The sequence below is a fragment of the Eleutherodactylus coqui genome, chromosome 2, assembly GCF_035609145.1.
Source record: "Eleutherodactylus coqui strain aEleCoq1 chromosome 2, aEleCoq1.hap1, whole genome shotgun sequence".
In the NCBI taxonomy this organism is placed as follows: domain Eukaryota; kingdom Metazoa; phylum Chordata; class Amphibia; order Anura; family Eleutherodactylidae; genus Eleutherodactylus; species Eleutherodactylus coqui.
Window position 1 is genome coordinate 210,344,786 of NC_089838.1, and position 144,179 is coordinate 210,488,964.

Genomic DNA, 144,179 nt, shown 5'->3' on the forward strand with positions numbered 1-144,179 from the left:
GATGGGGGGGGCTGTCGCTGCGCCGGGGGAGCTAGCGCTAGGCCGGGGGGGCTGTCGCTGCGATGGGGGGGGCTGTCGCTGCGCCGGGGGAGCTAGCGCTGGGGAGCCGGGGGCTAGCGCCGGTTACCTGCTGTCTGGTCGGCGGCTGCGGGGCGTCTGGTCGGCGGCTGCGATGCGTCCGGTTGCCATGGAGACACAGCTGGCAGCGTCTCGGGAGCGCGCACGTCGGGCTGCAGCGAGCGACTGGGAAAGAGCCGGCGGCCATCTTGAGGAAACTTTTATAACTTGCTGAAACGCTGGAACGGTAAGTACGAACCAGCTAGAAATGTCATTTACAGGGGGGCTTAGTAATGTGTGTTTAATGGGGGGGACTGGGCAAAAAAAAAAATTAACTGCTTCCTCGAGACATCTCCTTTAAGTTGCTGAAAGAAAGTTAATGTTCAATAACTAATGATACTATAGTCACAAGTGATATTTTTTTATAAGGAATGTTTGATTGTAAATAGCTACAAAACAACCTAACAGTGTTTTTTTAATGTTTTTTGGATATTATTCCTAGAAAATAAAGAAGTAGTATGGGAAAGAGGATGATGCTTTTTTTTGTTAGTAGAAAGCCATGGACAACATTCATGATCGGGCCTATCATTCTACTTGAAGCAGAATTGGCCAGACTAAATCAATCTGATCTTAGACACACTGGGGAAGATTTATTAAGACTGGTGTTTTATATACCAGCCTGAAACCAATGTGCGCTGGAGTAAGACGTACTGAATTTATTAAGAGGTTCCAGAAAAACTATGCTTGCTATAAGGCAAGTCGATGCTAGCCTGGCCCCCTCACACTTAACACTGTGCTTTTTCTCAATACTTTTCAAAAGTAATGAAAGTAGTTAAAAAGTTTTTTAAAAAGTCACAAATAGTGCAAATATACGGTAGTGTGACCAAAATTTGCCACTTTTGTGCCAGAAAACTGGCCCAGTTTGCTTGATGAACATATTAAGCTTTATGTAACAGAGCCCAAAGCTGCAATGTACTAAACCAGAAGGGCCTTTTAATGCAATGAAGCTGCATAGCAAAGTATCATAATGCTGTTTAGCAGTTCATGGGGATCTGGTGAATGTAAGGAGAGGCCAAAGTTATTAGTAGGAGCTTGATGTGATTAATTCCCAGGACAGTAAGCTATGTCTAGTAGTTACATGGACAGGGCACTCAGGAACGATCACCGTCAAGTTAATTATCTTATTGCAAAGTATAGAGTATCTTTGTTTACTTTGTGGGCTCTATAAAATAGAGTTTTCCTTACATTCATGCTATGCTGTCATTTACTATAGGGGGTATATATATAGTCATTTATAGTTAATACATATTATGATGTAAGAATGTATGTGTTCTGATGAAGTGTGAATAGGGCCAAATAACCATTAAATCAGATTCTACAATTTGAAGAACACTTGGGTTTCCTTACAGTTCATTTTAAACTGCTAAAAATATATATTGCTCAATACAAAAAGTTATTCAAACCAAATGCTGATCGAATCAATACTATATCAGTTTTTAACAACTATTGGCACCCGTGAATCAGGTGATAGGATTACTCAAGTAGGTTATTGGAATGTCTAGTTTTGGAAGAAATTGTGTGTTAAATATAGTTCTGGAATAAGGTGAAAAAATTCAACTTAAGACTGTCTAGTGGGGTTTTTGTATATATGAAGTATAAAATGGCTTGCTAGAATTGACATAGTGCTATTTACCTCTACAAACAAAGAAAACGCATCAGATTCATGTGAAATAAGATAGTAGAAGGCTTTCAGTTCATATTTGTTCCTCTAGAAACTACTTGAATTTCGTGGAAATAAACATGTGAAAAGTTTGATCTGATTGAAAAGAAAAAAAAAAAAAAAAAAGTCATCTGCATTATTTCACCATGATCCTGTCCTATAATGGTAATACAATGTGACACAATGAGACAGGTGGAATCAATGGCAGATGTGCTTTGTCCATCCTATTGCAGTCTTACATAGCAATTGCTCCTTTATGTATTCAAACACCTGGCTGGTTACACATCCCATTGTCATGACACAGGGCCTACTTTAAACCCTGTAGGTACCATCTTTATGGGAAACGTAAACAGTTTATTTGGACCAGCCTTTCCCTAAACCAATCCCTCAAAAAAACAGCAGCAGTAACCGCTCCAACGCACTCCCAAAAATCTATTGCTTTTCACTAAGTCTCGATTTCCTGATGTGCACACAAAAATACAAATTTTAAAGAAAAAAAAAAAGAGAAAAACAAACAAAAACATTTCACTAAACAAAGGGAGAAGAGCAGTAGGAATTAGTAAAAAGGTGCAAAACAAAAAAGTGCCATATTGAAACATACCAGAAGAAGCCTACATCCGGCCCCTACACTTAAACAAGATCTCTTTAGCCATATAAATGTTCATGCCCAAGTACCCTGTAATACATATATTTATATATAAATATTACTTTGCTTGTATTGCTAGAGACCTCAGAAGTCTCATGGTTAAAAATGCAGGTGTGGTTCTTACCAGCCTGCCTTGTGATTGGTCCTTAAACTCTCTCCAAAACATCCTGTAAACAATATCCCTGGGGGGGTGAGAGGTCAAGGACAAATGTCTCTGCATGTCACCCCTCTCCTCCAGTACCCAGATTTGCGTAAAGTGTCTTGGTTCCTCTTTCTCATGTTCACATACACGAGTGTGTGCACGACTATACTCATGAAACGGTTATGTATTCCAGGTGTCAACCGCAGACTCTTCTATCCCTCCAGTTGCATGGCTGGCTCGTATTCAGAGGTAAAAAGTTCCTTGTAGAGGGGAGGGAAGTGATGTCTCACAATGTCTGGATATATTGCTTTAAACGCCATGAGTTTCTCTGCGTGACGCCCACACAACGCACGCAGGGTGGAGACTTTGCATATTAACTGGAAGAGAAAAAAAAATTACAACAAAGTTTTTTTTTTTAATAAGAAACAATATCAACCCCTGGAGTTTAATTATACAAAACCATAAAAATACCAGACAACGTAAATAGCCTAATTACTTTCTGCGGCAGGTTAGCTTTATATTACTCCTGTTAACAAACTGTGTCCATTATCCGCTTATTACAAGCTTTGCTCTCCAATGTTATTCGGAGTAAATGCCCATGGAGTAGATGTATATAACTACAAGAAAGAGCTACACACAACTAGATGGTAAAAAAACAAAAGTTGTGGTAAAGAATGGACTGTGCATTACATAATCTATTTTACAATGTTTTAATACACAGTAGTTGGGTACATAAAAGTTATCCAGGGCTTTACAACTGATGGCCTATCATTAGGACTGACCATTATAATATTGGTGGGGATAGGACTCTTGGCATCCCCACCAATCATCTGCTTGAAGAGGCTTCAATGAGTGCTACATTCCGTTCATTGTTGATCAGGCACAGCACAGTAGTGCTTTTAGTAGTTGTTGTACCTGGGATTACAACGCAATTCCATTAATTGGAGTGGAACAACGTTGTAATGAATTAGAATACCAGGTACAGCCTCTACTAAAAGTATGGTGCTGTGCCTCGGCCCGTTCCGATAGCTGATCAGTGGGGGGGCTGAGAGTCGGAACTCTACCGGTCTAATATTGATGACCTGTCCTACAGATAGGCTATCAATTTAGAGTTCTGGATCACCTCTTTAGGTTGAATTTAGTTGAATTATGAGTGTCTCTTCTGGCTGAAAAACATAGATATAGCAAAAACCATGTTGCCCATCACAAAGATGGGGCAGTCAGACAGGTATGGTGCTGTTCACACTGATGTCATGATGTCCATTTTACAAGATCCATGAGAAGTTTGACAGATCCATTATGATCTGTAATGATCATGACCTCAGTGTATACAGATCCAAAAAGGAGCCAGTGGTGCATCATAAATAAAACACAAAAAGTGGAGTGGGATGTCAACAAGGAATGAAGTAATAGCTGGCACAAGTTGTCATCAAACATGGTGCATGCTATATAGACATCCTACAACTTCTGCTCAACAGTCGGATTCATTTTCAGAAAAGCACAAGCTACAATGAAGGGGATATGAAGATGCCAGCTCACCTTTGTAAGGATTCCATCCTCACGATGGTTCTTTTGAAGAACATGCTGCAGTGTGAGCTGGATCTTCTGCTGGAGTTTCTCGATCTTCAACTTCTCCTGCAGCCATGAACGATCTAATAAAAATATTAAATAGTGTTTGGAATTTGTCTATATATTCTTAAACTAGAAGACTGTCAATTGATGCAAGTTTGGTGCCATTTGGCAAGAAAACTAACAATTGTGCCCCACCTTCCCAATGTGGTCAGCCAAACAGTACAAGATCTGTTTACTCATCACTTGGGTCAAGTAGGCATTTAAAGGAAATATCAACATGTTTTCATTAATTAAAACAAGGTTTCATTTTACTAATCGGTTTTTATTTTCTGGCTGTACAATATTTTATTCTGCGGTCTATACAAGACTATGGGGGCCACCATCTTTTAGAAATATGCATTACTGCAGCCTCATGGGCCATTCACACAATAGACAGGAGCTGACCCATTGACTTGTATGGGAGACTGTTCTAGACATGCTCTGTGACATGTACAGAGGTCATTTTGCAAGGAGGGGAGTAAATAGTCACAGCTTATAACCTATTGTGAATGGTAAATCCTGTTATCTACATATAGGTGTTACCCTTCACTGTAATCCTGTCTGTGATAATAAACTTTATTTGTATAACGCCAACATATTCCGCAGCGCTTACATAGACAGGGGGAATACAGAAAGACAAAATACAAAAGTTACAAAACCACGGTTACATATAGTAATCAGTTGATTGATACAATAGTGGTGAGGGGCTCCAACGAGCTTACATACTACGAATAGTGGGGTGATACAGAAGGTAAAGGGGCTGGAGATGTGCACTGTCATTGAGTTGACTGATGCAAAGCTTCCAATAAAAGAGCAGGTATCTGCCCATTATTTGGCTCAATGGTTACTTTGAAAAATACAGGATTTAGGTTTTGTTTTGTTTTTTAATTACAGATTATAACTGAAAGGTTAAAAAAAAAAAAAAATTTCCCCCCCAAAATTCTTAAAAAATATTTTTAACACAAAAATGTAATTTATATAATATGTCATTTTCTGATGACATTACTTTTAACCTCTCTAAGGGTCCTATTGCATGGAACAACTGCTGGGTGCTTCAGCGCCCAACAGCCGTCACAGCAATAATAGATATTGTACTTTCATAGGAGTGACGATCGCTCAGTGAACGGATGTGAAGCGGGCCGGAGATTTCTCCAGCCGCCTGCCTTTATTCACAGCAAACAGGCAGTCGTTTATATTTTAAAGACGCCTTTATACACGGACTGATCATCATTTGATTTTTATGCCTACAGAAACTGAACGAATTATTGTTTGTCCTTCAGAGCATGCAGACATTTAACTAAATGATTATGAGGAGCAGGTGAGAGCAGCACTGGTCCCTGCAGGGATGCAAGTCAGATCCTGCTGCGAGAATTCTCGCAGGGGATCCAACCCGGCCGTCTGCAGGCGGCCTACAGCTCCCAGAAAACGGGTACTGAATTGCTAGTCAATAGACAAACACCATTACATATACATCTCCTCCAAGAAAAACTTTTGGACCTATAAGCGGATTCAAAGCTATTCTTTTATTGAAACATGCAGCAAATTTGCTGTATGCTGCATAATTGCAGATTTTGTTCATTGTCTACCATTGTAAGATAAATTGCATACTGTAAACATAACTTGGCTTTAAGGGGGTGTTCACTTTTCTTCCTAGGGAAGTTACTGTTTTTGCCATTAAACAACGAGGCCATCTGCTGGCTAAAGCCAGTAACTACACGATGAGACTCAGATCAGCGCCAGCGACTGGCAAAATAGTGCAAGCATACCCTGTCAGACATCTTCCGACATCGGAGCTGTACAGTCCTTAGTGATTACATCGGAAGACGACAGTGGATTGGAAAAGGTTAATGCTACTCAGTGTGTACATACATAAAAGGTCAATTGAAGTACAGCATGTTGAGGAACATTGGTTTGGAAAAAGATCCAACCAGATGAAATGTATTCTAATACTAAAGGAGTCATAAATATATTTAATTCTGATCTGCAAAGTATTATAGTTAGTTTTATTTTATTCCTAATGCAAATAAGCCAAGGCACCTCCAGCTCTGTCCAGTAGCTATACTGTCCACTTATCACACTCATGCTTCACACTTACCTCCTGACATGAGCACAAAGGCAGAGAATAGAGCAATTTCATCCTCTGTCAAGTGCAACGCACATAAACTCTTCCCGAACTCAAACACAAAACTCATGAAGTCTTCACAACCTGCAGTGGAAATGGGGAAGAGATATTTCAAAACAGTAAGACATATTCAGTTACATCAGACACATGGCATTCTTCATTCTCTAGGACAATACTAATGTACTTGGGCACTTGCCTGATAGTTAAAATGTAGTAACATATAATATATATATAGATATATATATATATATATATATATATATATATATAAATCAGATCAGAAATCAAAATATAAATACTACGTAATCGTCTACTAAATAATGGAGTAGAAATAAGACTATAGCAAGAATAAAAAATAAATAAATACACTATTTGTATAGCGCCAACTTACTCCGCAGCGCTTTCAGGTAATTTATTTATTACCCCCCAGCAAGCTGGGTTCTCATTTTACCAACCTCGGAAGGATGGAAGGCTGAGTCAACCTTGAGCCAGCTACCTGAACCAAGCGGGGATTGAGCTTGCAACCTTGAGGTTGTAAGCGAGAGCTTAGACTTCATTTCTGCTGCCTTAGCACTCTGTGCCACATGAGACTCTACGGATCCCATGTCTCTCCATTAGTAGCGTTTCCCGATCCTGCCAGATGAGCAGCTACCAGGATGTGACATCCGTACAGCGAGCTCTGACCACACTAACTTGTTTGTGGTTCAGTCATTGACTTAATTCAAACAGGCAAAACGGAATGATCATTGTGTCTAAATGCAGCATAACTGGCATTGGCTGATATCTAAAGTTGAACCTGATAACCAGACTCAGACATAGGATGCTGAATCTACTTACTGCGGGCACTGAATCATCACGAATCACATGGTGAATGTGCACAAGCATTGGCCAGTAGGCATTTACAGAAAGTATTACAGTGGAACAGCTTGATGTATACATACTGCCGCACCGTAGAATCAATGTGGTGCAAAATAGTATGTAGCATTAAATGGCCAACATGCTATGCCAGTCTAAAGTTTAGCAGCTAATGTGCCACTATTAAATGCCAATCTCTTCTTCTGTGGGGGTAATATAGAATAGTGTATGGAAGGAAGAATCTAACATAACATTAGATCACATTGGCACTAACCTAAAGCTTTGAAGACCTCTATGCCTGCATATTTGCCATCAAAATACACCGTGTTGTTCTGAGAATCAAAGGCACGACACATTCTGATGAAAACCACTTCCAATGAGCCTGGAATAGCAAAAAAGGCAAAACAGATTTACATTTTGTAGATATATTGTTACTCCGTATATTTGGTATTTACACCACTGAATTCTGTTTTATAACACCTCATGTACATAGCCAGAACATTAACAATTGTTACATACATGTTAAATACAACAGTCCTTACTGAACATATAGACAGGCATTGCTCTCTATACCCACTAAGATTTTTGGACCTTTTTTTAGGGGCTACAACTCGCATCATACAAACATTTAAAGGGGTTTTGTCATTAAAAAAAAAAGTTATCTAAACTTACCTATTCATTCCCTGTCTGTCTCCTTATCACATCTTCTCCTGGTTGAGCTTCTCCAGTGCCCCAGGTCAGCTCACTGCAGGCTGGGCCCAGCTTGCTATGAGGGCTGCTTATCACTAATTCCTTTCGGCTGGGTCAGTGAAGGTCACATCCCTGTGCTATAGCTTCACTGCCTAGGAAGGAATTGTAATCTATTTCAGAGATCACTCGCATGAGCAATCTCTGAAGAAAATAGGCAGTCCTCCTGCTGGCCTGTGAGCTGTGAGGTAATGTACATTGGAAGACTGCCAACCAAATGTACGTAACCTCACAGGAAGGAGAAGAATCAGGCAGCTGGAGGTGAAGTGACCCCCTGGACTGCAGGAGACAGGAGAAGATAAGGAAGGTGAAGATCTGGTAAGTAGAATGATAGGGGAGGAATAGATAAGTATAGCATTTTCCTTTTTTAGTGACAGGACCCCTTTAACTAAAGATTCTGGCTTAGCTAATTGAAGAATATAAGACAGAAAAGTTTTTTTCTATGAGTGCATGTATTAGATGCTCCAATAAAAAGAGCTGGGGGAGTGTAGGTGGCGCAGAAAAAATGGCCCCCAAACCGCTTTATGAAGGTACATTCACATGTTGCAGATTTTTGTGCGGATCTGCATGACAATCCTCAGTACATTTTGTACTGCAGATTTTGGTGCGGATCCAAACCAAAAATCAGGTCAACATTTGCACAATTTGGTGCAGATTTTGAAGCGGTTTTTGCTACATATCCGCAGCAGATTTAATCATTTTAGTTGTATGAATGAATTATGTTTGTTTGCATCAAAATCTCTTTCCCATTTTTTATTACAGCCCTTTTTAGATGTAATTCACCATTATGTTTTCCCCTTCATATATACGAACCTGCTTTCAGTAGCACTATCTGGTCATTCTGACACAGCTCCATGAATCCATCAATGCGTTTGGCAAATTCAACCACATACTGTATGGCCTCTGTGATTTTTACTGCACAAAGCTGCCACATGACTTCCCGCTGCTGTATAGAGAAACACAAGGCAATACTCAATATGTTTCTTATTGTATGCACTTTACATAAGACTATAGCTCTGCAAGTTTGTGTAATACTATTTTTCCTCCAACAGGGGGCATCAGTGCCCTACAAATTGTTGCCTTAAGCTGAACTTATGAGTTGGTACAGTTGGAACAGATCGAGATTAATATTCAAAATAGTCAAACATACTGTATATCTACTACAATGCTATAAAAAAACGTCAGACAAAAGACAAACTATCCAATCACATCTCTCCCCTCGATATCTAGCCCTCAGTGACAGCTGGAAACATCTATATACAGAATCAGGTGGGTTAGGTAGATAACAAGGTAACGCCGCACATTGCAATACTGTAAGAATTCAGATTTGGTGCAGTTTTCAAATGCGTTTTTTTTTTTAGCCAAACCAGGAGTGGATCCAAAATAGAGAAAAAGCATAAAAGGAAACACTATATATACTACAAATGTGTCTGTAGTTTTACTATTGATCACCTATTCTCAGGATAGGACATTAACAGTTGATCGGAAAGGATCCACCGCTAGGAATTTCCGATCATCTTTTGATCCATTCAGCAGAGACGGCACTGGAAGCACATAGTGCTGTCCGTATTGCAGTGGCCCGGTTTGGTACTGCAGTCACAGCTACCATTGACAGTGCTGCAGTATCACAGCTGACGGTGCTGTCCACACTGACAGCGGGCCCAGGGATCAGCTGATTGGCTTGGATCTTGAGTGGCAGACCCCTGTGGATCAACTGAAGATAGGTCATCAATGGTAAAAGTACCAGAGAATCCCCTTAAACGTAGAAGCTTTCTCTCGTGCCAAGTGCGCACCTTGCTCTGGTAACTTTCAATCTCTTCTTGGAGGAAGGTCTGCCATGTTATCTGCTGCAGCTCCTCACGTAAATACTGGCAGGTTTCCATGTGAGACTTGGAGATGTTCTGAGCAAGATGTTCTGACAATGACAAAGAAAAAGGAGAGGAGTCAGAACATCTGAATGACAAGTACAATTTCCTCTAAACTGTAACCTTTGAAAGTAAGAAAGATGAATGTCAAATGAAAACACAATGAAGGCATTTTAATGACTAATTGCTTTGCCTGAAATTTACATGATTTAGATGTATTAGATTTATTATACATTGATTAGCCGTAACATTAAAACCATTGACTGGTGATGTGAATAAAATTGATTATCTTATGACAATGGCTTCTGTCAAGACGTGGGAAATTCTAAGCAGTAAGTGAGCAGTTAGTTCGTGGACATGAGGCCAGATAGCTGGGACAGAGCATCTCCAAAACAGCAAGTCTTGTGGGGTGTTCCTGGTCTACAGTGGTTAGTATCTACCAAACGTGGTCCAAGGAAGGACAACTGGTGGAGTCAACAGGGTCATGGGCGCACAAGGTTCACTGATGTGTATCCTATCTGGACCGATCTTACAGAACTACTGTAGCACAAACTGCTGAAGAGGTTAATGCGGACTATGATAGAAAGGTGAAAACCTGCTTAGTGCATGGCAGCTTGTTGGGTTTGGGGCTGTGTAGCCATGAAATGGTCAGAGTGCCCATATTGACTCCTGGTCACCACTAAAAGTGCCTGCATCAGGCATGTGAGTATTATACTGGACCATGGAACAATGAAAGAAGGTGGCCTGGTCTGATGAATCACATTTTCTTTTACATAATGTGGATGAATAGGTGTGTCTGCATTACTTATATGGGAAAGAGATGGCACCAGGATGAAGCATAGGAAGAAGACAAGCTAGCAGAAACAGTGTGATGCGTGAGAAATGTTCTGCTGGTAAACCTTGGGTCCTATCATTCATGGGGGGGGGGGGGGGGGGGGAGGGGGACATCTCTCTTACACGAGCAGTTTTTATCATGTATTACACTTAGCACCTACCCAAAATATTGTTGCAGACCAAGTAAACCGCTACATAGCAATGGTATTCCCTAATGGCAGTGGCCTCTTTCAGAACGAGAATGCCACACTGCAAAAACTGTTCATGAATGGGTTGGAGGGACACGACAAAGTTCAAGGATCTGCTGTTCAAGTCTTGTTATGGTTCAGGTAGCCAGTTCAAGGTTTACTCAGCCTTCCATCCTTCTGAGGTCGGTAAAATGAGAACCCAGCTTGCTGGGGGGTAAAAGATGACTGCGGAAGGCAACGGCAAACCACCCTACGAAAACAGTCTGCCAAGAAAATGTCACAATGTGACGTCACCCGAGGAGCCAGTCATGACTCGGTGCTTTCACCAGGGGACTTTACCTTACCCATCAGATACAATAGGACACATTATGAGGTCTTGTGGAGTCAACGACTTGACTGTTCAGAGTTGTTTTTGTGGTACAAAGGGAACCTACACTGTATTAGGTGGTTTTAGTGTTGGAGGATGTTATATTGACTTTCACATATCTTTTCCTGATACATATTGATCGAAATAGGTAAAAAAGAATGGAATTTGATATTATATGTGTAACCCAAATACGCAAACCCCTACGATTCTTATTCCTAGTAATTAAAAATAACATTATGAAAACAAGCAGTTTTTACAAAGGCCATTTTGCCCTCTAATATGTCCACTTACGACCAATTCCATAAAGCAAAGACTGAAGCAAGTAGGTTAAACTTTAATCGAGGTTCCAGTATTTATCCCTTCTGCAACTTACCAAGTTCTGCCATAGATACAGTTGGGGAAGTCTCTCCATTAGTGAATGAGCAGTAGGGAAAGAAGGATGATGGTGGTGTGTAGTCACAGAGAGGCTCTGGTTTGATTCCATTGACGTCCAAGCCTGACTGATCTGGAGATGGCTGGATATCTAGGTAAAAGCTGCTTACTGCTGACTCATTCTTGCCTTCGTCTGGTGTGTGCTCTTCCATGTATCCCCCCAGGTCATCCCGTAAATCTGTCAGCCCGTATCCTGCAGGAGTTAGTGGTTCTGCCTCCCCTGGCTGCTGCTGGTGGTCTCGCTGTTGTTGCATGCGATGTTTCTGCACCTCGGCATATAAGCTATCTCTCTGTTTCTTGGACATGCGGCCAAACTTTACAGCTATAGAAAGTAGAGAAAAGTACAATTATATTGAATGGGTTATTTATGGTAAATAATCTTTATTTATATAGCGCCAACATATTCCACAGCACTTCACAAATCATTGTTAGTACATAAAAACGCAATTCTGTCAACAATGCTGGTGAATGAAGAGTTCAATTTTATTTTGATCATGAGATATTTGCCTTCTGGAAACACTGCAAGCACAGTAGAATAATCTCACTGCAAGACTGGCAGGCAGGCAGGCAGGTATATATATATATATATATATATATATATATATATATATATATATATATATATATATATATATATATATATATATAAAAACACGCCCGCATTGCCCCCTGCTGGCTATGAGGAGAACTGATAAATGCTTCAAGATCAACAAACTTCTTATTGAAGTCACATTGAATTATTCAAATTCCTACAAGCTATTAAAATGGTTTTGGAAATCAATCCGTTTTAAAACTTCAACTTTTTACCTGTTGCCAACTTTTTCACTTACTTGTTGAACAAGATAATATTAATAGGGCACTGTTTTAAAATCCTGAAATAGTTAAAGAATTCCCCTTTTTCAGCGAGAACCAGTGCATCATGCATCCCTAATGTTCCCTATAAGGCTACAGTCACACAGGCGAGCCCTTGCCAACATACATTTTTTATGCCACTGCGAAGGGTTTTTGATTAAAAAACGTTCGCATCCCTTCTGTGAAATTACGATCCTGAGGCGCATTTATTTCAATGGGAAACATCACATTGCACGGTATACGAGGTCTTTGAAGGTCCCACTGGAAACAATGGGAACGCGCAAAGATAAAGCATGCTGCGTTGAAAAGAAAGGAAAAAAAAAAAGATTGCTCATACGAATAAATCCATTCAAGAGAATGGATTTCATATTTCACGCATATTTTGTGTGCATCGCTTATGTGAATAAGCCCTAAAGCAGACCGGAGGGTGTATAGGGATATGGATGACACATTTTCTTGTTTTTCTGAAAGTGCTTTAATTTTTTTAATTAAACTGAAAACTGGTCATACCAGCAGATACCGTACAGGCTGGAGACACCCATGGAGTGCTTACAGACTAAGAACCAGCATTGAGGAACAAACACAGCTACAGTTTTTTTGTGTTCCCTTCACTGCACAGTAGTAGCCCACCCCAACTTCTCCCCTCAAACTGCTTACGCTCGTACTAACTTTCGCATATCAATTCCACCTTGCATGCATGTGCCTAGCCAATATATATGTCTATCCAAAGCTCCCTAACTCACACAACACCTGAATGAATACATGTAAATATCACAAGTGCGACATATTACCACTCCCTTACATTAATATATATATTTTTTTAAACTGTCTTCCATGGCCTCTCCCAGCCCCCTGCAAGTCCCCCGCCAGCAGCTTCGGGTCTCCCTCGTGATGCTGTATTTATAAGCTGCAGTAGCCCGTTTACAGAAGGTTACAATCTGTACAGCAAATCACAGGCCTCAGTGCTCAAACGTGGAGTTCCCCGATTGCCTGCAGCAGCATGGGACATCCCGTACACAGCCTGACCGCAGCTTGTAGACACAAGCCTGGCACAGAGAATGAAGCTGCAGAAGGACATGCAGGGAGCCAGGAGAGGTGAGTAGAAGCAGTTTTACTATGTTTGGCCATTAAAAGAACCCCTTTCATATGATAACCACTGAGCTGGCCTCTATTTTGAACATTATGGGGGGCAATCATAGAAGCATGTACGCCAGTTTCTGGAGTAAAAACGTTATACGCTTTTGTGCAAGTGGATATATCTGCAAAGATTTGTGACTTTTCTTCGCACCGCCATCAGCACCTCTGGAAAAAGTGTGTGGGGCTTGTTGAGAGGGGGTGCAGCGCCAAACTGACACATTTATGTATAAATTTACAGCAGAAACTGTATAAATTATGCCAGAAATGTGTACCAGGTCAGACATGAAATACATTTCAATGTAGGCACACAGAGGTGCTGAGATGTGCCTATTATATGAAGAGCCATGTGCCTCTTCATGTATTAGGTGCACTGGCGGAAATCATTTTAAGATTGGCGCTTAGAATGCCAGTCTTAATCCATTTTCCCCCTACTTTCTCTGCAGGACATAAAGCAAATTTCATTGCGTAAAGCTAGATTGCGCCATTTTAGCACCAGAGGTAAGTGTGGTCTTATGGTGTCAACACACCGCGGTACTGTGTCATACAAACTGTGTGGCATACATGAGCTTTTTTTTTTTTTAACAGCAAATTGGCACATTTTTAAATACAGAATTAAAGGAGTTGTCCAGCTGTAAATTGTTGACGATCTATCCATAGAATAGGCTATGAAGAGTATCACAGCCGCCCTGGATCCTTGCTGATCATCTGTTCTCTTGACCAATATGCTCATGTACAGACCTAATTTTTACAGGAAGCAGATATCTCTGTTTCCCCTGCATTGGCCAGGCTTTACAGGTATTACTAGCAAGCTACCTTTGAAGTGAATGTAAATTTGGCTTGCAATACCAAGCTTGGCCACTGCAGTGAGAACAGAGCTGACTATTCATGCAAAAACCAGCTCAGTACATGAGCACAAAAGCCTGGGGAACAGCTGGTCAGCAATGGTCCCACATGGTGCTCAACTATTGATCACCTATCCTAAGCATAAGTCATCAATAGTTCAGTGCGGGACAACCCCTGTTTAATTACATGTTTCATCTGTACAAATTGGGCAAAACCATACAGCAGAATTGTAGTTATGTTAGATAAATGTGGCTTTGCCACACACTTTTTGTCTGGCCAGCACACTTTACTGTATACTAGCATGTGTGATTATTGCCTTGGCTTACCTAAACTTAATGTGGTCTGAATAAAATGAAAGGGGCTTGATGTTCTATAGAACAGGAAGTTCACTAAAATACTGTATGTACTGCTGAAATATCCTGAATAAACCATTGAAAATGTGTATTTTCTGAGGTTTGTAACAATAGTAAATAATTGCAATTATTGCCCAATTTATTAATAAAAAAAATATTATATTATATATACATACATATATATACACACACACACACACACACACACACACACACACGTTGTCGCATTTTCCGTACCCTAAACCCCAATTACAGAAACGTGGAGAAATTAATCCACCATGTGTGAACGTGAACCTAATTGCTCTAGCTGTGAAAAGTCACACTCAATTCTGCTGTTCCAGCTTAACTTTTAATTATTTTTCCATGATAAATAAGTTACAGCCATCACCTACCATCACGTGACATGCCCACAGCAAGGCATTTCTGAAGCCGACAGTGTTGACAACGATTCCTGCTTGTCCTGTCGATCAAACAATTCTTCTGCCGTGGACACGAATATGTAGCGTTGCTCTGCTGGCTTCGTCTGAAGAAACCCTGAAAGAAAAAAAGTCAAAACTAAAAAAACTCTGTTCGAAATATTTAAGACATATCCGCTACGAGTGTGTCCGCACATACGTGCATAAGGAAAGTTGATGTAAACTTAGATACTTTGCACCTGTTGTGCATTTTACTCCCGAGAAGTGAGCGAGTCAAGTCTCGATGAAATTCTTCCTGCATGCCCATCCAATCCCACATCATCAGTCTGATTACACAAGGTATGGCTAAACCAGGCCTCCCTGCAGTCTTCTGACAATTCCTGCCTAATGAATAGACTTCTTCAATTCATTACCATATCCACTTCCACTCCTGTATACACATATGTCTTAATTAGCTGCTCATTGGCTGTTTAATTACAAGAAAGCAGCTGCCAGCTGCCAGGCCTCTCTGTACCAGCGGCCATGCTGAGAAGTCTCCGCTCCGGTGGGTGACAAGGAGACTCACTGAAAGCTCTGTGATTTATGGCTGGCTGTGGCAGACTCCTCTGGCTCATTAATCTCTCAAATAGGACCAGCAATTAAAATGTAGGCCTTTTGACGGGTTTCTTCATCTTTACCAACCATGAGGACTAGTCCCAGTCTCAATGGTTACAGACACAGCCAGTTCAAGACAAGAGGTTTTGTAGATATACATAATTCTTGCCAGATTGTGTTTCATGTAAACATGCAAATTAATGTCGACAAGTTGAGGGTCAGGAGTAATCCATTTACATAACAAATTTATACCAATGCACATAGCTAATGCTTAAAAACAATACACTCTGCCAATGCTGCTACTTAGGCCAAGTTCAAAAACTTGTGTGGGGGAAGGAAGGGGGTTGTGCTCTTTTCCTATACTGTCATGGGAGCAGGAAAATTGAATGCCGGAATCATTCAATGGAGAAAACAAACAGCGCCCAACTGACCTTACTGACTATAATCAGGTCCAGTGCGCTTTTGTCAGGCCTTCAGACATTTTCCTGAACAAAATAGCGCAGCATACCTCCAACACAAATGGGAACAGAGCCTTATCTGTTCTGGACCATGATGGAATTCATAGTTTAACATTTTAGGTCCTTTTTACATGAATGACAATTTTTTTTAAAGGCTATGGAAACCTTTGTGCATGAAAAACCAACACAGACATAAAAAAAATCATGCACATACGTTGGTATTGAGTTTTCCTTCTCATGCATTTAGAAAGCCTCATACTTGGTTTACAGGCTCTCCTACATTCAAGTTTCTGACTTGAGGGCGTTTACAGCAGGCGCCTCTCATGAATGTGCACAAGCTTAGCTCCCCCTCTCCTCTTTCAGAGGCTGTTTAAACCACGCCCACTTAATACTACACAGCTATTTCTCAATCCTCTCTGAGTAGCTACTGGTCTATTCCCTTTTAGTAGTGATAAGAGTAGAAGATCAATCTGGAATGAATTACAGCTCTTTGCAATAGTAGCTTTTTCTGTTTTGTCCCCCTGATCTCCTCCACTATCCCCGGAAGCCGTTATACAGCTCTCTGTAATAGCGCAGTTAAAAGGCAGTGAAGGCACATTTACAACAGGGAAGGAACTGTTAGTTTACTCCGACTGACAGAATTTGCTAAGATTTCAGCCCTCCAGTCTGCAGTGTCTTGAAAAACAATACAACCAGAAAAACAAACTATCAAAAATTTTCAATAAAAACCAAAATTACAAAAAGTCTTAATTTCCAAAAGCATTGAATAAAAGATTCCAACGGTGTACATAGCCTCTAATTATAGAATATTTTCTAGCATTAGTCACATATGGATCTGCCTTCTATGTGTCACCTTGACATTTAGAGCACTTGAACAAACTTATGAAAAAAGGTACGATTACTAGAGTAAGTGCACTTCTTAAAAAGTAGTCATCTGATCGAAAATTGCCCATAACTGCTCTGTTTAAAAGGGGCAAAAAAATTAAATCTGTATGAACGATAAATGATCTGCCTCACTAAAATGATCTGAGAACCATAAATATTATGATAGTGGCTTGGCTTGTAAATGGCAATTAGACAGGAAAAACAGCTTTTCCCAGCAAAACAGTTCCCATCCTACCCCAGTATCTGTGCAGTTGGTCAAGTGAATAGATCTAAAAAATGAATTATAGGTAAATTGGCTGCATCAGATACAAAATCGAAATCTGTAAAAACTTGTAGCCTTACATACAGTAACAGTTCTTCATAAAAAGTAACAAGTAAAAAAAGTCACCTAAAACATGATCTATAGAAGAATTTTCATCATTCAGCCTAACATACTATGTGACTGTTGGAATTGCTATGAACAGAGTCTGCACCTGACATCAGCACTCCTCATCCTCAGTGCAAGTTACTAAGTAGACATCAACTGCAACAAAACTATGTATAACACGGAGGAGGCTTCCTTGTCTTCTGCTAAGGAGCAAGCTCATGTACACGGATCTGATAAGAACTTATTTACATCTGTTACATAGTTCTCATGGTTTTCCCCTCACACTTTCCTTTTTCACACAAAAGGGCAAGTAATATCTAAAGACAGTAGTGCTGACACATCTTCCTACATATCGCTCATGTCTCCATCTGACTGGCAGATATGTGTTCTTCTCAGCACTCTTTCATTCTGATGCAAGCTTTGGTCAGAGCGAGCAGCTGCTACTATGATGGTAGAATGAGATACGTGGGCAGATGACTTCCTCTACAAGCCACCACAGCAGGACAAGGTAGACAAATCTAATAAACAATCAGTCCAGACTACAGCTAACTTTCAAGGTAAAGATGTGAAGTTTGACTAAGATATAACCAACTCTATTCTGCTCTATTCTGCACACGGCTTAGGCCGCTTTCACATCTGCTCGGAGGTTTCGTCGCAGATCCAACACAACTAGTGAAAGAAAAATTCTGCCTGAAGCAGGTTTTTTTCGGTAAAATGCCAGATAGCTAAGCGGAAATCAAAAAGGACCTCATTATAGTCAATAGGGTCTGTTTTGGGTTGTTCGGTTCCATTGTAATATGGATTTGTTTGGTCTGGGGATTCCCCTTTCCTGCTCCCATAGCGGATAAGGAAAACGGATCCCTGAGGGCAGATGTGAAAGCAGCCTTATTCTGTCAGCAGGAAGACAGAAGGGTAACCATTGATTCAGTAGAAATGTATATTAATGATCAGGCACGCAAGAACTGTTTGATTGTTGTTCTGTGCATCAGGCTACTTTCACACTTGCAGTTCAGGGTTTACGTCCCTCTATTCCATTTTTGGGAGGAGAGAAACAAATAAAATGGAAAAAAAACAAAAACACACATCTGTCCCCCACCCCTTCCCCATTGATTTCAATAGGGTTTAAGAAAAAGAATAGAAAGCAAATAGCAAGGCTTCCGATTGCTTCCATTCCATCAGGTTTACCTTTTTTTGATAGAAAAATAACTCTGCAGACTGTGCTATTTTCCTATCGAAAAGAAACCTAATGGAACTGAAGCCTCTTATTTCTTTGGAAACTATATCGAAATCAATGTGAAAAAATAGATAAAACTGATCAGTTTTTTCCATTTTATTTCAGTTTGTTTCCTCCAAAATCGGAGCATAAAGACAGAAACCGTGAACGGAGCCTTAACGCAGGTTCTGAAAGCAGCCTTAGGCCCCCTTCTCAATAACAATGCTTTGTAATACTTAGTAGAAATCATTTTTGAAGTAATATACAGTAAAAAGAGAGCATTTAAATTAGGGGGGAAAAAAACAACCACCACCCCCACAAAAAAAAAAAAAAAGATTCTATTTCAAGTTCCATATATACAGTGCCAAGAAAAGTGGCGACACTGCAGAAATAAATACGCGAGGGGCTACTCGAAGCAAGTAGGAATCTTCTTCCTGTGAGCGGGGAATTATTAGTAGAGATTTCTGTTGCTAGGTGAATGTCTGTGGAGCCTTCTGAGGCGGTATGGCAGCCGACATTGTTATGGAAGGTTTTGTTCGAGAAAGTTTTTTTTTTCCCCCAACAAGTCGTTCCGTTTTTTGCTTATTTTGTATTGGTTGATTTACACAAACCATGTTCGTTCCTTTGATGTGAGAGAATTTGTAACTCGGGATCAAAGAATCAACCGAAGATTTTTATTTGCAAGTTTCGAAAAGGTTGTGTTACGGTGTACTGAGAAAACGTCCCGATATGTGGCAAACCAGTGACTGGTTCTTCCATCGTAACAATGCACGATGTGTTAATTGTGTTAAGCAATTATGTGAGGAAAACACGTCAGGACACCCTTGCCTCACCATCCATATTCACCCGATCTCACTCCATGCTTTTTTATTTATTTATTTCCTCGGGTTGAAAGATCTTAACAGGAAAATGTGTTGCTGATGTTGAAGGGGTGAAGCAAGAAAAAATGGCGCAAGTACTAAAAGATATCAATAATGACAAGTTTAAAAATACTTCGAGCAGTGAGAAAAACTTTTTTGACAAATGTATTGCATCAAATGGAGAGTACTTGGAAGGAGACTGAAGTTTCAAAAAGTACAAATAGATTATTTTTAAGAAATTTATTTCCATTTCTTTGGGGTACCCCCCCCCCCCCCCCCTTGTGTGCACTTTACAATACAGCATAAGCATTCCATAAAAAATGCCACATCATGAAGGTTTGGTTGCAGCATTATGCAATTGTCAGGGTATGCGCAGAAAAACAAGTCATGAAATAGATGCAGTTGTGGTCCAATCTTGATATGGAAGCATGATAAAAGGGGGGAAAAGTCTGTAACGTTAACTTTACGTGCCCATAGAAACTGCTGTGTGTTTTTTTTTTGTGTCTGAATGAAGCTTAAGTGACAAAATGCCGTCAACAGACTTTTCATCAAACGGACAAGTATGCTAAAGGTTTCATCATAGGTGGATGGTCTTTTTATGTATTGTGGCAGAAACTCAGCAGGATTCCAATGCCTTGGGTAGAATTTGGAGACAGTGGTCAGTAAAATGAAATGTGCATTTTCATAGTGGGACTGGAGCAATAAGTTGAATGTCGCAATGTACAAATCGATGCATCCGGCATCGTGAAGTAGCAACTCCACAATCTAGAGCTAGCGACATTCGGCAAAGTGTAAAGAGAGATGTGGATGCTCCAATAATCGACAATGACAGTTTACCGTTGGTTGAGGCTTGTTTACGGTCAAGCCATTCATTGCTAAGACTGCCCTTCACACCACAGCAATGCTATGAATACTTGCAGTGGTGCCACTCCAGTGCTACCTGGCATAACAAAAGGCACACTGCGGTGTTCAGCGATGAATTGAGATTCTGCCTCACTAATCATGATCATCGAGCAAGAGTCTGGATGTGACTTATCAATCAGACTGATCCTCCCACCATTTTGAAGCACTACACAGCTTGTCAATGTGGAATCATGGTTTAGGGTGCCATTAGCATCAACCATTGATCACCTCATCAGAGGGTACATTAATGGCACACCATTATGTTAATAGGTGACGCAGCCAGTTGCTCTACCATGTCTTCAGGGCATACCCAATGCCATTTTCCAGCAGGATAATGTGCAGCCCTACACAGTGCACTTCAAGCAGACATACTTTGTGATGATGTCACCATAATGTGAGCTCCTCCCCTGATTACATGACAGTGATGTCATCACAGGTGCTAAACCAGCAGAGCTGGACAACAGCTGTGTGGAGCCCCGGTGACTGAGCACATGAAATCCCTCATTCAGTACACAGAGGGTGAAGGACCCGTGATGACGTCACAGTCATGTGATCAGAGGCGAACCTCAGAGGCCCAGTGTGACTGATCACATGACGGTGATATCAACACATGTAACTTATACAGTCACTCACGGACAGTTGGTCGTTAGTATTCTGATAGTCATCTATGTCAGGCTATGGATGCTAAACCAATGCACAAAGTTCCCGAAAATGAAATCAGTTGTGTCAAGCTTTGGCATAAAACCATGGCTGCACACAACGCTTATATGGAAAACCATTCTTCGAAGGCTTAGCAAACAAGCTCAAAGGGAATCTGTCAGCTTTAACACGCTGTCCAAACTGCAAGCAGCACGTTATAAAGCAGGAGGAGCTGAGCAGATTGATTACATATATAGTTTTATGGGGAAAGATTTAGTATAACTTGTGTTTTATTCATTACTCTATCTGCTCATTCTGAGCTGAACAGTCCAATAGGCGGTCCTAACAGTGATTGACAGCTACCCTGTATGACACAGACAGCTGTCAATCACTAATAGGACCGCCTCCTGGACCTCTAAGCTCAGAATGTGCAGAGATATAAATGAATAAAATAAAAAAGTTATACTGAATCTTCTTCATAAAACTATATACAATCTGCTCATCTCATCCTTCTCTATAACATGCTGCCGGAAGCTTGGACAGCGGGTTCAAGCTGACATACTTCCTTTAAACAGTACAATGCATCTTGCTATGAAGCTGTAGGTTACATAAACAGGACCATGCCGTACTACAATGCTTGTCTGTTCTCAATTTCAACACTCACTGTAGACAGCGTGACTTACTGCAAAGTGCCAAATATAAAGCCTGATGAAGTCTGAAATGGGAGATCATGTCATACATGACTGCATCTAGCGCACTGGGGTGGAAGCCACTCTTTACAACTGCTGTCACCCTCTCTATCCCTTCTTCATGCTCTTGTAGAGGGACAACTCCTATAAGATTCCAAGGCTTTTTCATTTTCATTTTGTTCCAGCATTCTGAAAATCTATATTATTTATTTTGCCACCTTTTGGGGGTACATACAAGCTCATCTTTAAAAGGGGCTGTCAGTCTTTTTTTTTTTTTTTTAACTATAGGACCCACCTGCCCGAAAGTAGATTTTATACATGTACTTACCGTGGCAGTGGAGCACGGTTTTCCTGCTCTGGTACCATGGTATGCGACCCGTGACATCACCGGGTATTCTAACCAGGTGACATCCAGTAAACATCTCGTGGGCTATTAATCTAGAGGTCCCAGCTGGTTTACAGGATGTCACTGCAGGCAGGGCTCCTATTGGCTACAGTGTTCATGTGCATAAACTACCATGTGACAGCTGCAGGCAACATAAAGTGACACAAGGACGGTAGCGGCATCGGGGGAGCAGTGCGGCAGCAGGAGTGCAAGTATATTATATATTTATATTACGCCCCCTACTGCCAGCTCTGATTTGTATATTGGAAAAACCCCTTAGATTTTATTTTGGAGGAAATACAAACAAATTAAAGCTTCTTTTCACTCTGCTCGCTAGTTAAAGAGTTAATGGTTTGGTCTGGGCTCTTCAATTTAATGAAACAAATTCAGTAAAACAAAGACATTCTTGAGTACTGTCTGCTTTTTGTGGCAACAATTTGGGGAAGGCCTTTTCCTGTTCCCTGACAACAATGCCCCTGTGGTCTATAAAACAATACATTGGCAGAGTTTGGTGTGAAAGAACTTTACTGGCCTGCACAAAGCCTTCAATTCAATGCAGAATGCACACAATTTCCTACGGCTAAATCTCAAGTGCAAAATAATAATTTGCTTGATTGTAAGCAAATTCCTGCAAGTCCACTGTAGAGATCTTTAAAAAACAACCTTACCAGGGAAGCAGAGGCTGTCACAACAGCAATGGTCGGATGCTTAGCAAACACATAGGGATGTGATGTTTAGGCATCTACACATACATATGGCAATGTACTAGAATGACAGCAACAGGTATTTTAATACACTTTTTTCATACAAGGGACTCGAAGTGCAGCTTGGAAACTCCCATTGATGCTATATGGAGAGTCGTGAAGCAGGGAAGTCAATTCTGCCATATAGGCTTTCATCACCCACCGCGGCAGTATCAAATTCATGGGAAGGCAATCAACCCCTCAATATACCCAAAAGAAGATTTACATTTTCCCTCATCTTCCTTTATTGATCAAAGCAGCATAGCAGTAGTCTATAGGATGGCCTCCTCTCAAAGGCAGATATCGGTTAAACTGCATAATTTTTTTGTTCTTGGGACATAAGTCACTTCCAAAAGGTGTCTGGCAGAGGCATTCTTTCCTACCTACATACAAAACACACACGCTGTGTCTTGTATGCCAAGATTAGCATGTGTGTGTTTGAGAAAGATACAGATGTAGCAAATGTTAACTTGACACGTTAGGATAACTCAACTACAATGTAGCAATGCTGTAAATCAAGTGATCATAATGCGCCAGTCATGTTAACGATTGTTACATCTGTCAGACTAATGCTCTGCTATCTAATGTGTAAGGGTAGCCCGTGTCTGCGGAATATAGGCTGCCCCAATCCTTTGTGTTGTTGCACCACCCACTCTTGCATGGCTCTAACACATAAAATGTATAGCAGTATATTAAAACAGCGCAAGAAAAGGGGATGAGCACAAAACTGTAGGCGAATCCTTTAGAATTTAGATTACAAGGATCCACTACCTGTTCAGAATATCTTTATTTTTTTTGCAATTTGCTGCCACGATTCTGAAAATCATGGCAAAATATACCCTAATGCTTCTAAAGAATCACGCTTAGCATATAAATGGAGTACAAAATGTCATCAACGTCTTTTGTGACAGCATTTCTGAGTCATTAATGTAATATATGGAATGTGTCATCTATTACTAAACCTGAACCTGTCTGACTTATCACCTGATTGTGTTTAGGCTCCCAGAAGAACATCCATTTTAATGCGTGTACCCAGTATAAATGACAGTAAATTATGTATAATGTTCTACCTTATAGAAAAGAGAGCCACTTTCAATCAAACAAAAGATTAGGAAATGATTAATGTCACATATGTCCCTGCCCTAGCAAAATGACATAAGCAGATGGCAACGCACAGCAACACATTTATGTTTGTGCTACACAGATTATCAGTTCCAGCAAAACCGCGTAACAGGTTGGAAAAGAGAGAACCATTCGAGAAAAACTGAAGATCCCTGCACCAATAAGGTCAACAAGGTGATCCATTCCCACTGATTTAGTGCATAAGCCTACGTTTTCTGCTTTGTTTAACAATACAAATCTCATTTCTATCATTGCGGAATACAGATCTATCAGTGCATATCACATATCTGTGTCCTTTGTGTGTAACCTTAGAAGAAAAGGTATGCCCTATGAAATCACCTGCCCTAACTGAACTAATCTAGGACACCAAGTCAGAGAGCTTCCTTAAGGGCTGTCTCTAGAGATGAGCGAACGTACTCGGTAAGGGCGATTTCGCAATCGAGCACCACGATTTTCGAGTACTTCACTACTCGGGTGCGCCGCGGGCAGGGGGAGGCGCGGTGGTGCAGGGGGGGGGGGGGGGTAGCAGTGGGGAACAGGGGGGAGCCCTCTCTCTCTCCCTCTCCCCCCCACTCCCCTCTGCAACCCCCCGCTCACCCACAGCGCCCGAGTACTTTTCACCCGAGTAGTGAAGTACTCGAAAATCGTGGTGCTCGATTGCGAAATAGGCCTTACCGAGTACGTTTGCTCATCTCTAGCTGTCTCACATGAGCGTATGCCACTACATATTATGCACCAATTTTTTTTTATGCGTAATACGCAGTACCAATCTCCCAATAGACTTTCAATTGTGTCACTTACACGAGTCGCATGAAATAAGCATGGAAAAAAAAAAAGTGTCATGTTCTATCTCGGCGTGTATTAAGTGTGCATACATGCCAAGATAGTGTATGGTGATTGGCAGAATGCAGTAAGAATGCATGTCCTTGATCTTCGTGCGGCGTGCCGGCAAACCTTGCGGTGAGACACTTGGGGTGATTTATAAATCCTGATGTAGGGTGTATCACTTCGCAAGTCAAAAGGATGACATAATAAATGAGGTGTTCATTTCACAATCAGCTTTAGGAAATCTTCAAGATAGGATGCTAAAAAAATTGGGATTATTTGTTGTATTTTTCAGCACCAGTTTATGAAAACAAGCAAAACAAACAAACAGGTACAAGACATACAAAGATAAAAACATACCATACCCTTCCAAATGAAGTAATCCAGCTCACCTGTGGTGGCAGAACACACGGATGTAGCTTAGAACCAAAAAATAGAGAAACCTCAAAGAGAATGCAGCGTCCCATAAAACGTCACTTTTATTTGTGCAGATCAAATCTCATCAAGCAAGATACAGAAAGCACATCATCTGATACCTTTCAGGTTCACAGGCAACCTAGTCATAGTGTATAAGCAAGCGTGCGCAGGTCTTGTTTTAGGTTGATTTGGCCGATAACTTTTAAATAGAGATGAGCGAACGTACTCGTTTAGGGCGATTTCGCAATCGAGCACCGCTTTTTTCAAGTAACTGACTACTGGGGCGAAAAGATTCGGGGGGGCAGCACGGTGGATCAGGAGCTCTCTCTCCCCCCCCACTCCCCTTTGCAACCCCCCGCTCACCCCTGGCGCCCCCCAAATCTTTTCGCCCGAGTAGTCAGTTACTCGAAAAAAGCGGTGCTCAATTGCGAAATTGCCTTAAACAAGTACGTTCGCTCATCTCTACTTTTAAACCAAACAGATAACAATGGAGGGTAAGAACGTTGTGCCTATACTGACGCTCGTCAATTGTAAAAAATATAATTTGCAAAAAAAAAATTAAGTGAGAAGAAATTGTATTGATCGACCCAAAAAGTCCTTCAGTTCATGACTGCAAATATCTCCAATCCAAGACAAAGCTAAAATGTGCCAAACAGTGTGGAATCACTGTGTACAATGACCTTACATCGGAAGTAATCCAGATATAAAAGGTCTCAGCAGTTCCTGCTCATTTCTTTTTAGAACATGCAGGCAATTCTGCATCACTACAAGTGTTTGGCTTTGAGAGGGTTAGTCACCCAGTGAGAGGATGTGACCAGCACCGACAACTACGCAATACAGAGCTTTTGGATCTTTAAACTTGTTGTCGCCCATAAGAAGTCCGATTTAATCCTATATTATCAATGCATATAGATTTATGTTTAGCTCCAACTGTTTTGGCTGGTCATATGCTTTCTGTTTTTGCTTTCTGATTGGCTGTCTGACAGCTTTTAAACCAGACATACACATTCTTGCTTTTGCATTATGCTAAAATGTTGCCTGTGAACATGAAAAACGTCACTTTCACTTTCTGTATCTTACTTTGTGGGATTTTATCTGCACAAATAGAAGTGAAGTTTTCCGGGATGCTGGATTGTCTTCTTTGAAGATACCCTTCCATATGGTCCAGCTAAGTGATGCATTAAGCAACCAGGTTTTTAATCTGTTGTAATACAATGTAACATCTGGTAAAGTCACCCCATATGAACACAGTCTACAGCACCGCTAGCAATACCACAGTACAAACATGGGAAATACTTGAAGCATTTGCTGTGGTTCACACGGTTGTGGCTCTCACCTTTTCTTTTTGGATTTAAAAAAAAAAACATCCAAAACATTTAGCATTTGGTAGCACTGCACTATTTATTCTCACAAATTCAGGAAAAAAGCCTCGTTCTGAGTCATTAATACTGGTGATGGTTCTCCACAAGAGAAACCAAGTAATCTTGTAGATATGACACCTTTTAATGGCTAACAAAAATACATGATGAGCTTTCAGACCTACTCAGGGTTCTCCCTCAAGTATATGAAGTAGAACTGGTGAAATACAGAAGGACAGTATGGGCACATAGAACTCTATGGGTACAGGGTTAGGCCGTACTCACACAAGCGTATTTGAATTGCAATGTATGAGCGTTATAATACGCAGTACATCATTGCAATTCAAATACATTGATTTTTGCTGTTACACTAGTTTTTTCATTGCATATAATATGGAAGTTGGAAAAGAACACAGCATGTTCGTATTACATGCGAGAGAGAGCCATTGTTTTCGATGGGTGCGTGCTAAGTACTGTACATCCACAAGGCCCTCCACAGCGCAGCGCCCCCTATATTGCCTCCCTCATCTCAATCCATCACCCAGCCCGGGCTTTCCACTCCGCTAACAAAACTAGACTGAGCGCCCCCTTAATTCGAACTTCTCATTCCCGCCTCCAAGACTTCTCCAGAGCAGCACCGGTCCTCTGGAATGCACTACTAAAGGCTACCCGAGCAATCCAGGACTCGCAGAACTTCAGGCGTGCTCTAAAAACGCACCTCTTCAGGGAGGCATACCGCACTCCCTAAACAAACCCCTCTGTACTCCGCCTAATAACATGCTCCCTGACCTACTGACTGCAATCCCTGCTAGCCACTATCAACTGCCCCTGCAATCATACCGTTTCTGCCGTCACACGGCTAAATGTCTGACCATTGTCTATGTGCATACGGTAGCATCCCTCACACTCCACCTCGCCATACCGTGCACATCTCCAGCCCCTTTACCTTCTGTATCACCCCATTACTTGTAGTATGTAAGCTCATTGGAGCAGGACCCTCACCCCTATTGTTTCCATCAACTAATTACTATGTAACCGTGGTTCTGTAGTTTTTGTATTTTTTGTTTTTCTGTATTCCCCGTCTATGTAAGCGCTGCGGAATATGTTGGCGCTATACAAATAAAGATTATTATTACATATACAATAACATTGCGTTTGAGTGGCGTTTATAACCAACGTAGTTAAGCAACAAAATGGGAAGTTAAAAAGAAAACTAGTGAAACCAGGAAGACTGCACATGTCAGCATGTGTGAGAGATGTCGTCATGCGCAGTCAAAAATCGCAGTAATACGAGGGCCTACATGGCGGTAAAACGCTGCGTTATATACACAGTGTTTTACCACACATTTGTGTGAGCCCAGCCTTATAGATTCATACCATACAGATTTGTAATTTGGTTGTACTTATGAGTTCTCAGGAGAGGACATCCATTCCATAGGTGAAGCTTCCCATATTTTAAGAATCTATTTCTCACACATATAAACATACATAAAGGTATTAGATGTATGTATATAAACTTTATATTATTACGTTATTAGATGTATGTATATAAACTTTATATTATTACGTTATTAGATGTATGTATATAAACTTTATATTATTACGTTATTAGATGTATGTATATAAACTTTCAGCTTCAATTTTTGCCTTTTTAGTCTAAAGATGAAATTGCACTTCAGTATTTCAGGGAAAATTTTTGAAGCTTTTTCACATATCCAGAGTCAGTTTTTGGGATGCTGAACTTTATAAAGCCTGAAAACTAGGTGCCAGAACCACAGCGGAATCCGGCTGTGACCCCATGTACCTGCAAAATCTGTATTGTGGATAACCATGGAGGCTCACCGTTGGTCATGCACAGTACAGAGTTAAAGAAAATATATTTGTATTTCCCGCACCGTTGCTAGGCGACGATGCGGATACTCGCTGGCCATCCGCAATGTTAATTGCGGATAGGCTGTGGGTCGGACGGCCTTCCTGGAGACCTTCTGCGCGTAGCCCGCAGCAAAACAGAGCATGCTATGATTTTTCCTCCGCTAGAGGAATACGCAATTATTTTTGTGTGAGTGTAAAGGAAAAAGCAAAAGTACATATTTTTCAATGCGTGCAATTTGCTGCAGATCCTCTGTGCAGACGCCGACCGTGAATTCTGCAAAAGGAATCCGGTTGTGTGAAGTAGAGATCTAAACAGTACTCTTGTCGGACTATGAAGAGACCCAAATGTTTTTACAACAGCGGTACTTAGCTGGTCAAGACAGTATTGAGCAACATGGAATTTCCTATACTCAACACTAGGGGGGTAGCTACAATATTTCAAAAGGTGTTTTATTTGAAAATCAAATAAGGAATATGGATCAATACCTCCACAGCACCACCTATTGGAAGGCAGCATTCCTTCAAGTCAAAGTTAGACTTTTTATACAAGCCTTGTAACAATGACCAGGAATTGAAAGCAAAGCCAAACTCCATGCAGACAGCTGTTTCAGGGTATTTGCCCTCCATCAGTGTCAGCAGGAGTCTGGCTTGGCTAGTGAGAGGCCTGGGACAGGGGTCAGAAATGCTCAAAGGCTGTGACCACATGTTGCTGTCATTTTTCTGTATTTAAAGTTGTATTGTGGCAAAAGTGGGCCAATTTTACAAAACCAAAGAGCTTTAGTCACAATTTTACAAAAACATTGCTAAAATATGGGAGCATAGCCTTAAAAGGGGTTATTCTTAAAACGCTGTCCAAAAACGAGAAATAAGGGCAGAGCACAACTTTCCAGATTCCATCTCAAAGAATCTGTAACAAATGATTCCCACCTGCGTGCCCATATTTTTTCCTATAAGCACTAGTTACAGTGTATTCATTCTACTTTTTAAACTACATCCACAAGTGCGTCTGTGATGAGAGGAATGCGCTAGACAACACTAGTGTAGAAAATTAGTAGAGTTATTAGGGTGTCAGTATAGTAGTTTTCTAATGCCAAAATACAGCCACTGTGGTTGTCGCATGCCCTCCCCAAAAGCAGTTGCCACGGCATACAAAGTGCCTGCAGCAGTCAGACTTAGTTAGCACAGGAGAAATCACTGAACACATTAAAAAAATATACGTTATAGATCTATAGTCTATCCTAAATCATTGGGTCAGAACAGGGGCGTAGCTAAAGGCTCATGGGCCCAGGTGCAAACGTTTATCTTGCCCCCCCCCCCCCCCCAACTTCTCTTAACCCCTTAACGCAGAGGTGTAACTTGAAGCTCCCAGGCCCCAATGCAAAACCTGTAACAGGGCCCCATACTATAATGCTTTATTCATAGTACTGGGCTCCCTATATGGAGAAGAGAGGCCTTATGGGCCCCCTAAGGTTCCTGGGCCTGGGTGCAACAGCATCCCCTGCACCCTCTATAGTTACGTCAGTGGGTCAGAGTTATCCAGAATTAAAATGTAGTGGTGTATACAGGTATCACTGATGTCAATACCACTTTGTAAACTTCCTGCATAACTAGTTGTTAAATAAGCTGAATACATTATTTTCTCATCATGCATTTTATCTATTCAGAAATCTTGTTCCATAAACACATCGGAATCTAAACTGGTGACTTGTTCTGAAAGTGATTGTATTTATAGTATATTTGACAAAAAGACAGCGTTTCTACTGTCACATACTGTACCTTACAACCCTCACAGGTGATGACCCCGTAATGGATCCCTGATGATTTGTCTCCACAGATTTTGCACGGAATTATTTCGATTTGAGCTGAGGAATGAGAAGAGAGAGCAGAGTTAATTACCTTCCATTTTAATAGATGTACAAGATGAACCCATACTAAATATTCCAGGCAGCGATGTGAGCCCGCTCCCCCCCTTAGGGCTCCCATCTAAAATTATAGTTGCTCATTATCAAAAGGCTTTTGGGTAATTAAAATGGGTCAGATGACGTGCCAAAAGATTTAGTACCATATATATATATATATATATATATATATATAAATTAGTGCATAAATATACAGATTTAACCATGTGATAATTCCTGATTAGCTCATATCAGGAAGAAGGAAAACTTGATCATCCCCATCTAAATATGACATGAATGGGTCTTTGTTTCCTCAAAAACAAAGTTAAGCACTGCGATCCAAAAACTCATATATATTTGACCGGTCATAGAAGATAAGAATGGCGATTCACAACTGGCTTTCACGGTGTCTGAAGTGAATTTCCAGGAAAACCCATAGCTAATATAACTCACAAGTCCATAATTGTGTTCTCTTGATTACCCTCCAAGACATGTGTCAGATAAAGTGCTGATATTGGGAGGAAGATATTTTATGGACTACCTGCCCCTTTGAGGAATACTACAGTCAGCCTTCTACACCCTATAACAGCTAATAGAAAGTTCAAAGTTCATACATTATATTCTGCCGTATGCCTTTAAATCTCAATCCTCATAGCTTATTTCACCTAGTGTCTTATTTTTATGCTAAAACATTGGCAAATAGATATAAACACCTCCAAAGCATATATTTACCTAATTCATAGAACAGGAACTGAACAGAACATCACTGCTATTGTCTATTCTTGGAAATGCCAACAGGAACTGCAAGTTCTAACAAATCTCAGTTGACTCTGAGATCGGCAGGTAGAGGATAAGCGTACTCTGCAGGACACGACTATTTTACACATACAAGGTGTGGTCAAGAAAACTAATCAATGCTATATCTGAATACAGGTGTCCTATATTGAGGTAACAATAGCGTACTTGACTAGGAAGACACGGATGCTATAATGAAAAAATGGTTTGGTACCGTGTTAGCCAGTAGAGCAATGTGTGATTGTTCTCAGAGCGAGAAATCAAGTAAACTTGTAGATATGATACCCACAGGCGTTACTTGAAGCTCCCGGGCCCCGATGCAAAACTTGTAACAGGGCCCCCAACTATAATGCTTTACTCATAGTACTGGGTTCCCTATATGGAGAAGAGAGGCCTTATGGGCTCCTGGGCCCGGGTGCAACCGCATCCCCTGCATCCTCTATAGTTACGCCCTTGATGATACCCTTGAATGGCTAACAAAAATACATGATGTTACAGCAAGCTTTTGGGGATATCTCACCCCCTTCGTCAGGCTAGTGAACGAAGGGGGCGAGATATCCCCGAAAGGTTGCTGTATCATCATTCATTTTTGTTAGTCATTAAAGGGTATCATATCTACAAGATTACTTGGTTTCTCTCACTGAGAACAATCATGATGGTATGGCGCATGGGCAATTTTGTCTTGTGGCCTCTGTAAGAGATAAAAAGTAAAACCAAATTGTAAAGTTGAAGAGTAGCATGTGAGAAGCAGAAATCAGCTTTCTGTGTGTCTCTCAGTCATGTGGGACCACTGCTAAGGAAAGTGGACTCAAAGTGACCTCCACCTGTTACGATAGGGGCAGACCATCCAGGAAGTCATCCACGGTCATCTGCCTGCAGGAGATTTTAGGTACAGATCCTAAAGTCCCTGGAACGTACACAAGTCCAATGAGGCGATAGGGTCAAATTCCAACTCACATATTCATGGTGAAATTTGCATTGTCTACCGATTGAGTCATGCTCTTACTAATAATATGTATTGCATGTGCACTAAATTGGCACTTCGCAGTTCACTACCATGATCCCACAATGATAGTGTCAGCCCTTGACTGCACTAACAGCTTCTTGCATGTATCATAGCAGAAGGAGGCCACTTCAAGTACGCTGTCCATACTTGAGACATAGCAGTGGTCTGCACGGGGCTTAGAGAGACACAGAAAGTAGATTTTTTGATTTTCAGGTGCAACTTTGCAATTGGGCGCTCACACACACTTAAAATCCATGTTCTGGGCTCAGGCAATATACTATCCTGTAGCACATCCATGCTTTCCTATTCAAGTACACTACTGTTATTTCAATATAGGACACCAGTATGGAGATATAGCGCGGGATCAGTCTTTTTGACTATACCCTGTATAGATATACAGTTGAGTTATATATCTATTTTCCTCTTTTTAAAAGGGTCCCAGTGGTCCAAATCTGCGGCCACTAATCAGTCACGTACTTAGTGAAAATGTAATGTATGATGTGTTAGCAGTCACACTGCTCCGTGTGATAACATCTACACTCTGATGATGAATAAGCTCTTTACGGTGATGCTGAGTATCTTCACACCAATATTAATCACACTGCTCTCTAGGATGATGCACAGTTACACTGGTAATGAAGAGATCAGCTTGTATAATGATCCAGAGCAGGAGAACACACTACATCCACGGCCGCTGCCACCCCAAGTAATGGTGCAACGTGCTGCTAATGATGAATGCACGGTGATACAAACAGAACACACAGAGCAGTCAAACAATGCTCTGCCCGCACTCTACAGTGTTCCGGGACTCAAGTTACCTTGTGGCATTGGATAGCGTGCAAATGCACAGTGTACAAAGGATTTAATTACTAATACACAAATGATTCATTATTACACATTTATACTCCTCTAGAGCCCTAGCTTGCCTTTATCGCAGGAATTGAAACCTTCGTCTACCAGTGCCATGCATGGAGCGAAAGAACGTAACCATATCCTGCAAGCAAGTAAAACAGTGCAGAGACACGCTCCTGTATCATTCTGCAAAAGTAGATGCAAAGGACTTGAGTGGATTTCGGATGTTTACTTAGCAAATTTGCACTGGGGGACAAAAATGATTTTACTTTGTGAGAATATATAAATGTGATAAATGACGTAGATATTTGGTACTTACAGACAGCTTCTACGATGTCAAACATGACTTCTTTGCCACAGAAATGACATTTCAAGATACTAGTCATGTCATAATAAAGGATTCTAGCAATTAAAGGGGTTGTCCCGCGAAACAAAGTGGGTCTATACACTTCTGTATGGCCATATTAATGCACTTTGTAATGTACATTGTGCATTAATTATGAGCCATACAGAAGTTATCAGAAGTTATTCACTTACCTGTTCCGTTGCTAGCGTCCTCGTTTCCATGGAGCCGTCTAATTTTCAGCGTCTAATCGCCAGATTAGACGCGCTTGCGCAGTCCGGGTCTTCTTCTTTTCTGAATGGGGCCGCTCGTGCTGGAGAGCGACTCCTTGTAGCTCCGCCCCGTCACGTGCCGATTCCAGCCAATCAGGAGGCTGGAATCGGCAATGGACCGCACAGAAGCCCTGCGGTCCACCGAGGGAGAAGATCCCGGTGGCCATCTTCAGCAGGTAAGTAAGAAGTCACCGGAGCGCGGGGATACAGGTAAGCGCTGTGCGGTGTTCTTTTTTAACCCCTGCATCGGGGTTGTCTTGCGCCGAACGGGGGGGGCTGTTGAAAAAAAAACAAACCCCGTTTCGGCGCGGGACAACCCCTTTAAGTCAGTCCCAAAGTGTTCTCAGGTTTGGAGACCCCATATGACATAATAGTAAAAATAACTATTGCAAAGACATTTCTAGACACAATTTATACGCCAAACCTAGTAGACCTACAGCTTTTACGCTGACCCTCTGCTCTGGGGCATCTCTACGGGTTAGGGACCCCTATAAGATGTGCATTTGTCTTAATAGGGCTTATGGATAACCGTTATCTTGAGGAGATGTCATATTTAATGCTAAGCTCCAAAATATAATTTAGCTATTTAATCGTTGTATATGATTAAAACCACTTTGGCACTTCCTAAGGGAATGTTTTTCCTTTGTACCAAGATGCATTCCCACTTTGAATTAAAAAAAGATGTACAATGTCAAAATCTTGTAGTGGTCCCTTTGACTTACTAAATGTGACAACGTGGCTCTCAAACACTACAAACCCCATCTCTGAATAGTGATTTAACAATATAGCACTGTGATGGAAGATACTTTAAACTGCGATTACCTTAAAGGGGTTATCCAGGAACAAAAAAAGAATTTCAAGGCTGTACAGACGACATACTCATCTCACCTCCTCTCCCTCCACTCCCCAAATTTGCCAGTGCCTAGTCACCTGTTGATCTCCACTTCTAGCTGCAGAACAATCATGTGACCACTGCAAACAATCATCTTGCCTCCTGCCTAAGGCGTCCAGAAGGACAGGGGGGGGTGTCACATTACAGCTGAAATTAAGTTTATCATCATCTTTCTGTAACCTTAGGCCGCCTGGACTTGCGTCGATTTGCATTGCAGAACCCGAAGTTGGCATCCGTCTCCAGATTCTGCATGCTATTGAAAAACGCTTTTTCCTCTACAAGAGCGGAAAGCAATTGCGGAGGGGAGGGGGGGGGGGGGCGGAGGAAATCACGGCATGTTCTATTATAGGTTGAAGGCATAGAAATGGGTGGAGCGTAAAATATGCCACTTAACCCTTTCCAATCCACTGTCTGACATCCTCCTATATTCTGATTGAAGCTTGTACAGCTCCAATGTCAGAAGATGTCCGACAGGGTATTCTCACCGTCTATTTCCAGCCACTCTGTTGTCGGAGCCTCTCTGGTGCGCACACACACTGGCTTTAGCCAGCAGATGGCACTGTTGTATAACAGCAAAGAGTGAAAGCCTTTTGGGAAACCCTGAATCCAAAATTGGATTGAAAACAGTTAATGCACCCCCTTTCAGAATGTCCATGGTGTCGAATTTCTAAAGTTATTTTTGGTGGTCAAAACAGCATAGTAGTTGATTACGCTATTCAGTCATTCAAAATATAATGCGAAAGAATGGAAACTCTGAAAACACCTTCGGTCTCCCTTTGACTATTTAAAGTCTATGTTTCCCTCCAGGGTTCCATCTGAATGTGGCTTTCAGGGATTCCGAAGGAAGTCCCAGGATGGAAAAGTAAAACACGGTGGATCTCCGCCTTGAATGGGGCGTATTTAGACTAGGGCAGCACCTCCTCTAAATATAACCCTGTTCAAATGGCCCATTTTCGGGAGTGAAAGACCAGCCGGGGATTGCGCTGTAGCAAAACGGGAACGCCGAGGACAGTATAGCTTCTTTTATGTTGGTACACTACTCGGAGCACCTTTGAATAACTTTTTTTTTGTCCCTGGATAACCGTTTAAGTGGGTTTTCCAGGTAAGGCCTTGGTAATCTTTATTGCCAGATAGTCGAGATCTACAGCGAACCGCAGAATGATCCACTGATCTTCCCTGCATGGTGACATTTCCTTGAACAGCAATAGCTATGTGGTCATTCCTATAGAGCGGATATGGAACCTCACAGCATTACAAAACCTCAGAAGTTGCGTTTCACCTAAGCTACCTTTACATTACATTAAATTCAATAATAAATTTATATATATTATATACATACACATATATACATTACACACATACACAGTACGGCTGGGACTTACAAGAATGTAGTAATGGCACATACACAGACAGAGGTAGAAGAGTAGGGAGAGAAGAGCATAGGACAATGCTAGCATTCACACTGATTTGTTATCATGAAACACTCATTCCCATCAGATTAAAAAGTTTATGCAAAACAATAATATGAAATGTCACGCTGAGTCACCCTGCACCATGTAATCAGGGCGCAAATATTAATTACATGATACATGTAATCGTCCAAAATATATCTTCCCTCCTATTGTTTATGCGGCGGAGTACTAATAATAATAGGCAAGGCCAACACTCAGGGACCATAGTGAGAAACTGCAGGCATGTCAAGGACTTCTGTATTCTCTCTCTCTCTCATACATATAGTATCTAGTAGAATATATTTCCTACTGTTTCCTTTTTATAGTGCGATATATGTGTGTTTATTTCATCTATGATGAAAGTTAAGTTGAGACTGGAAATATATATGTAAAGAATGATTCATAAACCAGTCAATTCAAGTAAGCCTGGACCGACTGATACATAGTTGTCTAAGTGGCGCAAATGACATCCTAGAGTCACTTGGAGAGACCATTAACACAGACTTGTAAATGTGATGAAGTATCATATACATACCTGTTCTAACACCAAGAGCCAAGCTCTTTTCGTTTTCCAATGGCTACCCTTTATTTACAAATAAACTGGTGAACTCCTTGAAGGATTGCAATGTTTTTTTTCTCTAGGTATTTCCATACCACGACCTTCCTCCTCTACTATAGATGATGTGGGCCCTGCTTTTTTTTTTTTCTTTTTTATTCTTCTTCTTTCCAGAAGCAGATGGGATGTTGCAATGGTGGACATTTGGGTTATATTAACGCACAGCAGATTTTCTTTAACTGTCCTTTTCATCTGACTTAGGCTTGCACAGAACCATAGGGGGTATTAAAATTGATATTTCAAATACAGGTCTTACTAGGATCCCTGCAGGTGCAAAATGTAGCTATTGTATGAAGAGGTACACGACTCTTCATATATTAGATGCATCTCAGGCTGTCTGCGTGCCTAAAAAATCTAGGGCGTCTATTCTGTTGGATTTGGTTACTATTATAATTTGTCAGTATGGGGTGGCCACAGCCCGTCCCAACAAGCCACATCCATTTTTCCCTGAACTAGCATGAGCAGGCATAAATGTAGAGAGTCACAATTTTCTTCTGCCAAATTTTTATGCCAATTTTGGAATCCTAAATCCCCCCCATGTGTTTACCTCCAATACTTCCCCAATCAGATGAATGGAAATAATTTTCAGTTGCAAAAATTTCTGCCACAAGCTGCCATGTCTGAATAGACCCTTACATATAAGGTGCCATAGACCTTCAAGAGCTGTCGGCCAACTTATCTGGCCAACAGAGTTTTCTCCTGAGTCAACCATGCACATGAATGCTCAGTTTGGCCATATGTTCACGCGTTTTCCCATGGGAGCAGTGGAGAAAGCTGCAACAAGAGCAGCTCATCTCCAAGTGAGGATTGGGCACTGAACTCAACATGCCCAATCCTTTTTTCCAGCTGACATTGGTTGGGCAAAAGTCAGGTTACCTACACATTGATAGTCAACTAGTCCCACTGGCTTTTGTCTTTATATATAGGTGACAAGGTCACAAAGGAAGAAGGTAGGAGAGAAGGAAACCCAGGAAGTATACTGAAACTATTACCGGTATTTGCACTTGTCGCTTGCTGATGTAACAGGGTAACTAAATAATTTTATAAGTATTCAATGCTAATTATGACCAAACATAGCACAGTATGTTGAAACCGAGATACGGCTTAGACCAATCAACGGCTTACTGGTTGGAATCCAAGATTAATATAATTAACAATCATAGAAAAAAAAGTTTTTTTTACAATTAGCTATGTTAAGCTTGTGCGTTTCAATGCCAGGCAAACTGGTAAATTGTATGTATGCTGGTTCTACCCACTGCCTACCGTCACACCCATATTTTGTTTAAGTAACTGCTTTCCATATAATAAGATCAGAATTACATACATATTATCCTTATGCAATTGTAATTATAGTGCATCATACACAATGTAATAGGAAAGAGAAGCATGCTCAGACTAGCTGACATTCTAGGGCTTTAATAAATCTATTGATGGCTCTACCTACAGAATGTACAATATGAGGCTTGTTTCACAGCATACTGTACAAATGCTTTACTTCCCCTCCATGCTTTTTTTAATACTATAGAATCCCAGCAGGAAAAAGTAGGAAGTGCTCTTAAAAAAAAAAAAAAAAAAAAGTTTTTTTCTTCCACGGGCCAGTTCTGAACAGAAGACAACAAACGTCACAAATACTTGGGCTGCGGTCCAGATTGTATAATAAGAAATCACTTATTGCCTCACTAAAAATGGGAGCAAATAATGGGAAGAAAATTCTGACAAACCGATGCAAAAGAATGAAATTATAGTAACCACACTAAAACTCATTGTTAGCTTGGAGATGCTTGGGGGGGGGGGTGGGGGAGACACACTTACACACATCTGGTGGACTTGTCCACGCATCTCTGGCCTTTGGAAGGAGATTGAAGACCTATATAATGTTCTAAATAGGGGGGCTCTGATAATCACTCCTGATATCGCTCTAATATCAATCTTGCCTGGGCCCATTGGCACTAGTAAGAGGAACCTCTTTAGAGTTTTCCTCTTAATCATGAGAATAGTGATTCCTGGGCTTTGGAAATCCCAGCCCCCCTCCCCTGACATGATTGAACTGGATGATAACGTTAGGCTAAATTGGTCGAATGGAGGAACTGAGGGCTAGAGATGATGCTAAATACTTGGCTTACTACTCGGTCTAGCAGCTCTGGTTGCCGCTCCGCTTGCCGGGAGGGTTCAAGCAGTGGCTGGTGAACAGCGCTTTGCCTAGTCAATAGCAGTTATGGGGTTAGCAAATGTCACTGGGTTAAGGCGTCCTATACTTTTCCTTTCTCTTTTTTTCTTGCCCTTCATCTTCTGCTCTTCTACCTTATCCCTCTTCTGTAGCGCTTAATCCCCCCCATCCTAATCCAACCTCCTCATTAGGATCCCCCCAGGGATCACTCTTGCAAGTAAAATAGTTTATGTTTGCTTAGGTTCGTTTAAACCCAAACAACCGCATTTAGTTCACAAGAGCAGGTAGAACTATGCTGATTGGTAGCATAATAATTCATGGAAACCTTCCAGTAGAAATGTTAACTTTAGTCTACATTATTGGACGTCACTTTATATAAATGACTTTGGTACAGATTTTAAGACGCTTGTACTGCAGGTTATCATATTGGTTAATCACTCAGTGTCCACTAACCCTTATAGAAGGAACTTAAGCGCATATGTCAGATATAGGCCCTCTGCACACAGGCGGAAATTCTGCGGCATTTCCCGCAGAATTTCCGCCCATGGCCGCTGCCATAGGATTACATTAGAAAACGCAATCCTAGGCAGACAGCAGCGATTTGTCCGCTTAAAATCACACGCGGAAAACAAATCGCGGCATGTTCTATTTTTTTTTTTGTGCGAGTCTCACAGAGGCCCACACAGAAATGTGAGTGTCGGGCCGGCTCCGCTCTGCGCATGTGCCGACTGGACGGCAGCCTGCACATCACAGAGGCGGAGCTGCGGGAGGAGGTAAGACCCGCACTGGTCCCTGCAGGGGCGCGGGTTGGATCCCGCTGAATCCTCGCAGGGCATCCCAACCGGCTGTCTGCAGGTGGCCATAAAAATATATATATATCTAAAAGTACAAATATGTGCACAAAGTTTGTAAACATTTCTAAGACTGGCATTTTCTCATAATAAACACATCCCTCTTTATGGCTTTGCTTAGAATGAAGGCAATGATAATAATCAGATAGTATATTAATAATTAATGCCTGTGCAAGGATTAAAATACTCCAGGGTAAATTCACCATGTTAAATAGCTGCCCAGAGCCCTGAAACTAATTACAGTAATGCAATAACTTATTCTTTATATCTGATATGTGCAGGACTGCAAAGTTCGATTAACCTTCAGCAATCACCAGCAATAGTGGGAGAAAATATTAGGGAGGATTTAGATGATAGCTGCCCCTCCCCACCCATTTTGGGGATTTGATCTGACACTTATACTGTTCTGACATCTCTCAGTCCCATAATGGATAGGACATTAAACAAGTCAATTTTCAAAAAATGGTATCCATAATGAAAAAACAAAAGTCCAAGAGGTATTTTCATTACTGATATGGAGCCGCACAACAACCCTATGAGGAGGCTGTGCAAACCAGAGTTCAGGCAGGCAATACATGGGACATCAAAATAGTGGTTTTATATTTGTAGTTTCTTGGGAGTAGAAAAATGGAATCCTTGCAGTAAATGGATCGATGCTATGATGGTACAGTTTCTGGGGTCTGCAGAAAGGGTGCTTTCTCACACAAAAAAATGTTTTTACAGATTTTTTTTTTTTTGGTGGGGAAGGGGCTTTTTAGTGGCAAAATGCCACATGTTAGTTTTAAATCAATAGGGAAATATGAAACAAGCTAAAAACATTGCAGGATTTTTTAAATACAGGCTTCTCTATAGGTAAAAAGAAAAAAAAAAAAGACTTCCAGCAAGAAAGGGCTTATTTAGACGACCGTATATCGGCTCGGTTTTCACGCCGAGCCAGTATACGTTGTCCTTGTCTGCAGGGAGGGGGGGGGGGGTTAGAAGAGCCAGGAGCAGGAACTGAGCTCCCACCCCTTCCCCGCCCCTTGCCACTATTTGCAATGGGAGGGGCGGGATGGGGGCAGAGCTAAGCTCTTGCCCCCTCTCCTCCTCTTGTCCATAGCCAGCAATGGTAGTGGTCGGGACAGAGCAAACCCATAGCAAACGCTGGAGTGGAGGAGAGGCAGAGAGCCGGTGAGGGGGAGGGAACTACTTAGATGGAAGCGTATATCGGCCGGCCGTAAAAACAAACGCCAGCCGATATACACTGTAAATAAGCCCTTAAACACATGTACCATTTGTAAAAAAAAAAAAAGCTGTTTTTTTTAAATTGACTTTTAAAGGAGAAAAAAAAACACCACCACCAAAAACATTTTACTCACTCTGTGCTCTGCTAGACTGGAGTATAAGGATTTCTTAATCTCTCACACAAACAAAAACAGCCCATCATCATTGACAGTAAGGTAAGTGAGACATGTAAATTTACCCATGGTACACATTATTTGCATGCTTTGGTTGGGAGCACCTAGCATGCAATATAAAACAAATACCACATCAGTAAATCTGCAGGAAGACACAGTTTATGTTCGCTGCATACAAGGCAGAATACAACACAAATGCTCAGACTAGTTCAGGAACACTAATCCTTTCAGGTGTCCCTGATGAGATTACAAGCCTTCAGTACACATCTTCATGTTGTCTGATAGGTTATGCCAAACACTGAGGAGATTCATAGATTAGTACAGCATTGTGTCAAAGTTTTAGGCAGATGTAGAAATATACTTAAAAAAAATAGAAATGTTAATAGTTTTTTGGTCAATTAACAAAATACAAAGCGGATGAGCAAAAGAGGAATCTAAATCCAAGTATTGGGTGTGACCGCCCTTTGTCTTCACAAAACAGCATCACTTCTTCTAGGTACACTTGCACAGGGTTTTTGAAGGAACTCCGCAAGGGCTGTTCCGAACATCTTGGAGAGCTGAGGCCAGACTCACACGGGCGGATTCCAATTGCAGAATCAGTGATAGGCCTTCACAGCAAAATGCAGGCATTGAAAAGCATGGTTTAAAAAAAAAAAAAAAATACGTACTTTTTTTTTAAAATTGCTTTTTCACTCACACGCGTGAAAACAAATTTCATATTCCACGAGCAGATGAAAAGAAATGCAGCATGATCTATTTTGCTGTGGATTCCACCCAGGTGGCCTCCATTTAAATCACTGGAGGCCAACTGACCTGCAGCCCATATGCAATTAACATTGTGTATGGGCCACGGGTACATGCATTATCGCTAAGCAACAGTGTGGAAAATGCAAAAAAAAACAAAAACAAAAAAACTGTACTGCGCATGACCGACAGAGAGCCGCCAGGGTTATACGCAATACAAGAAAATCAGTTACGCAGACTCAACGGTCAGGCTCACAATTGGGATCCGGTCTGCCTGTTCTAACAGCAGATCTTCTGTAGATGTGGGCTTACTCAAATTCTTCTGTCTGTTCATGTAACCCCAGACAGACTCAATGTTAAAATCAGGGCTCTGCAGGGACCATATCATCACTTCCAGGATTCCTTGTTCTTCTTTACACTGAAGATAGTCAAGCGCCTTCTATTTTTGAAAAACACATTCTTATTTTTCCACACCTGTCTAAAACGTTTAAGGGCTTATTTAGACGACCGTATATAGGCTCGGTTTTCACGCGGAGCTGATATACGGTGTCCTTGTCTGCAGGAAGGGGGGTGGTAGAACCAGGAGCAGGAACTGAGCTCCCGCCCCTCGCCACTATTTGCAATGGGAGGGGCGGGGCCGGGGCGGAGCTAAGTGCAGGGACTTGCTCCTGGCTCTTCAATCCTCCTCCCCCCCTGCAGACAAGGACACCGTATATCGGCTCGGTGTGAAAACCGAGAGGATATGCAGTCGTCTAAATAAGCCCTAATACTGTAGTTTAAAAAAATAATAAAATAAATAATAATTTTAAAAAAATTAAGTAATTTTACCAAAACATGATTTCTTTCTTCCAACTCCACTTTCCTATCTGGGTTGGAATTACTGTTGTACATCCCATTCTTAATAGTTCAGAACGCCACTAATAAAATTAAAGTGAATTTCCACTTTTTAAAAGGCGCAGTAATCTGAAAATGATGAATTATAATCCATTTAAGCTTCTATAGAAAGATATCTTACAGTCCCTATGGGCATTGTACTGATGGTCATTAAGAGTTGTCATCCAACATATGCTTTGTTAAAGTAACCGAGGTAATTCCTAAACAGCTGCACATTATCTTACAAGAGGGATTACTCAGGGATGTACATTTTCTTGTATTTTTTAACATTCTAAATGTATAAATAGTAAAAGTTTTATTTAAAAAAAAAAAAAAAAAAAAAAAAAGAAAAATAAGTAAAAGTACTAGAAAGTTAATTAACCATACAATCGGTCAAATCCACACAGACTGTCTTCCAAACTTGTAAAAGGTTACCCAAGACACCAGGGCCTCTGCACCCCATATTACATGACAAGTAGTGGCCAAGGTAAGTAAAAGAGAAATAAATACCTGGTCTGCTTCTAAACAGGCATTATACATAAAGGCGTGATGACTTGATACCAATGTAATGCGTAACTTGGTGTACAAGTATAAAGGGCGTGTATGAATTTATAAAGCTGTGTGTACTGTACACATAATTATAAGGATGATATACTAAACAGGTAGCAGCAGCTTACATAACTGCATAATTCCTGGCAGCTCCTCATAACCGCATTATATCACAATATTCAGACAAGACAAGCTTGCAGTTTAGTGAAACTCCTACATCTCGGAAGTGAAAACACAGGCTGTACAAGACCAGTCCTCCAAATGTTCTCGCAAAATTAAATTAATTGTCAAGGTTAGGCTGGATTCAAGTCCTTCCCGATATTCTACCATTATCTCCATATCCTTCTATTTACCAAATATTGCCTTACAGTGTATTCTTTAGTAGGTTTTTTTTCCTCTAATTTACATATTCTGTACCTCTGTACCACATCAGTCTCCATTGAGATGTATAACGTCGCACCCGGCCATTTGAATAGTCGAGAAAACGCTGATTAAGCTCGGGACTTGATCATGAAAAATTGTCCATTCATGCAAATTTATGGTGCGAACTTAAAAACATATACGCTCGTGTGAAGGAGCCCTGAGCTAGGATTTCTGTTGACAATATGCATGCCATGATCGTACTTTGAACATAATTCTTGCATTACACATTAAGTCAAATAATACAACAGATTTAATCATCGTGAACACAGCAATTAATGCTAGGATCCAACACTTTCAGTATGACCAAAACAAGAATTGCTATGTGTAAACCCAACCTACATAAATGAATGGGCCCGATAAGCTAAATCAATAACAATTCTATTTGTTGGCCGACAGTGATCTCATAAACATGAAGCTATTAAAGAAGGGGATTAACACAGGAGCAGCAAGTACCCTCTGAGAATTAGCATATTGGAAGCATACTTATAGATTTTCTATTACACAGATTTTTCGGAAGTGTAATATATATAGTTGATTTGAAGCAAGTTGTTTTTCCTGTTGTGTTCAGCTGGCGAAAACTGAACACTAGGCATACCCCAGCCATATGCTCTTCAGTGAGGGGGATTGCCAATATGAAATGGGGCGATTCCCACAAGAACTGTTTAAATGGCCACCCTTATAAGGACCATGTCACACTGTAAATGCTGTCCAGCCCGTAGGCAGCATGTTCTAGAGCAGGATGAGCAGAGTAGATTTATATAGCTTTGTGAGGAAAGACTATCTACAACTAGACATTGATTGATCTAAAGCTTCTGAAACCCCAGAAAACAACTGTTCTTGAAAGGAAAACTTGTCGATGGCTAATCTACAAGAGGAATGTAATATTACATGGTGACTATTCAGATGAATGTCTGTTTATGAAATTCATAATCCACCGAAGAGCTCCAGAATGGGCGACGCTGCTTGCTGGAGTTCTCTGGTACAGGTCATTATTATAGGGGACTATCTTCTTTGATATACAGGGTGTCCTAGGCGCTGCAGGCCAGGAAAAAAATAAATAAAATTGGTGGTCATTCCAAGACTAATGAGCACATTTTAAGAAGAAATTTGGTCGAAACATACCTTACTGAATCAGGAACCCATCGTAACCTGCTGAAAGGGTCCTCCGCTTGCAGTCAAGCACACCTGAACCTGCTGCTCCATACTGATAAACATTCTAGTAAGTATGCCCCGCGTCACTGCAGCAACTTCTTGCACAATGTTCCTTTTCAATTCCTAGATAGTTTGTAGCTTATTCTAGTAAGCTTCCCCTTCAGCACAGGCTCCTATTGACTACACGACTGAAGCAAAATGTAGCGATTGGGGTAGCATGGTGTGTCAAGTGAGACAGCAAAGCTAGCTGTCCAGACTAGTGGTTTCGTCTCCTTTGCCGGTAACTGCTGCTGTGTGGATAGCTGAAGCCGGGTTAAGGAAAACTTGACAAACCTGTTATGAGGGGTTTCTGATTCTCGTCCAAGTAACGCATGTTTGACCAAATTTCATTAAATATGTTTATTAGTTTTGGAGTTGGAGATGACTTTTGAATGCTTCCAGTAAAGGGGGCACCCTGTATGTATGCCCCAATAGAGCATAAATGTTATTCGAGAACATGGTCCAGGAGATAACATTTCTAAAGCTACAGGCGAATGTGTTTTTTTAGGCCCTAAAACTTGGATGAACCCTTTACAAGAACGTCAAAGTATAAATCTTATCCCTAATGTCGAGAGCTGGGGCATCTTGATAACTCCACTATTATTTAGGTTTCTATGGTTATTAAGTGATGTCTGAAAAAATTAAAAAAAAACTTACAAAAACTCAGTTTTCAGTTGATATGGCCCACCAATGAAAGTTAATAATTAATTAACCATCAACAGTCCACCAATTATAAAACTACATTGCATATTACATCCCGAGCTCCCCTGTATCTGTACCTTTTCATTGGACTGAGGAATTTTCTAAGGGTGTGAACAGAATGTTTTTGTATTTAAATATGTATACACACAAATAACATCTATGTGATTCAAATTAAGTGCTAACCCCACCCAAACATGTAATACCTTACACTGTGTCTTGCTGGGCAGCCATTTATATTTTTCTTTCATCAAGCATTCATGAGCCCTATGATGTTCACAAAGTAACTATATTTCTCCACAGTGCCCCATATCAGTAACGACTAAGGTTATCACAGCCCCACCTATTCTTCAACGTTTGCTGAATAAAGCTGTGTTCAGATCAGGTTAGTGATTTCCATTTAGCATGTACTCCAGGATAAGCTCCCAGCGTACACCTCCAAAGAAAGGCAACATATCCCATCATGTACGCATAAGTGCAATATATTGTTAATACAGCTCCACTGTATTAACCCTTTCCAATCCAATTTGTATTCTGGTTTTCCTAAGGGGCTTACTCTTTTTCTGCTGTTATACAACAGCGCTATATGCTGGCTAAAGCCAGTACTGCATGAGGTGACACATTGGATAGCCCCCGACAGCAGAGAGGCTAGCAGTATATAGTAAGAGAACCCCAACAGACGTCTTCCAACATCGGAGCTGTACAGGCTTAAATCATAATGTCTTTAGCCGTCAGACAGTGGATTGGAAAGGGTTAATCAAAAAATAAATATGTATACCGTATTGAACACTTTACTTCACTAGATACGGTTATATGAGAGTAGTGTAGTCTACTATGTCATTGCATGCTGCACAAGTTTTTGCAGAATATTGATATTTACCAGCCCCCCAAAAGCCAAAAGGACATTATTTTTGCATACGTAAGGATAGTGGAATCCTACTGACAAACTGTGCTTATTGCCAGCTTTTCCTGACGAATAAACTATGAGCTGGTGTATAACTTAACCAGCTTCTGGCATAAAATTATAGTAAACGCCCCTACCGCTGATCTCCGCCTACTCTTCCCAAAGATTCAAGCGTGTCCAAGAATGAAAACAGTTGCTAATTTGTCTGGAAATGCGGCTTTTGCCAAAAGTTGCAACTTTTCAGATAGAATTCTGACATAAATGCCTAGATAAATTCCTTCCTTGATCCTGGTCCAAAAAAATGTAGCTTTGATGCAAGAATCACTCATACAGCTTGTATGGCAGTTTTTTGAGCCAAAACACAAAAAAGTGGATGCAGAAAGAAAATATCTTCAGCTTCCTTGATACAATTTTTGAGCCAAACAGAGCAATGGGTCCAAAAAGAAGAAAAAGTGTCATTCCAACCTTAGGCTAAAACTGGTGTTGTACTACAAGAAAAAAAAGGCTTTTTTTATAGGTTACCATGTTTCAGATCTGAGAAATGTATGAAAAAAGTGTGTGAAAATTACACTAAAGAGAAACATCACTGAACACTGATCTCACACACATTATACTAGCTTGTTACTCGTGACTTCGCCTGCATGGAATTTGTATTTTTTAATCTAATCTAGGTTTCACTGTATATTGAAATATAAAAAGTTGAAATAGAGAAAAGAATGTAACTGCAATATGCCATGTCAGCACAGTTCTGTACACTATGTTTTTGGTCCTTTGCTAGGAATATAGCTCTAAGAAATGAACGACACTCAGTATCTAAGGGTTGGCGGCCCTGAGATTGCTCCAATGTCTCTGTAGCTCTAAGAAACATGCAACGCTTATAATCTGAAGTCCAACGGGCCTGAGACTGCTCCGGGGCGCTACTGCTCTAAGAGCAGCTGGCTGATGTCTTCTCATCTTAGAGGGGTCTTCAGATTCTTGGGTTATAGTAATATTCACAGCTCAAGCTCTGCTAGGGCTATGTGCTGGATCTGACTTGCGCGGCCTATTAAAAGACGACTAAAAAAAGGATAGGATATACGATCATCAAAAGGAAACCATTTCTTACACGGCTGAGGTAAAATAAAAGCTGCACTGTGATTGGTTGCTATAGGCAACATAGATTTCATTTAAAATCCTGGTCCATGTTAAGGCTTCTTTCATTCAAATTTTAATCCCGGGCATCACCAGGTAATCCTGCTTGTTTAATAATCGCATATGTGCGGCAAAATCATCTGCCCTCACATGTCTACCTGTTTGGGGAGGCCTAGCTTATGATGTGCACTCCCTTCCCCTCCGCCTTGCCACATGCACAGCACCGGAGCGTAGGTGCACCTGCAAATCACCAAATAAATCTGTCTTGTCGCACTCCCTAGCGAACTCTACAAATTTTCAGGATAAAACGTAGCCTATCTCCCTGCTAAATTTCATCAAAAATCACTTGAAGGGAGGCTCTAGTGTTTTTTTGGGCCGCTTCCAGCTTGGATGTAAGATGTACGGGTGGGCATGGAGGCATACAGGTTTTGCATGGTATCCTGTGGCATACCGATGCACATTTGCTGTAACGGAGCCTCTACATCAGGGTTTCTCAACGCCAGTCTGCAGTGACCCCCAAACAGGTCATGTTTTCAGGATATCCATAGCAATGTCTGTGGTAATGTCTGAGGCACTGACAAGAATTACATCACCTGTGCAATATTGAGGAAATTCTTAAAGCATAACCTGTTGGGGGTCCCCGAGGCCTGGAGTTGGGGAACAGTGATCGAGATCATGCACCTCATAGGCTGTCGAATTTGGCATCCCAGATGTTCCCATACATGTTCCATTGGTGATAAATCTGGTGACCGGGCAGCCATGGAAGTGTAGCAATGTTGTGGAGGCATTCCTGTGACCCCCTTGCTGTGTGCGGCCGAGCATAATCCTGCTGGAAAATGCCTCTTGGAAGCCGCCATGAGAGGAACACATGTGGCTGCAGGATGTCCTGAACATATCGCTGAGCTGTCATTGTCCCTCATACCACTACTAAGGTGGACCGGCTGTCCTATGTGATGCCCTCCATAGCAAAGGCATCACATAGGACAGTCGTTGTAGTTGTCCCTTGAACCACTACTAGAGGGGACAGACTGTCATATGTGATGCAAAGGCAGGATTGAGATGCTCACTCTTAGGTCTCCAGACACAACTATGGCAGTCGTCGTTTTTTTAAATTTACACTTTGAGGATCCACTCCTGTTTTTAGCGGGGGAGGGGGGGGGGGCAGTAAAGCTGGCCCTACATAAGGCCTGAAAGTTTTGGAGTGCTGCATCTGTCAAAAAAAATCCTGCGTCTTACTGGGTAATCGTTAACACCTTTAAACTATCAAGGTTTACATCAACCTAAATTGTAATGACAACATTCCAGGATGAGCAAATTCTTCCTAACAATTATACAGCACACACACGCCCTAGTAATCTCCATACTGTTTGCATTTATTGTATACCTTTGGTCTACCCATATAAGAGCTGTGTATACTGTATATTTAAAAGTTGGTTACATCACACCAACTCCATTTTTATTCACAATGCAATCACCATCCCATAAAATGTTTTTCACTTTAGCAGGACATCCAAGTTCTGACTGATGAGGGCTTACTTTAACATTTTTTTTTAAGTTTTACCACCGTTCTTCTAGTCGGTTAGAGAGTAAAGAAGTGACTCAGAAAAGAGCCAGTGTTCCCAGAATTGTTGCTAGGCTGTCCTACTCCCTGGACAAAAATTTAGTTTGCTGCCCTAGCCCTATATTGAGACAACCTGGCTATATGTTTTAATTATATGATGCTGTAGCTAATGAAATAGAAGTTTATAAGGAAGAAAAAGGGGTTTAAAGCTGCTGTCCCAGTCTTGGTATTATGCCTGGTTTAGACACAACGATCATCATTCAAAAAGATGTCTTTTGAGCGATAATCGTGTGCATTTAGCAAGGTGATCGCTCAAGTTTTGAGCGATCACTTTGCGCTCTGAGCAGGGTTTACAGAAGACACTGCTTGTCCTCCGTATACAGCTGTTCTCTTCTCGGAGCGCTCAGCTGTTATACAGCTGTGCGCTCCGAGCGGGGTATACAGAACACAGCTGGACCACTGTGTTCTTCATACCCCGGCTGTTCACGGCGTGCTCAGCTGGTATACAGCTGTGCACTACGTGCGGAGTATGAAGAACACAGCTGGAGCGCTGTGTTCTTCATACCCCGGCTGTGTTCATGGAGCGCTCATCTGGTATACAGCGGTGTGCTCAGTGCAGAGTATAAAGGACATAGCTGGACCGCCGTGTTCTTCCTACCCCGGCTGTGTTCACGAAGCTGGATACAGCTGAAACAATAGTATCAGCTGGATCCTGCTGTGAATTTCTAATAAGGCTGATCATTCCCTTTCAGCATGCTGAAAGCACAATCAGCGATTTGTTGACAAAAACTGCACGATGTCAATGCAGTTAGACCCAGTGATTCTCACTCAAAAGACGGCTTTGAGCGATTTATGAGCGAGAATCGTCGGGTCTAAATGGGCCTTTAGATGTAGGAACTTTTAAGAACTAATTATCAAAAGCATTTAAAGGGGTTGTCCCGAGGCAGCAAGTGGGTCTATACACTTCTGCATGGCCATAATAATGCACTTTGTAATGTACATTGTGCATTAATTATGAGCCATACAGAAGTTATAAAAAGTTTTATACTTACCTGCTCCGTTGCTGGCGTCCTCGTCTCCATGGTGCCGACTAATTTTCGCCCTCCGATGGCCAAATTAGCCGCGCTTGCGCAGTCCGGGTCTTCTCCTCTTCTCTATGGGGCTCCGTGTAGCTCCGCCCCGTCACGTGCCGATTCCAGCCAATCAGGAGGCTGGAATCGGCAATGGACCGCACAGAAGCCCTGCGGTCCATGAAGACAGAGGATCCCGGTGGCCATCTTCAGCAGGTGAGTATGAAGACGCCGGACCGCCGGGATTCAGGTAAGCGCTGTGCGGGTGGGTTTTTTAACCCCTGCATCGGGGTTGTCTCGCGCCGAACGGGGGGGGGGGTTTAAAAAAAAAAAAAACCCGTTTCGGCGCGGGACATTTCCTTTAATACTTTTAGGACTAGCCGTACTGGAAACACTAGGTAGACTTCAGAAAACCAAGGTGCAGCTTTGTCTGTAATTGTGGAGTAGCACTGGACAACGGCCCAAGTACCTTTCAATCATTCCTCTTCTGTTAATGCTTCAATATGCTGATGTTAAGTGGTTGAAGATTGAACAACCAGCAGGTACTGAGAATGTTGCAATGTGCACACCAGCAAAAATGTTAATATGGCTCAGCTATACTTCTGCGGGTTAATGTCAGCCACGAGTTTTGCACTTAATGCATTTAATTTTGGTAGCAATCATGCTCTGGAAGTCATACTCCAGAATAATTTTTATATAATCAGAGCTTGAGCAGGTTCAAAGTTGGGCAACTGAAGTAATAAATGGAATGCGTGGGCAGGAATACCCAAAAAGATTACCAAAGCTGGGGTTATTTGGGTTAGAATAAAATGACAGCTAAGGGGAAATCTAGTAACTATGTATGAATAAGTTACACTTTGCGGCCACGCGCATGGGCTTATAGCCTCTGGCATCCAGGGCTCACATTCAGCTACCCACCAACGTAGTCCTCCACACCCAGCATCGGCTCTCCCCACTACAGTGGCCTGGAAGGCATGTGTGCGCTCCCGGCTGCATTTTTATTGGCCCCAGTGTCTCTTAAATATGGTGCTCCAAATGGAGCCCTAGTTATATCAAGAATCCTCCCCCTGCAGAGGGTGTCTGAATACTGTAGTCGTCCTTTAGTCTTGCTCTATGTGCTAATAATTTGTCCTGACTCTGGTGCTTGACGGTGGCTATTCCAGACTCCGCATTTCGTCTCTACTCATAACCACAGCTAGTTATACTGACATCGCTTCTGTCTGCTCAAATCTCTGGCCTGCTTTACTGTGCTAAACCTGATCTCCATAACCCAACCTCTGACTTGTTTCGTGTGTTGAAGTTGTGCTGCCTGCCCCAAATCGGATTGTCTGACTATGCTCCTATTCATAGAATCATAGAATGGTAGGGTTGGAAGGGTCCTCCGGGGTCATTGGGTCCAACCCCCTGCTCAGTGCAGGATTCACTAAATCATCCCAGACAGATATTTGTCCAGCCTTTGTTTGAACACTTCCATTGAAGGGGAACTTACCACCTCCCGTGGTAAGCTGTTCCACTCATTGTTCACCCTCACTGTCTAATATTTAATTTGTGTCTCCTCCCTTTCAGTTTTATCCCATTGCTTCTAGTCTTTACTTGTACAAAAGAGAATAGGGTTGATCCCTCTGCACTGTGACAGCCCTTCAGATATTTGAAGACAGCTATTAAGTCTCCTCTCAGCCTTCTTTTTTGCAAGCTAAACATTCCCAGATCCTTTAATCGTTCCTCATAGGACATGATTTGCAGACTACTAGCCATCTTGGCAATTCTTCTCTGAACTTGCTCAAGTTTCTCTATGTCTTTTTTTAAAGTGAGGTGCCCAGAACTGGACACAGTATTACAGAGGAGGTCTGACTAATGAAGAGTAGAGGGTGATAATTACCTCATGTGATCTAGACTCTATGCTTCTATTAATGTATCCCAAAATTGTGTTTGCCTTTTTGGCTGCTGCATCACATTGTTGGCTCATGTTCAGTCTATGATCTATTAGTATACCCAAGTATTTTTCACATGTGCTGCTGCTTAGCCCAATTCCTCCCATTCTGTATTTCCTTTTTTCATTTTTCTTGCCCAAATGTAGGACTTTGCATTTCTGCCACATTACTGGGACCACTTTCAGTTTAATGGCCTGGGGGCCCCGCAGTGAAGCCCATATCCTGACTGATGTGGTTAAAGGATGAAGACTGTGGTACCTCCGGTGTCACCTCTGGACTTGGTCCAAAGTGAAAGCAGTGTGTGACAGAGTAAATCTAGATCTGCTGATCCTGACAAAATATATGAAAAATATTTCCCCCACGACCTACTTATACCAAAGACTCACTATAACAAGGGGGCCTCTTCTAAGTCTAGAGGAAAGAAGGTTTCTGTGGCAACATAGAAGGGGAGTTCTTTACTGTAAGAGCAGTGAGACTATGGAACTCGATGCCTGAAGACGTGGTGATAGCGAACTCGGTAAAAGTTCAAGAGGGGCCTGGATGCCTTTCTAGAGTGTAACAATAATACAGGTTCTAGTCATTCAGTAATTCAGAAAGGTTGTTGATCCAGGGATTTATTCTGACTGCCAGACTGGAGTTAGGACGTAAATTTTCCTGAAATGAGGATAATTGGCTTCTACCTCATTGTTTTTTTTATTATTTGTCTTTCTCTGGGTTACCATTGCAGGATAATAAGCCAAGCTGGGTGGACATAGGTCTTTTTTTCAGCCTTAGATACTATATGATTTGAACATTTTAAATATCCAAATAAGTGTTGGGTTTGTCTGCTTGTCCTACGATGCAGCATTTTACATGCTGTTAGTTTAAATGACATACAATCAAGTTAACCCAGTGCCTGAAGTTTAATTGTGAGATCATTGAGGTAAGAAGCTATATGAGTAGGACTTCTATATAACACTATAGATTATGTTAGAACTATTTAAATAATGGATTGTGAGATGATAAAAAGCCTCAGGAGACTACACCAGAAGATAAATAACAGTACAATTAAGAGGCAATATAAATATATCCAATATGATACAGGCTGGTTTTCTGTGTGTCACGGTCAGTTCTATTTTTTTTTCTTTTTACCCATGATGGATGTAGTAAAATGCCAGTAAATAAGCCATTTCGGTTCATATAACAATAGTAAAATCCCAGCTGCAGTGATATTGTGCAGAAAAAAGTAAGTTTCAGTATTAAATATTCATTACACTAAATATAAACCTTTCATCTTAATCCCCTTTCTCTTAATTTCTCTATGAATTCAAATAATTAGAGCATAGCAAATACAAACCACAAAGGTTTCTGCTTAGAAGACATGCAAAGAGATCCGAGACTGCTCTGCATAAGTCAGGACAAATAGCCACCACAGATACAATGATTTTTGCTTTTGCATGTCATGTATAAACAATACATTGAAAAATTAAAATTTGGCTTAGTTCACAGTCGACTTTCTACATGATCTTAAAGAGGTACAACACCACCCTCCCTGCAACACTACAGTTTTCAAATTGTTGCCAAGAGACTTGATAGCTTAAGGACATTTCCTTTAGATTTGCCCTCTGTCTTGTAAGGGCATCTGCACAATTTCAGGTTACCAAGGACACCAATGACTGGTACGAAACCATAGTAACTAATAAGGTGCTGGTGTTCAATGTGTAATTCAGGGTTTAGAAATAATTCTAGATCTTCAGTTATTAAACACAACAAGAATGGTAACTGTTGAGGTCTTGCGTTTGCACACTTCGATGGCCCACCCAGTACATTGTGCAAGAATCTCACCTGAGTGGGTAGAGGTGGAAAAATTTAAACTGGCACATTAAGTTAAACCTCAATGCCACATAGTCCAACTTCCTGCCACTTTAGAACCTTCCAAATTCTATGATTTCCTGTTAACCCACTCCTGAAATGTACCTTCATATATTACATATATTAATGGGAAGCAAGGGACATCTCTCTCTACGTACATTGATGTAGCAGTTTCGTCTGTTCATTTTCATAAGATGGATGTACAACTATGCAAGTGTAAAACACATCCCATTAATGAAACCGAGAGAAGGCAGAAATAGTCATACCTGACACAATTTAACCCGTGACTTGTATTCAAAAACTGCTGACACATCACCTCAGGCAAATGCCTAATGTATAGCAGCTTGATACAAACCATGGAGTAAACGTTATAATATTAGACATTAATTGGGACTTATGTATTGTTTTATATTAAAACCTATTAAAATGTGTTCAATTTAGACTATTCAGGAAATAAACATAAGCTATACACTTCTTTCAATTCAACATTTGCTACTTGTTAGTAAAAGATAGAGTTCTTTTTGTCCATCACTGCTAACTGACAGTAAATTTACTGTTTGTTAGAAATGCTCAGGTCATCTTCAAGTTCAAGATCCAGCAATTTTATCAATTAGGTAAATATTTGGTGCAAAAAAATTAACTTTGTTGCTCAGACACAGTATCCAACGATCACATAATACGGTAGCATCTTGGAAGAGCTGCATTTTCTTCACAATATGGTTACAAAGTTTGAACATAAAACACTCATCTTGTTCAACCAATTTAACTCAAAGCCCTTGGGATCATGAACTGAATTCAACATACAGAACATAGTGGGCCTATTTTTGAGAAATAAATCTGCTCACAGACATTTGATGCCAGTGGGTGGTATGCATCAGAACCACATGGGGGCACGTCTGAAGGTCCAAGTGGCCAAATCATGCAAGTGTGCTATTTAGGGTAAGACTCTAAAGACAGCCCATCAATCAAGACCAAAAACTTTCTTGGCTGCCTTATATTAGTCTTTAGATAAATAAAAATAGTACAAATATTTTTCAACATATATTTGCTAAACTTAACATGTCCAGAAAAATATATTGCTTAGACGTATCCATTCCAGTGAAAGATCACACATTACCTCAGGTGAATGCCTAATGTGTAACTGTTTGGTAGCCTACTTATGTTACCGACCCATCTCAGCTCTGCCAATGACTATTGTCACTATAAGGGCTTGTTTTCTCCTGTAACTGGGGCTCCTATTGATGTCCCAGTTACATTGGAAAACTGTAAACTAAGAAAAAATACATATTATGAATGCCCCCCAGAGGTCTTGTCTAATGACAAGACTGTTATAGATGTTAAAAATGTATTTTAAAAAACTTTAAAAAAAAAAAACCAACTCACTGCCCATGTGAACTTAAAACATTGCAATAGCTGGCCTGTAATTTGATACTATACAGCTTGTATATCAAAATGTCCGAAACAAAATGAGAGACCATTCCTGTACTTTATTTTAGCGTGAATACACTAACTTTAAAAATGAACTATACATTTAAAAAACTTTTTGAATGGTTTCTACATACCCCCAATAAACAAAAATTTATACATATATATATATATATACATATACACACACCACTACATGTGTGAAATGGCTAAGAAAAAAATTTCTGGGTCCTTTAGAATTGAAACACTAGTCCCTAAAAGCGGTTAAAAGGTTTTCAATTTAGAATATAAATTTGATGATCATGAGCAGTTCTGTCAGTTTAACCCATTTGCTACTTGTTGATACACAAAAAATCCCATATTTTGCTCACTGACCGCAAATTTACTAAATATTAGCAACTTGAGGCCATCTAGACATAGAAGATGACATGAAAATAGTACATCTTTCAATATGTATTTGGTCAACTTATCCCAAAATATATTTAGCTTTGATCTATCCATTTGAGTAAAAGGCGTGAATCAAGTAGCCTATTAAAAAGTCTCTACGCATAGGCCCACATCAAGCTTAGTGCAAAAATACCAACTCCTTGTTAATGAGCATATACATTACAAGAGTCAGTATAATCATGCAATAAAAGAATAAGACTATACAACCGATTTCAGACAAAAGACATTTTTGGCATAGGATATGCCATAAATATATTTGGCTGGAATAACCCTTTAATGAGGAACTATATCATGCTTGTTAACAGTAACATCTTTCCTTGGATTCACCGATGGCTTCATCCATTCTTTATCTGCCATGCAGATTATATATACACATTGCAGCTGGAGGATCATAGGCTTTTATAGTATACTTTTTTTGCTATATAGTTCATCTACTGACCAGTGGAAGGTCTCTCCACCCCCACCCCCTTATATTCGTGACATCTACAGTTTTGCCCAACAGCTGTCTGAATAGTATGACCCAATGTGAAGATTAAGGTCGGATGGTGATGACAACATAATTTACCTAGACCGAGAACAATTCTAATCAAATATAGATATATAAATATCTATTTAAAAGAGGCCAATCATTTTTTATTATTCTGATTAAACAGTTATTGATGTTCCTCATATTTCTGCTTGTGATATATTAGGTATCTCTAGTACAAGTCATGGAATAACTATAGGAAGATATTTGCTGAAATAGAAAGGCTGAACTTTTGGAATTAGACTATAACTTATGGTCGGAGAGCTTACTCTACGCAAATCAACCAAAGATAGTATCACAATATAAGGCAGGATGACTTATCTACAGTAAGTGGTAACCCAAATCTGACTTTTCATCAAATAATCTGGTGCTCTTCATGGTATATATTTTCTGGCTAACACATCTGGCTTGTACATAGTACAAATCAGCAAGTTTTATATATCTCATTCTCCATTTTTTTCTTGTCCTCATAAAGAAAGCACAAGCAACACAAAATGATGAAGAGTCTAGAAAACTTCCGAACTTCATCAAACTAGTACTACCATAGGAGTTCTACCCATTGGCAATATGTATTGAAAGATACATTAGAACTGCTGCACCCAAAAATAATATTTCATATACGATTCACTTGATCAACGTCCAATCCCTTTACTGCAACCTGCCAGGAATTTTCTTCTAAAACTCCATCACCTTTGATGACATGTATAGGGTTATCGAGTAAGTTAGCATAGTTGTACTAAAGTTATCCGAAAATATTGCAATATTCCTCAATACAGACTATGGGACATTAATTGATATTCATAACCAATGCGCCTTTGGTGTGTTTGACTGCTGCAAGTTGACATGCCCAATTTCATATACTTTCTATTAGTAAATGATGCAACAGTGACCGATAAGAAAAGTAAGATTGAGGCCACTCGGGATTATTCATAGAAGTGATTAGCACTGTGGTGAAGATCTTGGCACAGGTTTACAATCCCTAGGTGTTAGATCTATTATTCAAAATGAATTTAGTAAGCTGTCCACCAAGGCCACATACATCTCCAAATTGAACCACAGTGCTAAAGTGTTTTAGTAACAACCACGGAAATAGTCAGCCAGGGGCAGCGCTTTCACTTTTTTTTTTAATTCAATATTTGCATGCTTCAACTTCCACTGACCTCAACAGAAAACCTATGGTTGTAGGTGACAAAAGCAAGATATATGTGCACTGGTTAACTGGCTCCTGGGAGCTGTCCTGCCTAGTAATGATACCAAGTTTGAAGTATTGTTTGGTTGGTTTCTTAGTTTTTGTAAATATATATACTGTAATGATATTCGATTTGTGAAATACTATAAATGGGATATAGATATATATATACACACACACACACACACACACACACACACACACACACACACACACATATTTCATCCCGGCAGTTACTATACTTTATGTTTTGTTCCATGACATTATTCAACAGATAGAGCATAAATAAATATGCATCTCTCATTGCTTTAATTTAGTTTCTGTTTCAATGTCTTTTTAATGACTACTATAGAGCATATAGTTATGCCTCATTCCCCGAATTCAGACAGGTTGAACAAGAGGAACAAGTGGTTCTTGCTTTTGGCAAAATATCTATGCACAATTCTGCCTCCAATAACCCCATTGTAAATATTCTCCAGTTTCCTCGGGCCGAGGCCCAAAATGCACCACATATCGTCAATGGAGACTACAGATTAATAATGAAGCAAAAGGCTTATTTCCCCAATCAATGCTATATAAAAAGTGAATGTGGTACAAATACAAGACGACACAGAAATATAGAAAAGTTTAGTATATTAGATATCCTGCAGCAGGTATACGTTTGCCAGATGTAGAGCTTAGTTGTCAAGCAAAGGTGAGTTTATTAGATACAGTAGCACAGAGTTTGCCATGCACAGTAGATCAGAGTTTATCACATGTCTAATTTGTCATTTGTGCTTTTACATAGGAATGAAGTAAACCTTACATATAATCTTAACTGAGGGAATTGTTCTAAAGGTATTCAACCTCCACGTGAAAATTTAGTTATGGCACATACCCCGTTTCCCTGAAAATAAGACATACCCTGAAAATAAGACATAGCATGATTTTCCAGAATTTTTGAGGATGCAAAATGATTTTTCAGGCTTTTTGAGGATGCTTGAAACATAAGCCCTACTTCAAAATTAAGCCCTGCTAACAGGCAGCTATACATGTAAAAAAGTTAAACCTTTTTGACCAAAAATTAATATAAGACACTGTCTTATTTTCGGGGAAACACGGTAATTATGAAAAAGGTTCACAGATCAAAACTAAATCATTGATATAGTTAAAGAATTAAAAGCATACATATCCTTGTTTACTCTTCATTAGTTTTATAGCACTTTATATACAGCAAATGTGAAACACTGACATCAGATACATACACATGCAGAACCACAGTAAGGCGCCTGCATGACATCTCATTACAGAATTATGCATAATGTACAAGAACAAAGACTAAAACAACAATCTAAACTAAAAATATATAGTTAAACTATCTAATTAATACAAAACCTTATATTATGTGAGACATGATGCATCATTCTGGGCTGGTGTATAATGTTGCATTACAGGACAAATACGGTCGGTTTAGGTAAAGGCTACTGTAATTTATTAAAAAATGTGAACAGCCCCAACCATTAAAGATGTAGCAGAACTGAATTTGTCACTCAACTTGGGAAGTGCGTGTGTGTGACATAGGTCTAGATAAGGTCCTATGAAAGACAAATAGATCACATTGCAGTATGACAATGTAACGTACTTGGCTCCTCTACATATGTGAGAATGATATGAGAAACAGAAAAGCAGATGGTTACAGAAAGATGTCAGGTTATGTAAATGAAAAAAACTGACAACCTCTTTTACTGCATTACATTGTAGTGTCTCCGCCATAACAACCATGATATAATGAAGCCATCTCAGGCAACCACAAATACAAGAACATGCAAGCATTCAGATAAAATCTGGGCCAAAGAGCTTACACTCTAGCAAATATAAACTGTTACCTATACCTATGATGCTATACAAGCATCTGACAACGGAAACCACTATAGCATAAATGATGTGTATATAAGGAATGATCATATCCCATAGGACATGACATCACATAGAAAGGGCAGAGAATTAGGCTACAAGTTTACGCATTTCATTATAGCGACAAAATAGGAACAAAATTAAATAGTAACAAATGGAAGTCGAGAAACTACAATGACAAAACATGAAGGATGAAATTACTCCAATTACTCATTTCTATAGTTGCACTCTGTGAGAATCTAGCTCTCATTAAGTGAATTTTCATCTATTCATACGTTTAAGTTCCATAGAGATCACTATGTGCTAAACCATTATATATTCAATATTATGTAGATTTGCTCTAAAAGTTTATTTAAAGGGTCTGGACTCTTACGGGTAGGATTCTCTAACTCATTATTGCCATGCCTCACAATGTACAGATGGCATTGGGAGGGAGGGGGGTGGGGGGTGCAACCCGGGCAATTGCCCAGGATTCCCATTCCTTGGAAGATAGTGGGCAGGCAGTGCTGTAGGTGAAAAGCACAGATGCACCAATGAAGCAGTAACTACGGTTAGTTATACACTAAGTGTTAACAGACATTGTGGTATAGTAAGGGTCTCAAGATGATAACACGCAAATGATTGTGCTCACTGCAAAACAGCTAATCTAGTTCCCATATGGTAATATTTGGAATTATCTATGTACCAATAGATGACATATCATGTATTATATAAGTGTTGTTATGTACATAAAATTACAGAATACAATAGGACTCTCAATCATTGCTAAAGGGCTCCAAGGTGCAAGTGCTTTCATGACGTTTCTCAAGGTTACTCAGGACACTTCTGACAAACTCCACACCAACCTGGATGCTGCAATTCTGAAATGTTATATAATGGTTTAGTACATAGACATAAAAAATGATGACTATACAATCATCGTAAAATTACTTTTGACTGGGTGTTGGCCATACTGCTGGCAGAGAAAAATTAGCCCTTTAATTTAAACAACTGTGTTACTATGTCTTATATTTAATTCTACCTACCCTGTTTCCCCGAAAATAAGAGTGTCTTATATTAATTTTTGTTCAAAAAGGTTTAACTTTTTTACATGTACAGCTGCCTGGACACTATTTAAATTGACTTTTTTAAATTAACTGTTGGCAGGGCTTAATTTTGGAGTAGGGCTTATATTTCAAGCATCCTCAAAAAGCCTGAAAAATCATTTTGCATCCTCAAAAATTCTGGAAAATGCTATGTCTTATTTTCAGGGGATGTCTTATTTTCAGGGAAACAGGGTAGTAGCAGCAATACAGCAGAACTATGGGGTCATTCCTGTCCATTGGAACGGAGTTGTGTCGCATCCAGGGTGCCTGTCATTTTAAGTGGATTTTGAAATATTCAGATTGTAATTAATAAAAAGACTCCGGGCGTCTCACTGAAGAATTATCAATGGCTAAGATATTGAGTGCACTGGCCATTCTGTATCCAAAGAATACCAACAAACAATAAAATAGAGACGGTCATTTTTTGTTACATGGTGTACCCAATATTTCACAAAGAAGACAAACACCGGGTTTTAAGTACTGATGTGAAATGAGCGAACATGGACGTCATCGCATACAAGAGAAACTCATTAAGTCATTATGAAATCTATAATTACATGCTCCAATGGTAATAATGGCAGTTATGTATAAACACAGACGCAGAAACAAAGCCACAGATCTCACCGAGTCGGGTGCATTAATAGGCCCATGGCCTAAACCTCACCTAAATCCTGTGCTGCTATAATAGAGCTGCAAGTTTCTACGCCTGAAACAAATTGCTTCTTTTCAACGAGAACACCAAATTCCACTCCATCAGCAGTTTTACTTTATCTATGCTAACAATTTTCCTGTGGCTTTGAGGGCTGGCACACAATACCACCAGCAAAAGACATTACATACTAGTGGCCAGGCCTCCGATTTCAGGCAACACACTGATCATTTAGATAGAATACAGGGGTACATGTGATCTATACAGGTCACCCATAAAACACTGCCAGGAGGAACTACCGTACAACAGATGGAATCGCTTCTAGCTGATCCGAAGAGTTTATCGCCACTTATCAAATCCCTGGCCGGTGCTGTCCAAAGTATAGTCTGCAGGAGCAAACCTATAGATAACAGGCCAGCCATGTACATGTAATAACATGATCACAGTCCATACAAGCAATGAAAGGACACGACATGCAATAGATTTGGGCAGAGGTGTAATACATAAAATGCAAGTTCCAGTTTACAGGACAATCTATATTTTACCTTTCCCATGCTGAACATACGTAAACTAGAAGAAGGCTTTACTTTATCTTTTACTGCACCTTTAAGGATCTGCAGAAGTCACAAGTATATACAGTACGCCCAGGGATTCCAACCTGGATTTTTCTTTTTTTCGGACAACTTAATAAAAAAAAAAAATCACGGACAACAATATTATTTACGGACACATCGGAAAACCATACTGAATGTTATAGATAAGTAATCACATGTTTAGAAGTCAGATACTGATATGATCTCATTACCAGCAATACAATAATGATACGTTACAGTAAAAAATCCGCTTAAGTACCACCAGCCTAAACACAATAAAACAAAACAAAGGACGCAACTATTATTTTTTTCACGGACACTGTCCTATTTTTACAGACTGTCCAGAAATTTCTGGATGGTTGGCAACTCTGAGTAGTGATCATGGGAACTGACAATTTTCTCAACTTGTCATTGACAGTCAGTCTGAAGTGGCTGATAACAGGGAACAGAGTGCACAGCAGCCTAGATCAGTCTCCCGTGCCCCTTTACTTCTAACCCTTCTGCCATGACGTGGGTCCCAGCCGTGGATTATCATCCCTACACTTCCTGCTCTACATGCCACCTCAACACTGGCACTCAGCGCTTCCCAGCCCTGGCAGCAGCCTCACTAACGCCACCTTGTCAGGAAGACACTCCCTCCCAAGACAGCCAGGAGCTCAAGTTCACCGCACATTTCCTCGTCCCAATGGCTTGCAGATGCCAGGCCGCTTTATCTCTCTCCCTGGTGCCAGCTTCCTTCCCCGTCCGCCTCCGTGGAAGCGGAGCAGTTGTCCTGCTTTTACTTTACAAGAGTGCCAGCGTGCGCTGCTGCTGCCCCCGTGCCGGCCGGGGACTAGGGAGCCCGGTACTGTCTCACCTTTCATGGCCGCGATCACATAATACATGGTCACCGTCCTGTGCCCCGGAGACCCCGCACACTCAGCTGCCAGCTCCGCTCTGCCGCATCCCCCGCCCGCAGCTGCCATATGAGAGTCCATGTGACCTGCTCCTAACACGCCCCGAAATCTGACAGCGGCCACCGCCCACCTCTCTAACCCTGGCCAATGAGCGGGGCGAGAGCAGACAGCTGGACACGCCCACCTGGGAAGCGCACCCGCCTCACACGTGGCTGGCTGGTGACAGCGGCAAGAACAGAGGGAGAGCGGAGCGAGCGGGCGCACATGGCAGCGCGGACAGGTGTATGCCCAATGCACGCTGCAGCTGTGCCGCCACTATTATGTGTCCTTAGATGTGTCTGATATCCCTGCAGCTAGGACACGTAATACAACCCTCACCAGCGCACTCCGGACCGGCCACTGCTGGGGCCCCTGAAGTTCTGGGGCCCCTGAACAAAAGCTAGAACAGTGTCTGACCTGTTTTATAAGTGCAGGCAAAAGTCTGGACACAGCCATTTAAAGGGGGTTTTGTTTTTATGACAAGACCCCTTTAACTGAGAATATTGGCTTCCAGTGTGTGAAAGTATGAATTGGGAGGGAGGCTGCATTTTTTTTGGTGGAGGACACATTTTTGGGAGCGATTTTGAACTCCACCATATTGCGTGTCAGTTTTGTCCTATCTTTACTAGTTGAGGACTTAACCCTTTCCAATCCACTGTCTGACGTCTAAAGACATTATGATTTCAGGCTGTACAGCTCCGATGTTGGAAGATGTCCGTTGGGGTTCTCTTACTGTATATTGCCAACCTTTCTGCTGTCGGAGCCTATCCAATGTGTCACCTCATGCAGTACTGGCTTTACCCAGCATATAGCGCAGTTGTATAACGGCAGAAAAAGAGTAAGCCCCCTAGGAAAACCAGGATACAAATTGGATTGGAAAGGGTTAAGTGTGGGCAAAGTTTCACAAAGTACTTTAAATGATATGTTCAATGTGTCCACCATTCTGGCACATGGTTAAACATTTTATCCAGTCTTTTTGCACACGCAGAAGAACTGCAGGTGATATTTCTTCATGAAATGAAAAAATACCAGATCTGCTTCTAAAAGAACCTTCTACATTATTTCTAGATTCGTTAAAACTTCATGATAAAATGTATCCATGCATAATTTTATGCCCCTACAGCATACGCGTTCCAAAGCTAAGGCTTCTTGACCACAGCATGGTGGGCTAAATCACCAGGCACAGCCAAGTGCGGAGGTGCACCATTCTGTTAAAAATAATCGTGGAAAGTCACTGTTCACATTGAGTGCAGACAGGGATATGGCATCCTGTAACATCGGGAGGTGCTTCTCACCGTTAAGTAATTGGACTATGATAAACGGTCCTGGCTGTCAGATGCAATTTACCAACTTTGCCCTCGTTTAACTCCTAAACAAGTAAAGATAGAAACACACTGTAAGTGTCAGTTTGGCCCTAAGTAAACTTTAGCCAAGATTGATGTCACATGACCCTCTTCCTATTTGAAAAACCTCAGTTGAATTAAATATGGAGGAGTTCAAAATGGCCGCTGAAAACATCTCTAGCAAAATATGCAGTCTCCCTCCCAATTAACACTTTCACACATTGGATGCCAATTTCTCATTATTACGCCAGTTAAACAAGTGTGTCCAAACTTTTGCCCCCACACTCCATGCAGATGTTGCTCTGGTCAGATTTGAACCCAGAACCCCAATGCTGCAAAGTAACAGTGCTAAATACCTATGCTGAGCAACATTTTAAAAAAAGTTTTCAATTAGGCCACTTTCATACTTGTGTATTTTGCGTGGATAGTTGAAAACCAAAACCAGGAGTGGGATCTACAAAGGAAAAGTACTGTCTAGGGGTGCATTCAGACGACCGTATATTGGCTGGCTTTTCACGCCCAGCCGATATATGGCGTCTCTCTCTGCAGGGGGAGGAGGCTGGAAGAGCCGGGAGCAGTGCTCTGAGCTCCCGCCCCCTCTCTGCCTCCTCTCCACCCCCCTGCACTATTTTCAATGAGGAGAGGTGGGACGGGGTGGAGCTAATTCCTCAGAACTTGGCCCCGCCCATGTTCTGCCTCCTCTCATTGCAAATAGTGCAGAGGGGCGGAGAGGGGGCGGGAGCTCAGAGCACTGCTCCCGACTCTTCCAGCTTCCTCCACCTGCAGAGAGAGACGCCGTATATCGGCTGGGTGAGAAAACACAGCCGATATACGGTCGTCTGAATGCAGCCCAATGAAAAGATTTGCATCTCTTTCATATTTTGGATGCATTTTGGCTGTGATGCATTCATCGGAAATTCCTTTATACATACTTCCAATGCTCAAATGCTTACCACAATATGTGATAACCAAAATGTGTGCCTCCATAACAATGATAGCTGGAGGATCCCCATAACAGCACCATTCTGAGTTTCCCAATGAATAGTACCCACCAGAGGGAAATGATAAATACTGTAAACAAGCAGGTTTGCTTTAAAGTGGTTGTTCCAATAATTAAACTTATGCTGTATCCACAGGATAAGGGACAAGTTATGGATAAGAGTCCAGCTGCTCGGATTCCTGCCAATCATGAGATAACCAGTGTACCCCTTTAATGAGCATGTCTGCTGCCACTTCATTAATATCTGTGTAACTGCCAAAGAGAAGCAGCTTGGAGGTGAATGGAGCAGCAGCGCACATGCTCAACCATCCCTCCATTCATATAGGAAGACCCAGAACCCACATTTTTGTGATCGGTAGAGTTCTCAGTGGTTTGACTCCCACTGATTAGACACTTTTCCTCTGACTTCCAGATCGGGAATAACTTTATATCTTGGGACAACCCATTTAAGAGTCTTTTTTCCCCTCTTCTAAGCAAGGGAGTAAGTAATGAGCTGCCAAAGAGACCACTGTCTATGTCCCTTTCCCTCCCAATTAAATAGTCATTACTTTTCAAACAACTTATGTTAATATAATAGACATTGTGATAACTAGCAAATGTACAAATCACTTTATTTACCTAAAATTATGTTTTTGTACTGAAAAATCTCTCTAAAGTGCTGGTCACTAGGGGGTCTCCATTCCTTCTAATTTGCTGTCCACTATCATGTGATGCCTGTGGGGGAGGGGGTCACTCATGCTGCTCTTAGAAGTCTATGAAGAGCAGAGGAGGAGGAAGGGAGACACACACAGACATGGTTGCACCTAAATGGTAAGTGATTTACAGCTACTGCAATCATGTTTATACTGCTCAGTGCTTTTCTAGTGTCCTTAATGATGAGGTCATTTCTCTGTGTGTAAAAAAAACAAACAAATATGGAATAGGTCAAAGCCTATAGAAAAAATCCTAACACTCCAGGTAATACTCAGATGGCATAGAATTAGTCAAGGACTTACTTCACAGGGGGTGCCTCAGTACAGTACAGCCGTATCTACTCAAAGTTGGAGTAGAAATCAGTTAATGAAGGACTCCATATGATCCATTGACAGGTCCTTTATTCAAATAGATAATGCAACGCGTTTCGGCTTACAACTAGGCATTTTTCATGCTTGAAAACTCTTGGTTGTAAGCCGAAGCGCATACATTTAGGAAGCAGGATCTGCAGTTTTTTCTTTGTTCTTTGTAGAACTCAGCATAACAGTTAGACTTATCAACTCAGAGAGAACTGAGAATTATAGATACAGGCTGCAGAGATAAAAACTGGTGATAAATGCAGACAAGTTATATAATGTCCAGAAATTGGGCTATTCCTCATGTACACACAGCAGCTTATTGTAAAAACTTAGGTAGGCTTAAATAGTATACAGTGCTTCCAACTTAAGACCTTTACTTATCTGTTTGGCAGCATCTTTAGCAAGCCTTGAACAGTACCATGTAGTGCCCAGATAAGTAGAGCGTATAGAGCTGTATATTGTCCATATTAACAGTACCTCACAATGTCCTGATGTACAGCATATACTTTTCTCAGATAATTCTATATAGTACCCAGATACAGCTATATAAAAAGTGGCATATAGTGCCACGATAACGTCATTGTCATGGTGCAGCAGCCATGACATGGAAGCAGGTCTGTGCTGACATCACAACATTACCCAGGGTCATGTTACTGCAGCGCCAGCACATTCGTCCTGTCATTCAGTTCTGGGTGTCAATGTGAAAACATCTTCGTGATGTATGGGGTTTGATTAGTTGGTGGGGAGCTGGTTTCCCAAGCCAGCCAATCAACTTTTTTTTGTAGTATATAAGTTCCGGCCCCTCTTTCAGAGGGCATTGGTTATTCCTCTGTATGAAGAAGTTCTAGTCTGGTTGGCGCATGTCCTCCTGGTGTCATCTCATACTCAGATAAGTCTAGTCTGGTGTTCTTACTTTTTACGTGGTGTGACATCTGCTTCCTAGTACTGTTACATTTGTCAATTGTCTCCCGTTTTTCCATCTAGGGACAGACTAAGTAACCCACAGGTTCCAGACGTGGGGCCACCCTCGTCAGAGCGATCTCTCCACTTATTGGCAGGGTTTTTCCATATTAGTCTGATAGGGAAAGGGAAATCTCACCCTATTAACTTTGTTATTCATAGTTGGGTTCTTCGAGTTTTCTTATAATGTGTATATCCGTCCTTTTGGACAACTATTATGTCCAATCTTGATGAGGTGTTTTTGGCATAGCAATCACACACTCTCCACATAAATATTCTGGTTTGAAATGTTTCCAACCTTGGAGCCACTTCAATATAATAAAGAAATGGTGCCTTTTTAAAATAAAATGAAAGAACACACAATCACATACAGTAACTGACAAGGTTCTTTTTTCTCCACATTCGTCCACGATCAAAAAGTGCAAGCGATATGAAAATGAGTGCCCTCTAATGTTATCTGTCTACATTGTCAGTCTTAGGGAGCTTTCTACTGTCCGCCCGCCTTTTGATATACCTGCCTTCTGTGACATGAAAGCACAGACACTGAGATGAGAAGAAGCAGCTTAGTTTACTCCCTATGGTTGGGAGGCAAGTGAAGTTATTTAGCGAGAGGATGAAACATCTCCATAGTAGTGGAACACTTCACTTTGGCACAAGGGGGACCCCACACTTGTCACTAGGGTCACCGTAGAGCACTTAGCTGTTGCAAAAATGTTTGAAATTGTTTCTCCAACAACTGCCTGATATCTACCTATTGGCCTTATTCCACCCTTCATACATTAAAACAACGTGGGTAATAGAGGAGAGCAGTAGTGGGGGGTTTATTATTTACCCCCCCCCCCATCCCCGTATTCTGCAACTAGCAGAAGAGTTGAGGCAGTAAATGCACATCACACAAGAAGTGCATGACTGTATTTTACATGCCTCATGTTTACTTGGAGTGCCAATGGATCTACTAGTTTATAGTCGTGTGCCTATTGGTTACACTTGATCCCAGGCAAGGAAGTTGCTGCACTGAAGAGAACAATATGCTTAAGACATATTCCTCTCATTCCGAAGTACACTGCTGTGGATACACTGTGTACATTGTATATAGTGTGCTTTCTAACTTTAGCAGGTGTTTACTCTGCCAGCTATATTCTGGGTTTACCCAGTATGGAAGCATCAGTACAACTGGCACTTGTGTGAAGCTGGCTCTTAAAGGAAACCTGTCACGTACTCTCACTGAGGGCAGCATAAAGTAGTGGACAGACCTGCCGATTCCAGCGGCCTGCCACTTATGGGGTAATGTTTGGTAGATTTCAAGCACTTACGAAGTGAAGCCACTGTACCCTGCAAGACGAGTCCAGATTATTCATGAGGTGCCACTAGTCCTGCTCACCTGCCGTGGCACTTTCTTGCCATTATACTGCATACTGAGAAACGTGTCAATCACAGCAGCTGGATGGGCACTTCATGAATAATCTGGACTCTTCTTTTGACAGATGCAGCATCACTATGTAAGTGCACAGAATCCACTAAACATTACCCCATAAGTGAAAGACCGCTGGATACAGCATGTGTGTCACTACGTTTGCGCTGTGCTCACTGATTGCAGCATAAGGTATGTGACAGGCTCCCTTTAAAGACCTGACACTTATTAACAATGAACATATTTATTGCTTGTACACAATGAGACAAATTTATTATTGGTGTTGAGCCAGATTTCTGTAAATTGCACCAATTGTCAGCCTGCTGTAACAAGCACTGAGTGACAGAGCATAAAGATCAGTGCTCATTTACATTTGCTTTACACAGGTTGAGTATTGCTGGTATGGGGCCAAACAATTGCTACTTTGCTTGTTCATTCCCATAGAGCCAGCTGTACCTCTCCCCATTCACATTGGATGTACCGCCAACAAGTCCGTTTCTTGACCGATTACTGCCCCTTTTCATCGGCCTGATGATCAGGCGAACATTCATGCCCAACTATTGGCCCATGTATAATGTCTGTTAGTTTGCACTGTTTATTATTCCCCATTTACACGGAATGATCTGTCAAGCAAACTATGCCCGACAGCTCGTCCCAGTGAGGTTTGCTCATGTGCGGTTACACAGGAGCAAGTATGGCTGGCATCGCTAACAGCAGTGCCTGAATGGAGGCAGAGCGTTCTCCCCCCAACCACCTCCAATCACATTAAGCAGAATGACTTGTGGTTCAGTTTTCTGCATGCAAAAGCTGAATGACTGAACAACTGTTGTTCAGTCATTCAATCACTGCATGCATTTACACGGTACAATATTGCTCAAATTCCTGCGGGATCGTGGGAATTTGAATGATTCTGAATGATATTCGTCTCATGTAAAAAGGCCATCACTTTTTGTGTAATGCTTTGCCTTTACGTTCTTTGTAATACCAACGTATATCAGACTGGCTAATATTACTGTAGCTATCTGGGTTCAGTGAACTCCTCACTTACACTCAAGGGTAACATTCATTGACATCGCCTGTCACACAATAGACGGTATGCATCTATACGACATGTATCATGCTGAACTTCAGGGACCGAGGGTGGTGTACATTCTGAAACTTCTTTCTTGGGCACGAAGAGTGCTTAGTACTGGATTGTGCCATTTTCAATAATTAGCCACTGGGAAATTTCAGCCTGCATTGCAATTCATTCTGGGGGTAAAATGTTCACTCTCTAGACTTGCCTCTTAGCTTGCTAAATAGCTGGTGAGAAAATCTCTAGATATTTTTAGATACAGGCTATTAAATAAATGTTTAAAAGCAGGTTTCACGTGTGAATTTAAACTGCATTTGGGATCTTTAAAAAACTCACAATAGTTGAAAATTCAAAGGAGTAATGTACTTTTGTATAAAAGATTGGTATTCTTGGATACAAGAAACCCAGATAGCAGCAGCCCATCCCTAGAGATTCCCACATAGCTTTGAAATGATTACCCTGCTGAGAAGTGGAATAGAGAACACGATGGGCAGGTCCGGTGTTGCTTTGACAGAGTTTGCCCATTGTTAGTGTATCAAAATGCAACACCAAGTGCTAGAACTACGGGACCAGGTGCAATTTTAGTCCTTGAATAAAATAAAGAAACACTAGCAAAAATACTTGAAAGCCACTGAAAACAGAGGATGTTAAAGGGCCCATAGACTGACCAAAAACAGATATGGACGCAGGACCAAGCATACTTTGGGGCAAGTACGGAATTGTACTTTTGCTGAGGCATTTACACTTCGATGCAAGGTCACAGGATTGCAGAATTTGGCACCTGAACCATAGCAAAACAAAACTGAATCTGTGTCAGTGTATTTTGGCATAATTGTTATAGTATTTGTTTTTCTATTACATTTGTAACTTTTAATGGTAGATGCATAAGCCTTTACTGCTATTTCTTCTCTCCCTTCTATCTTTCTCTTACTTCTTGATAACCTACTAAACTGAAATTAGCAGAAAAAAAGTGATCAAAAGGAGTATAGCTACAGGAAGACAGTATACACTGGGTTTTTCTGTAGTCTGTTGCCATCGAGACACATACCGTTTCCCCGAAAATAAGGCACCCCCCGAAATTTGCAGAAGTCCCAAATATAAGGCACCCCCGATAGTAAGGCATAGTAAAGTGTGCAGGCAAGTCAAGAGGCCTGTCCTCTGCTGCCGTCCCCGTTGTCTCCTACCTCCAGATGTACAGGTAGATCTGCAGACAGTCTGCTGTTATCCTGTCCCTGCTGTGCTGTACGAGTGTGCTGTTGTGAGCTCCCCTTGCTGGCTGGAAAAGTCCATACTGTACGTTCTGTTCCTGCTGTACATGTCTGCTGTGATGAGCTCCCCCTGGTGGCCAGAAGCTGCAATACCATCCCTGCTTACAAGTGGTACAGGAACTTCTGTCTGCAGACAGGTACGTTACTTTACAGCCCTTATTTTTTATGGCTCTGTGTGTGAGTCAGGCAACCTGTGTGTGATTCTTAAGGCTGGGTTCTCACAGAGCGTATTTCCAGCGGAAATCTCGCAGTTTGGCCACAGCGATAAACAGCGAGATTTCCGCCGGGAAAGCTCTGCTTCAAAACCCACGGCACTCAGCCGCTTGTTTTGAAGCGACCTGGCTGCATGCTTATCCGTTTCTGTGGCCGGTGAATCCGCACCACAACACCGGCTTCTCTCAGCTTTGCCGTGACAGATTTGCTGTCCCATGTGGACGAGATTTCTGAGAAATTTCGTCCACAATGCTGGCCAATTGAGAGATTAGCGGCCACAGACGGATTTGTCGCGGTGAAATAAGACACCCCCTGAAAATAAGACGTAGCGTATGTTTGGGAGTAAAAATTAATATAAGACGCGTCTTATTTTCGGGGAAACAGGGTAGGTCTGTTTAGGAGCTGTAGCCACAAAGTAGATAGATTTTTGACCAGAAGTATTTGCAAGGCTGCTCCACACTTCATTTTCTATGCATTGAAGCATCCAACATGTGTTGGAAAGTTGTACATAACCTTTTACGTTTATTGCATTATCCCACAGCTTTTCTATCAGGAGTTATAGCCCGCCTGCACATGGGCAGATTTGCATTACGGAATCCGAAGTGGGCGTCCACCTCCAGATTCCACAGCAAATACTGCCCATAGCATGCAATGGCAATACGCCATTGCATGTGCACAACCGGAAATAGATCCCGATTTTCCACTCACTGAGAAATCGCAGCATGCTGCAATTTTGTGCGGGCTCCGCACGGACGGCTTTTTATTGAAATCAATGGAAGCTGTCCATCCCACAGCCCTTCCGCAATCATCATTGCTGAAAGGTCATGGGATCTGCGTCAGAAGACGCCAGACAGGTACGTGAGGGTCGCCAGCCGGGCAGAGGTTTGGATTCCGCTGTGGCATTCTGTATGTGGAATCCGACCCACCCGTGTGCAGGTGGCACAAGACTTATACCCGTCTTCCTTCAATATGAAAGAGATTGTATAGGCACAAATTTTCCGACTGTGATGCTGATCCTGAGTTGTGTGAAAGACTCAGTGGATGTTTGGTTTGTTCCCAGTCTGCAGACAAGCTAAAGGACACTGCTTTGGCTGGCAGAGAACTGTCCCTGCAGACAGGCTCACAATACACCTTCAAGCTGCTTTGTCCTTGTCACAAGGTCACCTATTCCCCTCTTTTGATAATAGCCATTAATCCCTTTACTGCATACATGTTGTCACCTTCATAGAGGAGCAGAGGGGACACTGGCATCTCCGCTGACACCTGACATCAAGGTGTGATAGAGAGCAGCAAGGTTACAAAGGTCTTTTGTACAATGAAGAAAACAATGTCTGTGGCAGCAATGGTCTTATAACCTGAGTCTGTAAATAAGTGATAAGCTGAATTTCTGCGAGAAGCAAATTTGGCAGGTCAGTAGCTTCTATTCATCTCTTTAATAACATATTCCCATTACTTTGTGAATTAAAACTAAAGTAACAATGCACATAGGAATAGTATGATAGCAAAGAGGACGACTGAGCCCAATAAGGAGTACGGTGCCTCTGCCTGCTACCTGAGATCATTATTTACCTACCTGTTATTTAACCCTAATTAAATCTTAGAAACAAAATATCCATTTTCTTTGGATTCTTTGAAACTTAGATAAAATGGACATAATGCATAAAAACAATACAGTGTAACTGAAAAGGATTTAAACACAGGGCTTTGTTACTGTGGTAGTATATGAATATGATAAGCTATGCATTCACTTGAAACTCATTGTATAGAAGTAGAATGAAGAAAGCCACTCAGGTTCCAGGGAAAGAATGGGGAATACAATGAGAGGTGCAATGCGGTGTAGTATTCCAACAATACAGATAGTGATAAATGCCAAGGAAGTAATATGCTCTCACCTGGACTGGTTGTGCAAGGCATTTGCACAACCACAATTAGCGTTTTATCCTAGAACAATGCTGGTCTCTCGGGAACAAACAGGAGCTGGAAGCCTCTGCTAGCTCCAGGGAGTACAGCCCTTCCCTGGACTTCTCTCGGGTCAAGCTATTTCGATGCATGAATAAAGTCCTTCATAGTGGAATCCATCTTGGACTTTAATGGAAATCTGTGAGCAGCTCGGATGTGTTTGCAGAGACTAGTCATCCATCCAAACTGTATATAAGCAGGATAGGCAGAACTGTAGGAAACAATGGGTCATTTAAATTTTCCACCACCCTCCCTGCTTCTTGTCAAAGAAAAGGAAATAGTACAGCAACTATTATTTTACCTAGGAAGATATTTTCAGGTGAAAAATAGTATGATCAACTTTGCAATGCATGGACAGGCAGGGATCTCCAGTTCAAGAACCCCTGATTCTCCATTTTGAATATAGTCTTTAATGCCTCCATGCTCTAATAGGACTGTTGGACAAGGGTTGCCTTAGGCTAGCTTCACACGGGAATCCCGCCCCCACATTGCGCTCCCCATCCGGGAAAGCCGCGTGGGTGTGAGGCATTTTCATGTGAAAAGCCTTGCATTACTTCGGAAATAAAGCTATCCTCTGCCACAGCAGAGGACTGCAGGATTCTCCCATTGCTTTTTTTAGTGGGGCTGGCGCTGCTGCTGCCATTTAAAACAGTAGGGCTATGATGCCAGATCTCACAGCCAGATAGAACATGCCGCGATTTGTTTCCTGCATAGCATCGCTCATGTGCATGAACCCATTCAAATGAATGGGGTTCATATTTGTGCGTCTCAAAATGCACAAATGTTGCATGATTTTATCACCCGTGTGAAGCAGGCCTTATTGAGACAACCCTTTTAAGGCTCTTTTCACATTTAGTTTGTGACTGAAGTCTGGTGTATACATACAGCTGCATATTTTTAGGGCATATGTTCGGTGGCATTCTTCTAAGATAAAACACCAAACACGTTGCGCATGTATATGATCCAAGTTCCGCCATCAACCTCTATTGTGTTAGTCCTACAACACGTAAAGAAATACTGAGAATTTCATCCAATTTATTTGTGGAAAAAATAGCTAAAAAAGGTGGAGCAACCCTGGTGAAGAAGAAATATTTAAAAAATGGAGGTATGAAGATGAATTGCTGTTGGAGAAAATTATAATCCAAAAGGTGCTGCCCACCCTAGCTGACGTTATACCCAATAGGTAAGCGTATGGAATAGTGAGTGGAGGAAAAAGGCAAAAAAAGGTATATAAACATATTATAAATAGTGATGAGCGAGCATACTCGCTAAGGGCAATTGCTCGAGCGAGCATTGCACTTAGCGAGTATCTGTCCGCTCGAGAGAAAAGGTTCAGCTGCCGGCGCGGGTGACAGGTTTGTTGCGGCAGTGAGCAGGGGGAGCGGGAGGGGGAGAGAGAGATCTCCCCTCCGTTCCTCCCCGCTCTCCCCCGCAGCTCTCTGCCCGCCGCCGGCAGCCGAACCTTTTCCTCTCAAGTTGGCAGGTAGTCGCTAAGGGCAATGCTTGCTCGAGAAATTGCCCATCAGTGAGTATGCTCGCTCATCACTAATTATAAATGGTGATATCGGCGCCAATATCACCCTTTAGAAAAAAAATTATATATAAATCTATCACCCTTTTTTTGCCTTTGCCTCCACTCAAAGCAAATTTATTTGTTAGAATCGAAGTGATTATTACTGGCATATTACATTTAGAAGAAAGTGCTTGGAAGAGGACTGCCCAGAGCCTTTATTCACAGTAGCCGTGTGTGTCTTACAAGGATACTAACAATAAGCTTCAATGTGATCAGGAGCCGCTCAGCCACATTATATTATTGTCCATTGCTTGCTGGCTTATGTCAGGATTAACTACAAGCAGTAGGGAGCTCAAACGTGAGAGCAAATAAAACGTTAGTGTTTGTAATTAATCAGATGACAGATTCTATTCTTCTCAGACAGGTAGGAAAATGAAAGCGGTGACCAGATTATTATATAGGGGGAAGTCCTGCACTTTTCCTCCGCACATATTTCTATAACTCTCCCCCGCTATTTCTAGTCATTCTACATCTGCAGCTATACCAGGGCAGAACATAAATGCTTTTAAGTTGTAGTAATTTTCCATTCTCTCTCTAGTTCAGTTCCAGTCAGGAAAACTTTTTCAAACGTTTACTTATACTCTTTATTGTACATCTAAAAATCTGTCACCATTTCAGACCACTTTACATACAGTTCCAAAAAAATAAGTGAACCCTTTGGAATTACCTGGATGTCATGTTGTGCTCCTGGGACCTGTAGTATTATGAATTTCTGGGAGCACATTGCTGCAGGTGTGGTTGATTTGGCTGGCTGATGATGTGGATCTCTCCAGCCAGCCAATAGACATGCATCTGTATAGATTTACTTGCCCCTCTTGCTAGAGGGTGTTGGTCATTATGCGTTCCTTATTAGAGATGAGCGAGCACCAAAATGCTTGGGTGCTCGTTACTCGGGACGAACTTTTCGCGATGCTCGAGGGTTCGTTTCGAGTAACGAACCCCATTGAAGTCAATGGGCGACCCGAGCATTTTTGTATATCACCGATGCTCGCTAAGGTTTTCATTTGTGAAAATCTGGGCAATTCAAGAAAGTGATGGGAACGACACAGCAACGGATAGGGCAGGCGAGGGGCTACATGTTGGGCTGCATCTCAAGTTCCCAGGTCCCACTATTAAGCCACAATAGCGGCAAGAGTGGGCCCCCCCCCCCCCACTGTCAGCATAAAGATCGTTCTCCTCTGCCATAGCTGTAACAGCTGTGGCAGAGAAGAACGATGTTTGCCCATTGAATTCAATGGAGCCAGCAATACAGCAGGTTCCACTGAAAGCAATGGGCTGCCGGCGATCGCAGGATGAATTGTCGGGAAGGGCTTAAATATATAAGCCCTTCCCTGCAATTCATCCAGAAATGTGTTACAATAAAAATATATACCGGCGTATAAGGCGACGGGGCGTATAAGACGACCCCCCAACTGTCACCTTATACGCCGGGAATACAGTGGAGCAAAGAATAAAAATCATTACTCACTTCTCCTGGCGTTCTGCGCCGCTGCTGCAGGCTGTCGCTCCCTCCTGGTTCCCGGCAGAGCATTGCTTTCTGGACGCAGTGGTTGAAATCCCCGCCTCCAGAAACACACGTGCCTTCAGCCAATCACAGCCAATGACAATGATGTCATTGAATGGCTGTGATTGGCTGAAGGCACGTGTGTTTCTGGAGGCGGGGATTTCAACCACTGCGTCCAGAAAGCAATGCTCTGCCGGGAACCAGGAGGGAGCGACAGCCTGCAGCAGCGGCGCAAAACGCCAGGAGAAGTGAGTAATGATTTTTATTCTTTGCTCCACTGTATTCCCGGCGTATAAGGTGACAGTTGGGGGGTCGTCTTATACGCCCCGTCGCCTTATACGCCGGTATATATTTTTATTGTAACACATTTCTGGATGAATTGCAGGGAAGGGCTTATATATTTAAGCCCTTCCCGACAATTCATCCCGCGATCGCCGGCAGCCCATTGCTTTCAGTGGAACCTGCTGTATTGCCGGCTCCATTGAATTCAATGGGCAAACATCGTTCTTCTCTGCCACAGCTGTTACAGCTGTGGCAGAGAAGAATGATTTGTCTTCTATATGTTCTCAATGGGGACGGCGCTGCTGCCGCCGGCCCCATTGAGCGCATATAGAGAAGAGAACAGAAATCGCAGATCGCACATAGGTGCGATCTGTGATTTCTATGGCCTAAGAAGGACCGTTGGGGTTCTTGAAGCCTAAAATCACTCCTAACACTCTCCCTATAGCAGCTCCGGCATCAACAACACTTTCCCTGAACTATGTCAGAATGCATCTGTGGCGAGCCGCGGGAGGGGCAGATTTTAATACTCGGGTGACACCTAATCTCGCCAGCCACTCACTGCAGGGGGGTGGTATAGGGCTTGAACGTTGCAGGGGGAAGTTGTAATGCCTTCCCTGTCTTTCTATTGGCCAGAAAAGCGCGCAAATTTCTCAGGGAAGAAAATGAAAGTAACCCGAACACCGCGTGGTACTCGTTACGAGTAACGAGCATCTCGAACACCCTAATACTCGAACGAGTATCAAGCTCGGACGAGTATGCTCGCTCATCTCTATTCCTTATCCTTCCCTTTCAGAACTCTGGTGTTTGGAGTCATGCATGCTGTAAAGCTGATTTGAGTTATTCTCCCACTCACTCCCTGAAGATGGTCTGGACACCTGATTTTCCTGTTCGCATGGTTTGTGGGCTCCTTCTCCCTTAACAGTCTGTCAGGTGTGGTTCCAGATATCAGATCTCCTTTATGCTGTCAGATGGGTGGTGTCTGACACCTTGTCCCTTCTCAGTCAGATGGGTAATGTCTGACGTTCTGACCCTTACGTGTGTAGGGGTGCATGTTTAAACTGTCCTGTTTCGGTGTATGTGTGCATGCATGAGCTTTTGGGTGAAATTCCTGTGTGTCTGTAGGTGTGCAGACACCTGGTGTAAAGTATGACTTGTTCAGTGTCGGTTAGTTGGTGTTCAGACTTCTAGGGTTAATTATGTGTTATGTTGGTGTTCCTGCCTATACCCATCTAGGTTGAGACAAGTGGTCCATAGGTTCCAGCGTGGGGCAGTCCTTATTGGGACGATCGTCCTGCTTGCAGGCACAGTTCCCTTTCCTGTGATTTAGTTGGCTTGTTAGTGTAGGGACTCACAAGATGAAGACACTTGACATGGGCTTGTGAGCTTGCCTATTCTGGCCAAATTCTAATTAATACCTCATACTTCTTCATATGCCCACCTGTCTTGTTGGGTTAGTATTTTTGGTAAGTATTGTTGTCTGTGTGGTGGAGCTAAGTGTCCATCTTCTAGTTGCTGCACGCATGTTCGATTTATGTTCAGTGTGAAGGGTGTCCAATCGTGAGTTTAATAACCCCTTTCCTGTTTCCCTTCAATGCTAATTTAGGTTGTTGTTTTTATGGCATACATTAATCCATCACTGTATTTCTGCAGTGATTACTAATAAATTGTGGTCAGATTGTTGTCTAAGGCTGCCTTCACACGGGCACTGAAATTGTGAGAGATTTATGCATTGCGAGATGCACAAACATGAACCCCATTCTTTTAAATGGGGTTATACACAAGTGGTTTTCCTGCAACGCATCGCGATGGGATGCAGGAAATAAATTGCAGCATGTTCTATTTTGTGCCTGCTCTCGCATCGCACCACATGCACACAGGGCGATGTGAGCTCTCCCATTGAAAATAATGCGAGAAACTCTGATCTCCCCCCGCCACGGCTGACAGTCGAGGCAGGAGACTGTTTCTTCCCTGAAGTGATATCAGGCTATTTTTCTATGAAAACGCCTCGCATCCTCAGGGATCTGATATGGATGGCAAGTGCAATATGGGATCGGGATTCATGGCCCCATATCGTGTTCACCCGTGTGAAGTTAGCGCAAGACCGGTTTTACACAACCAGATTTCTATTGCAGAATCTGCAGTTATCACCCGCACGAACAATCCACGGTATTCCGCACATATTGAAAGAAAAGAACATTTGCCTATTCACTCAGATGAGTGGATAGTGATTGTGATTTCCACAAGTGGATTTTAAATTGCAACATGTTGTAATTTTCCACACAGACGGTTCCCATTGAAGTCAATGGAAGCCGTTCGACCTGCGGCCTATGAGCAATTGACGTTGCAAATAGCGATGGCGTGGGAAATGCAATTTTTTATTTATTTTTTTTAATTCCCACTGTGCATGATCGGGAATGCTCGCCATCTGCCATGTTCAGTAAAGAAATGACAGGTACGTCGGATTGCAGCTGCAGGCCCCCGTATGTGGAAGCCGACCCGTCCGTGTGAGACCTGCCTAAGTCACATTTATAGACAAACACAATCTAACAAAAAGAGTTTTACCGGTTTATTTCCTTGAGCACATTGAGTAAGCATCCAGAGTGTAGTGAGCACTCCATTCATTTCGATGAGACTGCCGGAGATAGTTGAGCATGTACAAGCACTCTGCCATCTCTGACCATCCCACTGAAATGAGAGCATACTAGACTGCAGCTCTATTCATTTGGATGTACACAGGACCCCTGTTTTCATGATTGATGGGGAACTCCCATTCAGTATTAAAGTTGGCACAACCCCTTTAAAGTTAAAAAATATATATATATATATCTTTAATCAATTGTTTTTAAATGACCTCTGATGTGAGCAAAGTAGATGCCGAATTTGAGTTCTGATAAAGGTATAGTTACAAGAAATATGTGGCGTTGTGAAAAATTGAGTTTGATTATATTTTGCCTAAATGTTTGTAAACTTTCTGCATCAACTCTATATTGAAAAGTTACATTGATTGGTCATAATTCATCTGTTTTGACCTTCATAGATTTTAAAAGTTTCTTATAAAGCAACTTTAGAAAAACAATAGCCTTGATCAAAGTATTCTCACGTTTCAGGTAGAAAGCTACTATTCACTCCTGTATGCAACAATGTTCCTACAAGCTCCATGCTTAGAATCTGCATCGCAGAAACAGAGGTACAGAATATTTTGTGGGTAGGAAATGAAGCCTAATTCTAGTAAAATGAGATTTTCAGCTTTTCTAATTTATCTTTCCTGGATAGACAAAGAGGACAATGTTCCAAAATACTAATAGCGTCTACTTATTCAAACACCACTTAATCATCACAGGCCACAAGAACACAGGTGGCATATTCCAGGTATACCGACCACATAAAAAATATGATAATTATGGAGAGCCGGCATAAAGCTTGTAACACTTCTGCCTGGGTGTACAAGTAGGATAATTCAGCGAGAGCAGCTCATTATTTCAGTATGAGATAGGCAGGGATGACCTTTCTGAATGAACAGGAAATTCCCATGGAGATTTGGGGGATCTGGTAGAGCAATGTGTAAGAAAGACCTCCAAGGGAGAATGATCGATGGGGATTGTCCAACGTTCCAATCTCATGTACCTCTAAAATTATTTTTAGGGCATCTCCAAAGGGCGCAGATCCAGGGAATCACTGATATAAGCGTTTTACCAACTGCAAGAATGAGCATACCTGCCTGCTACTAACATGTAGACATAATTGCTGGTATCAAATCTGCCGTTTACATGATAAATTAATGTGCTGTATCATAACACCTGCTTTGTCACAATTATCCCCCAAAAAACTATTGATGGCAATGCATAATGTGAGGGACCTATTTGTTCTTCATCTATATTTTATAACTGTTTCAGTGTAAAACAAGGTCAAAGTTATATCCCATGCTCAGAAATACTCAGCAAGTTTAAAGGGGTTTTCTGAGAGTAAAAAAAGGCAGAAAAAGGTAAAGATAGAAAACAAAGAAAAAAAAAAACTATTCTCACTTGTCCAATGGCCGAGCGTTGTTGCTCTGGTCCCCTCCAGTCTGATCCTGGAAGTGACTGCAGTTCACATGAATGCTCACCAATCTCAGGCCTCAGCGGTCGTGTGCCGTTCATGCACAGATGCCTACTGAGGCCAGGGATTGGTGAGTTATTACATGAGCAATGGCAGCACTTTACCCACGGCAGTCGTTCCAGGATCGGAGCAGCGGGGACTGCAGTGGCTGTGTGGAATAGGAGAGACCATTGGACAGATGAGTTTATAGTGTTTCTTTATTTTACACCTTAAAGGGAATCTGTCCTCTACTTTTGACCCTATAAGCTAAGTTTATGGGCTATAAGTAGGTGAACCACTGAGTCCAGGGATGTAAATGTTATACTTGCCTTCCCCATCATTCCTACAGTGTCAACGCTGGAAGCCACCCAATGCCTTGAGCGGCATGCTGAGTAGTTTGCATGTTCTAATTTTATAATGGGTGGACTACTTAGCAGCTTCACTCAAGGCACTAAGCGTCGGCTTCCAACGCTAACAGTAGGGGGGGGGGGGTAAAAAGTTAAGTATAACACTTACATCTCCAGACTCAGCGAGTCACCTACTTTTATCCAATAAGATTACCTTGAAGTGAGCGCGGAGGAGACACACTGCGGGTTACTTCAATTTAGTTTAATCAGTTATTATCTATACAGTTTATTTCTGCTGCTATAGTTGTGTATTAAGAGTTGGAAAGTTTTGGGGGAGAGGGGTTAAGGGGAAAATATAAAAATGGAAGATATGTATGGGATTATGACATTGTGTTGTAAGCAATAAACACCAAGTTGGACAATATACGATGAAAACCTAAGGAGAAAACGCTTCTGTAACAGAATTGTATATTATGTAATCAGCACTTCGTGCAATGGTTAAAGTACACCCATGTATGTTTTCCTTAAAATGTCAATAAAAAATAAAAAAAAGTTTACAAAAAAAAAAAATTATTATCTCATAGGGCTAAAAGTAGGTGACACTCTTTTGAATGTGCTGCCTACGGTTTTTAAGAATTTCGGAAACCCCCTTTACTTTCTCTATATATTAAGCCTTGAAGTGGAAAATATAATGCCATGGTAGTGGAAATATAGCTCTTGCCTTGCATACTTTTGGGCATAATCCATAATTATTTCATGCTACACCAGGAAATGTTTGTAGGCAGATTTATGGCAAGCAGTGATGCGCTGGGTGCGCCTGTCACATAACTTGCATAAATTCCCTGGAGCACAAGATTATCCAGCAATGGTTCAGTTTACAGATGGAGCAGACTTTGCTTCATCATTTGGATTTCACAGAGGGCCATAACTTATATAGTTCACACTTTCTTTCACGTAAAAATGCTAAAATGTAAGAGCCTCAATTTTGAATGCAGTTTGCAGAATGCATAAGTGCTACCCATAGTGAGTTCATAATTGGACTAGTAAATTTGTATTTACAGCCACCCACTGCAATAAAAAAAAAAGTCTGTGAAGCCCTACTCTTCAAGAAAATATAGCTTAAAGGGGCTTTCTGGACTCTGATATTGATAACCTATCCTTTCAATAGGTCATCAATATATGATCAATATGGGTTAGTCACTCGGGACCCCTACCGATTAGCTGTTTGGAGAGGCGACAGCGATTGGATGAGCAGCAAGGTCTCTTCTCAGTGCGCTGTGAGTACGGTTGCAAAAGTCTGGTGTTTTGCAAGCTGGCAGAGAGAATCTCTGCAGCTGGTAGCGAGGGCATCACTGTGTGTTAATAAATGCCGGAGAAGCAAGAGGTTATTATTTTGTTCCTGCTGTATTCTATTTTATTTCTACTGCAACTATGCTAATAAAGCTGGTTGAGTGTCAGGGTGAAATATAGTCCTGGCTAATAACTCCATGATTGATGTGAGATGTGTCCTTTGACCCCAGCAAAGGTGATCCTGAGCTAATCCCATCACAGCAGTTACTATAGGAATCAATCCCTGAAGCAGCTATATTAACCCTACCTGTCTAAATACAATGTTTCAAGCTTCCGAGAGCAGTTGAATTCATTTCCTGAACATGGTAGCCATACAGTATACACTATCCACATGGTAACAAGGATATTTGGAGTTCGCTGCATCACTCTGGCCATATTATTGGAGTCTCTCCAGCTTTTAAAGGTGATTAATCAGACAAGAACATTTCATCAGGGAATTGGTCACGATGTAATATCCTTATATATTATAAGAAGCTCAGACTCAAAGCATATTTGTATGTGACAAAGTCCATCCCATACATCTGAATGAGGTGGTTTTTGGAGCATGTGCGTGGATTCTTGCCGGCTCCATGTATATGATCAGGACAATCATAGAAATTACTGCAACAAAATCCCCCAAATTTGCACATACCTAACAAGACTGGATGAACAGCTTTATAAATATTACCCCCTTTCTGGATAGAATCACACATGCAACTTTTGTTGCAGTTTTTTGTTTTAGCTCAAAAGACTATCAAAAACTACACCAAGTTGGTTTCACACGGGCTACAGAATCGCACAATGCGACATCGCTACAGAACACATGTATTTGAAGCCAATGCTTTGCAATGGGTTCTTTCACACGAGCGATGTTTTGTAGGCTTCTACATTGCAAGAATACAAAATTGCGGCATGCTCTATACAGCTGTGATTTGCTATGCTTTATAGCCCATGTTTCCCTATGGAGCCTCCTTGATTATCGTATCGCATAACACGAACTTGCGATTTTCATGTGATTTTAACATTAGAAAGTCCTATTAACTTTCTCATTATAAAATCATACCTGCGTATCTGATTTTTCTGTATTTCAGATGATCGCGGCGGCTCTCCGTTGGTCATGCACAGTACAGTTTTCTTTTTCAATGTTTGTATTTCCAGCGCCGCCAAGCTATGATGCGGGTACCTGCTGCCCATACGCAATGTTAATTCTGTATGGGCTGCGGGTCAAACACCTCCATTGACTTCAATTGAGGCTGTCTGTGGCAAAATAAAGCATGCTGCAAGTTTTCTTCTGCTCGCGGAATCTGCAACTCGTATCCGCGAGTGTGAGGGGAAAAAAAAAAAGCAAAAGTTCAAGCCTTGCAATGCCTGCGTTTTGCCGCAGATCCTCTGTGTAGAAGGCGATTGCGGATTCCGTAATTAGAATCCATCCGTGTGAGACCCCCCTTACAATAGTTTTCTTTTATGTAAACTTCTTCAAGTACTGCATTTATGTTATCTATGGACATTTAAAAGTGCCAAAGTGAACTGTTCTTTTATAAGAAGAAATTACAAATGTCTCAAATACATGAAGAGCATAGAGAGGATTACTGAACCAAACTGCAACCTGCTGCGTGTAAACAGCTGCTAATATAATTTATGTATTTTCTATCTATGTATATAGATATAACATGTTTATTTACAGTATATATAATATTCACAGTGTACATGTAAATATTCCACAAGTGTCTGTAAAATAACTGAATTATATTTCACTATTACATTTAACCGTAGACACCATATAAGGTTATGTAAGTTATAGTTAAAGGGATTGTCTGTTTAACCCCTTCCCGCTTCAGGACGTACATTTACATACAGCGCGGGCGACAGGTGTTTACTACAGCTGACACCCGCAAGCAATAGCCGCGATCAGCCATTCGGCTGATCGCGGCTATTAACCCTTTAAATGCTGCTGTCAATTCTGAGTCCCATACCCCCCCCCCCCTGCGGTGAGATTGGGGGAGCCGTGCAGGTGTCATGGGTGTCGGGGACTTCTGAAAGGCCCCAGGGCTGCCTTGAGAGACTGCCTATCAAGCCATCCCCGTGGGGTGGCTTGATAGGCTGCCTGTCAGAATGCAGTATGACGTAATGCTATGGCATTACGTCATACTGCAGGAGCGATCAAAGCATCGCCTATTGTAGTCTTAAAAGTTAAAGTAAAAAAAAAGCAATAAAGTTTTTTTATTTGTAAAAAAAAAAAAGAAAAAGGAATAAAAGTTTAAATCACCCCCTTTTTGCCATAGCTGTAATTAAAAAATCTAAATCATAAAATAAAAATACATATTTTGCATCGCCGCGTCTGTAAAAGTCCGATCTATCAAAGTAGCACATTATTTGCTCCACATAGTGAAAGTCGTCCGAAAAGAAAAATTAAGAACGCCAGAAATGCACTTTCAGTTACCCTGTCTCCCAGAAAAAAACGCAATAAAGAGCGATCAAAAAGTTGTATGTATTCGGAATTAGAACTAACGGAAAATACAGGACATCCCGCAAAAAATGAGCCCTTGCTGAACTACGTTGACGGAAAAAAAAAAGTTATTGCGAGCGCAAGATGACCGCAGAAAATAATTGAAAAAAATTAAAATTCTTTGAAAAAAATAAATAAATAAAAAAAAGAGTAGTATAGTAAAAAAACAAAAAACTATACAACTTTGGTATCGTAGCAATCGTACTGACCCATAGAATAAAGTTATGTCATTTTTGTTGCAGTTTGTGCGCCGTAGAAACAAGACGCACTGAAAGATGTTGGAATGTCGTTTTTTTTTTCATTTTACTCCATTTAGAATTTTTAAAAAGTTCTTCAGTACATTATATGGTACTTTAAATAGCCCCATTAAAAACTACAACTCGTCCCGTAAAAAACAAGCCTTCATACGCCGACGTCGATGGATAAATAAGGGAGCTATAATTTTTTTAAAAGAGGAAAGGAAAAAAACAAAATGGAAAAAAAAAGGTCCGCGTCATGAAGGGGTTAAAAGAAACAAAAACATCTTTAAATATGAGTTAATGGGGAGGTTGTCTTGTTCAGGTCCCTCATCTGTTTAACAGCAGCTACAAATAATATCTCCCACCCTATACAACATGGCACATCTTTGCAGTACATGGACATCTTATTCCAAACACATTGGGGCAGATTTAATATTGAAAATGTGGCAGTTTTCTGATGTATTCGTATCCTACAGGAGATATATAAATATAATATATATAAAAAAGGATCAGTCGCAGGATCAATCATAGCTTCTATCATTTTTCCATCCTTGCCAAATGTTTCAGTTCAGTGAAATTGGGTAGTATCTGACATATAATTTTCCCATGCATTGACAGCACTAGTCAACTATGCATCAAGGAATAGGCAGCAACTAGCTCCCACAGTGTTTAGATAAGATCTACTAACCTTATATGACAGCCTGCTTCTATTTCTTTTAAGCAGTTGTTCAAGACTAGAAAAAAGGGTCTGCTTTTCTTTCAGATAGCGCACCACTCTCGTTAATGGGCTGTGGTTGGTATTACATATCCTATGCAGTTGAAAGGGGATGAACTGCAACAACACACACACTTTTCTCAAAGCAAAAATTAAACAAAAAAATAAAAATACTGATAAATATTTGAGTTGTCAAGTACTTTAAAATTCTATTTAGCTATTAATTCTGTTTCTAGAAAAGCTGTGTGTTAATCAATATGGTTGTCTAGCCAGCTACTACAGAGAGTGACATCCATATCGTTTCCATATTGGTTGTCACTCAGCTTTCCCAGAAACAGAAATAACCTTATTTCTTTACATGACCTTGGCATAGTTCCCTTGATGGTTACAGTTCACATTGGTAGCTGCAATATACTGGGTTGTTATAGTTTGGTGGCACAATAAGCTTCTCCCGAAACTGAAGTCTTACAAAGCCCTTTGCTGAAGTCTCATCCAACCCACAGCATGTTTGCGATGCCTCTCCCAGGACTGAGGACCTCCATCTACACAGAGTACCGAGCTGGTTCCCAGGGTTAAGGTGTCACACAACCAACACACACTCCATCCCAGCCAACTCATCATCTGCACTGACCGTACTCTAGCCTAGCCGTGCCATGCCACGCCACTACAGCACCTCTGGACCAGTATATCTCTCAAACAAAATAGGCATCCACTCACAGCTTTTACTGAGCAAGCTCATCACGCTGCTCCATGGAACAAGCTCATGCCCAGTAGGTACATAGATCAAGAACAGATTCTCCAGACATCTCAAAGATACTCCCCTGTTGTGTCAAGAAAGACAGTACTCTCTGCCCTTGCTACCAATGCCAAGCCAACACTGGCACCACCTCTCAGTATCTGGCAACCAGCAAGTTAACATTCCCATTGTCATCAACTATAAGTCCAATCCTACCATCTATCTCACATAATGCAGCCCGTTGTCCTAACTGATGTTATTCTTGCTTAGTACACTCTGTCATCAACTCGGGTGCATTTCACAGTAGCTGGGGTGTCTCATGCTATAACAACTCAATCCCTAACAGGTTTCTCTGCTACTGTAGAATTCTTTACAAACTACTCTGAGGCTCTTTTCGTAAGCCGCTTTCCTTGGGAACTGCTCTATGCCTCCATCCTAGTTGTTTTCTCTCCTCACTAACAGGGAATCTCTGCCTTTCATGTGGCTTCAGCCACACACTCCTTCACTTCCTGCTGGCAATTCCCCCTGGTATCTGCTACAATAGAGATCTCCATAGCAATATGTATTACAGTATTAACTCTTATACATTGAATTATGTACAATTACAAAACCTAGGCAATGAGACACTTTTATAAAGGACTGGTAAGGGTGTGTTCCTACGTACAAGTACTAGTTTGTGGCCAAGACTCTGCCTTGCTGCAGCTGTCAATGAAAGTACAATCTTGCTGATAAGGTTGGCAAGATCATGTGGCTATAGGCAGCCGTGGCTGAGTGAAGTCTCAGCTGCAAGCTGGTACTAGTATGTGGAAATGCACCTTAAGACTTACAAGTCTTACATGAATTGGTTTGCCATTGACTGCCATTACAAAATGTATGCAGTTGTATTTAGAAATGCAGTCAAGAGACATTCTTAGGTGCAACTCGCATTGGCCAGCACTCTGACATCCTATCCGTGTGCTGTCCGATGTGCTGAATACGGCACATTGACATGTGCTGTTCTTGTCTGAAAATCGGACAAAAATAGGGCATGTTGCGTTTTTTTTAAACTCAGTCTCTGAGTAAAAAAAGCCTGTGCGCATATGCCCATTCAAATGAATGGGTGCAATTTTTGTCCCATTTTCGGACCGACTTTTTGGTCCAAAAATCGGATGAAAAAAAAAAAGCCACTATGCATGTACCCTAAAGCCTTTGGTTCCGTCTCAGTGCTGTTAGCATTTGAGGGAGCACCCAGAGATGGAAATCGGGGACATAACAAAAATGATATATGAAAAGAGCTTACGTTTTACAGAAGAGGCCAAATTAAGGAATCTACTAGTATTATTACTTTAGATAGAATTTCTGTACCATATAAAAGTCAGACCAGCAAGACTTTTTTCACATGCTAATATCACATTGAGCGAATTGGTAATCACAGACGAAGTAAATTCTGGGAGAGTCTGTACCTGGGTATATGTCAGCGAGGGTAATAGGTAGATCAGTGAGTGTATGTCTGTATCTGCCTGAATCACTCTGGTGGCACAGGTCCAGTAAGTTGGAATGGAGACAGGGTGTAGCAGAGTCTTATGTAAGGGACTCTTAAAACGACTGGCTGTGGAACCTACCTTTTACACAATCTGCAGCCTGCACACAGTATCTGCGTGGACCTATTCCTCAGGCAATAATAATGCATTTATAGACTCAAAAGCAAAGCACGTGGCAACAATCAGAAACAAATACTGCTTCAGTGCAATCACATCGTACTGGTTACTGTGCTAATATGATCTCCAGATTGCATTGCACAATATGAATATGAAATAAGTAATATTCCCATGGTGCTCTCCTGCTGCACATCTTTTAACCCTATGATTGTGTAATATAAATATGCTGTAACCAAGCAATAAAGTCAGGTGTCAAAGTAATGATCAATGTAGCTCAGTATTGAGAATGAATGAGTCTCAGCATGGAGAAGACTTAAGGAGCCAAATGCTGGTTATTTATAACTCTACTGGTATGTAAACTGTTAATGGAGAGTACAGAAAACAAACTGCAGAGTAGACGCCCTGTTTAGGGAAGGGTGTAGGTTCTACAAACACACATCATTATTTAGTTCTTATCAGTCCTCAAGACATTTGTGGACTACAATTAGAATTTAAATATATGACGAAAACGGTACCTTGTTCTTATATAATTGCAGAGTCCTTATTCTACCATAATAAATACTTGAGGTATGGCTACTACTGCAAAATGACTGACAAAAGACATATAAAGTCGAACAATATCATTACGGTCAGGAAAAACTGGAGCTGATCCTGAAGGAGGTAGGACATCTACAGTTCAAAGGAAATATACTCCTCTTCTTTTTAAGAGTGCACTTCTGGTTAAATGTGAAAAAATGCATCATTGTACTACCCTGTTTCCCTGAAAATAAGACATAGCATGATTTTCCAGAATTTTTGAGGATGCAAAATGATTTTTTAGGCTTTTTGAGGATGCTTGAAATATAAGCCCTACTCCAAAATTAAGCCCTGCTAACAGTTAATTTAAATAGTGTCCAGGCAGCTATACATGTAAAAAAGTTAAACCTTTTTGAACAAAAATTAACATAAGACACTGTCTTATTTTCGGGGAAACACGGTATACAAACCTAGCTTTAAGAGTGTTCCTCCTTAAAGTGAATCCATCATTACAATATATGGCCCTAGTCGATTGCGGTGTATTATAGATCCACATGCAATGAGCTATTCTGCTAAATGGCACTGAAAATTATTGCAGATTCATGGTTACAAGTCCAATCTATTCACCACAGGAAATACTGCTAAATTCCATCTTGAGAAAAATCAGATCAGTGAGAGATCAGGTTACATACTGCCCATAGAGGTCTATGAAGAGGAGAGGGGGAGTAGGAAGCAGATACAGAGTATGAGAGTCCCAGAGACATTCAGAGATACTGCTGCAGCATCTAGTAAGTGTTTTATCTCACCCCAGTGCTGGATACACTGATGTAAAATATTCTTCATACTACTGCAGCCACTGAAGGTGTACTACATATAGGGAAACAGGCTCTCCTCTTCTCTGTGTATGCGGGAGACCTTATAGCAGTTAGCCTTCACCCGCTCAGAGAAAATGGACAGAGCCTGCAGGGGAAAAACTGGTGATAAACTCCATATACGAGTCATATAATCGTCAGAAATAATATTTCTCATGTACACCCATGACATCTTATTCTGAAAAGTCAACTGAAATGACAGGTACAGCTTAAGACTACCTTGACTTTTATGAAATTTTAATAAAGAGACATACCTGCCTGTCCTACTATATCCATCTCTGTTGAAATGACACAGTGTTCAGCTTCATATCTCAAATTGTCTCCCAGAGGCAGGTGGCATGGTCAGTTTGCAGTCTGACCACTGATGTTCAGGCTGCATAGATTAATCGTTCAGTAAAGCTCCCACTTGGCAGTTGTAAGTCAATTTGTTCTTCAGGCACTCAGTGTGCATTAGCCTACTAGATTTTGTGCTTATTTTGTAAAGATAGAACAATTAATTAGTACTGAATGCCGTGCCTGTTTTTTTGTACAACTGTAATGGTGGAGACACAAATAAAAGGTTCACCAATCCATAATATACATAGATTGATATTATGTCCGAGCAGACACTACTGTAGTATAAACAACTAGCAGTCTTTGTAATGCGGCAAAGGGATCATTTATCGTTTTGGGAATTACCTGTGCATAAACATTTTATCAAGGAGTACTTATAATTTAATTGTCAAGAACTGAGGACAAACCTTGGTGATGACAAATTACCTACATACAATGAAGTTACTGCCAACTCTAAAGGTCATTTAGACACAACGATTATCGCTCAAAATTCACTTAAAAGCCGTCATTTGAGCGATAATGGTTGTGTCTAAATGTGCTCAGCTGTCATTGTTCGGCCAAATGATGTTTTTCAGTTCCGCTTGAAACTAGTTGTACAGCAGAACCGCTGATAAGCAGGACCGCATGCTGTGTCTGTTGTCCATGGTGCTGAATTCTCCACAGGGAGCTAGAGATTACATTGTTTTCTCTTAGCAGCCATTGGCTGAACAATGGAGCTAATTACAGAGCTCAGACCTCCTGCTGAGTTCTGCAACAGCTCCCAGAAGCTCATTTGCATGCAAATGAAGCTGATAAAGTAGTAAGAGCAATTAGTGCCTATTAGTACTTTATGCAAAACGATCACTGATCTTTCAATCTTTTGAAAGATATCTATGTGTGTAAATGGGCCTTTATTTAACTACAATTCCCATCAGTCTTTGTTCTCATACCGTAATTTTCTGTTACTCTGTCACCCAAACAGTATCTAGAGGGGTCTCGCATTCCTCTCTAAGCCATCCTTGGCTGAGTGAAAGCAAATTACGCCTTGTACCAGTGAACACAAGTTCAGTTGTCCATCAAATATGCAACTGACAAATCAGAGCATTAACATAATTTCTGTCCTATAATAGAAGTTACCAACCTTTTGTAGTTTACAAGCCACTTTCAAATATCACAGATAGTGTTGAGCAATAGTGGTAACTAAAAGGTGATAAGCTTATTGCCGCTGAAGTGCTTCAGACCCTCGTACAAAGTTCTAGTAATGTTATGACATCACTGGTGGACTACTACACAACATTATATTCAACTGAAGTCACCTGGAGCACCTGAGACTCCGCTTGGGGAACACTGGCCTATAAGGTTGTAAGTCATTGTTTGTAAACTGGGAAGTATAGTTCAATGGTGAATGATGATGAAACATGGAAGTAGCTTTCAGAAATCAACTTAACTTTCCATCTGGGACAAAACTGAACTGTATGAAATAAAAGGATGTTTTACTCTAATCTCTGGAAAAATTCTGCAATAAATCATCAATTTTTTTATGAGTCTGTGGGGTAAAAAATTAGCTGTTGGCTGACAGATCGTCCTGTGTAAAAGCACCCTAAGTCAGTTCCTGTAGAGGAGGATTACCTGCTATTCATATTTCTCAGAGCCTGGTCCCTGGCTGCTTTTTAGCTCAGCTCTATTAAGGCAGACCTTTAGTCTGTGACTACAGTTTGGGTGTAATGCTTAAAGGTAGTCTGGGTCACACCCTCTGTCTCATCATTGGTTCAAGCTGCTGCTCTTTCTTCCTCTCTATAACTCAGCATTCTCTCATTGGCTGTTGTGTATAAGGGTACGTTCACACGTCGCTGATTTGTTGCAGATTTTAATCACAAATTTGGCGCAGATCTGAAGTGGATTTAACCCTTTCCAATCCCGTCTGACGTCTTCCTACATTCTGATTGAAGCTTCAACAGCTCCAATGTAGGAATACGTCCAACAGGGTATTCTTACCATCTATTGCCAGCCACTCTGCTGTCGGAGCCTCTCTGGCACACACACTGGCTTTAGCCAGCAGGAGGCATCATTGTATAACAGCAAAAAGAGAAAGCCTTTTAGGAAACCCTGAATCCAAAATTGCATTGGAAAGGGTTAAGGGTGGTTTCACACGGGCAATAAAATCGTGTGATGTGAGTGAGTAAAAAAGCAGATTTATGAAACCAATAATTTTCAATGGTTTCCTTCCCATTAGCTATGATGCGATGTTGCGAGAACAAAAAAAATCGCGGTATGGTCTTTCTGCGATTTTTCGTTTTTGCCCCTTGTTCCCCTATGGAGCCTCCTTTTATCACATAGCAATGCACGAACTTGTGTTGCAATGCAATTTTAACTTTAGAAAGTCCTTTTGACTTTCGCGATTTAAAAAATAAAAAGTTAGATTTTAAATCGCAGGTGGCAGCGATACGATGCAGGATTCTCAAAAAAAAAATCATTGGTGACGCTCAAAAATCACAAAAACAAAGACACGACTTTGCTGCAATTTTCTCGTGGCAAAGTAGTGATCGCCTGTGTGGAACTATCCTAACCCCTTCAGGTTGAATTCAGTTGAAAGTGTGAAATCTGTACCAAAATCTGAGTTAAAATCCAAAGCAAATTGGTGATATAGCAGCATGTGAACGCATCCTAACGCAAATTGATCCCAAGCACAAATACCAAAATGTTGGCTCGTTCAAATGAGAAATCAGTCCGTTATTGACATTCTTTGTAGAAGTGAATGAGAATGAATGATCAGTATTTAAACTGAACAATTAGTGAACGCGCCAACCATGATTTCTATGCCTGTATAAAATGAACAAGGAGCGCACATTTTCACTTGTATAAACGATTTTTTTTAAACATTTAATTGCTCCGTGTAAAAGGGCTGGTACATTTGTGTTGCTAGGGATATGAAGTATTGTTGTCTGCAACCATTGTTTCTGAGAGTTTGGATGTCCATAGTGAATAATCACAAAGTCAGCTAAGGCTGTCAACTGTGCAGAAACACTAGAACGCCAGCAGGAGCCATTCATCTGCTATCTGACACTGCTTTTAAAAACTAAGTATTAAATCCTAGAAGTCACAGGGAACTTTTTGCAGATATTAATTTGCCCGATATTATTGTAGCCAAGTAACTCTGTCATCATCTTTATACACCCTGCTGCCGCCCTAAGGGTATGTTCACATCAATGAAAACTGTGGCAAAACCACTATAAAATAGCTTCTAAGGGTGGCTTCACACGGGTGTATGCACAATATTAGCGAGGTAGATTTGTGCGTGTATTCGCACATTTTAATATATGTTTTGCGCACACAGGGCAGAGTATTTTGCGCACAGGACACTACCATGCTCCCATTTAAAATGCTACTTAACCTAATAGGGTCCAGATGTGTTTTTTCCACAGAATTGCACAGCGTATTCTGCACTTGTGTGCACATTAGCTCCCCTCCCCATAGACTTCTATGGAGACCTTTGGTGCACAAATGAAGAGAAAAATAGAGCAGATTCTATTTTTTTGTACACACTCAAAAAAAGGAGATGTGAATGAACCCATTGAAAGCAATGGATTCTACTTTCTGCATAATCACGCATGGTTTTTGCCCACAAATACGCTGGTATGAAGGAGAGCTCTAAAACACGTGTGGTTTTACTAAGGTTGTGTCACATTTTTTCTAAAAGAAATTCAAAGACTTTGCCAACATTCACTGTGTCCCCCAGAAATAACTCACTGCTGACAACTGTGTCTTAGCACAGAAGAAATAAGGCCCACCAAATCTGTGTGTGACCCCAGTCAGAGTTCCATTTTGATGCAGGTTTTGTATAGTTTTTTTTTTTAACCTCAAACTGGGAAAAGATGCAAAACGGAGTCCCTGTAGAAAGTCACACCGAGTACTTCTAGAGGAGAATAGCTGGAATATTAATATTCTCACAGGATCCAGGAGAAGAAACCTCTTTGTGCGTCAGTGTAAAATTGGAGGCACATGAAAGTACAGTATAACTGCGGGCGCCATACTCAGGATCTGTATAATACATGTGCAAAAGGCTTAAAGCTTACCGTTACGATTCGCTTTGGGCTCAACTAAAACACATGCATGAAAAATAAATTGTGTCCCAGGCTGTCAGAGTGACTTACTGAACCAATCAGGTGTTGGCAGCGCAAAAGCCCGTTCACACAATGCAGGTTTCAGGGCATACAACACAGCCTAGGGTTTCTCACCATTCACTTCAAGGGGGAACAAGTGGTAATATTTAGATCCAGGTTCATCTTCATTGTTCTGATTTTGGTTTTACTTTGAAAAAGTTCTAGGTTGTGTCCCTAACAATACTAACTTACGGAAGCTGCAACTTTCATGACAAAACAATGGCAAAGACTTCCTGCTGGTAAACAGATACATGCGTTATATTAAAAAAGCCAAAAAACATTTGTGTAAATGTTTTTATCTTTCTTTTTTCATGTCCTGCAGAGAAGTGTATACAAAAACAGAAGAAAAAACACCAAATTGCCAGAATTATAAAAAGAAGGCACTGATCCAAAAATGCAGGACAAGTGGGAAAAAAATGTGCTGTTCTGCAATGTAATGTCTGGGGTGCATTTAATATACCTCAATGGACTTGGAGATAATGTTTGGCAACTGTAGTTTTTGCCCCCCCCCCCCCCCTTCCCAAGGGACAAAAAAAAAGTGTCATTTTCTAAAAACAAACAAAGAAACAAAAAAACTTTGTATTTGAAGCCTAAATCAGTGGAGTGATTTATGAAAATATCTTAAAGTAAAACGGTCTTTCTTGTTCATAGCAACTAATCACAGAACAGCTCTTATTCTGTAATCTGCTATTGAGATATGAAAGCTGCACTGTGATTGGTTACTCTGGACAACAAATACAGTTTGATCGTTGTAAACCCAGCAGTGGAAAGTGAGGAGTGTGCTCCCAGGGGGGATCAGAGATTCAATGTTTCAGTATGGCTGGGCTCACACAGCCGTAAGCCTAGAATGCTGTGATGTTGCCACAGCATTTTACATCACTTTTACAGATGTTGAGCAGGCCGTGACCATGCGTGGCAAAATTGTACTGCGCATCACCGCGTCTCACGCATGCTGCCATGTGTAGTACAGCAGTGTTAGTTTTTTTTGCTTATATTTCCCGCACCGCACATAGAGAACAATGGGCTCTATCTCGCATATATACGTGGCAAAATAGAACATGCTGCATCGTTTTTTTGCGCTAACATATTACACAATTCCGACACGCTAATGTGATTAGAACTGCGGAAGGAAATGTAATTGATTGCGTTCAGTTAGCGCGTTGATAAGCGCAATATAGGGACGTGTTTCTTGGCCCGATATCACACTTGCCTGTGTGTAGATAGCCTAAGGCTGTGTTCTCACATATCAAACTGCTTGTGGCTGCCACTCCAGTCAGCGACAGTTGCCAACCTTATCGACAAGATCATGTGGCCACTGGCTGTCGGTTGGGCAGAGTCTCAGCTGCAAGTGTTTCTTGATACATGAGAATTCCGCCTATGGGTACCTTCATGGCGAAACCATTGCGGGTATTCTGCAATAGAATACCAGAGCAATTCCACTGTAAAACTGCAGTGACCAAATCCGCGCCATTTGGGTGTGGATTTGGCTGCATTTTAAATTGCTGAACAACTACAGAATTAATTGCGGTGTTTCACATTCATAGGTTTAAACCCTTAGGTGCGTCTTGCTAAATATTCTGCATTTATGAGGGACCTTTCACACAGCACAGAATATTCTGCAACAGTGTTGTGGAATATGCCCTCCTGCGGGTTATTTAGCATCCAAATCCACACTGTGTAGATTTTGGTGCGGAATGGAAAATAGCAGAATCCTGCCAGCAATTCGCATCAAAATCAGGGGGAATTTGGTGCAGAATTCAGTGACGGCACATTCCATCACACCGTTGTAGAATATTCTATCCTGTGTGAAAGGTCCCCTATTCTGAAGCAAATCCACATGTAAGCCATGTAAACTTTGGTGTGGATTTGTTTGTGGTGGATTTTTTCTCCATGTGAAAGTCCACCCTAAGGCTAGTTTCCCATGGGCGTTCGCGATTTTGCCAAAAGAAAATTGCGTTTCTGTTTACTACAATTTTTGAGCATCAGTGATGCTTATTTTAGAGAATCTTGCATTGCATCGCTGCCGCCCACAATAGAATTGCACGACTTTTTAATTCTTTTAACATTGCATCAGTGAAAATATCGCTAATGGGAAGAAAACCATTGTAAATCATTGGTTTTCCAGACTGCTTTTTTTTAACCGACTCTCACATTGGGCGAAAATCGTGTGATTTTCTCGCCTGTGTGAAACCACCCTAATGCAACATGTCATGTGGTTTTTCCAGCTCACGCAGTAGGATCTGGATACATACACAACCCCTATAACTATGGCACTTCTTTGCAAATAACAGCCCCTTCCTTCACTACATTTATAGAATGCCATAAACTCATTTGAAATCCTCACATCTGCTCCAACTTACTCATCAAATCCCTACTCTATTGGATAAGTTGGCTCCCAAAGCAGAACTTCACTTTAAATATGATCTGCGATTATTTCAGCTGCATATGATTGATCACATTGTTTCCAGCAGACAGAAGCCGTTGTATCTATAGCTCTGCGGTTTTACTATTTGTTGTTGCCGTTTGCTGCTTCGTTGTAACATGTCAGCTCTGTTATGTGCCAACACAAACTTCAGAGGTAGAAGAATCTCCTTTTCTCTTCAGCAGGTAACACAATGTAGGACTACAAGGGAAGATTTTCATAAAGCTTAGTACTATTGATGTGATCACATAATGAAATCTCACGTTACCCGGGTCAAAACTGCTACTTGGGTCAAAACTCCTCCAGGTTACTTTGGTTAGTAAATAATCAACTTAGTAAAAAGACATTACATCTGGAAATGGGGATATCAAAGTGAGCTTGACATGTCCTACAAGTCCCCATGTAAATGACTCAGGAGAAGTGGACTGGTAATTTGGATCCCTGCAGCATTCCTTCACTTATGTGTCATGATTGCCAAACTGGGCCAGTGTGGACGGGCGACAGAGAGCTGGTTTAGCTGGTTAATCTTTAGCAATGCTACAGTTGTTGCTGAATCTGTGTCCGGAAATGTTTCAGTAACAGGAATGGAAAAAAACCACATCAAGTTAAGGTTTACCTGATTGTGAAATGTGCTCTTACAATTAATTTGCGTTTTTCTATTATTCTCAGTCAAGTATTTGAACTTTTTATCTGTAAACCAGTAAAGCTGCATGCACACAGCTTTGTATAGCTGCACACAGAGTCCCTTTGGCTCTGTACCCAAGAAGCCTAGTAACTCCCTGTACTGCTACATGGTGCCTCCGTTACGCACTGTACTAAGGAGATATTCTCTCCTAAAAGCCAATGAGTATATATAGGTAAGGTAATATTGGTCATGTGGTTTTAACCCATTCAGGTGCTTGTTCTGTCAATCTTAACTAGGTGTCGAACATGTTATGGGGTTCCCCTCCTTCTTGCGCTGAAAACATTCTTCTGGTTAAAAAAGCATTTAAAGGCCTTTTCCAGGGAAATATTAGTGATGACATGTCCTCATCATCAATGAGAGCAATTACAAGCTCCAGCCACTACACAGAGTTTGGAACAGCAGTTTACACTCTGACCCGTATGTATTGTGACGCTGACAGCAGGTGCTCAATCAGCCGATTGGACAGGGTCCCAAGGGGTGGATCTCAGCCGATCAACTATTGATGACCTATCCTGAGTATAGGTCATAAATAGTACTTCCCTGAAACACCCCTTTAAGTACTTCTTGCCCTGTGCTGAATATTTACAAAGCAGCAGGAAGATTGTTAATGTGAATTGTGATACATTTATGGTGCTTGCATGGCAGGGCCCATCTTCAGTGGGAGCCAGCTGTAATGTACTACCAGACTCCCAGTGCCACACGTCTAATTCTGACCATTTAATCCCTTAGGTGCCCGGGTCAATAGTTAGACCATCACTCCCACTGTAAAGGCCCATTTAGACTTGACAAATGTAGGGCAATGACACTCGTCCCTGCACATATTAGCTCTCGGGCTGCTGCATGGGAGTTAGTATTCTTGTGCTCTCCCCCGCCCCCCTCCATTGTATTAACATAGTGGCTGTTCAATACTGAACAGCTGCTATTTACACTGAGCAATCAGCTCATTGTCCATAGTTTATGCTGCATAAACAATGGGTGAGGAGCTAATTGCTTATCGCTCAGTGTTGATAGCAGCCGCTCAGTAGGGAACGGACGCTATGTTAAGTCAATGCAGAGGGCTGGGGGAGAGCAAGGAGTGAAATCTCCTGCAGCCTCCATGCCTCCCCTGCTGGCTGCTCTGTGAGCGAGCCAGAGCTACTAGCTCCTGTGCAACAGCACAGGAGAGAGGTCACACAGGGACGAGTGGCAGGCATCGTTTGCCCAACATTCGTCCCGTTTAAATGGACATTTAACATGCACAGGGGGTACTTATATCAGTGGGAGGGAAGTCTAACTTAAATTTCAAAAGTAGTGTAGTGCATTGCATAAGTGATTGCAGGATAGCAACTTCAAAACCACTTATAGGACTAATAAATGTTTAAACGAAAAATTTTGAAGTATAAAATAATCCAAGAAAAAAAAACTCTGAAATGCTGCCCCTTTTTTTTATACAATAAATACTTTATTATGTAAAAAAAAAATATATATATGTATGTATATTAGTATTGCAGTGTGCATAATGACGTGTACTATTAAACTATCACATTATTTATTCTCCAGGGTTAATGCTGCAAATTAATTGAAAACCAATACCCAAAATGTTTTTAAACAAAGTAATTTTCTATGGTACATAAGTAGTCAACCATAGGAAACTAGAGACACTTGGTATGGCCACAGAATGAAGTTAATATTTCAACTCTACTGCACGATGAGTGCTGTAAAAAGAGAAAAACAAACAAAAGCAAAAAGCAATACAATTTTTTTTGCTTTTCTTAGGCTGGCTTCACACAAGTCAGGAAAAAAAAAATAGCACGAGATTCATGCATTGCGAGATGCACAATTATGGACCCCATTCTTTCGGGTCATACACATGTGCAATTTTTTTCCTGCATGGCACTACGATGTGGGAATCAAATCGCAGCATGTCCTATCTTGTGCATGCTCTCACATCACACCACCCATTTTTTTTTCAATGGGACTGGCCACAGCATGGCACCATGTGCAAAGTGCATGCAATGCGATGCAAGGTCTCCCATTGAAAACATTGGGAGAAACTCTGCAAAACACTGCTGCGGCTGTCAGCCGCTAGCCCAAAGTGATGCGAGACTGTTTATACATGAAAACGCCCTGCATCCTCTGGGATTTCACATGGATGGCGAGGGTGATATCAGGCCGTGATTCACGGCTCAATATAGCCCTCGCCCGTGTGAAGTTAGCCTTAGAAAGCATTTTTTTGTGCAAGATTAGAGCTGAAAAAGTATAAAAATTTGGTAAATCACTTTAATTGTGGTGACCCACCGATAAAAAGAAACATGTTGCTGATGACTTAAAGGGGTTGTCCCGCGCTGAAACGGGTTTTTTTTTTTTTTTAACCCCCCCCCCCCCGTTCGGCGCGAGACAACCCCGATGCAGGGGTTAAAAAAACAACCCGCACAGCGCTTACCTGAATCCCGGCGGTCTGGCGTCTTCATACTTACCTGCTGAAGATGGCCGCCGGGATCCTCTGTCTCCGTGGACCGCAGGGCTTCTGTGCGGTCCATTGCCGATTCCAGCCTCCTGATTGGCTGGAATCGGCACGTGACGGGGCGGAGCTACACGGAGCCGGCATTCTACACGAGCGGCCCCATAGAAGACTGTAGAAGACCTGGACTGCGCAAGCGCGGCTAATTTGGCCATCGGAGGGCGAAAATTAGTCGGCTCCATGGGAACGAGGACGCCAGCAACGGAGCAGGTAAGTATAAAACTTTTTATAACTTCTGTATGGCTCATAATTAATGCACAATGTACATTACAAAGTGCATTATTATGGCCATACAGAAGTGTATAGACCCACTTGCTGCCGCGGGACAACCCCTTTAAGGTGAATGATGTAAAATGTAAAATAAAAAGTTAATCAAAAAGTTCCAAAATAGCGCCATTGAAAAATACAGGTCATTCCATCAAAACCATCAGTTGAAAAATAAAAATGGTATGGCTTTCAGCAATACACAAAAAAAATTGTGCTCTTAAAGTAATTGTCCTGAGAAAAGAATTTATACTCTATCCACAGCATGGGGAATAAGGACCTGATTGTGGGGGCCATATGCTGAGAATATGCTACCACTCCATTCAATTCTGTAGGACTGCTTGAGATAGCTGAATACATGTGCTCATTCGGAAACATTTGGGACCCTTGTTCTCATGACCAGCAGGCGTCCCAGCAGTTAGGCCCCCACCAATCAGATCCGTCCTCTAACCTGTGGACAAGAAATAGGTTTTTGTCTTGGGAGAGGCTTAAGGGATTTAAAAAAAAAAAAAAAGTTGCCTTTAACAACTTCCCAAACATGATGTGAAAGGGACTTCCAAAAGCAATTAAAAAAAACAAAACAAAAAAAAAAAACACAGATGAAACACAGATGAGAACAAAACCATATGTAAAAAAATAGAACCCATTGATTTCAAGAATTTGGGCATTTCAATGACTGGAATAATCGGTGCGTATTTTTTGCGCCCACAGTTTGCGTACGCAAAGAGTATAGAAAAACGAGTTGTGTGTGCAAATACGCTACTTGCATTCTGCAAATACGCTTACGCTCGTGTGAAGAGGCCCTTTTACACAGGCCAATGATTGGGCATAAACGTTCACCTGCCTGATATTGACCTGTCAGAATATGCCAGCGATCACCTGATAAATGAGCCAATAACTGATTTGATCTCTTACACCCACATAGAAATGGTTGTTTATTCACAGCACATCCCCGTTTGAGCCTCCGCCAGTTTGAACAGTAGAATGATCGCTGACCGACAGGCTATCATATTGGTCAGCGCTTGTTCACAACGGCAGAGGATTGCGCCTTGTAATAGCGTCCTCACCCTATAACGGTCATGTCAGACAGCACTGTGAAGGTCTTTAATCACACTTCATATATACTTTTAGATTTTGCTGGCACTTTGCATACAGGGAGGGCATGACAGATGCTTTTTAATTTTATCTAATAGCAAGTAATCAAGAAGCATATGGCTTATTAGACAAGCATGGTACCCAATTCTTCAATCCCATATCAAGCTGCAGAGGTATGCACTTGTAGATGAAATATAGCTGTAGTACCAGGAATAATGCGCTAGACATTTTACTTAAATACATCTGGGAAAAAGGTGTACAGAATAGGGGAAATTACTTAGAGTTAATTATTCACACACATTAAGAGTTCGTTTTCTTCTTGTTTTTATCAGTAATAAATATCCAAAAGATTCCATGGAGGAATGAGTAGGGAAATTTTTTAGGAGGTGCGAAAAACAGCCAGGGAGATATTCTTAGCTCGTTATGAAGCCAGATCATTTATCTGTTACATAATGTACTTTTCAAACCAGTCTAACCAGGTGCAATTAATATGTTTATTGTTACATTACCAAACTTACCTACCTGCCTCTTTGTTATTTTATGCAAAGATCCCATGGGGATTTGGAAGCTTATTTTAAGCTTTACCCTTACGTTTAACTGACATTCATTTTGCTTGCCTTGCAGGAAATTTCAACAGTGTGAGATTGCGGCTACAGGCCGCCATGACTGTTCAAGCAAAAAGACATTGAGAAGAACAAACATTGCCAATGACCCTTCATAATGTAACAGAAATGAGTTCCTGGTCTGGGAAACCTGTCTCTGCTAAAAATCATAGAACTAGAAGGACACCGATAAGGGAATGTGAGTTTATTTCAGCAGCAAATGTACTGCTACAAAGACACAAACAATAAGTTGTGTTTATAAATAATATGTACCCAAAACAAAAACACATTTTCTTGCATTTTAGACATTTGCTTCATATGTGATTTGATGGAAGCTCAATAAAAGTACAGAAATGCTGCAATGACTAATACCATTGTAAACAAATGTTGCATGACTAAAGCAAACCGTAGGCAGACAGATAATACTGCCAATGCGAGACAATGGGGTATATTTATCAATGCAATTATTTTTCTGATGTCAATATATTGAAAAGAATAAAGTGAATTCTGAACACCCTATTTATTAAACCACTTAGCAGGTTTTCGTGAACTTAAAGCGACCCTCCAGACAAATGATGATGGTCACACAGCTTCTCTGACACACTGTGCATTAGTACGCATTGAAAGTCTTAGACCGGACTCACACAGATTCCACGATCGGCGTCCATGCGTGTGATGTGGTGGTGGTGGTGGGGGGGAGAGATACACGGACTTTGAAATGTATTGACTTTCGCCGGTTCACGCATACATCCGAGTAGGAATTGTGCTTTCTGCGAGTGGAAGTAAAATCGCAGTATGCTCCGTTTTACTGTGGATTTTGTGCATATGAGTTCCATTGATCTGAATGGATGCATTCCGCAGTGCATACGTAATTAACATTGCATATAGATGTAGATTCGTATGCAGCTTGCTAGAAGACCAGATACAAATGGTATAAAGAAAGCAGGAATTTGTGGAGAGACAATGCAGGACAGTCTGGGGAGCATCACACCCATCCAGACTGTCTGCAGCCTCTGCTTGTTCTTCTGGGCTTTTCCTCCACAAGAATAAGGTTTTTTTCTAAAAAAAAAGTAGTATAAACCAGCCAAGCCAGAGCAATATCCCGTACTGTAAGCATGGTTCTCAGAACAACTCTCGCCATGACAGCACAAGGGAATGTCGTCTGAGCGATAGAAGGGTATTTTCAGGGGGTTGGGCGACTTTCTGATATCATTCACTGTTTGCATTCAGTTTTCGGCACAGATAATACGCTGTCCATATGTGTACATCCATGCGGAAAACTCCACGCACATGCGACCATGATTCATTTCCACAATGATTCGCAGGTCTGCCGCTGCGGATATTCACACACGGAATCCAACCTGCACATGTGAGCCCAAGGGCCCTTTTACACTGGTCGATTATCGTTCAGATTCTCACTGGATGGCGGGAATCTGATCGATAAATGCCTGCACGATCTGAATAACAAATGATAATTTGTTCATTCTTCAGATCATGTAGGCATAAAAATCAAACGACGATCAGCCATGTAAATAGGTAGTTGTTAATCTATGAATGACGGTCTGTTTACCATGAATGGAGGCGGACAGCCAGAACGATCTTCGGCCTGCTCCACCCCCATTGAGATAGCGACCCTCACTCCTGTGTGAAAGCACAGCAGCAATTATCACTCGGACGGCTGTAGGGTGCTTCTGTGCCTGACACTACATGCTGCTCTGACTGGTCAGCACTGCTCACATGGACAGCACTGGTCGATCGATGCAGCATCATGGACTAATGATGCATACTATCGGTTTTCCCCAATAATAAGACCTACTTCGATAATAAGCCCTACCCCCGTTTTTCGCGGAAGGCTTGAAATATAATCCCTCTCCTGAAAATGAGCCCTAGCTAACCTACATGGGAAAAATAGGAAAAAAAAAAAAATCAATATTCACCTGGTCCGCGGCATCCCGCTGCCTCGCGATGGTCTTTGGCGGCACTGGGGCAAGCTGCAGTGTCCTTCGCACTGACATATCAAATTCTTTCTGGTGACGGGGGCTTTGAATACCCCGCCTGCAGCAAAGGGAGCGCTGTGATTGGATCGAGCACCAGTGTATCACAGCCGACGCTCGATCATTCACAGCCATTCAGTGAATGACATCACTGAATGGCTGTGATTGGCTCATCAAGCGCCGCCTGTGATTGGCTGGCGCTAGATCCAATCACAGCGCACGCTTTGCTGGAGGCGGGGTATTCAAAGTGGGATGCTGTGGACCAGATGAGTATAACCTTCCCCCGAAATAAGTCACTGTACCTCTTTTGGGGCAAAATTAATATAAGACAGTGTCTTATTTTCAGGGAAACATGGTAATGCACAGTGAGCATCAGCTAGTCAGAAAAGCGGTACGGCCATCTTTCTTTGTCCAGGACCAGGCAGTTGCTACTTCAGGTTGAAGAAAAAAAAATGTCCCAAAGCAATAACTGAGGCAGAATAATCACCATAGCAGCCATAGCTGCACTCCGTGTCCATATAATTCCCTGTCCATACCTTGAAAATATGGTACGCAGCCATAATCCAGACTGGACAGCCAAAAGTAAACTATAATGAAAAGTTAATACAGGCAAAATGCCTCAGTCGGACTGAGCACTAGTGGTGCACGCTGCCTTATACGTTAAACTGGTACATTCGTCTTGATAAGTAAATAAGTATATATGACAAACTTTAATTTACAAGCTATACTAAATACATATTTCATGCCAAGCTAGGACAAAAGATGACAGTGTATCCAACCAGCACAAGTTTCCCACTTGTTGGCAGATGGCATCCTCTTCCTTATTGATTCTAGAATAGAACAGCCGGCAGCAAGTTAAACTGCGCTGCGCTCTTCCTATCCGTTTGCATGTTCCTGGGATGTTCATCATACAATCTTACTAAATGCCTTAGATGATATCAAACAATTGGGAGGCCAAGAATACAAAATATCGCTTCTATGGTGTGCTTCCAAATAGGAACACTGAAATACGCTATTGAGATTACACAATACTGCCAGTGACATCCATCAGTCTTTAATGAGATTAAGCAGGCAGATTAAAAGTAGATATTAATATGGGAGGATAAAATAGACAACTAAACTGCATGTATCAGCTTTTATTTTCCAACCAGCAGAGTAAAAGAAGAAAGCGGAATGCGATTGACTGCTAAAGACAGCAGAAAAAGCAAAAAAAAAAAAAGCTTAAAAGTTGGAGAACATGGTCACTTGAACCTTTTGAACCTTACATCATATAGAGGTGCAGGCACCACAGTACCCACTAAACTAATATGTCACCTAATTTGTGCTGATCATACTTTAAAGAGGTCATTCTATTTCGGTGACCATGGTTCATGTGAACGGTCTACCAACAATGTACTCATCAATAGTCCACTGTTGAAGTCAATCTTATACGGCTAAGGGGCTACATGGCAACTTTGGCTGCGATTAGGGTCGGGCAATCAAAGAGAAAAATTGCTGTATAGCACTGCGAGATACATGCAGGTGTAGAGCAGGTTGGAATGAGAACAGAAGATAATGCCAAATGCCAAATTTTGGTGTGATAGAGCCCAACTCCTGTGATTACTTCGCACAATCGCAACATCCAGACTGGCATGGGGAGAAAAATCAGCCAGTTGAGCAAACCAGTTTTCTTGGTGCAACAATGTCATTGCCTTCACTTAATTCAAAACAGCAAGGAAAAAAAGTGGAGAACCATGTGACTGTACGTTCTCCCACTGGTTTCCTGTGACCTCTTGAACTGGGACCACTGTACTACCTGCAGACCCCCTGGACCATGGTAAGTCGATCATTGGTCCTGCCAGAGGGACCACCAGCTCACTACCCCTTATAATTACATCTCTTGTGTTATAGTCAGCTGTGGCTGTCATCTCTATGGTTGGATGGTTGAATCCGACTGTATTTGAAGGAAATTCCACTTGCTACATTTTTGTTTTTTCAGCCAATCATTACTTCGCCCCAACACGAGCCATTGCTGAAGCACCTTTCTACATGTATATTTAGCCTGTCCAGAAATGATTGTTTGTGCCCAAATATGAACCCACCATCTATGTAATTGTCATGAGAACTGCTGACTGCATTAAATAGGAGCATATCACATAAAAATATAGTATTGAATTAACAGACAGAAAAATCTATTTCAAGACATAAAGGAAGGTAAAGGACGGAAGTAGGAAGGAGGTGATCAACACAGGAAAAGTCTCTTCTTGAATTCTTGCCTTTGAGATGGGAACATTCGCCTGGATATAATCTTACTATAATCAGAAGAGGTTTTATAGAGCTTCCCAATCCTCTAATTGAAATTTTCAATAATGAGGCATGAAGGTGGGATACATTTTAACCTCATCTTCTCTCCTGCGGAAAAAGTTTAATTAAGGGAACGGTTACTAACATATTAATAAAATTGTGCATTCGACCATATAAATACCCCTGCCTTTGTTAATACGGCTCTGTTTTAGGCTTCCTGAAGGAATATTCGCAGATCATGCAATGCCCCAGCTGCAATGAGGCTAAATCCTATCGGTCAGAGTACATGAGAAGCAACATAGGCAAGTCATGTCAATGCTCACGCATGTGTTACTACTACATAGGCAGTATCTAGATACCCAAACCTCTACGGTGAGCCTTTTAGTAATCTCTCTCATTAGTGGGGTATATTACTTATTTCGTAGAACTATGCATCAGTCAATATATCTTCTATTGATTGTATAGTTATTAATTCAGGTTTTTTTTAAGTACTGGCAATTTTCTTCAAACCAAATGGCTTGATCCAGCTCCAGATGCTTATAGGCCCCTGGATGACCGAGGCACTGTTGACCCCATAAGGATTCCTGGTCTGCTCCGCTTCCACTCATTTGAATGACTTTTGTTCCTGTGTAAAGCACAGGCGCGATAGTCGCTGGATCGGCTGCCGTGTGCTTATGTCTGACAGTCGTCCAGTGTAAGGCTCCATTCACACGGGGCAGTTTGGTTGCAATAAAAACCACACCAAAAAGTGTATTTGCAAAACTGCGTTTTTTGACACATGCGGTTTTTAACACAACCAAACCGTCCTGTGTGAATGTACCTTAAAAGGGACTTTGCTTTATTTTTCACACCTGCCTAAAACGTTTGCACAGTCCTGTATATTTCTCCAGATCACTATGGCCTGTAAACCCAGTAGGATCCAGCATCTGCTTAAGCTTTCCTGTTGCTGCTGTCAGACCAACTTGTCTTAAGGCGTTTTCACATCTGTGCTCGGGGGTTCCGGTTTCCTGCTCCATTTGAGGAGCAGCAAATGGGAATCCCTGCGGCCGAACTGGTCCGTTTTATGACGGAACCAAACAGCGCCGAACGGACTCCATTGACTATAATGAGGTCTGTCTGCTTACTGCCCAGCTTTGGATGGAAGAAAACGCTGAGCGCAACACTTTTTCTTCCAGTATTTTCAGCCGGATCTGTGATGGAGCCACAAATTCCACTGAGCCCTGCAGTAATATTCCACCTGTGTTAAACCACCCTTATTGTATAACATGTCCAGTCAATATAAATGATATAAGTTGAATAGAAATGTTTATAGCAGGAGTAACACAGGAACTGAATCCTAAGCGGAGCCGTCACTGTTAAAGCGAGTCCACCCATGTGATAGAAAACACTTCAGCGAGGCCCCCTATCACCCAAAGCTTAATTTGAGCAAAGTGCATCAAACAGGGAAACAAACACCAGCTGCCTGCATCTCCATTTGGGATACTATGGCAACCTATAGCATCATTAGAGATCATAGTAAAAGTGCAAAAACAAAACAGGACCACTTCCGAGCGCTGCACGGAGATCAAGAGGTGAGAACGACAAACTGAGAGGATGCAAAACGGCCATCTTTAGTCAGCTGTTAAACTATTTAACACATTTCTGGACTGAACCAGCATTCTTGTCGGGTACAAATAAAAAAAAAAAGGAAATAAGGGAGATGGAACAATATCTCTGCAGTACCACCTATTGGAAGGCAGCATTCCTAAAAGTCAATGTTAGACTCTTTATACGAGCCTTGTAACAATGACTGGGAATTGGGGAAGAAAAAAAAGGAGCAACAGCCGTATTTATGACTTGTTGTGCATCTTGATCTTGGCACCAGCGCTCTTAAAAAGAAAGTATCCTCTATATATTTTTTTGCTATTTAGAACCAGATCGTGAAAAATATTTTTTCTCAATTGTAGATTTTTTTTATTTTAATACATGTATATGATTATGGGAGCTGCCATCTTCCTAAACTGCTGTTAACAGCATTTAAAGAGTTGCTTTACAGCAGTCATATGGGCCACATGAACCAGGAGATGCCCATTGCCTTTTATGAGAGAGTATTGTGAGAATGCTCTACGACCTATGCATGGGTGCAGGAAAGGGGAGGAGGTGAGCTGTGGCCATCAACAAATTGTGAAAGGTGGATCCTGTGCTATCCTGTGTTACCTTTCACTGTAATCCTGCCCCTGATAAGGAGATGATGACTAAGAAAAGTGATGTCTACAGAAGACTAGACTATTATTAGGCTTAATGGTCAAAATAAACAGCTGAAAAAAAATAAATAAATAAATAAATACATTTTATATATATATATATATATATATATATATATATATATATATAATTTTTTTAATACAGATGATGACATGAAAAATAAAAATCACCAAACTTTCTTAATATGCGAATAGAATGTATACACATACTCAACTCATACGCATACATGAAAGGGACCTTCTGGGGGAAACACATTTTTCCATCCCTGCCCCCCTCCCCTGACTGCCTGTCACACTCTGGAGATTGTCTATGTGTATTGCAGCCTCTTCCATACTGTGCAACCCCATCTGATGCTTATCAATCACCATCTTGGAGGGTGGGAAATTTCGGTTTTACTTTCACATCAATCCCATGATGCATCAGCACAGCATTAGGTAAGGCTATACAATTTTTGCCCGCAAAGGGGTGGGGGTCCGTTTAATTATCATCACCTTCTATATTCACTTGAATGAACTGCACACCATAACTATACAAGTCGGGAGGATGGGCTGTGATCCCCTCTATTATAACTGTGTGACAGGAACTGTAACAATAATGCATGTATCCCCATATAAGCATTTTCTGTGGTAGATCCACGTAACAGCATCACACAAACTAAGAAATTGACTAGTTTCAGAGATCATAATCCCAAGTATATCTGAGCTGGTCAGAATTGAGATCACATGACTAAAAGGAAAAAAGTCTGGGAGTTTCAGACAGAAACTAACCAAGGTAACAGTAGCTTACAAAACACACACATATATATATATATATATATATATATATATATATATATATATATATATATATATATATATATATATATATATATATATATATATATATATATATATACACACACACACACACACACACACACACACACACTGAGGAAAAAGCCACATAACAAATTTAAAAAGTTTGCCAGAGAGGTCCTTTGAACATGAGTATAGTTTATCAACTTTAATGAATGCTAAAGAAACTTTGCTTGAGCAAATTCAGAAGGGGACAGTCAGCTATTATGTATAAGTCTCCTGAAAGACATGAAACTCTTATCACTAGGAAAGTTTGTTTAAGGACTTAAGACAGGTGTGCTGGATTCATTGCTGCCAAATTTTGTTACATTTTTTAAATTTACCATTATCCAGATAATTTAGCATGAACTAATATGTAACTGGAGACTTCCAAGACCTTACCAACAAAAAGATCAGATTTTGAGTTGGTTTGCATCATTCAATCAATACTTGATTTAAAGGGGTTGTCCCGTTGCCGGACAACATAGGTTGACTGTATTAAAACTACAAACTGAGCACTACTGACCCCTCCATCGCTGCAGCCTCACTGTGCTCCCAGCATTTGTTACAGCTGACGTCACCAAAAGTCAGGTGATCACTGCAGCCAATTAGTGGCTACAGCATAAGTCCTTATTCTCCTGCAATTGTTACTCACATCCTGAGCATCATGATGCCAGGAGTTGAGGATTGTGGCGCCGTAGCCTCCGATTGGCAGACTTCTAGTAATATCAGCTGTCACTCAAACAAATGCCAGGACCATAGTAGAGCTGCAGACCAGGATCCTGGTGGTGAAGGGGTAAGTAGTGCTCCCATTTGTTAATTTACTACAGTCAGCCCTAATGAAGGGATGCTGTCTAGTAGCTGAACAACTCCATTAACATAGAAAGTTCCCAAGAGCACAGAGGCCTCCATAATTCTAAAATGGAAGACGTTTGGAACAACCAGGACTCTTCCTAGAGCTGTCCGACCTCTCAAACTGAGGGAGAAGAGCCTTGAGAAGGTGGCCAAGAACCCAATGGTCACTCTGACTGAGCTCCAAAGATCCTTTCAGAAGGTCAACTATCACTGCAGCAGTCCAACAATCAGAGGTTTATGGCAGAGTGGCCAGAAAGAAGCCTCTCCTCAGTAAAAGACATATGAAAACCCACCCGATTTTTCCAAAAAGCACCTAAAGGCCTCTGAGACTATGAAAAGCAAGATTCTCTGTTCTGATGAAACTAAGATTGAACTGTTTGGCTTCATTTCTAAGCGTTATACCTGGAGGAAACCAGGCACGGCTCTTCAGCCGCTCAATACCATCCCTACAGTGACACATGGTGGTGGCAGCATCATGCTGTAGGGGTGTTATACAGTGGCTGGGGCAGGGAGACCGGTCGGGGTTGATGGAAAGCTGAATGGAACAAAGTACAGAACTATTCGTAATGAAAACCGGATCCAAAACGCAAGGGACCTCAGACTGGGAAAAAGGTTCACCTTCCAACAAGACAATGACCCTAAGCGCACAGCCAAGACAACACAGGAGGGGCTTAGGGACAACTCTGTGAATGTCGTTGAGTGGCTGAGACAGAGCCCTGACTTGAACCCAATGGAGCGTCTCTGAGGAGACCCAACTGTCCACAGAGGGCTCCAAACCAACCTGACCGAGTTTGAGAGAATCTGCAGAGAAGAATGGCAGAAAATCCCCAAATCAAGGTATAAAAAGCTAGTGGCATCATACCCACAGACTGGAGGCTGTTACCACTGCCATAGGTGCTACAACCAAGTACAGGGTGTGAATACTTAGGTCAATGTAAAATGTTATAATATATATAATTTTTTTTTAATTACAAAGATTTCTAACATTCTGTTTTCACTTTGTCGTTATGGGGTATTGAGTGCAGAATGAGGGGGAAAACTTTTTTTTTTTGCACAAGGATACAATATAACAAAATGTTAAAAAAAAAGGGAAGGGGTCTGAAGACTCTCTGGGCGCACCATAAACAGCACTTTAATTATAGCATAATTGTTATTGTAGCCAGTGACTTTGAAAGACATACATAGAAACCCCCATATAAAATATCAAGGCCTTTCATACCATTTAAATTTGCTGATATGCAGTTACTAATAGCGATTTACGCCATGCTATTTGTATATTTTCCATTAACGTAAATGTTCATTTTTACTGTATCGACTAGAATATTATTTGGCCTTAACAGATTATCCTACAAAGGCTATATTCATATTACTTATAATTTAGTTCAGAATAACTCAGTTAATAGCAAATTAACAATAAATGCTATTCTGTATATGTCCCGAGTGTAAAATATGTCCAAGTACAAAATAACAGCGCCCCCTAACAGACGGTCATAAAATTATATTTGTGTTATCTTGCCAGAATAACACAATCAGCCAGATAGTTAGCTTTTGCCTCATTTACCTTCTATGACAATCTGCGCTGTAATGCAACATAAACTGGAGCATGTTCTTGCAATTAATAGGTAATTTCTATTGATATGCAAGTGTTTACAGTCTACAGTGTTGCACATCACTGACAGTCAATAATGAGATATAACCTCTGGATCCATCGCAAAACCTCTGTTAAGTTTAAAAACAAGTCCATAAAATGTTGTCTGAACAAGTCCATGGGTTATACGCACCAGGCTCGTAGCCTATATAGGCCAAGAAATGTACAGATTATCTTTCAGACCGATGAGTATTACCTGCAAGATCTTTCTCTTTTCCAACCTTATATGCCCCAAAGTGGCAGGAGCGCACATGTACTCGAATCCGGTTCGCAGAAGGAATATTCTCAGATGCAGGAGTAAAACTTGCAAAATCGGGAGCAATTTAAACTAGCAGACCTGCTTAGCCATGCCTTGGGGCCAGATGATCCCTACTTTCTGTGTAGGGATCATCTGGCCCCACGGCATATAAGATTTTCAATATAAAATAAATCTATTAAACCACTGCTTGGGTAATGAAAGAATAAACATGCATGGGTGTATATAAAAGCACAATGCCATTAATAACACATAAATAAGCATAAAAGATGAAATGTCTAAAAACCACAAAAGGGGTAATGCTACATTCACATGGGTGAGACGCACAAAACTTGCACAAATACGAACTCCATTCTCTTGAATGGACTTATTCACATGAGCGATGCTGCGACGAAAAACAAAAATTAAACCGCAGCATACTTTATCTTTTAGCGTTCCCAAGGAACGCCTTGTCCATTGTTTTTAATAGGACCTTAAAAGGTTGCAATGCCATGCGATGTGCATCTGAGTGCAATGTGATGTTTCCTCTTGAAATCAATGGGAAACACTTGCAAACCTGACGCTTCTGAAAAAACACGCCGAGGATCACAAAAATGAATGTGAGAGGTTTTTGAATTAAAAGCAATTTGCATAGGCGTAAAAAATGCACAGGAGCTGGCTGTGACTGACAGCTAGGCTTCTGCCACAACAGCATGGATTGAAGACAACACCAATCCCCGTTCTTAACCCCTTACATACCATGATCAATGTACATCATAGCATATAAAGAGTTCACAAAGGGAAAGGGTGTTCCCCCTGTGATGTCACCGGCCTTTTACGATGTAATCGTGGAGAGGCAACGGGTTGCCATGACCTAGGTTGCCATACACTGGTGTCCAGGCCTGCAATGCATTGCAGTACAGAATTACCGCAATGCATTATCATAGCGCTCATAGCTTTTGTGGTTCAAGTCTCCTACAGGGACATAAAAAATATTTTTTAAAAATTTAAAATAGTGTAAAGAAAAACTCCCCCTTTTTTGCAGAATTTTTCCTGTTTGTATAAAGGAAAACATTTTTTAAAAACCCATATATTTGGTATCATAGTATATGTAACGACCTATACAACATATGGGACACACTATTTATCCTGCATGGCAAAAACCGTAAAAAAAAATTTAAAAAAAATCCGAAAAATGGTAGGCAAAATGCTTATTTCATTCATTTTGCCCCGCCATCCTAAAAAAAAAAAAAAGGAGAGATTTTAAAAAGCCACATGTACCCCAAAATGAAACAAAAAGATACCAATGCAAACTACAGCTCGTCACACAAAAATCAAGCCCTCACATTCCTCCATTCATTGAAAAATCATTAAAAAAATAACTTATGGGACTTTGAATGCAATGATGTAAAACTGAATTTTAAAAAAATTATTTTATAGTGGAAAAAATTTTTTTGCTACCATCTTAATCATACTGGCCCACATAAAAAATTTATGTCAATAAAAATAATGCTGCATGATTAAGGGCTTGTTCACAGGAGCGTATGTATATCAGCTGCTGTTTTCATAGCCAACCGATATACGCTACCATCTAAGCTGTCTTCCCCTTCGCCGTCTCTCTGCCTCTCTCCTCCCCTCCGGCTGTTTGCAATGGGAGGGGGCAGAGCTAAGCTTCCACCACCTGCCCGCAGCCAGCAATGACAACTCAGAGGGTAGCGTATATTGGCCGACCGTAAAAAAACGGCGGCTGATATATGCTCCTGTGAATAAGCCCTAATGCTGAAAAAAAATTAGCAGAATTGATGTTTTGTCGCCATATTCCCCCCCATCAAAAATGTTATAAATGTTTTATAATACATTATATGTACCCAAAAATTGTACAAATGAAAACTACAGTTTGCCATGCAAAAAAACAAGCCCTCATACGGCCATGTTGACAGAAAAATAAAAAGTTTATGGCTTTTGAAAAGTGGAGATGAAAATTCTAAAATAAACATTGCGTCCTAAGGATCAAAATAGGCCATGTCCATAAAGGGGTTCTGTCAGGAAACCCCCTTTTTGAACTCTGCCCTGTATCCCTGTACAGTCTAACCTGTGCAAAGAAAACTAAAAAAGAAACAAAAACAAAAAAAAAACCAACACAGTAAACATACATATTCCCTGGCGTGTGAGGGGTCATCTCCGATCAGCACCTGCGTGCTGACGCCGACCTGGCCACGTCTAACCTCTAACGTCCTCGGAGAGTCAACGGCAAGTGCACAAGCAAGGAAGGGGGACACATGCGCACTCGCCGTCGACTCTCCAGGACGTCACAGGTTAGACGCAGCTAAGCCAATCAGTGGGTGAAGCAGTGGTGGAAGCTGGAACTTTGCCAGCTTTTGCACTTCGATAGAAAGGCTGCTGGAGGGACATGAGAAGAGCAGCAGGTTCCTGATGAACGGCCCAGCAAGGCACAGGTGAGTATAGATTTTTTTCTTTTTGCTGACAGCACCCCTTTAAGGGGTTAAACCCAGCTGTAGTTTTTAATTATTGAAGCTTCAATTAAACATGAATCTTTTATTCCTGAGATGCGATTTTAAAGATTGTTTATAATGAATCTGGATCCTAATTTTATGTCTTTTTTGTTTTGCCGTATGACTATTTTACTATTCACTTGTTTTACTGTGCACCATATAGTCCAGCTGTTTGAGGAAGACGCTGTTTTGCCTTGGAACGCATCACATGCTGGTGTTTAATAAAGTTCTTCACTATTTACCATCTTCAAGTCGACTTTTCTATTTTTGGTTTGTGCTAAGATTCTAGCATTTTGATTTTCTTCACGCCAGTATAGCCTGCCGGCTCTGTAGGGTCACTAGGATGGCAGCACCTCTCATCTTCACGATTCTTCCACCCCAGAAGCCTTGCCCATCTTTCCAAATTTTTGCTCTAATTGTTTCACAATTACTATAGATGGGCCCCATAAGCTAATTATGCCAAGCACCAGTGGGGGAAGACGATTTAAGTTACACAACTCACCAAACAGCAGCACATGTAAGAGTCCAACTTATTAACGTACAATTGCAGTTGGTGACGCATAGCGAATGAAGGCACTATTACCATTCATAGGTCCACAAGGGGCACTCTTACAATGTATAGGGGCCACGGGGCACTACTGTCGTGTACAGGGGCATAAGGAGGCAATATTACAGTATGTGGGGTAACAAAGAGCACTATTATAGTATGTAGCAGTGCAAGGGAGAACTGATCTAGTGTATGGGGGCACTATAAGACTGTTTGCAGAAGGGTATACTATCATAGCGTGTGGAGGCATAAGGGGCATTATTTTAGTTTGTAGGGACATAAGGGGCACTATTGCAGCGTGTGGGAGCACAAAGGAGGTATTATGTGTAGGGCATCTGGGCAGGTGAATATAAAGTTTGTGTGCAGAGATGAATCTTGGCTAGAAGTCTTGACAAAGAGGAAGAAGAAAAGGGAATGTGGGCGACTCCAATCAGAGAAGACATCACCTGTGATCACTGGAAGTAACTGCACGGCAATCACTATGACTGTGCAGAACTGGTAGATATTTGGCAATCTGGACGATTTATCGGTCTGTGTAAAAGGAAACTTAACTATTGAGTAATTGACTCCTCTTTCTACTACAAAATGGACAGAATCGCATAGCTGAGCTCTCTGGCCCTGCATGCAGTGTGTGTTGGATCAGTATCATGAAGTATATAATAAACTTATACACAGTTTTCATTTTAAATACACGAGTTTTTTTTTCTAATCATTGAGTTTGAGAGAATAAACTGCATTCCAACCACCACCTCCCCCATCAAATATGCATTTAGCAGCTGTAAGCGTAGTACAACAATTCAACATCCCATGCAGTCAAAGCAAAGCTAATCATGACAGAACTGCTTGCATATTTCTGTACAATCGTGGTACTGCACCACCATGCAAACTTAATCTTAAAAAGGTTTTCCAGGACTTAAAAATTGATGACTTATCGATAGGATTGGTCATCTGTAGATGATTGGTGGGGGTCTGCTACCCAGGATCTTGGGCGAAGTAGAAAGCAGCTAGCTCCATACACTTTGCAGTGGCCTGGCATGGTACTGCACACTCTCTCACATCCACTTGAATTACAGCTGAGCCTGCAATACCACACTGGGCCACTACACACTGCATGGAGCTATCTTAACTGCAATGAACACTAAGGCCCGTTTCACACAGCCAAGAAAATCACGTGAGATTTCTGTGTTGCAAGGTGCACAAATCTCGGCCAAATATGAACCCCATTCTTTTGAATGGAGTCATACACAAGAGCGGTGTGGGAAAAAAAAATCATGGCATGCTCTAAGTTTTCGCGTTCCTTGGGGCTCCCACACACTTGTGCTTTTTTAATGCTGTGATATCGATTTTTTTTTTTTAACATGAAGGTCAATGGGATGCATAGCAAGTTTGTGCTTTGCGATTTTTGTGCGATGCGTTTTTAACATTTGCGTTAAAAAAACCCTTGGGAATGCATCTACCATTAATTTGAATGGGAGCTTTAATGTCCCGCATGGCTTTCATATACTGTGCGATGTGCATGCGAGGTTTCCAATTGAAATCAATTGAAAAAACGTCCGATCCTCTATAGCGGGTGAAGCTTGCGCGAGAGGATCGGAACTTCACAGACACAATGCGAGGTGTTTTTGCCTAAAAACCTGTTGCATCCGTGGGTAAATCTCACGTCCACGAGTGCGATAGCAGGCCAAGTTTCATGACCTGATATCGCGCCTGAGGGGGAGATTTACTAATCACAATGCGCCAGAATTCTAGCACAGTCTGCACAGAAAAACTGACATATTTGTACCGCAATTATTGTTTTAGACATTGCTTGTGGAAAAGGGGGCTGGTTTAACATTTGTCAAAATGCACAACAATTGCGTCAAAATTTTGGAATGGAATATTGGTGCAAAGCCAACCAATAGGTGCTGTAAGGTAGGCAAGACAGTCTAACAATGCACCAAATTCATCATCCAGCTACTGATAAATTTGGTACTTATTTAGGGCTTATTCACACATCCGTATATCGGCCAGGTTTTCACGCCCGGCCAATATACAGTGTCCCTTTTTGCAGGGGGAGGAGGCAGACCGGGCACAGTGCACTGAGCCCCGCCCCCTGTATGCCCCTCGCCACTGTTTGCAATGGGAGGGGAGGGACGGGGGCGGAGCTAAGTGAAAACACAGCCTATATACAGAAGTGTGACTAAGCCCTTAGATTGCTTGATTTAAATTTATGCTCACTAAATATTAGATAGAATTTGAAATTTTAGTTATTTTACCAGGTGATTAAGGCTACATTCACATATTGCATGGGTTTTGTGCCTTGCAAGACGCACAAAACTCGCAGCGATGTTGCGACCTTTAAAAATCGCTGCATGTCCTATTTTTCCGCATCCCTCAGAACACATCACTCATTGTTTTCAATGGGACAGTCAAACACATCGCATGCTTTCAAAAACTTTAAATAGCTATTCTATTCCACGTGTGATCTGGCATTTCGAGCCCAAACGCTACACATCATGCGCATATCAACCAAATAATTGCCACCTCAAAACCTTGTTTGTGCGTAAATAGGCTCCGCTGCAGCAAGCATTTTTGCGCAAAACATTCATCTGTGGAGACCCTAAAAGGAAGGACTTCTACCTCTCCTTCCTGCAAGACACACTTCTAGCTTCGGCTCAAAAAATGGGCAAGTCCGTTTTCCGAAAAATGCTGTGTGTGAAGCTACAGAGCTCATAGAGGGGAACCCAAGAGAGGGGCACTGCATGGGAAGCGTGCGCTGGCCATACCGCTATTTCTGCAAGTGAACCACAAGTATTAGTCTATATTGCTATAATTACGGTCTCTTCACTTCTGGCCGATTACATCACTGCCTGCTGAATTCCAGCATTTCCAACAAGGCCCAAGACAGGAGAAAACAGTGCACTTAGCCCGTGTAAATCCAGGAAGGCTTTAAAAGTTTAATATCAACAGATTTCAATTTCAAGGCCAAAAAAAGCTGATTTAAAATACCACAGAAAACCATTGCGGGAGAATCAAGGTAGGGAGCTAATAAGAAATTCATCCCTCATGCACACTGTTCATTCTTTGAGAAACCATAAAGTGGAGATAATCAGAATCCCCTCGGGTTATCATCCTTAATAGTATGGGAAATTTTAGCCCTCAGGATAGACACAAGATGTTTACCGTGCGACTGAACTAAAGATGATCTTCTAGAATATAACCAATGGAATGTGCAAATATGGGGTTACACTGAGTTACATCCTTGTATAATAGATGCATAGAGCAAAATACAAGAATCGCCGGAAAGTGGTCATACTTACTGATACAGAGGTACAAACACCAGTTCTCAGTAGCAAGCAGAAGAGGCAAAGTGCTGCATAGGGGAGGTAGCTCAGGTGCAAGGTGCTGCATAGGGGAGGTAGCTCAGGTGCAAGGTGCTGATGAACAACCACTGGCACACCTACCATGCATGCTGCTTAGTATTACACTTGCCACACAGATAGGGCTTGTGTAGGGCCCATGTCACACAGGTACATGTAGTGCACCATGCCGGCTTATAGCATATTAGTGATGCCCACACTATTAGTTGGTTTTAAAGTATGGTAAACTTGCCAACTGCCCAGAGCCCTCAAAGACAGGCCGTCTAGGAGCAACCTAAGAGGGAAGCAGAAATACATTCTGCTTCACTATCAGTTTCTTTGGTCTGCATTGCATTCATTTTGGCCCAGGTTTGTTTTGCGGAATCCGCAAATTAAGCCACCTATAGGGACATGGGGGTCCACAAATGAAATAAAGCATGCAGATTTGATTTGCAGACCTTTTGGTCCAGTAAAAAAAAAAACACGGAGCATGCTCCCTTTCGGGGCGGATCCAGCACAGATGGCTTTATAGAAGTCGAAGGAAGCCGTTTGATCCGCAGCCCGTCTGCGATTGAATTGCGGATGGACTGCAGATCCCGCATGAAAGCAGGAGTTTTAAAAAAACAACAACTCCACAGCGCATTTGCGACTGCCAGGGCTTACGCACACATCCGCAGTGAAGAAAATGAAGACCCGGATGGATAAGTAGAAGACCTGCAGTGTCCACGGCCGCGGGCAGGGTGGGATTCCACTGTGGGCTCCCGCATGCATCCGTGGACATGAGGCCTTACACTGAGTGGTGTGCCCAACAATGTCTTATATTAATTTCTGCCTCAAAAGAGGAACAGTGTCTTATTTTTGGAGGGTGTCTCATAATATTTACCTAGGAGCTAGTGTTCGCGTCCTCCTTCACGCTAACAGAGCAGTTCTTCCTACAAGCTGGGCTTGAATACCCAGCCTCCAGCAAGCTAATGCTCTGATTGGTTAATCGAGCGCTGGCTCTCATTGGCTGACGTGGCGCTCGATTAACCAATCATAGCCATTCACTGAATCACATCATTGAATGGCTGTGATTAGTTAATACAGTGTCCGCTTTCATTGACTGACATGGCCTGCATGTACAGTCATATATTGATAGGACCGCCCATTGGACTGTTCAGCTCACAATGAGTAGAGATGTAAATGAATAAAATACAAGTTATACTGAATCTTTCCTCATAAAACTATATGTCAATCTGCTCGGCTCCTTCTGCTCTTTAACATCATGCGTAGAATATGGACAACCAAGCCGACAAACTCCCTTTAAGGCTAGGCTCACATGGCCGTAAGTGTAAAATGCTGAGTGGGTCATGCAGCGGTGGAGCCAGTAGTGGACTACCATACTGCCGCATAGTGCGGTGAAATTGTACCGCGCATGACAGCATATCTCACGCACGCTGTCATGTGCAGTCCAACAGTTTTTTTGTTTGTTTGTTTATATTTACTGCACCATCACAATGTAATTGTGTATGGATGCGCATATATACATCCCTATAGAGAACAATGGGCTCTATCATGCATATATATGTGGCAAAAAAGAACATGCTGCGTTCTTTTTGTCGCCTGAATATTATGCAATTCCGACATGCTAATGTGAGCAGAACTGTGTAAGGCAATACAACGGATTTACTCTGCGTTACTGCATATCATATAGGCGTACAGCACACGTGTAATATGTAGTAATCTTACGCCCGTGTGAGCCCAACCTAAGAAGATATAACTTGGACACTATAAAGCAGTTTTATTTGGGCGGTCACTGGCAGTATTCTGTAGTTAATGTATGCAGTGCTATGAGGGCATCATAAGGTAGTATTGTTTGGATACTCTATAGAAATACTAAATAGGTATTATATTACAGTATTATTTTATATATGCATCTTTTTAAATTAGGCCTAAAATGGTCTAAATAGGAAATAGGACCTACTTTGTTTGTTGCCCTTGTCCCTATTTTTTATAAAATTGTCTGTCCTAACAGAAGATAGATAGATAGATAGATAGATAGATAGATAGATAGATAGATAGATATGAGATAGATGGATAAATAGATAGATATGAGCTAGATAGATGGATAGATAGATATGAGATAGATAGATAGATAGATAGATAGATAGATAGATAGATAGATAGATAGATAGATAGATAGATAGATAGATACAGGGGCGTAACTATAGTGGGTGCAGGGGATGCGGCTGCACCCGGGCCCAGGAGCCTTAGGGGGCACATAAGGCCTCTTTTCTCTATACTGGGAGCCCAGTACTATAAAAAAAAGCATTTTAGTTGGGGGCCCTGATACAGATTTTGCATCGGGGCCCAGAAGCTTCAAGTTACACCTCTGGATAGATAGATAAGATAGATGATAGATGATAGATAGATAGATAGATAGATAGATAGATAGATAGATAGATAGATAGATAGATAGGATATTTAATTGTATTAATTGTTTTAATTGTATTTTATATTTCTCTTCTGAGTTAACAATTTGTATTTGTTAATTGAAAGACCACATATTAGAATCAGAACATTAATGACATTATGTGCATCTTCAGCCTCATATATACACGCTGCACACTTGTGGTTTGCAAATTATCCCAATACATTTACTGTTTCAGCTTATAGGTCACAACTCGAATGTCTTTCTGCTTGTTTACTAGATTAGACAGCAGGTACACACGTGAACCAAGCCTCATCTTAACCACATCTAGAAGTGTAATATCTGTATAAAAGTGCTCCATGTATACAACATGGCTTCAGGGGCAGTGAGAAAATGACAGGAAGTGGCCACAAACAAGATCTCAAACAATGTCACTTCACCGCAACAGTTGTGCAACCAACAGGTAGGGTGGGAGACATCATGTTTGCTAAAGACTTGAGTTTTCTCACACACCAAATGTAATCAAAAGCATTGGGTTAAAAAAGGCAGGTAAAGGACTTTAAATTGAAGTCCATAGAAGAGTTTGGAAAATGTAACTTGTATTGTCTGACCAAGGCTTTGGCAGTGTGGGACGTTATCCTGGCATATGCTGTGGTATAACAGCTACAGGTGGCCATACATATTAGATGCAGATCAACTGAACCTGCGTATATTAATAGGATGATCATCTAATGTGTATGGGATGCCCTGATGGCAGATGTTGGAGAAGATAAAGATCAGTTAGTTGGATTTCAACTGCTATATCCAACTAAGCTGCTGCCAGAGGTGTCTGATAGGGACTTTCTCCCCTCTACATTCAGAACACATGAATGCATGGTTGAACATGCATCTGTATGGGGATGAGGGGTGTCAGGGCTCAAACCCACAACCTACTGCACTCAAGCTGGTGGCTCTCACTCACTGCTCAGCTTACATGATCAGCCTTGTTTCCTGATCCCAGTTACCTAGTTCCTGCCTCGTGGTCCTGACCCTGCCTCTGTTCCTGATTGCACTTCCTATAAAAGCCTGGCCCTGCCAATCCCTCAGTGCATGATTATTCTGCTTCCCAGCAGTGATTATCTAGTTCCATTTCTGCCTGCTCCTCTGCCATTTGTACTGCAAACCATTGTTGACCTCTGGCTTTCCATCTGACTACGCTACCCGCCTCATCCATTTTTACTGCAAACTGAGACCTTCTGTTGCTGACTCCTGGCTCATCCCTGATTACCCTGCAGACCTGTGGCTATTACACCTGAAGCTCCTATCCAGCGCCGGTTTGATGCTTACAACTGGTGAAATTACTAACGACTAAAGTTCAAACAGAAGTTCAGCCAACAGCCATCTAATGTGCATGGGTAACCTAAGGGTGGGTTTACATGAGACAACAATCATTGGAATAGTCTCTGGAAATAAGTCACTACGGTGAGTTGTTAGTGTATGAACAACTGTGGATCATGTGCTTTTACACCGAGTGATTGTTGTTCATGTTCATGGTTGCTAAGGCATGCGCCTCTCTGCAAAGTTTATTGGCTAGTTGTTCAAAGACAAACAGCTTTCTGTTTACAGCAGATGATACTTAATCAATCAGCAACTTATTTTTAGGTGAGGTGAAACTAAAACAACTAGTGACTAGATAACGAATCCTCACTCATTACCCAGTTGGTGGCCATGTTTACACAGAACAACTATCATGTACCTTCACTCAATTAAATACTTATTCAGACAATAATTATGTCATGCAAAGCCATGCTAAGTCTATTTGCATCCATATGGGATGGAATATTCCCCACGACGAAGTGGAATATTCAGCTGTCAAAATCTGCACAAAATCCACAGGTGTAAATGCAGATTTTGACAATGAATTGCCAGTAGACTGCTGCTATTTTCATTTCTTCATCAAAATCTGCATTAGACATGTGGGTTTTGGTGTGCATTTTTCCATATGGTGGAATATTCTATCTCAAGTGAAAGCGCCCTTAGGGTGCCTACCCACTAGCGATATATTTTTTTTGCGATGCAAGAGAAAAAATCAGCAATATCGCTCAGTGTTTTCAAGTGCCAGTGCCAGCCCCACTAAAAACATAGGGAGTACATCACGGACTTCTGCCACAGCTGTGACAGCTATGGCAGAGGATTCCTTCATCCCCGCGGGGACCATGGGGATGAAGGAATGCCCTGCCACAGCTGTCACAGCTGTGGCATAAGTCTGTGATGCTATCCCAGTTTTATCTGCGCTGCGAGGCACTCGCTCTCGCATCGCAAGAAAGTATAATACTGATCAACTGGGTTGATCAGGATAATACAGTGAAAATAGTATATCTTGACTTTAGTAAAATATTTGTCAAAATATCTCAACTGTTAGGTGGATTCACAACTGGCTGAGTGATCGTACTCAAAGAGTGGTCATAAATGGCTGCACATCAAAGTAAAAGAATGTATCAAGTGGGGTACCACAAGTCTCTGTCCTAGTGTTGTTCAACATTTTTATAAATGATCTGGAGGAGGGAATTGATGGGAAACTAATCAAATTTGCCAACGACACAAAGCTAGGAGGGATAGCTAACACTAGAAAAGAGAGAGTATTCAAAAAGATAAAAAGATCTAGAAAAGTTTGAACAGTGGGCAGCGACTAACAGAATGGTATTTAACAAGTAAAAATGCAAAGTCCTACATCTGGGCAATAAAAATGAAAAAAAAGCACATACAGGATGCAAGGAATTGGGCTAAGCAGTAGCACATGTGAAAAAGACTTGCGTATACTAATAGACCCTAGACTGAACATGAATCAACAATGTGATGCGGCAACCAAAAAGGCAAACACAATTCTGGGATGTATTAAGAGAAGCATAGAGTCTTGATCACGTGATGTAATTATCCCCCTTCTACTCTTCCTTAGTCAGACCTAATCTGGAATACTGTGTCCAGTGATGGGCACCCCACTTTAAAAAAGACAGAGACAAACTGGAACAAGTTCAGAGAAGAGTTACCAAGATGGTGAGCAGTTTGCAAATTATGTCCTATGAGGAACAGTTAAAGGATCTGGGAATATTTAGCTTGCAAAAAAGAAGGCTGAGAGGAGACTTAATAGCTGTCTACAAATATCTGAAGGGTTGTCACACTGCAGAGGGATCAGCCCTATTCTCATTTGCACAAGGAAAGACCAAAAGCAATGGGATGAAACTGAAAGGGAGGAGACACAGATTAGATATTAGAAAAAGCTTTCTGACAATGAGGGTGATCAATGAGTGGAACAGGTTACCATGGGAGGTGGTGAGTTCTCCTTCAATGGAAGTGTTCAAACAAAGGCTGGACAAATATCTGTTGGGATGATTTAGTGAATCCCACACTAAGCAGGGGGTTGGACCAAATGACCCTGGAGGTCCCTTCCAACTCTAGCATTCTATGATTCTATGAGAACTAACCAGTTTATTTCATTGGTTTCAGTGGAGTCAGTGGATATTTGCAGACAGTCGGCAAGGAGCTGAGAGGAGGAGGGAAAAAGGTGGGAGTTTAGCAGTCATGCTGCTAAACTCCCTCCCACCTCACTTCTCTGGCATAGGCTCCCATAGGAGTCTATGGCTCCCGTAGGAGTCTATGGCAGTGGCCGTATTCTGGCCAGAAAAGATAGTTCCAGAACTATTTTTTCTGGCTGGCATAAAAGCTGGCATATGCACTATCTTGCCGGCCTGGCGCTTTTACACAGCGGAAAAACGCCCATCTGAACTGATGTATTGTAAACCAATGCATCAGATGGGTGACATTTATCAGCTGGCCGTGAAAATGCGGCCGATATACGCCCATGTGAAACAGCCCTGAATCTGTAGAAAGGAGGCAATTTGCTCTGCAATTCTATCATTGGTTCCACTCCCTATCAACTTCAACCAACTTTATCATGGCAGATAAATAATTTATTATATTATAGCAGGGTTTGTAATGGATGTGGTGATACCAATTATGTGTTTGGTTCTTTGTTGTCTTAAGTCTTTTAATTTTTAAAGCCTTGAGTAAGGGGAAAAAAAGGTTTGTAACTTTTTTTTCTGTAAAAACATTTAGATGCCATGATCAGCAATGACTGCAGCATCTGCATGCTTAAATTCGGTAGATGAGTAATTAGACGAGCAAGTTCTCATTTTTTCTCTCTATTTCTGGGGGAAAAAACATATGCGACAACCAGAGAGAAAATATGCTCTCTGATTGATGAAGGGGTGATAATATGAAATTCACGTCAGTCCCTTTTCCCGGAACAAGGGGGAAAACAGGGGATCACAGATCTCTGCTGCAGCTGGCCTCCCCTTCCTCTCTGCTTTGCACACTGACTGAAAAATGACAAATACTGTAAATTCAGTATTCTCAACCCAACTTCAAATGGCTGTAGCCCCGATTCTATCAAAGGTAGATTTGTGGCTTTAAAATGATGCCTAAAGCATGCTGAAGCCTTTTGAAAATGCAGAATGAACTAAGCTCGTCCAAGACTATTAGGAAGGTTAATTTTGGGAGCAGTCAGCAATGTGCAGGTCAGAATAGTCAGCATAGACCTTAAATACAGCCCCTATGCTGGACTCGCAAATTCTTTATCACATTCTTCAGTTTATTTCATCACTGCGATGTGTTCATTTTACCTATTCACACAACTGCTACTGTTGGTGAACACCAGCATGCAATATAAGACCAATTCTGTGAGACAAGCTACCCTATCTCTGAAAAGCATTGCTGAGTACTGAAAATCATGGCTGTGCTGCTACAGTACACAGGATATAACCAGTTCTGTTTGTTCTTGTGCATACAGCTGAAATTTACCTGGACTAGCATTGAACCAAAGGTGAGATTGTCCCAATTATCAGAAGAAAATGCCATTTCTTTTTAACCTTTGTGTTGCCTGAAGAATTAAGAATACCCTCAAATTGGCACTGCTGCTTGCAAGATATCACACTTCCTTCTCAAGGACAACCAAGGGAGAACTCGCAGCTTTATTATAGAATCATTTTTAATAAGCCTTTTTAAAGCCGCTGAGAGAAAGGGAAAGTAATTTGGCAGTTGGAAAAAGCTCCGTGAGGGATCCCAAGGCTGCCCAGTTAAGACATTTATGAAGCAATACTTTTGGGACCTCCACTGCTATTTTCCTGGGCCTCAGGGGGGGATGGAAGTACGAAGCTTAGATTCAGAAAGTACTCTGGAGGGATCTGATTATTTCTGCTTGCTATTAGCCACACTCCATGTGAGCTGAAATTACACGGGTAGGGAATTATTACCCAGCCTGTCTAGCAATATCTAATCTAGAATACTAGTGAGAGTCCAAAATGGAAGTACAGGAAGGAAGAGCTTGCTATCCAAATAGTAACTCTGATAGTGAATGAGAAAAGTCCCTCAATTAGACAAAACGTATACATCAATATTTTCTTTGATAACACAAGAATTCCGTTTCTTTACTGTCACTTAGGATGCTTTTAGACGTAACGATTATCGCCCAAAAGATGTTCAAATGAGCAACAGTGAACGATAACCGCTTGGTTTAAACGCAAGTCAATGACTGAATGGCGAACAAGAATCATTCGCTTTTCATACGTCGTTCATTGTATGCAGGTATAAAAGTCATTGCTGATTTGTTTGCTTATTGTTCAATTCAAACAGGAATCGGTTAGTCCCTGTATTCGCTTATACAGGGACTAAACGATTCTGAACGACTCTTGTTTGACTGAGCGAACAATGCATATGCCTGTCTAAACAGGCTGCACGGGTGCGAACGAGTTAGCGGTGATGTCACTCGCTCGTTCACTCGTTCAGTCAAAGTTGTCCACTAGACAGTTACTGCCCTGGTTTCCTCAATCGGATACTCTTTTCCCTATGCCAAATCTGCATGTAAGTTCTATGGAGGTGAACATGACACAACTAGTGCAGTTTTACTTGGTAAAAAAGTAAATTATCCCTAAGAATAGACAAACATTGGGATTTGGCAAGAAACAAAGCAGTGTCTATGCTCAGATTTACATAAATTGTTTTGTGTACCACTACCAATCACACTTTATACTAATGTATGTTAACTGTATTTGATAATGTTACCATTATCACCACACCATTATATAGTAGACCATTTAGGTATGTCAGCTATTGCATCCGTTTGTACAAAATAACTTTTTTATAAGAAACATTTTTCCATTATTGCCTCCATTGATTTTACTGGGATTTTTCTGATGGAAAATGACATCATTTGGCTTCTTCCATTCTGTGACCTGAACGTAAGGGCTCCTTCATGCGGGCATAGCTTGTCTGCGAATTACTTGCATATTTTTCATGCGCATAATACACAATGCTGAAAGCCTATTGATTTCTATTGGGCCACTCACACCTGCATTATACGCATGGATTATGGACTATGCATTAAGGCATTTTACACACAATTATTATCGCTCAAAATTTTCTCAAAAGCCCTCTTTTGAGCGATAATCGTTGTGTGTAAATGTGTGCCCTTTGTGCACTTACCGCGCACTTTTCGTTCATGGAGGACTTCAGGTCTGCATGAAATCCTTGTCACTCAGGACGATAAGATAAGACAGACCGCACACTGAGTTCTCCGTGGGCAGCACTGATAACAGCTGATAACATTCTTTAACAGCTGTTAACAGCCACTGGAGAACAATAGGGATGTATTTAGAGAACAGACCACGTGCTTTTCTCTAAATACATGCAATGAGGTATTGAAGGGCTGCTTAGCCCATTAGTACCTATGCAAAATGATCACTCAAAACTGTCAGTTTCTGACGAATTTTAAGCGATCGTCTGTGTGTGTAAATGCACCTTTAGGCTTATTCAGACGACCGTATTCGTGCATAAAATATATGCGCAGAATGTGCTGAGGATAGAACCCATTGATGTCAATGGGTTTGTTCTCATCAGTGCTTTTTGCAAGCATATTTCGTGCTTGAGCAAAAAAATAGGTCCTGCTCTATTTTCCTGTTTGATCAAGCACCTTATTTCAAATCTTGTTTGTGTCTCTTTATGTGGCAATAACTTTGGAATGCTTTAGAATTGTTGTGAAATTCCTTATTCAAGGGATTCTGAGATTGTATTCTGTGATACTTTGTTTCCGTGGTAATTATTGATCAATATGTCTTGCATTTATTTATTTTAAAAAGTCTAAAATTTAGAGAAAATTTGGAAAAATTAGCATTTTTTAAAATTTGGAAATTTCTGCAATACAGATAGTTATGCCACTGAAATTAGTTAATAAATAGCATTTAACATATGTCTACCTTCTCATTGCATTATTTTTTAAACAATCTTTGTTTCTTTTTTCAGGATATTACAGAAGGCTTAAATTTTGCAGTACGGTAATTTTTCCTTGCTTGAACAACATTTTTAAAATCTATTTTTTAAGGATCATTTCAGTTCTTAAGTGGCCTATATTTTAAAAACCCTCCATAAATCACTGCATTTAACTCCACCCCTGAAAGTATTAATTCAGGGAGTTTTTGCTTGTTTCACAGGAATTAAAGCACAGTGGAGGCAAAACCGCAGCGTAGGCCTGCAACATTGCAACATAACAAAAGTCAATGTGGTTGTGTTGTGGCCGTGACGGTGACCTGACAATCAGAAAAAATACAGTAAGTTTGGATCTATAGCAAATTGTGTGCCACAAATGCACCAACGTTTGAACTACAGCATGACCTCATTGACTTGCATCATGCTTCGATGTCAGTACTACATGGTGATCTTTGGCTGTACGACCATATTATGGACAAACTTGCCATACAGCCTTATATCTACCTCCATCTTTGGCTGAAGATAGGGAGATGGTATAAACTACTAAACCGTATGAAAGTTGGTCTTTTACAGATAACACTTTTTTTCTTTTAACAGATGATACAGTGGTGGTGGGGCACCAGATTCAAAACTCTGTAGATCATTCTAAAAAGTCCATGCAGAGGAAGTTGCGAACAGCCCGGACATTTAAAGTTTATGGGTGGTCCACAAGTGCTTAAATAAATTCCAGTTTAACTGTTTGGCCTTATTTATGAACTTCTCTGCCATCACATAGTTATACTCTTAATTATTGGAACACAGATCCTTTGACTGAATGCCACACTCCATAGTTGATGGTGTAGAATGGAACTTTTTATTTAGATTATCAATGTAAAAAATAAGGGTATTGTGTTGTGTGGATGTAAACTGTGAGGTCTCCTGCTCACATATTCTGACCCCTTGTTTCTTCCCAGTACCATCTTCATTTACATCGCCATGAAATTTTCTGCATAGACGATGGAAAGTTGGGACAAAGCCTACTCTGAAATGGGCCTAACATTATGCCTATATCTATCACTGTGGAAACATTGGGGGTCTCATCCCTGGATAATGCAGCCTCTTTATTACAGTACTGTCACCATGGCACACTCATCCATATGCCTGTGTCTGACGCTGTAGCTCAATATGTTGTTGTAGCAATGGTACTGCTTTAGATCTGACCATCAACATGCCAAACTGAAGGTTCACAGCGCTTCTCCTACTTCTACTAGTTTAACCACAGGGTAAAATATTAAGACTTTTTTTTTAGCTTTTATGCCATGCTTGACACATTTCCAAAAAGTGGGTGAGCCTTAGAGGTAGGGTGTGGCCTCCCAAGGCTTAATACTGTCAGGATGTGCTGCTGGGATCTGTTGTACTATGTACTCCTAGCAGCACAGCTACAGGTGGTTGAGGGTTAATTGAGCTGGCTGGGTGTGGTACTTCCTGCTAGCCAATCTCCTGGGTCTGTGCTCACATATAAACCCAGCTCCTGGTCAGTCTTTGGCTGGGTCCCAGGGTGAGCAGTCATGTTACATCTGTGTTCTGTAACTTGTTATCAGTCATGTTCAGCTTGTTCCCACTCTGATCTGTGTTTGCAAGTAGGTCTGTTGTCTCTCTGCTTTCAGTGTGTCAGTTGGTGGATCCCTGACACAGTCCCCTATGTCAGCTCTGTGGCTGACTATCTATCCCCCCTGGTATGAGGACACATAGACTTGCTGTGAGTTTCATCTCTGTTCATGTGAGCTTTGGGTAGAGTCCGTGCCCTGGTTGTCTGTCCTGTTGCAAGCTTGCTGTGTAATCTGTGTCTTGCTGGTTCATGTCCGTTTGTACGTTTTAATTCTGTCAGCTTGGTGTTAGCTTGCTGTATGACCTGCGATCTGTGTCGTGTCCTGTTGCAGCATTCTGTGTGAACTCTGTCTGGTTCTGCTGGACTCCTGGTTAGTGTGGGGACTAGCGGTATAACCAGGAGCCATGAAGTGGCCTGCTATTTTTTACGTTTTGTACAAAATGTCAACTAATACCTGGTATTTACATTCAGCTTACTATCTGTTACTAGTGGTTGCATTTTGTATGCTGTGTATTCTGGCTCTGTGTGTCCTGTTGTTCAGTCCCTGTCATTTGGCATGTGAATGTGTCTTGTTCTGTGGCGTGGCTCCTAGGATCAGCCAGGGCCCAGATCCAAAGACCGCTGAGTTGCCTTTATTGGGGCAATGTCGCCGCTTAGGTAGGGCCACGTCATCCTCCCGTGTAGCACAGGGTCAGGTGTCCAAAACCGTTGTGCATACCGTGTGCAACCTGTGTGTGTGCATCCATACCACTCCCTTCCAGTACTCCTTTGGTCATGATCGTGTGGGCCCCGTGCTGAGTATGCCAACACGATCGTAACAAATACATTTACAATGATTTATGCCAGAAACTATGTAAATTATAGTGCAAATCTACACTAGCTCATAGCTTGCATAGATTTGAATTTCTTACATACAAACTATCAAAAGATGCAACAAATGTATTAAAATGTGTGTGTCTGTTAATAAACTTGGCACTTTTAATTCTAGCACACTTAATATCAAGACCGGTATAGGATACACCTGTCTTAACCCTTTCCAATCCACTGTCTGACATCTAAAGACATTATGATTTAAGGCTGTACAGCTCCGATGTTGGAAGACATCCGTCTGGGTTCTCTTACTGTTTATTGCCAGCCTCTCTGCTGTCGGAGCCTATCCAACGTGTCACCTCATACAGTACTGGCTTTAGCCAGCATATAGCACCATTGTATAACAGCAGAAAAAGAGTAAGCCCCCTAGGAAAGCCAGAATACAAATTGGATTGGAAAGGGTTAATAAAGCTAGGACTATATGTGTTAACATGCTTTCACATGAAATAGCAGCAATTGCAGGTCATGTCACAAGGCAATTCCTTAAGGTCGGAAGGCTTTAGCCTTGTTATAGATAACTGATCCAGACCATGACAACAGCATGAATTAAGAAAAATTAATGCTGCAGTTAGAAATAGGTCCAGGTTGTCTTGAATTTGATATGTAGTGTAGGAATGTAGTACCAAATATGGCCACTTGGTTTTTTTGGACAGACTTCGTAGGGAAATCTCCAGTAGAGGTTTCTGTTGCAAATGAATAAGTCAACACTTGGGTGGATGTACCTACAGAAGAGAAGTTCTCCTGTGTTGTTGACTTCTGTGTCCATTTGCTGGTTCATGAGAGGTCCAGTGCAGACCAGGCTTTGGTCTACTGTAGAGCTCCTGCTGCCACTTGGAGAGTCATGAACCTGACAGTGGTGGGCAGACCCTAGATTGACATCCTGGAAGGGTACGAGGCGATAGATATTGATATGTTCTGTTGAGGCACTAGGCCTGATAGGCGAGAGACATGATCCTATGTTAGTGTGCAGCCATATGACTAGGAATTGTTTTTCCTGCATATACACTGTGGTGTTTAACAGTTTCTGTTAAAGTTCTGGTCTGAATGTGGTTTTCTGCTGACACCCATCTGGTGTAGGAAAGATGGCGGTTGTATGAGTTTGAGTCCCCAACTTATCACAGTAGATACAATAACAGGGAATTGGAAAAAAAAAAGGTCACTTCCTAATGACTAATAGATGTCCACATGGAATTATATTTCTAAACCTCACAAATTCTAGCTCCTTCTACCCAGACCTCATGACTTAAAGGAATTCCCCAGGATTTCCTACAATAAATACTGCAGGAACTCATTTCATTTCAAAGCTGTTTACATGAATAATTGACCCATAATCTCAAAATAACAGTCCCTGGTCTCAGTGCTGGAAATGTTGGGAAAAATGTGTACTTATAATGATTTGTGATTGTAAATCAGGTCTTGTTGCTATTACTTACATGTGTGAGTCTTCTTAGTTATGGACAGACCTAGGTAGAAGAAAAAAAGAATCTTCTTTAGCCAAATATAATGGAATTGTACAAATGCTACATATTTTATGATGGAAAACATAATTTCTACATAAAGTACAGTGAAACTCCATTGTGACAGCTGCTCAAAACTGCAGTGGCAAATGGTCTCCTAGAGAGGTGGTCCTCTGATAGAATAGATTCAGTTTAGAGAGGATATAAGGAAATTGAAAATCTACCACAAAACAATCTGGTCTAAATTAGGGTACACGCACATGGACGACTAAAAGTTGTGCCTGAGATTCTTGGGCCAAGTTGCATTGGTCAGCACATGGACATCCCATCTGTGTGCTGTCCTATGTGCAGGACTCCACACATAGACATATGCAATTCTTGTGTGAAAATAGGATATGCTGGACAGGCTGCGTTTTTATCTACTCGGACTTTTCGTCCGAGGTAAAAATAAACCTGTGTGCATACACCCATTCAAATGTTTGAGTCCAAATTTTGGGTCCAAAGATTGGACGGAAAAGAGGCTATGCACATGCAGCCTAAAGTGATCTTCTGGAGAGGTTTCACTGTATGCATAAATCAAGATTAAAGAGAACCTGTCATGTCCCCACAGCACCATAACCAAAGTCATGTTAGTTAATAAACTAAGTTTTTTTCATACTCACCAGCTCCTGCAATCCAGCGGTATCCTCCTCTGTAGTTGGCATGCAAATAAAAATCTGTCTCTTTTCAGAATTGTGTGCGTACTCTTTCATACATGCCTATGGGAGAGCGCTGTTAAGGGACTCTGAAAAGTGTCAGATTTTTGTGTAGCACAGCAACTTCATAGAGAACTCTGCTGCATCGCTGGAGCAGGTAAGTATAAAAAAAAAATCACCCGGCTCCCTGTCAGATCCCCTAACACACCATAACTTAGTTTATGCTGCTGTGGGAATGTGACAAGTTCCCTTTACGGTGATGATGACCAATAATGTAGTATCCCCTAATCCACCAATCCACCAAAAAGTATTTCCGTTATGTAATGTTTCTATGTACTGGACTGGTCAACCAAAGGTTTTGGTCCCAAGGAGTGGGTGGCATAGGGTGTATACTTCCTCTCTGCAGTATTGGAAAAGTTTTATGTTAGGATGAGCTTGAAACTTTTTGTCTCATCGTGAGGCGTAGAGTGTTAAGGCAGCAGAAATGCCGTTGTAAGCTCTCGCTCATGACCTGAAGGTTGCAAGTTTAAGCCCCGAATGGTTTAGGAAGCGGCTCAAGGTTAACTCAGTCTTCCATCCTTCCGAGGTTGGTAAAATGAGGACCCAGCTTGCTGGGGGGTAATAAATAAATTACCTGAAAGTGCTGCGGAATAAGTTGGCGCTATACAACTAAGATTTATTTATTTACTTTTTGTTACATAGCTGGACATATACTGCAGCACTTTGAACTGACAAATCCAGTCATCAACTAAAAATCCCCATGTTACAAATTTGTAGCACCACCTTTCTTTTGTTTAGCCCAGGGGATAAATACCTGCCTTTGTTCGTCATAGTAAATAAGGCATTAAATGTTTACCTTTTAAAAATATGACTGTTTTCTGAAGTAAATTACACCAGAAAACCGACTTACATGCTTTGCACCATATTTACTATTTAAGAATGCTTTACGCCAGAAAACTGGTGTAAAAAAGTCACAAAATTTGGCGCATGGACCTCTTGCGCCAAAATTTGGTGACTTTTCAACCTCTTGCACCAGCTTTGCCACTTTTGAGAAAAGTGAACATGGAGGGGACATAGCGACTCTGGACGGTCAGATTTATGTATAAAAGAACAACGCAAATTGAGCCAGAAATGCATGCCTACTTTTGACCAGGCGTACATTTCTGACAAGGCACACAGACCTCTTCATGTATTACGTACAGGATGTCTTGGGGCAAATCATACCAAACCCTGCATCGGAAATGCTGGGCCTAGTAATTCTTTCTCTATCTGTTAGACATTTTCAGACAGTTTTACCAACTTGTCTGAAAAAGGGGTTTGACCGAAATTTTGCCATATTTTTGGCACGATTCTTGGAGTAAACTAAGCTAACTAATAGGTGGTCTAAACTTAGACTAGACAGTCCTAAAATAAGACACTTTTATGATTCAGCAGAGCCACTATCATAAATCTGGAGCATGTTAAGACTCTAGTATAAGCTGGCAATGTCTAACTATTAGTAAATGAGCCCCTTAAACTTTTAGGCCGGCTGCGCACGGGCATATTTGCTTTGCAGAACCCGGAGCGGGCGTCTGCCTCCGGATTCCACAGCATAACATGCTATTGAAAAACGCTTGCGGAGGAAAAATTGCAGCATATTCTATTTTTGTGTGGACTCTGCACAATTGACATTGTGGAAAGGTCGCGGATTCTGCGTCAGTGCTAGAGGATGATATGGGAAAAGACGAGCTTAAGGAAAAAAAATCTGTACTGCATATGTCCAATGGCTCGCTGTGTGGACCATCTGCAGTACAGAAAAGAAGCAGAAATGACAGGTACACGCAGATGCCGGCTGAGCACAGGGTCGGGTTCCGCTGCAGGCTTCCGCATGCGGAATCTGATCAGGTCATAGGCGCAGTGATTATTTTCTCTTGAGTGATTTCTATGCAGATACCCACAAACAATGAAAAAAACCCAATGAATTCATTAGAGCTTCCAAAAAATTAGCAGCACCTGAGACAGTAGAAAGGAACATTACAGGATTGTGGAAACAAAGGGATGATGCCAAAAGCAGCTCCAAGGCAAGAACACTGCAACTTGGACAATGAATGTCCTTGTGTAGGACAATAGGGCCATTAATGATAATCAGCGTCCGTTACTTCAAGTGCTTTGAGTCATTTTAGAGTTTGGTTTCACAAATTGTTAATGGAGTTGTAATGTTCACTAAGAAACATAAATCATGGGTTGGGGGCAAGGACAAGGGACGTTCGACGGATACAACTTTACCAATGTAATGTGCTAGGCCTATGTCTACTAAGTCGTTTTATACCTGTTGACATCATTTCATTCATTACAAGAGCTATATTTGAGGTGTTTTTTTATGTTTGCACACTGAAGTGGAAATGTTTTGTATGTAGTAGTAAGCTTGCATCTAGTATGTTGGAACATACTGCATGCGTTAGCACAGCCCTTTATATTGTGGATCTCATCTAATAAAGATTGCTTTTATTTCCGGTATGTTCAGCATGCCTATCACAGAATGCTTCGGCTGTAGCAAGCACAAGTCATGTGTCTTCAGAAACAGCCCTGCAATTTTACCAGGTTTATAGGCAAAAAGTACAAAACATAGGATATGGGAATGAGACACAAATAACTGATATAGAAAGAGCATCATGTCCAATCCACAAGAAGTTCATGTTCTCAACAAGTAGTCAGCACCCTTTAATGGCATTAAATACTGTCCTTGAGCATCAGTTGTCATCTTTTCATTGTAAGGTTATAAATGTGTTTGCCAATTACCTGCATTAAAAGGCATACAGTGGCAGCCGTGGCCCATAGACTTCATTGGTAGCAAAAATCGTATACCATGAGGTACATATTTTTTACTGCATGCCTCTGTATCGAATAGCACAGTAGACTGTGTTATTCCGTTCAGCAGAAAAGAAGGTATGCTAACATATATCAGGTGATGGGGCCCAAAGGATGCTCTTGTGAATACAGGTCTTCCGATATGTTTTATGCATACAGCAAACGGACACTGCAAATGCAATGTGAATGTACCCTTAAAAAGAAATTGAAAATATAGCGGGCTCAGGTATCATTCACACTACACTAGCAAATTGGGACTGGTCTTTAGTACATATAAGCAAACTGTTGTCCATGAATACAGCAACATTGGCAAGTATTTTTTTTTTAAATGATACTTTTTTTAAGATTGACTTGCTACTGATTGTAGCCACTTGAACATTTTTTAGGCAGAAGATCCTTTAAAACAACCCTCTGATTTTAGGGCAAAAGTCTGTCCTGGGACTGGAGAGGGAAGGGTGTGGGGGCTATTACCTGCAGTTGTTCTCTTCTGCTGTCCCATCGATCTGACGGTTTCAAGTCCAAGATGGCAAGCGCAATCTTCAGACTACCTAATCCTCACAGTGCACTGGTATTGTTCGACTACTAATGTACTATACCTGCTCTATGACTGGCCAGAGATGGCCATGTGATCCACACTGCACAGACTGCACAGTGTGCATGGGATAGTTAGAAACTTGCTGCAGCGATCCTCGATGGCAAAAACACGGCCCGAAACTGAAGGATCAGAGGGGCGGCAGAGAAGAACAACTGCAGGCAATATAACCCCCTGCCCTCTTATCTTAGAACAGAATTTTGCCCCAAAATTGGAGGGTTACTTTAAAATTCATGAATTAGATTTTCTGCCTAGGTTAGAAACATAAAAATGTAATTAATTATGTTTGTAAAATATATAATAGAAAGTTTATTACAATTATGATACAACTGTGACTACCGTTCACTAAGTATCCAAGTGAAGAAACAAAATTGGGTATTTTTGGTATTCTTATTATCTGTGACTCCCTGTGTACCAAGATTGCAAGAAAAAAATCTAAATTCAGCCTAAATTTCCCGCATGACACCATATACAACAGAAGCTGAACTTGATTGGCTGCTGTGAAGAATAAGGCTACATTAATCAACAATCAAGTTGCAGTATTTCTTTACTGAATGCTTACTAATTTGGGAATAATGCACCTAATCCAATCCAGGAGCACAGTAAAGGTGCGGTAGCTTAAATACCCGTCTGGTTACTGCAGACTGTACAAATTCCACCCAGTGGAGCTCATCGTACATTTCTAGAAGCTCTCTACCACAAGCGTCCTTCTACTCACATACATGCTGGATTGACAGAAATAACCTGCTATTGTAATCTATTCAGCCTTTCAAGGTAACATAGTATGTTGGGCCGAAAAATACTTCATCTTATTCATCCTATTATCCCCAATGTTGATCCTGAGAAAGGCAAAAAATATACAATGAGGTAGAAGCCAATTTTCCCCATTTAAGGGACGAAATTCCATCCCAACTCCAATCTGGCAATCAGAATAATCCCCGGATCACCGGCCCTTCTGAAGTATAATTAGTGATTATAATGTATAATATAATGCTCAAGAGAGGCATTATAGGTGTTAATTTGATCTAGTCTGCATAATATACAGTATTTGGGAAATAGCACAGTATGCAGTCAGACTGTGGGACAAGGCTTCAGAGATTGGTAGACCAGGTAGAGTTCATCTAAATGTATTCCTGTCTAGATTTCGACTACTTCTAATTGTAAAATAGTTGTAGCTGATCTCACACAGTTATTATGTAGTGCAATATCCTTAAAAAATCAGCAGTAGTAATTCATATTGGAAGTAATCCTTATAAACACTGCTTAGTGAATAGGGGCCATTTCCATTCTCACTCTGGCAAAGGTCTTGCAATCATTATAAACTGAGAGGCTTTCCTGTAAGCCATCACTTTATAGCATTCTTAAGTATGACAGTAAAATATGACCGCTAGCAGGCCTGTCACCCTCTACATGAGCTCTGTCCCCCTCCCTTCATGTGACTTTCAGGCGCGCAGAATCTCCTTCAGCCATTGCGTTTCACTAATGGGAACAATTCATTTAACCTGTGCTAGATATATAGTCAAACATCACTATAATGTATATAGCATTCAATGAAGAGCGATTAATCGTGTTCTTCAGTCCTGATTGATGCAGAGAAGGGGTTCCACAGATATACATGTTTGAAGTAGTTTCCAGACAAAGTTCCTTCCAGTAAATTAGTACCATTAGAAGAGAGTGGCAATGTTAACCCTACATAGAATTATAGGTGTTGCAGCGGCTTTATCCCAGCTGACTTACAGCAGTGACATTTCCAAATATTTGAATAAATACACTTTAGATTATTTCTACAAGTCCCTTGCATGCAGTCTATTAGACAGCAGAAGGGACTGCTCTCCAAATGTGAAGTAGGCCCCTTACCTATAGGGTTCATCTACACAGATGGTCCCTGATTGAGACACAGCTTCAAGCATGCCGTCATTACTGTACAACCCCCTGCAACACTAATAAAGCATATGGATAGTGGTTGGCTTCATGACGCAGCCACTATAAGTTACTGAAGCTTTTATAAGGTAGCTCAGACACATTAAAAAGGTATTCTTATCTTAGGTATTAATGATATATCAAATGGCCATGCCATTAATGCTCAATATGGGAATATCCCTTTATTCTGTTACCACTGTATTCTGGGATTACTAACAACATATCCTTGACGCATTAATGTACACTCGCACATTCTTTAAAAGAGAACTCTACTTTTAAGCAACATTTTGCAATGTATCCAATATATATATATATGCCCTAGCATGTCCTGTGTCAGTTTGTAACTGAAGTACTGCTACTGTGTGGTTGGATGACCACATGACACACAAAGGCATTTATATATATGGTAAATAGAGGGGGGCTTGACACCTAATTGTTTTAATCGTTTATTCTGTAGAGGACACTGTGGCCCCATGTTCACCACCGGGGGGTGGGGGTTAAGGGAGAACAATGCAGTGCCACCCACTCACCAGTGTAGTGGAGAGAGGCCCCTGCTTCACTCACAGCCAGTACCCACATCATAGCGCTGGACAGGAATAGTACGGTACCAATTGGCACCTAGTCGGGGGAGGGCAGTGATCACCAACGTCTGTGGCTAGCAGTTCGTGCTGCTTTCAGTGCCCACTTGCAACTAATATCCCTAATTCTACTAAGTAATTTTCATGAGCATGGAGATATATATGTCCGTCTGTGTGTGTATATATATATATATATATATATATTGCATTAGTTGTCCTGGGACAAGAGCTTTGCCCTCAAGTGGATCCATTTTCTATTACAGTCACCTTCCTGGGACGGGCTATCTGCTAGTATTTTCCTAAAAGTTCAACAAATACTTTGAATAACTTAAATGAAAGGGGTTGTCCAGTTACCAGACAACTTTTCTGCTATAGCTGGAAGTGTCTTAAAATAACAGAAAGAGAAGTACTTACCCGTCCACCCCTGCCAGGATCCAGTGCTGGTGACCCAATGTCCTCCCCTTGATTGTTGTGAAGATAACATTACAGGAAGTCACCAATCAGAGGCTGAAACATCACTGCCCACTCTCCTGGTATCAGTGTTCACATGCAGAGTGCCATAATGCCAGGACTTTAGAACGGGGATCCTGCAGCCTCTGATTGGCTGCAATGATCAGGTGGCTTCCTGTGACATCATCTTTCACAGCAGGGCAATGGCCTGCAGCAGAGTATAGGTAAGATAATTAAAAGTAAGAAAATAACATTGGAAAAAAAGTTAGTTTTATGTAGCTTTAATTTGTAATTTTTTTAAATACCCCCTGTAATTTGTGTGAAATGCAGTCCATTTTGCACTACATGCATCTTTGGAAGAGATCCCTCAGTGCTTTTTGAAAAAAAAACAGACATTCATATATCTGGCTTCTTGAGTAAAGTTTTTTTTTTGCATTAAATACAACTAAAACAGAAAAAGTGAGAAGCTTGGACCCTTCTTTACATTTTCATAAGACGCAGCCATCCTTCACCCCGGCTGTATTAACATACACAGTAAGACTCTTCATGTAGTTTGCAATAATCATGAATAGCCGTGAGCTCTCTGGAATATACAGCATGCCCATTACCTCTAGGTTATAGAAAGTGAGCAGGGAAGGTCTGGCTCCCTTTACAGCCCTGGGCTATGACCCAAATAATCTTTTTATACTAAAACATTGGTTACAGTAATGTGTGTTGGCAGGAACCTAAGCAGAACAACAAATGTGGCAATATGATAGAGTATGATAAAGTACAGGAGGAAACTGTGTTTCAAGATTTAATGACCTGAACTCCATATTCCATTTTTTGAGACAAATTTGCAAAGAACTTACTATATGCCGCTATAAACACAACTACGTCTATGGTGGTTTGTGGGGTAGACTGGTTCTCATTGAAGAGATCCAACTAGTGTGGCCACTTATTTTACAAGCAATGGTCAATGGGGAAAAGTATGCAAATTAGTTTTCTTCCAGAAGGAAGAAACCTTTTCTTATACCACTCAAACCAGAGACTTCTCCAAAAGGAAGGGACACCCATCTGTAGATAGCAATGTTCTGCTTTTATTTTTGTTTCACATCAGTAGAGAGTAGGGTCCTGGTTGGCTGGTTGAGATGCCATAGACACAGCTTGGGGAGATACTGTTTCTCCGTGAAGATATATATTTTACCTATAGACATATACATCACTTTGGCCTAATGCACATGACCATATTGCAGATTTGTAAGGAGTGGTAATTTAGCACCCAGAGAAGTCTACAAGGCTGTACCTCTCTATCCCTATCTTTATAGAATGCGACTGAAACAAAAATTGTGGCAAGTTTCATCGTATGTAATGTTACAGAAGTAGCATTGTTTCTATGGGAGAATACCATCATAAAACAGTATCTTATGGCTTCTGCATACTGTGTCACACGGAGTGCCTATGGCACAACCTCTTTATATTGCATCTATGACAAAACCACGGGAGCTTGAACCTGGGACAAATTGCCCATAAATTTTAATGTGTGTTTATTCTGAAATGCTGCCACATTTCAGAATAAAACATATTCGGAAGCAAAAGGCATACCTTACCCAGGTTCATGCTTCCCACAATAGAAGTACCTCTCTTGTGTCCCACAAAGTAATAGTGCTTGCACACAGTAATAATTCACCTATAGTGATCATCGCAAAAAATAGTGCCTGAAATAATACCCCTTTATGCCCCACACAGTAATAATTTCCCCCCTGTGTCCACTCAAAAAAAAAAGCCTACTTTGTGCCCCAGAAAACTAAAAATACCTCTCTATACTCACAAAGCAACATTGGACCCTTTGTGCCCCGGGATGTCTGAGGTTTTTTTTTTTATTCTTGCACCCGAAGTATAAAAATAATAAATAATCACATACTCCCCTCTCCCAGCTCCCCATAGCCCCATTCTCTAGCCTAGGATATTGAAGGAGTTAACCCTTTGCAATCCAATTTTGGATTCAGGGTTTCCTAGGGGGCTTTCTCTTTCTGCCATTATACAATGACGCCATCTGCTGGCTGGAGACAGTACTGCAGTATGTGACATGCTAGAGAGGCCCTCGACAACAGAGCGGCCAATAATATACAGTAAGAATACCCTGCCGGATGTCTTCTGACATTGGAGCTGTACAGCCTTCACTCAGAATGTCTTTAGACGTCAGACAGTGGATTGAAAAGGGTTAAAGGGGTTGTCTCGCGCCGAAACGGGTTTTTTTTTTTTTTCCATAGGCCCCCCGTTCGGCGCAGGACAACCCCAAAGGATGTGTTAAAAAAAAAAAAATTATTACTTACCCGAATCCCCGCTCTGCGACGTCTTCCTTCTTCTTCCTTCACCAAGATGGCCGCCGGGATCTTCACCCACGATGCACCGCGGGTCTTCTCCCATGGTGCACCGTGGGCTCTGTGCGGTCCATTGCCGATTCCAGCCTCCTGATTGGCTGGAATCGGCACACATGATGGGGCGGAGCTACGAGGATCAGCTCTCCGGCACGAGCGGCCCCATTCACCAGGAAGAAGACCGCACAGCGCAAGCGCGTCTAAAAAAGCAAGAAGACATCAGAATTAGACGGATCCATGGCGACGGGGACGCTAGCAATGGAGCAGGTAAGTGAATAACTTCTGTATGGCTCATATTTAATGCACTATGTATATTACAAAGTGCATTTATATGGCCATACAGAAGTGTATGACCCCACTTGCTGCCGCGAGACAACCCCTTTAACAGCCATTTGCCTTGTGGTCTGAAGCAATGAAGAGATTAAAAGGGTTTACAGTGAGGTTAGTACTCCACTGCTGTAAAGATGGTGAAGATGCTGCAGGTTCAGTTAATTAGGCGGTTTAGGTCGACTCGTAACTCAAAAAGTTCATTCTCATTTTAAGTCAATAGATTTACCCTTTTCAACTTGCTTTTGTGCTTTACTAAACTGCTTGTATGCTAACCCTGCACTGTAAACATGGGTTTACCTGAGCACACAAACATAGTTTACTTGAAGGTACACACACTATTCATCTCAAAAATTGGCAGACTGTTGTTTAACTCAGCCGGCTTTTTGCAAGGTAGATTTCACAATCTTTATAAGGAAAAGTTTCCAATTGTACATAGAGTTTTAAATACTGGTGCGGTCCAGACAGTGGGCTATTGTAAACGTTTAGCAAGCAATTCAGTTTTTGGCCACTCTATGGCACTAGTGTGCAAAACTATTTCTGGGTTTTTAACCTGCTTACTAGCGCTCCTAACATGTTTCTATGCCATAGGCAGCTATGACACAGTCTCTTCTACATAATGTATTCTTCTTTTCTTCTCCGTTGATGTCTATAATATTTATTAGCTTTTTTTAAACTTTGTTTTCAAACATTATCCATCTTTTCCAGTAATTACACAACTCCTCTACAAGCATTACAAGTAATGACTGAAACAGGTGACACTGTAAATTAGTCCACAATATCACATTAGGAGGACCCGTTTATCACAGTGAAGCCTTACACATCACCTATCAGGGATTTACACTAGTCCTTGTGTGTATGTGCTCATACATCTTATACATGCTTCTGTGGATTTAATTAATTGTTACAATTTCTCCAAGGCAGAAAACTTTTGTCTTTTATGTTGTGGGTCAAATGAAACATGGTGTTTTAACTTAGAGAAATGACCAGAGTTACTTTTCAGTTTATGGCCCTCTAAAGCTTTCCGTTCATGTTTGGTACTCCTTGTAAACCTTCTACCACGTGGTGATATAGTGTGTTTTGGCCGATCAGAGCATTACAGGTACACTGCAGATCATATAATGTAGCTCTCACTGCTTGCTTTTGTATATACATTCAAATACAAAGTGCCAAGAACGTATAAACCTAACAGAATCTTAACATTTCTAGGTGAAATACTAAAGTAATTAGTCTACTGCAGTAGGAGGTCCCCATAGATTGCAGGTGATATTCGTAACGGAATATTTTGATCTTCTTTGAAAATATTAATCTTACCTTTAAAGTACCAGTTATATTGTTGCCTACTTTGCAGCACTGAAAAGCACCTATGGCATAGTTCAGCCTGTGCTGCCTGTTTCATGAATACTAGTACTTAAGGCCTCCCCCACACAGGCGCTTTTTAACGTGATTAGCACAGCGTTTTCAGCGGCGCAGTAATCGCGGTATAACGCTCCCATTGTATTTGATGGAGCCTCTCAGACAGGGGCTCGATTTTCGAGAGGAGTCTGCTCTATTCTTCACATTTAGCGCAGCTCATCCATGGTAAAGTATGGTAAACTCTGCCCTTGGTCGCAGGGAGCTGCGGCCGAAAGTTAAAGTAAAATCGCTGCGCTTTGCCCAATGCCTGTGTGAGAGAGGCCTAAGAATGAGGCGCAATGGCAAATTATGGTAAATACAATCATCTCATATGAAACAATTGTTTATAAAAACAGAAAATGTTCTCAAAAATTCCACAAGGTATTGGACATGTGGTGTAGTTCCCTAAATACTGTTTTCACTCAAAATGCTCATCATCTCTTACTAGGCCAATTACCATTCTCATAATACTATCAGATAACACAAACTATCCCGACTATATTTGTTATTACTAAATCAATATATCAGTATCGGCATATGTACCAAAAATCACATTATTTGACAGCAGGTGGCAAGTTAGAAGGAATAGAGACCCCTAGTGGCAGACACTTTAGAATGATTTTTCAGCCCCAAAACATCATTTAAGGTAAATAATGTAATGCTATTTATCTCACTGGCTCTCATATGAGAACACTAGTAGACATTCAGTGTATATGGATTTATATAGCCCTTTCGAACTCAACAGCAGCTGTAGAAAACTGTATGAAATTAGCTCCACCAAATGGTGCCTGTACGTAGCTAGAAATTTATAGAGTTTTAAAAGTGGTAGTGTCCAAACAGAGCGGCATTATAAACTTTTAGAAAGGAATTCAGTTTTTGTCCACTCTATGGCACTACTGTGCAAAACTGTTTCTGGGTTTTTAACCTGGGACCTCTACTTACTAACCTTTATAGCTTTCCTCCATAGGTAGCTATGACACAGTCTCTTCTACATAGAATATTTTCCTCTTTTTCCTCTCCATACATGCGGTTTGGCCTGCCTATTAGAAAGACTGGGATGGTATAAATAAGGGCTCACTAACAAGACCAAAAGGCTGCTGTCTCGAGTTTAGATAATGAATAATCGTAGTATTCTGCACTCAGTGCCCATGAAAAACTGATGACAGCCTAATATAACAGGATGAAGAAATCCAGAGCATTCAAGTCAACTTTCAATTAGTATTCACTATTAATTCAACAAATATTGATAAGTCGGAGTGACACTCCTCTGTCTTGTGGTTATGCACTAACAGCCTTACTTGTTGAGAAGGGTCAGACTGAAATTTCTGGCTGAATATTCATGCTATACTATTAATTGCACTAATAGCAACTACCCTAAATCCCCGAACTTATCTACATATGTTGAAGAAATACTGAATATTAATCGCATGTTGACTTTACATAACATAAACTTAACTTTAATTACGTACCAATTAAAAGAAAAAATATATCAAATAAACAAGGGGAAAAGATTATATTAAAAACACC

At 41.2% G+C, this 144,179-nt stretch overlaps 1 protein-coding gene across 1 annotated transcript; it reads right to left on the reverse strand.

Moving 5' to 3' along the window:
- Nucleotides 1-413: 413 nt before the first annotated feature.
- On the reverse strand, nucleotides 414-62,705 carry RORA (RAR related orphan receptor A). Its single transcript, XM_066592397.1, has 10 exons — nucleotides 62,648-62,705; nucleotides 30,294-30,379; nucleotides 15,164-15,305; nucleotides 11,528-11,908; nucleotides 9,694-9,815; nucleotides 8,714-8,846; nucleotides 7,428-7,535; nucleotides 6,272-6,382; nucleotides 4,105-4,217; nucleotides 414-2,942 (listed from the first exon to the last, which is right to left on the reverse strand). Exons 1-10 carry the CDS (start codon nucleotides 62,673-62,675, stop codon nucleotides 2,778-2,780), a joined length of 1,389 nt encoding a protein of 462 aa, XP_066448494.1. The 5' UTR covers nucleotides 62,676-62,705; the 3' UTR covers nucleotides 414-2,777.
- Nucleotides 62,706-144,179: the final 81,474 nt, after the last annotated feature.

Bases quoted from the DNA above. Each gene is read 5' to 3' on its own strand.
- RORA (XM_066592397.1), bottom strand. From the start codon at position 62,675: ATGTATTATGTGATCGCGGCCATGAAAG. The intron at 9,816-11,527 runs GTAAGTTGCAGA...TGTCATTGTCAG, and splicing joins TGTATCTATGGCAGAACTTG to AACATCTTGCTCAGAACATC. The intron at 6,383-7,427 runs GTTAGTGCCAAT...TTTCCACTGCAG, and splicing joins AGAGGTCTTCAAAGCTTTAG to GTTGTGAAGACTTCATGAGT.